This window comes from Hyperolius riggenbachi, chromosome 2, assembly GCF_040937935.1.
Source record: "Hyperolius riggenbachi isolate aHypRig1 chromosome 2, aHypRig1.pri, whole genome shotgun sequence".
Classification (NCBI taxonomy): domain Eukaryota; kingdom Metazoa; phylum Chordata; class Amphibia; order Anura; family Hyperoliidae; genus Hyperolius; species Hyperolius riggenbachi.
In genome coordinates, this window is record NC_090647.1 from 478630675 (window position 1) to 478774853 (window position 144179).

The 144179-nt window shown below is 43.1% G+C and overlaps 2 protein-coding genes and 1 long non-coding RNA gene across 5 annotated transcripts in view; 1 reads left to right on the forward strand and 2 right to left on the reverse strand.

The window, feature by feature from the left end:
• Positions 1-30507: 30507 nt before the first annotated feature.
• Positions 30508-93164, reverse strand: INPP5K (inositol polyphosphate-5-phosphatase K). Of its 3 annotated transcripts, XM_068270289.1 has the most exons (14): positions 93058-93164; positions 87236-87305; positions 71876-71983; positions 70644-70752; positions 64272-64388; positions 61967-62142; positions 59540-59651; positions 57574-57683; positions 57461-57487; positions 54035-54227; positions 53084-53221; positions 51621-51704; positions 42502-42606; positions 30508-40938 (listed from the first exon to the last, which is right to left on the reverse strand). In XM_068270289.1, exons 2-14 carry the CDS (start codon positions 87295-87297, stop codon positions 40843-40845), a joined length of 1437 nt encoding a protein of 478 aa, XP_068126390.1. In that variant the 5' UTR covers positions 87298-87305; positions 93058-93164; the 3' UTR covers positions 30508-40842. The 3 variants fall into 3 exon arrangements, with proteins under 3 accessions (XP_068126390.1, XP_068126388.1, XP_068126389.1); XM_068270287.1 differs by lacking the exons at positions 87236-87305; positions 93058-93164 and adding an exon at positions 77000-77383; XM_068270288.1 differs by lacking the exons at positions 57461-57487; positions 87236-87305; positions 93058-93164 and adding an exon at positions 77000-77383.
• Positions 93165-93255: 91 nt separating this feature from the next.
• LOC137544897 (uncharacterized) lies at positions 93256-94562 on the forward strand. Its single transcript, XR_011025935.1, has 3 exons — positions 93256-93327; positions 93726-93880; positions 94476-94562. It is a non-coding gene; the product is annotated as an uncharacterized lncRNA (long non-coding RNA).
• A 31756-nt stretch (positions 94563-126318) lies between these two features.
• Positions 126319-144179, reverse strand: part of PITPNA (phosphatidylinositol transfer protein alpha) — a 109597-nt gene continuing 91736 nt past the window's right edge. Inside the window, exons 10-12 of the mRNA XM_068270292.1 lie at positions 141091-141213; positions 139409-139475; positions 126319-132047 (exon numbers count right to left, since the gene is read on the reverse strand). Coding sequence (XP_068126393.1) covers positions 139428-139475; positions 141091-141213 — 171 coding nt within the window. The 3' untranslated portion in view covers positions 126319-132047; positions 139409-139427. The remainder of the gene's footprint in view (positions 132048-139408; positions 139476-141090; positions 141214-144179) is intronic.

Consider the following 144179-nt stretch of genomic DNA (forward strand, 5'->3'; position numbering starts at 1 on the left):
GGGAGGCCTTAAGATCCAGAGACTTCCCCCTCCCGAGGTAAGTACCTCCCAGCGGCTGTTTTGTTTTGTTTATTTAATTTTTTGTGCACGCCATTTGCCACGTCTGCCACGTGGTATCACATGTGTTTCCCTGCATAGCAACGGAATGTTTTATCAACTGTATAGCTAGCTAGTCTGTACTGCATCAGCGCAGCGATTGTCGTCCGAGGGATCATGTCACAATCCCCAATGGGTGACCTCTGTCAGCTCGTGTGTACAGGTCATAAGATTTGCACTGCTCCTATTATTATATAAAAGGGCTGCACTGGCGCAGGACTAGGAGAGATGCAGCCAAAGGGAAGCTATGCTCATCTATTCGGAAGTGAATACCCTTCATTAGTGTAACCGAATGCAACTTGCATTCAAGTTGTTTCTATCATTACTAAAGCTTGTTGTGAGTATGAATACAGAGGGTTAATGATTGTTTGTATATAAATTGACCACTCCCCCTAGCATTCCAGGGCCCTCGGAAGGATGAGCATAGCTTCCCTTAGAACAGAACGTATTTGCAATAATTCAGGTTGGAGTTAACTCCGAGATGTCTCCTAGTGCACCACTACTGAATATATGCAAATTAACCATTGTTGTCCCTGTGAGCTAGCCACACCTCCAGATCTGATCCAGATCCAAATTACAGAGCCACAATAATCCAACATGAATACAGACTGGTTGGTCTTCATCAGTGCATGACATGGATAAATGTGGCTCTATGGGGTGGGTAGGACCTGAAAAACCCAGAATTACAGAGTACCCAGCTCATGGTGAACCAGACCTCCTAGGAGTGTGTAAGGGGCTACAATTACCAAAAAGTCCTCTTACTAAAATGCTATAGAGAAAAAAATGTTACTTTCTTAAAACAGAAAGTATTTGCAATAATTCAGGTTGGAGTTAGCTCTGAGATGTCTCCCAGTGCATCACTGCTTGCTGGGTACTCTGTAACCATATCTTCCCTTCCTTGACTGCTACTATCAGCATCATCTCACACTTTTGCAGGCTGTCAAAATTAGTTTTCTCACCCAACTCCAAGAATGAGGTCTCAAGTAAGTGTAAGCACAGCAGAAGATAGAAATATGCAAGAGGCTGAGAAAGGTGAGAGCTGTGCAGCGCTCATAGAGAAATGTAATGGTCAATCAATGATCTATGAAAGTACAGTGCACAGTAATAAAACTGTATTGCATTAAGTAAAGTTTGTCTTAATTTGCTTTTAATTATTGTATTTCAAGATAAAGATTCCCAGACCATAGACTTTATTTTCTATGCAAAGTTATTCATAGAGAGGTGAGGATTTTTTTCGTGCTGATGAAATGTGCCTTCTCTTGGCAAAAAGAACATTTTCAGTATGTATTGTGATATTCAAGCAAATATATGTAGTCTTTAGCAATAGGCGACCCCTTTCTTTATTACTAATGCAGAAAGTAACGACAGTGGAACGCACGCTGTAACGCGGAAGAGGTGAGTCACCCCTGCCCGCTGCCTCTTACAAATAGCGGCGGCTGCTGCTGAACTTCAGCTAGAGGGGGAGCGCAGATGGGGGACCCAGGTGAGGGGGGGGGGTCTGACCCCCATCCCCGCCGCTGTGCCCAATACCACCTTCCTGCCCGCTACCCCCTTATGTGGCGTATGCTACGCCGCGGGGCGGCTAGTTTGTAATAATGTTCATCAATTGAAAAAGTACCAAAAAGTAAATGGAAAAGTACCATCAAAACTACTATAAATATTTTCTTGCTTGCTGGTGATTTAAAGGGCATTTTCTTGTCAAGTTTGAAAATAACACTTAGGAGAAATCTCAGGTGAAAAAGATAATTGCATATGGAACAGATTGTGGATTCTAAACATGAAACTGTGATAGTCTGATGCAATGTCATAACACTGAATAATACTATATTATAATGGTATAAATACAACTTTATAATTGAAAGTAAAGTATGAGACTCTTTACTTTGATACTAATGTTCTATTTCAAGAAACTTTATCAAGAATCATGAAACTTTATTTCGCCAAGCATGACTGAGTCGTGCCCGGAATTGTTTGGCATGTACAGGGCTAGTGTGGAACAGGACATAATATACAATAAGAGTACAAAACAGAAGTTTAATCATAAACATTAACACAGAGTGCAGTCATGTGCTACCGAATGCTACTTGTAAGGGGGCGCATGAAGAGAGTTCATAGAGTTCAAAGATTTGACAGCAGAGGGGAAAAAGCTGTTCCTGTGTCTTAAGCTGATCTTATGACCCTCTGTAGTTTGTGTCTGTCGCTGGTGTAGGAGGTCAACTATGGTGGTGTCTTCAGCAAACTTGATGACTTTGAGCTCGCCGTGGACCTGCAATTGTTGGTATATAAGGTTAATAAGAATGGCGACAGAACACAACCTTGAGGGGCCCCTGTGTTGGTAGAGTTTGGTTGCGAGATAATAGTGTCCAGCTTGACAGCCTTGGATCTGTTGCTTAGGTAGTCCGTGATCCACTGGCATAGGGTGGGGTGGACCCAGACAAGTTTCAGGCAAATGTTTATTATGTCATCAGTGGATCTGTACGCAAACTGGAAGGGGTCCAGCAGGGCCTCAGTCGAGCGTTTTAGGAGGGGCAGAACCATGCTTTCAAAGGTTTTCATGATGATAGATGTGAGAGCCACCAGCCTGAAGTTGTTGAGGTCAGAGACACCCTGTTTTTTGTGGACAGGGATGATGGTGGACCTCTTGAAGCACGCTGGAACTTTGCCTTTCTGGATGGATTTGGATGTATTTGTTGAAGATGGAAGAGAGAAAAGGAGCTAGCGGCTGTGCACAAGTTTTCAGACAAGCAGGCGACACTCTGTCCAGGCCTGAAGCTTTCGTCCTCGTTCACAGCCAGGGGAGGTAGACTTGGCTGCAGGACCTCTAAGTTAGAGAAGGGGGCAGGAGGCTCTGGGGGCCCTGCGGGTGCCGCCTGGTTCTCAAATCTGCAATAGAAGTCACTAAGGCTCTCTGCAAGCTCGATGCTGGGAGTTGCATGCTGAGAGGGGGGCTTATAGTTCGTGGCGGCCTTATGCCCCTTCCAGACGGCTTGTGAGTCCCTCAAGTAGAGGTTCTGTTCTAGTTTTGCTATTTCTTAGCTGTATTACACATATAATTCATTATCTCATAAGTTTATTTTCATTTTAAATTTGCTTTAAAAAAAGCCTTAATTTAGGTCCAACGTTCGCAAATGCATTTAATCAAACTACTTTACGATCCAAAAAAAGGTTATTCATTTTGTAGAACTTTTTGATTTTGCAGTGTGGTAAATCCTAAATTTTCAGCCTCTTTTTCCCCCTTCTTCTCAGAAAAATCTACCTCCAGTCTGCAGGTTACATAATAACCACAGCTCTTGCCAAGGGGGTGGGGCTACATGTGATCTCTGCCATAGCCATGATGCTGAGCACATGCACTCAACATCTTTGGTCGACCGTGGTGAGACCTGTTCTGTGTAGGAACCTGTCCTGTTAAACCGCTGTATGGTCTTGGCCACCATGCTGCAGCTTAGTTTCAGGGTGTTGGCAATCTTGTAAACTAGGCCATCTTTATGTAGAGCAATTTCTTTTTTTTTAGGGTCCACAGGTACCCTAGAACATCACAACTGCAATTTTTGGATTTTGTGGGGAGTAATAGATTCCGTGTATTATTTTAAGCTGTATGAGCTTGTCCTTGTATGCATTTAGGGAGCATCATTAACCTCCTTGCTGGTAATCTGCATTGTGTCTTCTTGCTCCTTTCATGTATGCAGACATATTGTTAACATTCTGTATTTACCAATTACCTCTCTGCTGTGGCAGTCAGCTGACACAGCTGAGGGATCAAATCAACTTTGTGCTTTGCTACAAATGAGTGGTATTAAACAGGATAACTCTCTAAATACATACAGGGTGCATTTCTATATGTTTTCTTTCTGTCCTGTGCAAGAGTTCAGCTCGACTTTAATGCCTTTGACTTTGGAACAGCCGAATATTTTGGACATCCAAGTTCTGCTTGGTAAATCAGAGTTTTATTTTGAGTTTAACGGTATCCAGACATTTTAAATTTGAAGTCAATGGTGCAGAATCACATGGTTAAAGAGAACCCGAGGTGGGTTCTAAGAATCCTAATTGCACACAGAGGCTGGGTCTGCATATAATGTCCAGCCTCTGTTGCTATACAGTCCCCCCCCCAGGCCCCCCCTGCGCTCTGCTTGCCCCCATAAATCAAACGCCGTGCTAGCGACATTGCTAGCCGGCTGTTTACCTCTGTACTGTCAGTCTCGCCACTCCCCCGCCTCCTCTATGTCACCGCTTCCCGCCCGCGTCCCTTTCCTCCCCGCTGATTGGAGGAGGCGGGGGAAGCGGCGAGAATGACAATACAGAGATAAACAGCCGGCTATCGACACACTGCGTGTCGCTAGCACGGCGTATGATTTATGGGGGCACTGCAGAGCGCAGGGGGGGCCTGGGGGGGGAATTGTATAGCAACAGAGGCATGACAGTATATGCAGATCCAGCCTCTGTGTGCAATTAGGATGAATCCACCTCAGGTTCTTTTTAATTGCAAAGCCCGCATGCATGCTATCATCACCAAAATTGCTAGGTATGCTAGGGCCAATACAAGGACCATGTAAAAAAAAAATTAAAGAAGATTTAAAAAATTAAAAAGAAAAATAGTAAACTCGGTAGAATGACATTCTGTGGCAGTATCTAATCTCCAAGTTATGTATACATTTGGTTTTATTATAACGGACAGTGTGAGGTCTCCCGCCCAAGCCTCTTTAACCTCTTGTGACCCTTGCAGGCTGGCATAGCCAGAATTTAAAGGCCGGACTGCGTGGGGCTCCAAATCCTGGCTATACCAGCATTGCCACATGAGATATGAGAGAGTGTGCCTATGTTTGCTTAGAATACCTTTTCTGAGCACAATCTTACTAACTTGCAGTTAAGGTGGCCTGTGGCCATACGCTACTCGACTTGGCGGGCGATCGACCATCCAAATCGATAACTATCGAATTGGATGAAAATGCCAAGTGCATGCCCGATTGACGATGCAACCAATTTCAGGAGGGGAATTGGTTGCATGTATCAATCGGACATGCTGTAAGATGTTGGTCGATCCTGTGCATGGCAGTAACGGCAAGTGATGTCGGGACGAGCGTTGAAACCCCCGGAACTGCTCCCTTTAGTGTATAAATGTGCCCCGCATGATGGTAATACGCGCCACGTGCTAAACATTGGTGGCGTGTGAGGCGCAAATGGAGGAGCAGGAAGCAAAAGACCGATGGACACCGCACGGTGGGTGGCATAGGACAGGTAATATATAAATGCACACACAGGCACATTTACACACTAGGGGGCAGTGGCGAGGTGGCGGATTCAGATGATTCCCAAGAGATTTCATGCTGAAATTGATCAGGAATCGGCCTGCGGTGCATGGACAGCCTACAGATCTCTCTCTAATTAGATTCGATCAGAGAGTGAGATCTGTCTCGAATCTAAAGGGCCCATTCACACTAGGGCGATTGACGGCCGTTTACCGCTAATCGCCAAAGCGCTAGCGCAATTATAACTATATGGCAGTGATCTCCCTGCCGCGATTGCCGACGATTTTGGACATTTCACGATTAACGGCAATCGCAAATGCGTTGCATGCAGCATTTTGCCACGATTTAAGAGCGATCGCGATTAGCATGCTATTAAAGCGCTAATCACGATCACAAAAAAAATGAAACAAAAATACAAGTGTGAATGGGCCCTTAAGGTGGGTACACGCGTCAGATAAAAGTCTTTGGAAAATGAAAGATCACAGACCAATTTTACCCCCTTTCATGTAGTATGAGAGCCATACTCTACACAGTCTATTCTATGGAGCTGAACTACCCATCAGATAGAAACCTTTGCAAGATGCTGCACACAAAGATGCTGTACACATGCAACAGATCAGTATCTGCAAAAGATCTGTTCCTGCAAAAGATCCATTCCTGCAAAACGCATTCATAGTCTATGATATCTGCAGATCTCATACACACCTTGTTTAACGGGCAATTATCTGTAGATCAGATCCACCAGGTTGGATCTTCAGATCGGCAGATAATTGTCTGATCTGCAGATGAATGTCCAGTAAACAAGGTGTGTATGGGATCTGCAGATATCATAGACTATGAATGCATTTTGCAGGAACGGATCTTTTGTGATCTTTCATTTTCCAAAGACTTTTATCTGACGTGTGTACGCACCTTTAGGCTTGGCCTGGAATCTGCAGTGTTTTGTGTCCTCTATGACTGCCAATGAGAGTGGCTGGCGGAGACGGAGTCCAGCTAACCTTTAGCCTGCTAGGACACAAAAGTGTAGTTGTACTGTTTGTAGGGGAGCTTTGCTGACATTTCTTTGTGATGTGTTGTTTCTAAGGATGAGATTGATATAAATGAGTTTCATCTCTGTGACACAATTAGGGCTGAGTAAGGAAGTAGTGGGGATGCAGACAATAGTTCTTATCTGCCAGTATTTTTAAGATTCCAGGCTATTTCCTGTTTATGCTCTGAACTCAGAAATAACTGTTTATCGCACACAGTAGGCAAGATTATAAATGGCCAAAGCTTGAGTTAAATAGGGAAAGTGGAAGCCAATGAAATGTTTTCGATAACGTGACTTCCTTTTCCAATAGAAAAATGACATAACAGTTACGTCTCTAGAGCCACCGCCATCCTTATAGGGAAGCTACACCCAGGAAGACAGGTTACATGTTGTGATCTCTAAGAGCTGTTTTTTCAGCATAAAAGGTCATTTTGTGTTTAGGGAAAATAATGTCATAAAATTATTATACTTATGCACACAAAAAATAAATTCATTAAAAACTGGAAAAATCATGACTGTATTCTGGTCCCTTTTGGTGGTCCGATATAACCGGAGTAAGGGTAGCAATCCGTTTTACAATGTGCACCGAAATTGAACACTGGTACCAAGTTATGGGCCAACCTTAAAGTGGACCCAAATTAAAAATACAAGATTTTAGAAATAAAATCTATTTTTTAACATAATAATAAATAGCAGGCTTTTTTTCTGCTGCATGATGATAAATATAAAATATTTTATATTTATTGGAGAAACCCCTCCCTTCCTTTCATATTGCCGGGACAGAATCTGGCAGACTGGTGGAGGAGATAAAAAACAAAACACAGGCTACTACTGATGATGTCACAGGGGAGGTGATCTTGTGTGAGATTTCACATTGACAACGCCCCTGTAAGGGAGGGTAGCTGATGACAAACACACCCATGATCTAAAATCTCCTACTAAACTCAGAAGTAATGGCTGCCACCTGTATAACCCTAGTTATGAAAAGAGAAGGGTGAAAAGCATGCACTGAAATGCTCATAGGCTTTAAGGAGTGTTTATTTATCTTTGTATGTGTCAGAGTGGTGCAACTAAATATTTTGAATTAAAAAAATGTTTGGTTTGGGTCCACTTTAATGCCTGGTTGCCACCTCCCTCCCTTATAAAGTTCCCTTGTGTCTAGTGCCCCTCCCCTCTACAGTTTCCTAATGTCTAGTGCCTCCCTCTCCCCTATACAGTTCCCTGGTGTCTAGTGGTCCCTCTTACACCCCTATACAGTTCCCAGGTGTCTAGTGCTTTCCACCTCCCTCCCCAATATGGCTTCACTGTTGATCTAGGGCGGGCTTCACCCCCAATATATCTTCCCTGGTGGTCTATAGCAGGGCTTTTCAACCTCTTCACTAATTGTACCACTTTTATCGCCTGAAAAATTTCAAGTACCACCAGTGAGACTGCACAGTAGTTTGGATGCGATCGGGCTTGGCTGTTTCTGCTGGAGCCTGAACGGAGAGCAGCTACTGCGCATGCGCACGCACCGACGAGGAGAACTTTGGGGCTCCCAGCGCTGGATCCCATCTACTGAGGAGGAAGGGGGAAGCCTATTTAGGATACAAAGGTCTCCCCCTCTCTGAGGTAAGTACCCCCCCGGGGGCACTTTTTTCTTACAGGTACACTACACATAAGTAGGAGGTATTGGTGGGGAAAATATTACAATTCAATTGCTAGCCTACAGATTGTCAGTATTGGCAATCTGGAGGTAGATTGCCAATATAGGTAGCCTTGCAAGTTCCTCCCTCCCCCCCCCCCACACCCCTACTTAATTATAGGCAGCCTGGCCCCACCACCAGAGAGCTGAAAGCTAGGCAGTGACGCACCACAAAGTTCGGCACCCCTTGCTCACTCCTTGCTGTGCTGCCCTGCGATATTGTTCACACCTCATCATCGGTAAGCCAGCTGCAATGAAGAGACAGCCAGGGAAACAGTGCACGGTGATGGCATGTATACTTCAAATACAGGAAGTGAGCAGTGATGTCACTTTCTGTATCTGCGCCATCACTGATTCACTGTGCACCGGTTGCCTGGCTGTCTCTTCCCCACTGATCTGAGGTCTGAAGCATGCTGCAGAGCAGCACAGCAAGAAGCTAAGGAGGGGGAGCCAAACTTTGTGGAGGCAGGACAGGACCAGGACAAGTGGCAGGTGGACTACAAAGTGGCAGCCAAACCTGGTGTGTACCACCTGGCCAACAGCAAAGTACCACCGGTGGTACGTGTACCACAGGTGCAAAGCCCTGGTCTAGAGAGATTAGCCTGCCTAATTAGGCCTTATCAGCAAGTAAACAGAAGATGACAGTTGGAAAATGGCAGTTGAAAAATGACGGTTGGAAAATGACAGTTGAAAAATGACAGTTGTAAAATGACAGTTGAAAATGGCAGGTGAAAAAATGACAGTTGGAACATGGCAGTTGAAAATGGCAGTTGAAAAATGACAGTTGGAAATTGGCAGTTGGAAAATGGCAGTTGGAATATGGCAGTTGGAATATGGCAGTTGGAAAATGACAGTTGAAAATGACAGCTGAAAAATGGCAGTTGGAAAATGGCAGTTGAAAATGGCAGTTGAAAAATGACAGTTGGAAACTGGCAATTAGAAAATGACAGTTGGAAAAGGACAGTTGGAAAATGGCAGTTGAGAAATGACAGTTGGAAAATGGCAGTTAGAAAATGACAGTTGAAAAATGGCAGTTGGAAAATGGCAGTTGAAAATGACAGTTGAAAAATGGCAGTTGGAAAATGACAGTTGGAAAATGGCAGTTGAAAAATGACAGTTGGAAAATGGCAGTTGGAAAATGGTGGTTGGAAAATGACAGTTGGAAAATGGCAGTTAGAAAATGACAGTTGGAAAATGGAAGTTGGAAAATGACAGTTGAAAATGGCAGTTGGAAAATGGCAGTTAGAAAATGACAGTTGAAAAATGGCAGTTGGAAAATGGCAGTTGAAAATGACAGTTGGAAATTGGCAGTTGGAAAATGGCAGTTGGAAAACGACAGTTGGAATATGGCAGTTGGAAAATGACAGTTGAAAAATGACAGCTGAAAAATGGCAGTTGAAAATGGCAGTTGAAAAATGACAGTTGGAAATTGGCAATTAGAAAATGACAGTTGGAAAATGGCAGTTGAAAAATGACAGTTGGAAAATGGCAGTTAGAAAATGACAGTTGAAAAATGGCAGTTGGAAAATGACAGTTGAAAAATGGCAGTTGAAAAATGACAGTTGGAAAATGGCAGTTGAAAAATGACAGTTGGAAAATGGCAGTTGGAAAATGGCGGTTGGAAAATGACAGTTGGAAAATGGCAGTTAGAAAATGACAGTTGGAAAATGGCAGTTGGAAAATGACAGTTGAAAAATGGCAGTTAGAAAATGACAGTTGAAAAATGGCAGTTGGAAAATGGCAGTTGAAAAATGACAGTTGGAAAATGGCAGTTGGAAAACAGCAGTTGGAAAACAACAGTTGGAAAATGGCAGCTGGAAAATGACAGTTGAAAAACGACAGTTCAACTGTTGTTTTTCAACTGCCAAATTTAAGCTGCTGTTTTTCAACTGTAATTTTTCAACTGCCGAATTTCAACTGTCATTTTTCAACTGCCAAATGTAAACAGTTTTTCAGTTGCCATTTTCTAACTGTCTTTTTTAAACTGTAATTGTCCAACTGTCAAATTTCAACTGTTTAAGGACCACTACAGTGAAAAAAGTGAGCAGTTAAAGGAGAATTGAAGTGAGAGTGATATTGAGGCTGCCATATTTATTTCCTTTTAAGCAATGTCAGTTACCTGGCTATTATGCTGAGCCTCTGCCTCTAAGGCCACATACACACATCAGACCATAGTCTTTTGAAAATGAAATATCACAGACCAATTTTACCCCCTTCCATGTAGTATGAGAGCCATACCTTCACAGTCTTTTCTATGGAGCTGAACTCCCCATCAGACAGAGATGCTGCACACACAGATGCTGTACAGACACAAAAGATCAGTATCTGCAAAAGATCTGTTCCTGCCAAAGGTCCGTTCCTGCAAAATGCATTCATAGTCTATGAGATCTGCAGATCATCATACACACCTTGTTTAACTGACATTCATTTGCAGATCAGACAATCATCTGCAGATCTGAAAATCCATCCTGGTGGATCTGATCTGCAGATGAATGTCTGTTAAATAAGGTGTGTATGATGGTCTGCAGATATCATAGACTATGAATGAATTTTGCAGGAACGGATCTTTTGCAGGAACAGATCTTTTGCAGATACTGATCTTTTGAATGTCTACAACATCTTTGTGTGCAGCATCTTGCAAAGATTTCTGTCTGATCTCTGATGGGGAGTTCAGCTCCATAGAATAGACTGTGAAGGTATGGCTCTCATACTACATGGAAGGGGGTAAAATTGGTCTGTGATCTTTCATTTTCCAAAGACTATGGTCTGATGTGTGTATGAGCCTTAATACTTTTAGTCATAGCTCCTGAACAAGCACATGCAGATCATGTGTTTCTGACATTATTGTCAGATCAGACAAGATTAGCTGCATGCTTATTTCTGGTGTGGTTCAGACACTTCTGCAGAGACATAGATCAGCAGGGCTGGCTCGTATAGTTTAACCCCATGAGCGTTACGCCGCTCAGGAGGGTTTGCAGCCGAGAGATCGGCGCAGCCTCCCCGGACAGCTCCGCATGACGTCATGCCCAGACCCGATTCTCCCCATAGAGAGGACCGGAGATGTACAGGGAGGCTGCGCGATCACTGGATCCAGGGGGGGGGGGTAATGTATTTAGGCGATCAGGGGATGCCGGCCACCACTGCTAGCTAGCCTAGTACTAGCTGAAGCTATTACAACTATGCGATCTCAAAAAATTATACTGTGGGACTCCTGGGGACAGCCGGCGGTATGCTCGATACAGTGTCGGGCATACCGCTAAGGAGGTTAAAAGGAAATAAATATGGCAGTCACCATATTCTTCATTTCCCCTTTAGAGAAGACCTAAACTCAAACACTGCAGTTAAAGAGACACTGAAGCGGAAAAAAAATATATGATATAATGAATTGGTTGTGTACTATGAATAATTTCTAGAAGATTAGCAGCAAAGAAAATATTCTCATACTTTTATTTTCAGGTATATAGTGTTTTTTCTAACATTGCATCATTCTATAATATGTGCAGATTACACAACACTCAGCATTCAAAATGAGTCTTTTAGAGCAGTCTGTGAAGTAATGACCTCTCCTCTAGCAGATGAAAAGTAAACAGTTCACTTACAGTTGAGATAATAAAAGTCAGATAACAGCCCTCTCCACGACTAACTTAGTCGGAGAGCTTAATGGCTTGTTTGCATAGAGATAACAACTGGAGTTTCTCAACTCTTCCTGTACTGGAAACAATTAGACTGATGTATCTGATCTTAATGTTTTATTTCTTAGCTGTGCTACACATACAAATCATAATATCATCATTTTTTTTTTTTGCTTCAGTGTCTCTTTAAGGAAAACAAATATAGTTGCTGAGAATGTGTGTGTGTGTGTGCGTGCGTGCGTGCATGTGTGTCTAGAGCAGGACTTTTCAACCTCTTCACTAATTCTACCACTTTTATCACCTAAAAAGTACCACCAGTGTGCCTGCGCAGTAGATTGGACGTGATCGGGCTTTGCTGCTTCTGCTGGAGCCTAAACGGAGAGCAGCTACTGCGCATGCGCACACACCGACAAGGAGAACTTTGGGGCTCCCAGCGCTGGATCCCATCTACTGAGGAGGAGGGGGGAAATCTGTTTAGGATACAAAGGCCTTCCCCTCGCCGAGGTAAGGTTTTTCTTACAGGTACACACACAAAAAGGCATATGGGAGGGGAAAAGTAGGAGGCATTGGTGGGGAAAAAGACTACAACTAGATTACTAGCCTACAGATTGTCAGTATTGGCAATCTGGAAGTAGATTGCCAATATAGGTAGCCTTGTTCCACTCCATCCCCCCCCCCCCCCCCAGTGGCGTAGCTAAGGAGCTGTGGGCCCCGATGCAAGTTTTACAATGGGGCCCCCCAAGCACTCTATACATAGCAATTGATACGGTGCACCAAAACCTGCCAATGGCAACTACAGAGTCAGAGGTGCAAGGAAGGGACGGGAAACAGTTTGTTAATGGATATCACTATTCAAAGTATCTATAGAAGTGATTATTATGAGCACAGGACCAATAGAGAGCTAATACTGTAGTTGAGGGAGGGCCCTTCGGGGCCCCTCTGGCCCAAGGGCCCCGATGCGGTCGCTACCGCTGCACCCCCTATTGCTATGCCCCTGCCCCCCCCCCCACTTAATTATAGGTAACCTGGCCCCACCACCAGAGAGCTGTGGCAGTGACTCACCACAACGTTCGGCTCACCCTTGCTCACTCCTTGCTGTGCTGCCCTGCGATATAGTTCACACCTCATCATCGGTAAGCCAATTGCAGTAAAGAGACAGCCAGGCAAACGGTGCACACAGGGGAGAAACTAGAAATCACCGGGCTCCCCTTCAAAAATTTGGATGGGCCCCCCGGGCCCGGTCAGGGCCATTTTGGGAAGCAGGAGGGGTCGCAGCAAGAGGAGAGAGTGTAGCCCCACATCATCAGGGAGGGGGGACAGTCCCCCCCCTCACCTTGGGCTCTCCCCTCAGCGCTCCCCTCCAGCATCAATCACTGGTAGCAGGTGGCGGGCAGGAACACATACCTCCGTGTTCCACCGTGGAGGGGTTTGATCTCTAAGTGCCTCACGCTTCATGTTTAAACAAGACACTTAGAGAGTGGAACCTCCGGCGCGTGGAACGCATGAAGGTATGTGTCACTTTCTGTATCTGCGCCATCACTGTGCTCCATTTGCCTGGCTGTCTCTTCACCACTGATCTGAGGTCTGAAGTATGTCGCAGAGCAGCACAGCAAGGAGCGAGGGAGGGGGAGCCAAACTTTGTGGAGGCAGGACAGGATCAGGACAAGAGGCATGTGGGCAATAAAGTGGCAGGCAAACCTGGTGTGTACCACCTGGCCAAAAGCAAAGTACCACTGGTGGTACGCGTACTACAGGTTGAAAAGCCTTGGTCTAGAGTGGGCCAAAGGGTAGAAGCCACTTGAGGGCCAATTATGATGGTTCTGTGGGCCAGATTTGGCAGCAGGTCAGAATTTGACATGTATGACCTAAGGACCTATTCACACAAAAAGCGGTGCAGACTGACGAACGCTGCTCTCCACCTCCCTCTGTTCACTTCTGCCCAGGCTTCTCCTTCTTGTATCACAGAGGATGGTGCAGTGCAATGATATAAAGACTCACTCACCTGGAATGGGCCTGCACCGTAACCGCTCTGTTATGGAAATGCTTTCACTGTGCGTTAAAAATGCATGCAGAAGTACATTGTGTGCTCCAACGGATGCATTACCATTACATTGTAAAGTCATCACATATAGGTGGCAACTAATAACTCAGCACATGCCCTTGGAACTCTTTTACACAGATAAAAGATTTGAATGATTGCTGCATGGATCTGTTGCTGATCTGACAGGGAATGACCGCCATTTGGTTGCTTTTGTGACTAATGTACATCCGTGCCAGTGATCGACTCAGTGTCGTTATTGAACTGTAGAAAACTGTCATCTGCCCAGTCGGATATACAGGTCAGGTGTCATACCACTGCTGTGCAAAACACTTCCAGCTGCCAGATCCAGGAGAGCAGTTACTGTAGTGATTGTGCTACTATAAACTGCCTGTAAGAAATAGCCCTTTTTGTGGTTGTAAGGCTGCAAAATGTACAGCTTTGCTGCCAGTTAGGGATGCAGTGACTCAGTTCAAGGTCATTTTAAAATCCAAATAAACTTTTAAAATATAAGGGGATTGATGCAATTACTATACTGTACATTTTACAAATAATGATTACAGAATATTGATTATAGTGCTTTTCAAGTTTAAGATTTTTTTTTTTTAACTGTAATTTTTAACCCGTATACAGACTGGTGTTTCCAGAATGGCAGAGCTGGACACTGTGGGTTCTTGACATGAGGAGTTCTCTGCAATAGTTTGCTACATACAAAAGCCCCCTGGTGCGAGCGCTGCAATAACAGCGCAGGAGATTTGGGCGCAGCCGGTGCCACCATAGATTGTAATAGGAATTACGGCTATAGCGGCGCAAAGTGAGTAACTTCGGTGGCGATGGCGCTGAAGTTACTTTTAAAACACTGTAATTCAGCCGCCAGCAATAGCTGGAAGTCAAATTACATAATTCCCCACTATCCACGTGGACCTGGAGGGGAAATAATATTTAACGCCACCGGGAACTTGTGCAGCAGCAGGATAAGCCATATACCGGCTGCATCCTGCGCCCAAGTCTCCTGGCGGCGAGATCACAGGGATGCCCCTGGTGCCCAGAAGCATGTTACAGTATTTAATGATAGTACAGAGAAGCTCCCTTTAAACCCCTGGTTAGCTGGATGTTTGTAAACTAGAAAGATTATTAAGTCCTAAACCCTCGAGAAGGGGAAACATCTTTCTGCAAAGAGGAAACGCTTCTCAGACAGAACCTCACAGAGTGGGAGAAGAATCTGGCTTATGACCGACTAGACATCAGTGACTATTACAGGAAGAGGGAGACTCTAGAGTGGCCAGAGAGGAAGTGTAGGATTTGGTCCCCTGCAGAGATTAGTGAGAAGCATTCTCCCTCATCCTCACTCTGCTTGTAAACTTTACATTACCAGATAATGTTTAAAAAAGTAAAACTGTACTGGGAAGGGGGGCATAATCAAATACTCACCGCGCCTCCTGTTCCCCACCGTTGTCCTCGTCAGTCCCGTTCTCCTGGGCGACTTGGGTGATTCCAAACCCGAATATACTGCGCCGCGCATGCGCCGTATGTCCGTTCTGCTCCCCTGTGAAGTGATGTCACAGGACAGGAATGCCCTCGCTCCCCCCACGTCTCCAGTCACCGCTCACGCTGGGACGCAGGAGCGAGTGCTTTCCTATCCTGTGACATCACTACGCAGTCACAGGGGAGCAGAACGGACATACTGTGCATGTGTGGCACAGTATGTCCAGGTTTGGAGTTGCCCAAGAGAACGGTACTAACCGGAGGAGAACGGTGGGAGACAGAAGGTAACAGGAGGCGCGGTGAGTATTTGATTATGCCCTCCCTACCCAGTACAGCTTCACTTTTTACCAGAGCCTTTCGGCTTTGGTATCCTTTAAAGAGAACCTGAGACAACAGAAGTCTCAGATTTTATACTTACCTGGGGCTTCCTCTAGAACCCTTGAGACCACTTGGTCCCTCAGCGTCTCCCGGAGCCACTTATGTCCCCCCGCTTGACAGTCCGGTAATCTTTTGCACATGCGAGACAGAGCGGCCTCAAGGGGGCTGGAGGAAGTGTAAAACATGAAACTTCTCTTGTCTCAGGTTCTCTTAAAGCATTTGAAAGTAATCCCCCTTAAATAAGGTAAATTGTTGATTCCAAAAAAAATTAAGGCAATTTGGGATGCTTCCGAATATTGTTAATAAGGATGGCTCTCCTTTGCCTGGTTTTAAAAGTGAAGGACAACAATTTGTGGGAGAATAACTGAGAGGAGGTTGGGTGCAAGGAAAGAGAGACACTGAATAAATGTAACATGTTGATTAATGCAAGTATGTACTCTAAATTTACATGTTTAATAGTGTTATTCATTGTTTTGTCTCATATAAAGTTATGTCTGACTGGGGGCTGGGACCTTAATGATCAGTGGCGTAACTATGGAACTGTGGGTACTGGTGCAAGTTTTACTTGGGGCCCCCCCAAGCACTCTATATGTAACACTTAATAAGGCGCAACAAAACCTGCCAAGGTCATCCACAGTATTAGAGGTGCGAGAAGGGAATGGGGAACAGTATGTTAATGATTACTACTATTCAAAGCATCTATAGAAGTGATTATTACCACCACGGAACCAATAAATAGTTAATACTTTGGTTGAGGAAAAGCCCCATGGAGCCCCTCTGGCCCAAGGGCCCCGATGCGGTCGCTACCTCTGCAACCCCTATTGCTACGCCACTGTTACTGATCTCCCTGAGAGGGAATGGGAAGGGTGGCATTTTTAATAATATTGAATGTTGTTCAATTGAAATTTAAACGTTTGTATTATTATTTAGCTTCATTATACCATACTATTAACACAATTGCCAATGGGTACACAAACAGCTGTACATCATCTGCCGACTGTTAAGGTTATCAAATTCATGGATGATACCACCATCTTTGGTCTCATGACGAAAAACATGCATACCACAGCGAGATCAAGCAAGTCTGCAAATGGTGCAAAGACAACAAGCTTGTCCTAAACGCCGCACAAACTGTTGAACTGACTGTCAACTTCAGAAAGCGCCCACCCACAGTCAACCTGGTCTTAGTCGAAGGCACTGAGGTTGCCATGGGATCAAGCATTCGGTTCCTGGGCACAACCATCACCAATGATTTGAGATTTTTAGAGAACACCATCAAAACCCAAAAGAAGGCTCAGCAAAGGTTGTTCTTCCTCAGACAACTGAGAAAGTTCAGTATGTCGGGGAACTGATGACCAGCTTCTACACTGCCACTATCAAATCTATCTTCTTCTGCTTCTCCATCATTGTCTGGTACACAGTCGCAACTGTACGCGACAGGTCCAAACTCCAAAGAGTAATTAATGCAACCGAAAGGATCAACAGGTCACCCATATCACCACTGGACCTCCTCCACGCATCTACACTGAGGACCAGGGCAAAAAGGATGACACACAACCCCACCCACCCTGACGGTCGTTTCTTTAACCTTCGTCCTTCAGGCTACTACTACAGAACCATTCCCACCAAAACCTCTAGGCACAGGAACACTGTTTTCCCCCAAGCAGCCCTCCTCTTCGACATCCTGGCAGTATGGACTAGCCTGAATCCAGGGAAAAATACCTTAAAAAGGTATGGATGAGTTACGCACATCCAGCAGTTCTAAGGCAGGGTTCTGTTTTTTTTCTCATGCATTTTTTGCATTGGAAATCTGTATGCAAAATGGCATGTATGCCTGTATGCAAACCTACATGTGAAAATTGGCACACAAACGTGAATTGTATCACAAACAAATTCATGCGAAAAGCCACGTTTTCTGCCAAAAATCGTTGTGCAATTAAATTTATTTCTTTACATCATTTTTTGTTTGAAACTTTTATTACACTCAAAATTTATACTAGACCCTCGCTTGACACATTTTGGTAAGTTACAGGCAAAAAATCCATGAAAATTAATTGAACCACTTTTTTTGCACAGAAATCCAGCAGAAAATGAACACCAGGGAAGATAACTCAATCCCCTTCCCCAGCAAACCTTCCAACCTCCTAATCCCGTCTCTCTGGTATCCTTGCACTACTGATATTTATGCCTTAATATCTGCATGTCTTTCTATAATGTTTGTTATTGCAACTTGCACTATGACCAATTCCGTTGTGAACCACAAACAATTCTGGGTGCGATAACTGTCATACTTTGTGAATATCGCTGATTCTGATTTAACCTGAGACCAATATTTTAGTGGTTCTCAAGGGGTGGGGGTCATAAATATAATAAATATGACCTGCACTGAATTTATGGCAAATACAGGGTCAGTGTCCAGTGACAGACATAAATAACACAGGGTTTGTGACTGTAACACTTTAGAAGAAGGAGTGTGGAGAGATTTGGGGTGTGAAATAGGCACAACATGTCTTGCAGAAATGTTAGCGTTGAAATGTCGTCTAGAATGTGTTTATATTAGCGGAAAGAAACCCCTTAAGAATTATGTGCAGGGGATTACAGGTTACTCAGAATAGCATTCCACGCATTTTAGTGGGACTACACTTATCAAAACAAATTGCTGTGTGCCATGCACTCCATCTTCCTGCAGAGCAGGCAGGACAGACTCTCAGGGCTATGATCCACTCAAGGGATTTTAGCAGTGTTTTTTGATTAACGACGATCCAAAAACACGCTAGGCTAATGCAAGTCAATGCAGGATAGCCCACAGGAGCGATTGGAATTTACTGTACAAGTGATTTTGCAACGATTTAACAAAAAATAAAATAGTTTCTAAAAGCACCGGAAATCACCATACAAAACACCATCAAGAACGCTTTGCGATTGTGAAAGCGCTTAGCGATCTGTAGTGGGCGTCTGGCATATACCCAAATTTTACTCAACAGGTTTTGAGAAATAAATCCTCTCGATGAGAGTACTTACACTCAAAGTAGATAACAGTTACATTTGTAGGGAAGAAGTCTGGAGAGAAGGAATGAGGAGTGCCCAGAGATACCAATATGAAACAACAGCAGTACTGAGGTATCAGTGGATATTATACTGGACCTAGAATGTACCAATCTTACTTACCTTGTCTTTTTTTTTTTTTATGGCTGTAAGGGCCCATTTCCACTATTGCGAATTTGCATGCAAATTCGCATAGCAATACAAGTGAATGGGACTGTTTCCACTTGTCAGGATTCCTTTGCGTTTTTCTGTGCAGAAAAAATTTGCATGGCAGAGCCATCAGAATTCGCATACCGCATACTGCTATGCGAATAGCATACAATGTATTTAATAGGAAATTCGCATGAGGCTTGGGCATGCGAATTTTATGTGAATTTTCATGCGAATTTGCATAGAAACAATGGAAAAGCACACCAGCACTGCCATGGTTAAAATCGCATACATCATCATCCATGCGAATTCGCATGAAAATTCGCCTGGATCCGCACGCGAAATTCACATCCGCATGCGAATTGTTACCGCGGCGATTCGCACCGCACAAGTGGAAATGCAGCCTAAGAGCTAATAATTATTCATAATGTAATTTTGCCTTTTTAAAACAGAAGGTATTTGGTTATAGCTTCAGCTTTAAGGCAAACCCAAGGTGGACCAAACGTCATGGGGATGGGCCCACACACCCGCCCACTTCATCAGGGGCACGTCTGATGGCGTGGCCCAAGACACGTGCCAGGCTCGGTGGGGTGTAGCACACTAGTTTGCAGATTGCAGTCTCCATCCAGGTAGTATACCTTCCCCACACCGTCTCTTTTCTTACCAATAGAATATCATTTCCTTTTCACATGCTACTTGCTTTCTTCACCTCTTTCTAGTTGTGGATGTCACTTCTCTATCTCACTCTTTCCCTCACTGGGCCAGCTTTTCTATTCACACTGTGCTCAGTGCGATACATTCCCTCCTAAAACTTTGGTGTCTCTCTCTGCACAGCAATTGCACTTTATACATGCATGTTGCAGGCACAGTTGGTTTGCACTATTGCTCTGATGCACAGAGTAATAGGTGTATCATTGCACTTTGATATTTCTATCTTCATTGAACACACATACTATTCTATGATTGTATATTCTCAAATGTTATAGATATCTGTTTGGTGTATTATGATTATTTATGAGATGTAATTCTATTGGGAGCAATTATTGTCATTATTACCCATAGATACTTGATGGTAGATACAAACACGCAATTATTGTGGCAGTATACATTTATTATTGCGGCCATACCTGCCCCCTTTACTCTGTTTTAATGTTTTTTTAATACTTTCATGTGATTAATAAAGGTAACATACTGTTAGCATATCCCGGTGCGACCTTTTGGTTTTTCTCCTTTTGTTCAACTGTCACCATTGGTTATCTGTTTACTGGCATCTATTCAGTGTTTGGCCACTGCACAATAACCAGACTCCATTCAGCAGCAGGGAAGAGCCTGTGCATAGGCTTTGCACACAGCAGTACAGTAGCAGTCACACACTGAACAGCTAAGTACAGAGCAGTTTGGGATGTGTCAGAGCTGGAATAACAGCAGATTCCTAACAGGGTGGGAACAAATTCACTTCCAGAAATAGAAGAGGAAATCACTGTGGTACATGTACTGAGGGAGGGTGTCACTGGAGCAGAACAGCAGATACATCATTTACAAAGGGAGACAAATTAAAACCTTTTCATACACAGAGATCAGTAGCCAACATCCCACCATAAAGAGAAACAGCCCACCATAAAGAGACAATTCATTTGGAGATAAACATTTGCAGTCCTGAGTTTGATGCAAGAGGTCCCCCCGGTAGCAGGGAATATAACAAATAGACTAAGATCATCATATGCTAGGAACTCATTTACTGAGTAGATGGTAATAATTTAACCACTGGAAGACTGTAGGCTTACACCCCCCCTAGTGATCAGGCTATTTTTTACAATTCAGACAACTGCAGCTTCCTCGCTGCAGGGCCATACAACTCAGCACACAAGTGATCCCCCCCCCTTTTCTGCCCACCAACAGAGCTTTCTGTTGGTGGGCTCTGATTGCTGCTGCCATGTTTACAGTATTTTTATTATTTATGAGTTGTTTTTATTTTTTTAAAATAAATTTACATATTTTTTTAATTTATATATTTTCCCACCCTCCCTCCCCCGCCGGCCAATGGCACCAATGGCAGTGATCGGCTGTCATAGGCATTAGCCTATGAGAACCGATCACTCATGTGCCTCCCCAGGGGACAGCCGAGTGACACGACTGTCCCCTGTACAGCGCAGTCTTCGATCGCAGTGCTGTACAATGTAAATAGATGGCGGTTTCACCTTCTAACAGTCTCCTAGCTGCGATCACCACTGGGAGAATGATGACTGCAGTGCTCCATCATTCAAGCGCGGTTGCACGCGTATTGGCACACGATACCCTGCAAACCATGCCCCCAGGACTTAACACCAATTGGCATAACGCAGTCCTGGGGGAGCCAATGGGCGTGACACAGTCATTAGGTAGTTAATGAAACAGTGGTAAAATTTCACCGCTACTTGCACCGTTTACGTAGTGTGTGTTGCACAATTAGCGCAGCCCATGTTACCTAGGTAACTTACGCGTTGTACATGTGCAATGCTACTTGTGTGATGCACTTTACACTAATAATGGTACCGTAACACCAGGGCCAGATTTCTGGAAAGGCCACATAGGCCTGGGCCTTGGGCAGCTGCTGCCCAATGGGGAACCTGGACATGGAAAAGAGGTAGTTATATAAGGAGAAGACTGAAAATGGAAAATGCAGGCTGCAAATGATGTACAACTCACAAGTAAGGGTGCCCATCCAAAGTTTCACAGGGGGGCCCCAGAGATTTCTAGTCACACCCCTGCTTCATAGATGGGTAAAGCACTGTTATGTGAGTTTGCTGGCCCTTTATAACATGCAAAGTAGATAAACTATACTGGAAATATTGTTTTTTTGAATTATTAAAACTCAAAAGGACTTGTGTAGTACTGAAAGGTGTGATGCAAACTAAATGGCATTGGAGTAACCCATTTTTGTGATGAATGTTAAATCTTTTTTTATCTTTTTGTGGAGTCACATTGATTTTTTTCTATATTTTCGATTCGAATGATTTTGTATTTAAAGTAGCAACGGATTCCCCAGCAGCTGTTTCGGGTTACATTCGGCTTCTGCAGTGTCCGTGACATGTCATTGTGGACAGCTGTGATTACAGTCATGAACGGGAAACTTCTATTAGTTGGGCAGTGATGGATAAACAAAAAATGACCATGTTATGAGAAGCGCCTGAAATACAGTGACATTTTCCATAGGAAAATACTGTGTCATTCCCAGTCTGTGGACACACCTAGATTCTGCTTCACAATGTAGAAGCAATGCTGACCTCTAGTGGTCAGAGCTCAGCATCAATCAGAATACACAATCACTGTATGCATCTCAATGGTTATTCTTTATTGAGGGATTCCCCCAACAGATCATCACATAGGCTTGTTGATGATACAGGATTTCAAAGATTTAGCTCACTATTGTACAATATAATTCAGATAGGAAAATTAACTCCACAAGTAACACATTCCAGATGAGAATGATAAAAAAAAAGTGTTAGAAGCAGGCAGAGATGGACTAAGATGTATTTGGGCCCCAGGAAAGGTAGTGGATTTGGGTCCCGGGCCCCACTTGTGGTCCTTATAGTAAGCTGAAATAAGGAAACGTCAAAGAAGGTGGCGGGTCGCCCCTTGACACTGACTAGGCCCAAAGCACCTGCCTATGTTGCCTGGTGGATAATCCTGCTCTGGAAGCAGGGCAAGAAAGAGGATACAGGGACTTGAATGTTATTACAATAATAAGTAGTGCTGTTTCATCCACCAAGAAGAACAAAACTGGGGATCAGAAGTATTATGGAAATTCCTTCTGGGTTTATTACAAATCTTCAGCTCTTATGCAGCAAGACTAGGAACCCATATCTGCAGAATATCAGACCATGAGGATTTCTGAAAATGTGTATGTATGCACCCAGGGCAGTTTTGCAATAATTGTGATTTCTGATGATTTTTTTGCCCAGAGATGCCTTAGAAAACCAGGGCTGCTATGTATGTAGTTGTTTACAATACACAACAACTGTAGTGAGAGGGATATGGAGGCTGCCATATGCATTTCCTTTTAACCACCCTGGCGTTCTATTAAGATCGCCAGGGTGGCTGCGGGAGGGTTTTTTTTTAAATAAAAAAAAACCTATTTCATGCAGCCAACTGAAAGTTGGCTGCATGAAAGCCCACTAGAGGGCACTCCGGAGGCGTTGTTCTGATCGCCTCCAGCGGCCAAAAGTAACACGGAAGGCCGCAATGAGCTGTTTTGCTTACTTCGTCGCCATGGCGACGAGCGGAGTGACGTCATCCGCCTCCGATCCAGCCCTTAGCGCTGGCCGGAACTATTTGTTCCGGCTGCGCAGGGCTCAGGCGGCTGGGGGGACCCTCTTTCGCCGCTGCTCGCGGCGGATCGCCGCAGAGCGGCAGCGATCAGGCAGCACACGCGGCTGGCAAAGTGCCGGCTGCGTGTGCTGCACATTATTTCACTAAAATCGGCCCAGCAGGGCCTGAGCGGCACCCTCTGGCGGTAATGGACGAGCTGAGCTCGTCCATACCGCTAAGGTGGTTAAACAATACCAGTTGCCTGGCTGTCCTGCTGATCCTCTGCCTTTAATATTCTTAGCCATAGCCCATGAACAAGCATGCAGATCAGTTGGTCTGACTGAAGTGTGACTGGTTTAGCTGCATGCTTCAGGTGTGATTTAGACACTACTGCAGCCAAATAGACCAGCAAGGCTACCAGGCAACTGGTATTGTTTAACAGGAAATACATATGGCAGCCTCCATATGCTTCTCACTTCAGTCGTCCGATATTGGAGAAATGTGAATGGGCCCATGCAAAAATATTGCAGTCTTTGACCCGTCTATTTTGAGTTTGCTGAAGGTCCTTTACAATGCAGGACAGTAGACGTGGTTGGAAGTGAACTTTAGCAGGTTAGATTGGGGTCAACACAGTAGATCACAATCTACTGTAGATTAACTTCTATTTGGAGGTGGTGGGAACGAGGGGGGGGGAGGTAGGTGTTGGTTAAAGTTTAGGGAGAAGCACACAGGAAGGTTAGGGCTAGTTTAGGGGATGCTTTAGGGCCGGGGGAGACCGCAGGTCATGTGTGGACAAAACAGAGCAGGATATTATGCTTTGTGCCAATCATCGGGATATTGTACACCTTTTTAATTCAAAGCAGGTAAATTAATGCCCACAGCCTATTTGTCGTATTGGGCATTGTGATAGACCACTATGTAGTCTCTGGGTATGGCAGTGCTGACTGAATAATCTGGGTGCTGGGGTTATGCATTACATAACAGAAATCTGGCTACCGGTGGAGACAGAAGTGGGGTCATTTAGCAAGCCAGTGGGTGGAACAGTGCTTGTAATGTTAACGTTAATGTTAGGCAAGGTGTGTGTGTGTAGCGTGTGTGTAGCGTGTGTGTAGCGTGTGTGTGTTTTAGTGTTTGGCGTAGGTGGGGGAGTTACAGTGTTAGGAGTAGGTAGAGGGGAGGTTAGTGTTGGCATACGTAGGGGGGAAGTTAGTGTTAGGCATAGGTGGAAGGGTAGTTATAGTGTTATGTATAGGTAGGGGGGTTATAATGTAACACATATGTGAGGGGATAGTGGAGCGGAATATAACCCTGCATTTCAACTTTGCTCTAAAACATTATTTACAGTATATTATATGCAACCAGCATTTTTTTTTTTACTAGACCAGCATTGGAAGGGTTACACAGAGCTTTAAAATTCCTGGAGATTTCTGCAGATGCATCGGAAGCTGACATAGATACATTTTGTTTACATAAATGTATCTAAGTGTTGAATGTGACTCACTCTCACTGAGAAGGAGCTGGAGGACAGCCAAAGAGTGTGTAACATTTCTCAATAGATACATTTGACTAAATAGAATGTAACAATCTGAACTGCTGCATATCTCTCCACGGAACTTTAAACCTCTGTGTTTAACCCTTCCAATGCTGGTCTAGTAAAAAAAAAAATGCTTTTTGCATACAATATGCTGTAAATAATGTTTTAGAGCAAAGTTGAAATGCAGGGTTATATTCCGCTTTAAAGGGAACCTTAACTGAACGGGGGGTAAAGAGTTTAACTTACCTGGGGCTATACTGCAGCAGTCCTGTGCCCTCGGCGCCGCTCTGGAATCCTCTGATCCCCCGCTGTCACTTAGTTTCGTTTTTGACGACTCACCAGTCGCCGGCCGCCATGCGTATTATTGGACGCATTCACCAATGCAATTAGCGCTATTGCGGTCCGCAACGCGTACAAAAATACGCGTTTCCACATATTTACGTGTGCGGAATGCGGCAACGCGTATTTTTGCAATAGCGCTAATTGCATTGGTGAATGCGTCCAATAATACGCATGGCGGCCGGCGACTATTGAGTCGTCAAAAACGAAACTAAGTGACAGCGGGGGACCAGAGGATTCCAGAGCGGCGCCGAGGGCACAGGACTGCTGCAGGGGGCTGGTAATAGCCCCAGGTAAGTAAAACTCTTTACCCCCCGTTCAGTTAAGGTTCCCCTTAAGCTTCTACAAGAAAACTATTTTAAAATGCTATGTTGTAATGGGGTGTATTCACAAGGTTAAGCTAAAACTACTGGTACAACCTACAGCTAGGTGGCATGTTACCATGGTACCGCATGCTAAGCAAGTAGCATAGCGCGCGGTACCCTGACAACATGCATGTTACCTAGGTAACAGGAGTCATGCTAATTGCGAGTGCGCTACCAGGCTGTCAGCAGTAGTTGTAAAATTACCATGCACTCTCTGCACATGGAAATGTTACAGCAACTTTGTAAATGCACCCCCAATGTTACTATAGATTCAGAAATTAAAAACTGGTTAATTATGAGTCAAACTGCATAAAAGGCATATTTCCAAGAAGTAAAAATAGTCTGGAGCTAAATTCACAAATGTATGACTCACAGAATGGAGCCAGTTACTGGACTGATTGGGATGAGTAAGAAGCGTAGTATGTCCCACCAGTATCCTGTGTACGTCTCAGAACAATTATAAAAAGCTACAAGCAACGCTGCATGTTCTTTATGAGATTGGCAGTTACCCACATTTGTTGATAAGCGATGCCATATGTCAGATATGAAATTCGTTCTTAAAGGGACTCTGAAGCGAAAAACTATATAATGAATTCTATGTGTAGTATAGATAATATAACATTAGTAGCAAAGAAAAGTCTCATATTTTTTTATTTTCAGTTATATAGCTAATTTGTATAACATTGCATCATTCTATCATATTTCCAACTGCAAACAACACTCTGTATTTTAAACTATGAAACACAGTAGATATAATGACCCATTGAACTCTCCTGGAGTAAAACCTTATTTAACCACTTCAGCTTGAAGTGTTGTTAACTTTATGCATCCGAGCAACTTTCACCTCCCATTCATTCGCAAATAACTTTATCACTACTTATCACACTGAAATAATCTATATCTTGTTTTTCCTGTCACTAATTAGGCTTTCTTTGGAGGGTACATTTTGCTAGAATTATTTTATTCTAAATCCATTTTAACAGGAAGATTAAGAAAGAAATGGAAAAAATTCATTATTTCTCAGTTTTTGGCCATTATAGTTTTAAATTAATACATGCTACCATAATTAAAACCCATGTATTTTATTTGCCCATTTGTCCCAGTTATTACGTTAAAATTATGTCCCTATCACAATTTATGGCGCCGATATTTTATTTGGAAATAAAGGTGCATTTTTTCAATTTGCGTCCATCACCATTTACAAGCCTATAATTAAAAAAATTATATTAACATGCTCTCTTGACATGCATATTTAAAAAGTTCAGACCATTAGGTAAATATTTATGTTTTTTTTTTTTAATTAAAAAAAGTCTTGGAATGAGGATGGGGAACTCTTTTTGTGGCAGAAAGACTGGGTCTCTGATAAAAGACCGTCGGTTTTCCTGCGGGAGACTTAGATCGATGAATAGGAATTATATTCCCATTCATTGATCGGGGGGCTAGCGCGCACGGCACACTGGCAGCAGCACAGCCTATCTGGACGAACATATTCATCCAGATAGGCTGAAGTGGTTAAAGCTGTTTTTCACTGTGTCTTTGATGTATAAGTGCTTCAGAAAATAGAACTGCTCTCTGACCCAAAATGGGTCAGAGATCTCAGAGAAGCTCTATTGCATAGATAACTTAAAGGGACTCCGAGCAGTAACTAAAATCAAAATCTGAACTTACCTGGGGCTTTCTCCAGCCCACCGTAGGTCGGGAGGTCCCTCGGCGTCCATCTGGCTCTTCTCCCAGGCATTGGTCAGAAATGGCTCCCGGCGACACTGGGCCCGAGTGTCGGGCTCCTCTTCCTGAAAGGTTACGTCAGTCGTCACCACCCCGGCCGGCGTGACAGTACTGCGGTGGGCTGGAGAAAGCCCCAAGGTAAGTTGATTTTGATTTTAGTTACCGTTCGGAGTCCCTTTAAGTTTTATTTTTTTAACTCTTCCTGTACTGTAAACAACATGAGATTCTTTCCTTTGCTACTAATGATCTATTTCTTAGCTACAATTCATTAGAAGTTTATATTCCCTTCAGATTCCTTTTAAGTTAAAAGGAAAATTCCACTTTTTGAGAGTGAAATTGAAAACATTTTTTTTCTTTTATTTCAGCTCGGTTTCTAAGGCTGCGAATGTGAGCAGTGTGTGTGTGAGCTCACTCATGCATCACATCGTTTGTATTCTTCTTGTGATTGAGAGGTCCTTTTGGTGGCGGGCAAAATGCAGTCAGTCCCAACTATGTTCCACAATAACACAATATATTAGCATATATGCGAACAAGCTTACACAACTCAATGGGCTTTTCTGCATTTCCAAGTTGCAACGTATTGTGTTATCATTACGTAACATGTAGTCTGCATGTCATGGCATCCTGTAGTAACCAGGCAGTTATTAAGCAGACATTATAGATTATTTTAGTATTTATATAGCGCCAACGTATTACGCAGAGCTGTACAGAGTATATTGTCACTAACTGTCCCTCAAAGGAGCTCACAATCTAGTCCCTACCATAGTCATATGTCTATGTATGTATCCTGTATTGCCTAGGTTCTCAACGTGTGATACGCGTACCCCAGGGGGTACTTCTGATGGTTCTAGGAGGTACTCAGGCTTGATATACTTAACCAAGAATAACAAAGTTTTAGAAAATAAATCTTATTTAAACAACACCAAAAATACTTGGCAATGTTTTAATACCAATGATCATGTACTACGAGTAAATATATGTGAAGGGGTGCTTGTGATAATGTTTACAATGCTAGGGGGTCCTTGGTGAGTACAGGGTTTTAAAAGGGTTACATAGTTATTTTGGTTGAAAAAAAGACATACGTCCATCGAGTTCAACCAGTACAAAGTACAACTCCAGCCTGCTCCCTCACATATCCCTGTTGATCCAGAGGAAGGTGAAAAAACCCTTACAAGGCATGGTCCAATTAGCCCCAAGAGGGAAAAATTCCTTCCCGACTCCAGATGGCAATCAGATAAAATCCCTGGATCAACATCATTAGGCATAACCTAGTAATTGTTGCCATGGATGTCTTTCAACGCAAGGAAAGCATCTAAGCCCCCTTTAAATGCAGGTATAGAGTTTGCCATAACGACTTCCTGTGGCAATGCATTCCACATCTTAATCACTCTTACTGTAAAGAACCCTTTCCTAAATAAATGGCTAAAACGTTTTTCCTCCATGCGCGGATCATGTCCTCTAGTCCTTTGAGAAGGCCTAGGGACAAAAAGCTCATCCGCCAAGCTATTATATTGCCCTCTGATGTATTTATACATGTTAATTAGATCTCCTCTAAGGCGTCTTTTCTCTAGACTAAATAAACCCAGTTTATCTAACCTTTCTTGGTAAGCGAGACCTTCCATCCCACGTATCAACATACAACATACCAATAAAATGTTGAGAAACACTGGTGTAGTGTATGTATCATAGTCTAGGGCCAGTTTAGGAGGAAGCCAATTAACTTATCTGTACGTTTTTGGGATGTGGGAGGAAATCGGAGTACCCAGAGGAAACCCATGCAGTCACGGGGAGAACATACAAACTCCTTGCAGATGTTGACCTGGCTGGGATTCAAATCGGGGACCCAGCGCTGCAAGGCAAGAGCGTTAACCACTATGCCACCTTTAGTTTGAAAATCAAATAAGCCATACAAGTGACAGCAGTAAAGATGGCGACTGTTGGAACTGAGTGGAACCCATGATCTCATAGGCCTTGGACCCACTACAGCCGTTTTGTGGCAGTCGCAAGGAGTCCATGATTTGCCAGATCGCAGAATTGCTGGGATTTCACAGTGATTCCTGGAGCAATTGCAATTTGGCTACTGTAGCCACTGATACAATTGCTCCGGGATCGCTCCAGAAATGCTGCAAGCATGCAAAAGTGCCGTAGTGGGTTCCAGGCTACCTGCCTCTGCCATAATCAATTGGACATTTCTTGAGGTGGGGGGTGGGGAGCCAATAAATCCGTTATAGTTCTGAAAGTAAAGATTCAATAAGTGATCACAATTTAAAGTGTACGCTGGGTTCTGTGCTTTCCATTGGTGTGGTATGTCATTTTCTCTTTCAGTTTTGATGATTATTTTCACTTACGGATGTCACATTTTACAACAATGTGTTTCGAAGCTGTGATTAGAACAAATTCAGATCTTTTTAACCTTCTGTTATTTTTTAATATTAACAAATGGTGATGTAATACTCTAATGTAGTAAATAGTACACAAGTACTGTTTTCACTCGGTTTAAAACACTGACAACATTTTCAACAAAAATGTGTTTTCCTACTTTTTATAACCCATACAATTATATTTGCTTTTGTGCACAAGTATTTTTATTCATTTAGACATTATAACTTCCCAAAGTTCAGTTAATTTATTTTTAAAGCTGCTGGTGAATTTTATTCATAACTGTTGTAATTCTGTTGTGAATGCAGCCACCAGTGATTTCTGACCTGTGTTTCACCCCAGGACTCATCAGCTGAAGTCCTGCACAGCCAGAGAATGTTTACATAAATGTATCAAGTAAAGAATGTGTACACAAGATAAGCTTAACAGCAGTTCGGATGCGGGTTCTCCCTGCGGAAGAAAGAGTCAGCCCTGTGATGTAACCCTTTGAATGCGGTTTTACTAAAAAAAACAACAACATTGTGTTAGTATTTTATATGCTGTAAATAATCTTTTAGCGCAAAGAAGAAATTCTGGGTTATATTACGCTTTAAAGTGAACCACAGATTAAGCACCCTCATGTATTTTACCATATATATCAGTGGGAACATTAGAGAAAAAACACCTACCCATCTCGGTTTCATTCTTCACTGCTCAGCCTGCTTCTTACCAGCCCTGATAAAATCCCCAACTGAGTATTCAGTCTGGCTTTGCTATAATGACTCAGCTATAATGATTCCTGAGCAGAGCCAGAAGGGGGCAGGCTTGGGCTTGAAAAGACATCAGAGAACATAGACTCAGCTATAAAGATTCCTGAGCAAAGCCAGACTGAATGCCCCTGAACAAGCATGCAGCAGATTAGGTGTTTCTGACAAGATTATCTGCATGCTTGTTTCTGGGGTGATTCAGACACTTCAGCAGCCAAATAGATCAACAGGGCTGCCAGGCAACTGGTATTCTTTAAAAGGGAATAAATATGGCAGCCTCCATATCCTTCTCACTTCAGTTGTCCTTCATCTATTTCTTGATCGGAAATAATTCACAAATAAAACACAAGCTAATGAGCAGTAACAGGAAGCATTTTATTGGTTAATATTCATTTACAAACATCACAAAGGCCGAGTGCTACAAATCTACATTCTCAATGTGTAAATATAAATGTGTACATCACAAGTAGCTGGAAATTGTGAAGAATGAAGAAATTCCAAACGATAGTATTCATAAAATACAATGGTCTGATGCACGAACCGCTGGTAAAATTTCTGTGCACAAACAGCGCATGACAATATTACTGGTACTAGTGTTAGCAGAGTACTGTGCAATTAGCACAACCTGCTGTACAAGGGTAACGCAAGCATTGCTATGGTAATGTGCATCAAACAAGTAATGTAACACTTGCATCACCCATGTACTGCGGGTCATGATAATTCTCTGCCTGTGCACAACAATTTTACTGGCAGTTCTGCATCAGGCCCAATGTCACCCAACACAGTCAGTCAACTGCTCTACAGGAATCCCGTGCCAAATGACTTCAGCGATTAGGGACTTTAAAGAAGGACAGCATGTTTAAACAGACAACAAACAGTTCTGTGGGATTATAATGTTACTAAATTACAACTAAACCACAAAACTAATAAATAACCATACAAGTCTAAGAAAATAACTCAGCATTTATCAAAACATGAAACGAAACCTGAAAATCACAGGTAGTACTCGGGAACGGTAATTAAAAGAAACTTTTTGTCCAAACCTATTTATCTCTGGGTGGAGGACGAGAAACATAGTATGTATATTCAGTGCAGAGCCTTTGCAGTCCTAAACTCCAAGAGAAGTATTTACCAAACTAGGTCTGGTCAAAACCAGGCGCTAATCATGCATGTGGTGCAGATCAAGAGCCACCTGCCTCTTGGATTTTTATCTATTCAGGTGTGGTGTATACCAACAAGAAATAAAGCAAAGCCTCGTACACATGTTCAACTAAAGTCTTTTGAAATGTCAGATAAGAGACAGATTTCGACATGGCGGATGACAACCGTGTGCAAAAATGTAGCTAATCAGCATGATAAGCAGCTGATACCGTCTGGCGGATCAACTCATGCGACTGTTGGGCAAATGTTGTACAGTTTCCCACATGAGTACAATGTCGTTTGAACGACACTGTTCTACTGAGTACGGACATGTTGTGTATACTGCTGTTTCCGCGCAGTATTTAGAGGAGTTGGTTGCTTTCAATAGTGGTGTGCGGAAAAGAGTTGTCATTTCAACAACATTGTTGGTAAAGTTGTTTCTATGGCGTTGGTCTGTGTTTCCACAACTTTTGTTTGGCGTGTGTACGGGCCTTAACTTCAGCTGGAGGTATTCTAGATCTTTCATCACTAACCAAGTAGTTTTATCAGTTCTAAAGAGAAGTGAGGATGGTAATGTGCCAATTACGCTTTCACTAAATTTAACAATTCCAATCTTAATGGAAAAATCGTACTCTTGAAAAATTGCATGACATTTTGCGTATTACCAACTATACTCGAATTATGAGTATTTTTCAGGACAATTGTTTTTTTATTTCACAAGAAAGAATGAGTAACACAAAATTACGATTAATCTGGAAATGACATGAAATTAAAAATTCTGAATTTTCTGATAAGAAATTACAATTTCATGTCGTAAGTGCAAATTTCTTGTTATTACGAAACATGAAATTTTGGCTCTCTACTACTAACAAGGTAGAAGAGAACTCCAGACACGTGCACAAATCAGCCGCAACAATAAACTACTAAATGGTCAATGAGGTGCAAATAATGCCAAGATAATTTAGTTTCATGCAAATTTACACATCTTGGAAATGGAGCAATTAAATTGAGCTCCATTTTCACGCTGCAAACGTTTGTATTAACCTCCTTAGCAGTATGCTCGACACTGTGTCAGGCATACCGCCAGCTGTCCCCAGGAGTCTCCCCATTATAATTTTAAGCGATCGGATAGTTCTAATATCTTCAGCTAGCACTAGGCTAGCTAGCAGTGGTGGTCGGCATCCTTAGAATACGTTTGATCCCCCCCCCGATCGCCGCTAAATACATTACCCTCCTGGATCCAGCGATCGCGCTGCCTCCCAGCACATCTCCAGTCCTCTCTATGGGGAGGATCGGGTCTGCGCATGACGTCATGTTCGATCTTCCCCATAAAGAAGAGCGGAGCTGTCCGGGGAGGCTGCAGCGATTGTTGGATCCAGGGGGGGTAATGTATTTAGCGGCCAGGGGAAATCAAACGTAATCTAAGGATGCCGACCACCACTGCTAGCTGAAGATATTAGAACTATCCGATCGCTTAAAATTATAGTGGGGGACTCCTGGCTGCAAACCCTCCTGCGTGCGTAACGCCCAGGAGGTTAAGTAAAGCCCAATACACACGCTCAACCTCCGTCTTTTACAGTGAGCGAAAATCAAACAATTTCAAAAAGTTGATTTCAAACAGTTGTCACGTGTAGACGTGCGGACGACTGAGCGAGAAAATAGATAAGAAAACGGCAAACGACAGATAAGAAGAGGTTGAATCATTCCATTTGTCAGATTGATTTTGGAAAAGACGGTGAGAAGACGTCTGCAAACTGTTAATGTGTACACAAATCTAGAACGTTTATGCTATTATGTACTATGGTGAAGAGACGTCGCTGTGGAGCTTTAACGATATGGTAAACGCACGTCTTTAAGGAAGTCACTCGTTTTGTCGTGCGGTGTGTATTATTGTCTTGTGCACATCAAGGCGTATCTTTTTAACCTGTGGCTTAGTGACACCTGCAACACTAAATGCAAAAGAGCCCCAGAAAAAAGTATTCTGATGGGGAATTGTATTGAAGATGTGGGGCACTAAACAGTTTTGCATCAGTTTGACAACATATTACAGTAATACAGTAATACTTCCCCTGCACGAGAGCCATGGCAGTGACTGTACGCAGGGTGCAGGATTAAACGCGTGTCTTTGGCTTGTGTAAACACCACTGATTAATGTGCATTAAAACAGGCCAGTGTCTACACATACTGCAGAAAGACAAATGCTCTTGCACAGTAGGAGATGTAAAATGGAATGATGAACAGGCTACTTTAAATTATGATATTTGAGTTGTATAACCATACATGAGCATAAGGCCATAGGCTGTCTAAGCACAGCAGGCCATTTCCAATCACTGTGGTGAAGGACATCACAAGAGCACCTTCAAACCCACACAAACCATATTACTGTTTTGCAAGGTAATGCACGTCTTTAAAGATGCACAAATGCATCATATAAGAGAAAGGTTAGGTCTAGAGATAAATTGACCAAGACACAAATCTCATCAGAGAGAGATGTGTTGGCTGCCCATACACTGCAGGCTGATCGATCTCAGCATGACATGTTTGACATCAAATATGTGGCAGTGCTTTACGTGGCAGCCACTTGGGACGTGAAGGGGGCTGGACAAGAACAGTTGGACACTCGTAATAGCTGAAACTGGTGAGATTTTAATGTAGGGGCACTGTGTTGGATGGGAGCACAGTAACATTTTGGGGGGGGGGGGGGGACAGCGGCTGGGAGTTCAGTCGCATTTGTCGCTTGTCCAGATACTGCATGGTTACCGCAGCGCACATGATCGACCACATCAGCCCTAGATTTCCAAGCATGTTCGATCGACACATTTGAATGATTTTGCTCTGAAATCTGTTGAATCCGTTGGCAGGAAGGCTGGCTTGTTGTGGAACCAAATTTCAATCAATTCGATAAAACTATCAAATCGGTTGGTCGATCGGGCCTTAAATTGCTAGATGCATAGTCACCTTATGAGTAAAAGCTACATTTTGATCAGTGTAATAGGCAATTACAAACAACAGATTGTGCTATCAAACAAAAGTAATTTTTCAGCAGTTTCAAACAATTTTTTGAAGCGGAAGCATCAAATTACAAGATTGTTAAAGTGAGCCTGAAAGGAAAATTTTCAATAAAGATTAGATATGTAGAGGGATGTTCCTTAATTAAGGGCTTCCCCCATTGTCTTTAACCCCTATGATCCAGCACTGGGATCTTGAGCTTGTTGGATTTGCGCTTACTGCCGTTCTCACCTTCATGTGGGTGTGCGCCCTCACTGTGCGAATCCTGTCTGCCTCTGTGCAGCAGCACGGAGCTGCTTGTGCATGGCTTTCTTCCTCCGTGCTACTCCGCCTGTGCAGACAGGACTCTCGGATGCACAGTGCAGCTGCCAATCAGAAGAGGGTCCCAGGACAACATGGGAAGTCTCCGGATCATCTAGAGGCTTCCCTCTACCTGGGTATTTAACTTTTTTCTTCCAGATTTACTTTAAAATGTCAATGAAGAAAACATCTGCATTAGAACTCGCTATGACTGACTCAACTGTACCTTCTAGCAGTTGGATTGGATTGTGGTTTATGGCAGCGCTAGTTAATGCCATTTTTCTCCGTATAACACAGTGAAAAGTCAGTATAATTTTTTCTGCATAGCACTAAGGCAATGAAACAGCTCCCCTTCCACTCCTTACTGAACACTTACACTCAGTTACATTCACTGCTGCTATATATACACATTACACTGGGTCAATCTTGTAAAATATTCAGAGGTAAGCTACTCTTCTCTAGTCCTCAGGAAAACAAGACAAACGCCTATATAAGTAGGAACTACAGTACAACGAACCACTTACCTACTGCAAGCATTTCATACAGAACTGTAAAAGGACTTCAGGGACTAAAAGTCCATAGTATACATGTAGCTCTCCCTAGTATACATTTACCTCCATGATCGGATTCAGTTTGTCTCATTATAGACAAATACCTACAGTTTATGTCTCCAAAGCTTCTCGGAGACATCAAGATTAAAATATTTCACCCTCCCAATCTTACCAATCGTTAAAAAGTAAGCTATGCAGAAACTGAATCTGGGATTTAATCAAGGCACTGATTATTTTGGTCCTGCTAATGGATCTGAAAAAAGTATTGTTCAAATATTAGACACTTACATGATTGTCGTGCAAATATGAAGTCTCACAGTGAAATTACATACTGTATAAATACGATATTATAATCACACACAACTATCAACACATCCAGCAATGCAGATGCAACAAGCATTATAAGCTTGGCAAGAGTAAAGCAAGTTAGATGTATGCATCAACTAATCTGTGGCCAATTATACTTTCTAGCCTATAACTAGCAGTTGTTTGGATGACTCATTTTACATCAACAACTCATACATTTACTTTTAGTCATATCTGTTTTTAAACTATTATAGTCTAGTTTCCCTGGTAACTGCATGATCATTAAAAGAAAAAAGCAGTCTGATAACCAGATAAAAGATGAATAAAGAACAAAAACAAAAAACACAAGCAACACACAAAAACAGAAACTTGCTTTCTGCTAGATGAAGTGCAAAATAAATGGAATTAAAAGGCATCAACTAAGAAAAACACTTAAAAAGGAATGAAAGCATGATATTATGGTTTGCGTGCATATAGAGACAAATCTATATTTTCTGATCAGATGCATATTCATTTCTTTTTTACTGGTATGAGCTGCGAGCAAAATATTTGTCCTGTAACTAGTAGAAGCTAATAAAGTTTTGAATTATTTCAATGGATTTTTTGTTTTCTTTCAATGGGGCAGCACAGCTGTTACTTGTCACTGCGTATTATTGTAAAGAGGCATGCAGTGCCCCGGAACTAGCACTGCTGCTGGGAGTTGGGTAGGGGCAGATCACTGTGCTGGATGCAAGTTTTGGCTGTGGTAGCAGTTCTGATAGGATCCTTTACATCTACCGGTACCTCCTTTAGCAAATCAAATAGTAGCTATGCAGAACTGATGTAATAAATCTGTCAGAGGCCCATTATGAAACAATTCTGTCTTCATAATAAAAAAAAAACATTAGAAAACAACCAGGTTTTTATCTGAGACTGGATACTTCTTTGTAATTTACAAAGGTCTGGATATGAAAAATGTATGACTAAAAATACCCAATAATCGATACTTTGTAACATATAACACTATTTGAATACATAACATTTTTAACAAGCTGTACCAGAAAGGGAGGGCGAATATACATACAATCTTTGCAGATTGCCCTTTGTGCGTTGAGCTGCACAGTTGCAGCAAGCATCTTGCAGGACAGCTCACGTTTTCAGTGCCTGCTCTTTATTTTGTGTTTACCAGTTGAATGTATTCAACACTTTCAATGTTAAATCACTAAAATATATAACAAAGGTTTTTACCCTGTAATGAACCTGTCACTTATATTAACCGCTTCATGCAAAACGGACATTTATAAACGTCCTAATTTGTGCACTATTAGTGCAAATAGGATGTTTATATCAACATCCATTCTGCCGAATGCATTTAACCCTTCAGCCTATGGCATGAGGTGGTTTAAGGACAACTGAAGTGAGATGTACCTAGATATTTATTTCCTTTCAAGCAATACCAGTTGCCTGGCAGCCCTGCTGGTCTATTTGGCTGTAGTACTGCCTGACTCACACACCTGAAACAAGTATGCAGCTAATCTTGTCAAACTTCAGTCAGAAACATCTGATATGCTGCATGCTTGTTCAGGGACTATGGCTAAAAGTATTACAGGCAGAGGATCAGCAGGACAGCTGGTATGGCTTAAAGGGAACCTTAAATGAGAGGGATATGGATGTTTCCTTTTAAACAATACCAGTTGCTTGTATATTGAATATAATTACACTGCTTCCTAATATTACACAATCAAAGACCTACTGGGTTTGCCACACCTCTAGGTAGAGTTACTCCAAGTTAAATCTTAAGTAAATTAATTGTATGGTGTATAGGCACTCCCACATAATAAAGTGATACACAAAGTTCCAATAATTTTCAAAGTCTTTCTCCTCACAGAACGACTTAGATCCAATCCACTGTTAACATGTGAAATAATCGCTCACCAGATCTCAAGGCTGACCAATGGCAGACCAGCAATCAACACTTAAACAACCACCTTGTCCTGACAAATCCTTGGAAAATCCAAACAAGAATCGCTTATGGTGTGCATTAGTGACTCCAGTTGTTCCCTCTGCTTATAACACCATGCACATACACTACTTTTCACCACTTGCGATCCCAATCACCAATATACAAATTAACTGCTCACCAGATAAACTGGCTGACCGACCACAGACCAGCAATAGAGCATTCACTGCAGATCAGATGTCTCTCCTTGGTAAAATCATATGTGCATGTAAATTCAAAATTCCCGGGTGGCTGCCAGTGTCTTGCACACTCCGTCCTAAGCTCCACCCAATACCAGTTGCTTGTCAGTCCTGCTGATCTCTTTGGCTGCAGCCAGGGCTGGATTTGTACTCTTTACTACCCAAGGCCAATGTCACCAGCCGCCCCCTCCAGTATAGTTAGCCAGATGACCCCCTCCGCTCTTTCCCTCTAGTATAGGCAGCCTGATGACCCCTTCGCCTCCCGGAAAGGTAGCCTGATGACACCCTTAAGCCCTCCCTTTCCCACTCCCCCTCTTTCAGCACAGCTCACCTCCACACCACAGCAGCCATCAGTGTCACTCACTTCTCTGCTCGTCTCCAGTGCAGAAGCTTCCACTTCCCCTCGGTCTCCAATGCTACCCAAGTCCGTAGCTGCCCGCCACAATGCCAAAGTGCACAGAGAACAAGGTGGCCCTGCACAGGTGGCTGGCAGCAGGGAGATCAGGCGCTCGCCTGATCTCCCTGCATTGCAGCATTTGCAAGCTTGCAAATGCTGCACCTGTTTAGCCTGCTGCTTTGGTACTCTTGCTCCTGTGGTTCCCTAGGCTATGGCCTAGATGGCCTTGGCCTAAATCCGGCCCTGGCTGCAGCTGTGGCTGAATCACACACCTGAAACAAGCATGCAGCTAATCCAGTCTGACTTCAGTCAGAGCACCTGATCTGCATGCTTGTTGAGGGGCTGTGGCTAAAAGTATTAGAGACACAGGATCAGCAGGAGAGTCAGGCAACTGATATTTTAAAAGGAAAAATCCATATCCTCAGTTTAAATTCCCTTTAAAAGGAAATAAATATGGCAGTCTCCATATCCTTGTCACGTCAGGGGTCCTTTAAATGGAATGTAGGATGCAAATCCTCTTAACAGTTTTGGTGTGATCCATAAGGCCCGGATCCAAGGTACTCTTTCCATATACAGTATTTATTTCTTCCACTCAGTGCTCAGCCCCACACCTGTGCCAGAACCAAGCACAGCCCCTGCCATTCAGATCATTAACAAATGAGTGTGGGGACATCAGAAGGGAAGGGCGTTTGCATGTATCCATGTAAATAGCCTTAATGGAGTACACCAAACTTATTAGGGCACATTCACACTAACAGTGTTCCAATCCGATTTTCCGATTGGTGGTTTGCCGATCGCAAAACGGGAATCGCAGGAACTTCTTCACACCAAATGCATTCCGATCTTCCCAGCATGCAGTCCAGTGGCGTAGCTAAGTTGTGGGCCCCGATGCAAGTTTTACAATGGGGCCCCCCCAAGCACTCTATATATAACAATTGATATGGCGCACCAAAACCTGCCAATGGCAACTACAGTGTCCGAGGTGCAAGAAGGGGATGGGGAACAGTTTGTTTACTATTCAAACTATCTATAAAAGTGATTATTCTGAGCACAGGACCAATAGAGAGCTAATACTGTAGTTGAGGAAGCAACTCCTATTGCTACGCCCCTGCCAGCATGCATTCCCTGACTTTGCTACATTTTTCAGCGTCGGGACTGAGGCCAATGTACAGAAAACCGCAAACCACAAAAAATTGCATGCTAAAATCGCAATGTGATTGCGTTTTGTGCTTTTGTGAATCCAGCAAGAATCTAGACATACATGTGGATGTAATGTTATAGCTTTACCACACGCCATTGCTATCCTCATTGCTCAGAAGGATTTCTCAATGGCTAAGCTACTATTGGTCTGAATCTGGAGATATGTTAAGCTCTCAGCATGACAACTGTCATTTGAAGATTACAGGACTAGATATAAGAACATATCATTATATGTAAAGGCGGATGCCTACTTTCAAGCATTGTTACGAGTTAACGATTTGATCGTACAATCCAACATTTCCATCAATAAAATTCCAGCACCTGATTGGCCACTAGAAGACTCCAAGTATTCCATAATACTTTCAGCACTGTCCCAAGAAATAAACAAGCTGTACGATTCAAAGAGATCTGAAAGCACAATTAGCATTTGGGAACATCTGGTCCCGATATTTAGCTCTATAAATAATGTTCAATAGCAGCACATGTTAAGCAATAATAAACGGAATATCAATTCTTAATACACTGCAAGCTATACCTGCTTGAAGTAACACTGGGGAGCAGAGCTTTAGTACCAATAGGCAATATTTAATGAGCAGTGCAATGAGAAACGCTCTGTAATCCATAAAAATCAGACGTTCAATACATTTTTTTAGGCCTCGTTCCCATTGCTTTCTGCTCGCTTGTCCGTCCGTGTTGGGCTTTTTTAGAGGGGTTTTTTTCCTCTCCCGGCGTGTGGGTGGGTGATGCAGTTTTGTGAAAAGCTCTTTTCTAAGCGCTTTTCCTGAGTGTTTTTTTTTATTCACTCCCTGACGCAAGTCAGGAAGTGAACTCTTTGACCTGGAAAAGAATAAATACAATTTATTTATTTTTAAAAACGCTCACGCAAACGCTACACAAAGCAATTTTGTGAGTGTTTTGCGTTTTTTCCTATACCTTCCATTGAGGTGGAATCACCTCAAAAATCGTACAGGCAGCGCTTTGCTGAGCGGATTGGAAACAGACACTCAGATGTGAACTCTCTCATAGAGAATCATTGCACAAGCGCTTTCAGGGCGATTTTGGAAATCTCCAGTGCTAAATTAAAAATAAATAAATCACAAAACACCTCCAGTGTGAACGAGCCCTCAAAGTGTAAACTTAACTTGAACAATATCTGGTAAAATCATGTTGCTGTGGGTAAAAACACAGTCTGCTCTGCTTTGACTGTCATAACAGCTCCTCTCATGATATTTGGAGGCAATGGTGATTGTTGGCTGCATGGTATAGCTTTAGCTTAAAACGTGTATAAACAATCCACTATCAAGTATTCATCTTTTAAAATAATAGTAATCGTCAAAAAAAGTCCTTTTCTTTAAAAAACAAAAACAAATTAAAACTAATTGTCTATTACAGTCCAAAAGTGCTCTACTTCCTCCTATTCCATCCAGTGTGAGAGAAATGCATTGTGGGATAATTACACCTGAGGAGATTTTCCGCCATTCTGCTGAAGGCACAGCAAGGCAAGGCGTACACTCCATTCCTTCAGTGGTGTGAAATACAAAGAGAAACTATTATTGGCAGAACCTCCGTACAGATAATTATCTAGTCTCCATGATGACAGAAGCCTTAGAACCCGGCACCCATAAACATGTCAGTCTTGGCGGGGTCATCAGTGTAATCTTGGACACCAACTTTTGCAGGTAAAGTCTTCCCAGGCTGTATCTATGTCACATATAAAAAGAGAAAACAGAAATTAGTTTGAATGGGGGTTAGTTGTGTCGATCTTCATGCGATTTCCTTCATAATTGCATGAAGACCGGCACCATCTGTATTATTTATTTATTTATTGTATTTATAAAGCGCCAACATATTACGCAGCGCTGGACAATAAATAGGGATACATACAATATTTAGGGGTGACATACAGCAAAATGACAATACCTGAATACAAGAAAGATCAGATCATGCAGCACAGTATGAGTACAAGGTAATGCTTAGTCAGTCACTGGAGGGGAGCATGGAGATTAGGCAAGTTAGGTTCACTCAGATGCATAGCATGGGTTCACAGTAATGGAGGCGCATGATCAGGTAGGACTCAAAGGAGGAGGACCCTGTCCAAAGGCTTACAATCTAGAGGGAGAGGTAGGACACGGAAGGTAGGGGACCAGAGTTCAGCTGTGGGTTTAGAGCACTTGTGAGGGGTAGTAGGCCAGAGTGAAAAGGTGAGTTTTGAGGGCCTTCTTGAAGATGTTGAAGGAGGGGGCTGCCCTAATGGGTGGAAGTAGGGAGTTCCATAGTGTTGGAGCAGCTCTTGAGAAGTCCTGGAGGCGTGCATGGGACTGGGTGATGCGGGGGGCGGTTAGGCAAAGTTCATTGGAAGAGCGGAGTGAGCAGCTAGGTGTGTACCTCTGAGCAAGATTGGAAATGTAGGATGGACAGGTTTTGTGGACAGATTTGTAGGTCAGACACAGTATCTTGAATCTGATTCTGGACTGGATAGGAAGCCAGTGGAGGGATTCAAGGAGGGGATCCGCCGTGGTGGAGCGATGGGAGCAGTGGATAATTCTGGCTGCCGCATTCATGATGGACTGCAGTGGGGCTGTTCGGGCCATAGGGAGACCAGACAGAAGGGCATTGCAGTAGTCAAGGCAGGAAATTATGAGGGAATGGATGAGGAGTTTGGTGGTGGCAGAGGTCAGAAAAGGGCGAATCTTACAGATGTTACGAAGGTGGAAGTTGCAGGACTTTGTGAGGTTTTGGATGTGGGGAGTGAAGGAGATTGCGGAGTCCAGGGTGACACCCAGACAGCGGGCTTGATAGGTAGGGCGAATGGTAGTGTGGTTAACAGTGACATGCACATCTGGGAGGTTCATGGATGGCCGGGGTGGGAAGATCATAAATTCCGTATTGTCTAGATTTAGTTTCAGGAACCTAGCGGACATCCAGGAGGAGATGGCTGATAGACAGGAGGAGACCTGGTCCATGGTAGTGGTAGATATGTCAGGGGTGTGGAGGTAGATCTGGGTGTCATCTGCATACAGATAATGGTTAAAACCCATGGAGGAGATAACCTTGCCAATGAAGGATGTGTATAGGGTAAACAGTAGGGGGCCAAGGACCGAGGGGGGACTCTCACCGAGAGGTGGTTGGGGGTGGACGAGGACTCATATGATTTACACTTTTGCTATAATACAAACGTTTATGCAACGCAATAACTTGGTGTGCCAGTCATGTTTTGTATATAGTGTTGGATATTGCCACACATGGAACAGTTAAACGGCATACCTGGAAAGGCTCGCTAATACCAGCCAAGCACTGCAGATTGTGGCAGAAGTAGCACAAGAGGAATTCACCCCCTTCAAGTGGGATCTCATCAGCACTAATGTAAACCTAGAAAATGTCAAGATGGGAATTCATAAATATTTATATGAACAAAGGAAAATAAAAATGGTGCACTAATGCAAAGCTATATGTGTTATGAAAGTAAAAACCAAAGTCATGCAGCTTCTGGTCATGTCTGATATAATACAGAGAATTAATGTGATCTTTCGTCTTCCCTCTGCACTGATCTGATAACAGGAATTCTAATAGGGATGATCACAGCTTTGATAGGTAATGTGAGGGTCACAATAGCAACCAAATCATTTATTCTACACAACCTACATACATTGTTGTGCTATTTAAAAGTTTGGCATATTTTATCATATGGATTGAGGCTTTTTCTGCCTCCTAAAATTCCAGCACCTGCTCGTAAGTAGGGATACAAGTGAGCCAGGGAAAACATAGCAGCCAGAAACAGACTTCCTGACATGCCCTCTACCCCCATTGCAACCTGGGAGTGTCTCTTCCCAGCAGCTCAAAGTGTGGAGCGGCCAATCATGAGCATGAACAGTCTACCCTGAACTTCATCCTACGTTTCTTCTGAGGTGAGGGCTGCCCAGTGTACCAAACACACCGGTGATGCACATGTGGGGAAAGATTTTCCTCCCACTTCTGGGGTTTTTGTTTTGTTTTCAAACGTTTTATTGATTTTGTTTATTTCAATAAAGGAATAACACACAAATGCCATGGACAGAAGTTATCAATCAAAAGATAACATATTAACACAGCAAGTCAAAAGATAACAGTAACAAAAGCAGGTCTAGCATTGCTATGGTAACGCTCGTCATGCTATTGGCGTAACGAGCGTTACTAGCTCCAGGATGCATGGTGGGCAAATGTTACCGGCCTTTTGTGGATCAACCCCATGAAGAGATATACATGTGTTTGCACAGTCTTTATCCTTCTTAGAAATAGGCTATTTTCCTTTCTTTCCTGACTGAAAGGGTTAAGAATCCAGGACTCTAAATGACAACTCACCAGCAGTTGGACTGTAGCACAACTCTCACTGATAAATAGTTAAGGGTTATAAAACTGTGTGCTGAGAACACCACATCTGACTATACGGAACAGGAAACAAGTTCAGTAGCTCAAGATCTGCGTCTGCGCTAAATAACTTTTACAAAATACACTCACGTACCTGAGGCAGTCAAAACCTAAAGCAGATTTTAACCTTGAAATATAAAATAAGGCCAGGGGATTTTAGGAAAGTCCTATTTGGGATTCAAGCTGTAGATAGAATTCTTTTTATGCTTTAAAGAGAACCCGAGGCGGGGTTCTAACAACGAAATCCCCATACAGAGACTGGGTCTGCCTATAGAGCCCAGCCTCTGTTGCTAGTCAGATTCCCCCTAAGCTCCCCCTGTACTCAGCGAGACCCCATTAATCACAGCCGCGCTGTGCGGGCTATGTTTACCTCTCTAATGTCAGTCTCCGCTCTCCCCCGCCTCCTGCATCGCTCCGGTCCCTGCGTGGGCGGGGACCGAAGCGATGCAGGAGGCGGGGGAGCGGCGAGACTGGCATTAGAGAGGTAAACACAGCCCGCTGTGACACGCTGCGTGTCGACAGCGCGGCTGTGATTAATGGGGTCTCGCAGAGCGCAGGGGGGGCTTAGGGGGAATCTGACTAACAACAGAGGCTGGGCTCTATAGGCAGACCCAGTCTCTGTATGTGGATTACGTTTTCAGAACCCCACCTCGGGTTCTCTTTAAACAGAATGTGCTTGTAGAAAATCATGAGATGGCCAGTTTTATACCAAGAGCTCTGTATAAGGGTAGCATTATTAGGAAATGTATGTATAAACTTTAACAAAAAGAAATAAGTTGAGGCCAATAAGAAATTATCACTCATCAACATCTTTGTCCATCAATCGTCCATTCATCCTTCTGAAGAAGGCCTTTGTACCAAAGCAATATCATGTGCACAAAAAAAAAAATAAACCATAAATTCCCCTGTCAGTGCTTAAAGCAGTCACAACATAGTTTCCTGATTTCCTGTTTATTTAGAAAATAAGGAGCAGAAGTGTGACTTTTAAGGGGACATGCTTCAATGAATACAGTTTTATAACTAAACATTTGGTACAATTAAAACAATTAATATATAACACATAAGTAAAATTAGACATAGAAGATATAAAAACATAGGTATCCTTCATAGACAAACCATTATGAAGAGTAACAGAAGTCACGTGCACCTTCCATCCATGCAAAAATGTGCGTTTTATACCTAAGGTATCCATACAAAAATGTGTTTCAAAAAATGCCAAGGATCATCAGCATACCGCCTTCGATGAAGCTAGGCTGGTCACAGTGGGAGTGGAGGTGGGTGGCGGGGACACGGAGCTGGCGACGTCTGTTTCGCATCACGAAGACGCTTGGTCACGCTGGTTTCCAAGCATCTACGTGAGGCAAAACAGACGTCGTCAGCTCCTTTTTTGTCCCCGTCGCCCACCTCCTCTCCCACTGTGACCTGCCTAGCTTCACCAAAGGCGGTATATGCTGATGGTCCTTGGCATTTGTTGAAACACGTTTTTGTATGGAGACCTTAGGTAATAAACGCACATTTTGCATGAATGGAAGGTGCACGTGACTTAACTTGCTTGATAAGCTGGTGTGAGTAGTGTGTGGGAGCCGAGCACACACGGGCACGGGCTGCAATTCGGGGAAACCAGCGGCGACACTCGTGGATGTTAAACTTTGACTGACAGTGCACATCAGTCACAGCCTAAACCGGATCACAGGTGACTGGAAGGCTCCGAGGCCGGCTGGCAGCTGCCGCTGGAGATTGATCCGCTGAGCCAGTGTGGGTACACAGAGCTGACGCTCAGTAGTTCCAGAGATCCACTCAGTGTCGTGGAAAGTTGCCAAAAGCTGGTCGAATTCGCAGGCTTACAAAGTCTTCTGCTCAGGCAAGTATGTTTTACGTTGTTATATGGCGTTATCTGTGTTAATGTGTACATTCTGTGTTAATTGCAGAGTGGAGGCTGCGGGCTTCTCATCTCTCCTGTGCGTGAAGGGAGGGGTGAGGAGAGGTGCAGCTCCGATGTAAATACAGAACGTGTTTTCAGAGTTTATGCGCTTTGATTGTTTCTTAGGATTCAATGTTCCTGTGTGGCAGATGTTTTGTTATCTCGCTCTCTGGGTTTTGTTTTGTTTTTCTCTCCCTGTCCAGAGACTGGGCAGGATGATAGATAAGGGGGGGGGGGGGGTCCCCCGCGGCAGAGGGAAACCAACAGTGTTAGTGGTGGACAGGGGGGAGAGGTAGCAGAGTAGACAGGAGAGAACAGTTGTAAAACTTAGAAGTAAGTTTTTCTCGGGGAGCTAGGTGGACAGCCCTTGTCTCTGGGTAGCTGTGGAAGTTCGCAGAGGGACAGCTGAGATAATGGGTGAGGTTTTTGTTTGTCTTTCCTCCGCGCGTTTCCAGTCAGAGTTGCTAACATGCTTGTAAATATCTGCATCTGTTATGTTGTTCAGCCAGCTCGTCTGTTGTTCGTCTCAGTAATAGCGCTGTAATAGTTCTGAGTTATGGCTGAGATAAGCTGCAGATGAGTTGTGGAGAGAGGGGATAGAGGGAGAGAGGAGGAAAGCAAGTGTCTTTCTGTTTGTGAGATGTTCTGCACGTTTCTCGCATTTCCAGTCGGTGCTGCTGCTAACATGTTTTTTCAATGTCTGTATTGTGTTGAAGTTCGAGCTGGGATGTTAACAGTTAAAACAGTTACAGTGGTTTGGAGTCGTATAGCTCGCTCGGGCGGTTCTTAGTTATGTCTGTGATAGAGTGAGAAAGATTCCTACGTCTCTGGGGATCCGTATGTCTGATTGCAGTTCGGATTACAGCTGAGACGTGAAGGAATGCTGAGGCTGATTTTTGTGCACTGTGGATAGATGCTGTGTGTAACTATGCATAAAAAAAATGTATGTTCTATTTGATTTTGTTCTTTCTCCTAAGATATAGGAAACGAGAGGCTGCTATGGGAGCAGCCGTCTTAGCTGGCAGTCCAGGACTCAAAATGGCGGCAGTGGAGAGAGCCCGCCCCCGTGAGTCATGGCCCCCACACGTCATGGCAGGGGGGAGGAGGGGCTGGGGGATCCACATCACGTCAGGCTGTGCTCGCGGCTCCGGGCAGAGCAGCTGAAAGGGAGGGGGGTAGAAATACAGAGACAGTCTACTGTGTGTCTCGGCTCTCAAAGTATTTCCCCAGAGCTTTTCCCTGGGTCCATGGAAAGGAATGCCAGAATAGGAAGTGTTTCCCAGCTGGGTGCAGGGACACACGTAGCAGTACAGATCAGAAATGGGTCTGTACTGTGTTGCTTATGGGATTATTCCTGTAAGTGGGGCACCTTAATGGGTGGTGCAGCATGAGTTCCCAATAGAAGGAAAGGGGGACAGCGCATCAAGGGGGGTGCCGGAGTTGGAAAAAAAGGGAGTTGACCAATCAGGGTTTCCGGTTTTTTTTCGTGGACAGGGCCAGAACTTGACTGAGAGGTCTATGCTGGGCTGGGGCTGTTTTTTGTGCGTTTTTTTCCGTCCACTGATTGGTCAAATATGTTTTTTCCAGCTCCTATCAATTGTAGCACAAAGAACAAGGACTGACAGCAGTTCATGGGGCAATTATGCAGATGATAGAATTGCCGTTTACAGAGTGACAGTGTATCAGTACGGTGTTTGCCATGTGACTACCTACCATGTGGGCATTCAGGGATCTGCATACAGGCATGTGACGCTGGTATGCTTAGCCCTGCACCCTGTGTAGTTTAAGTGCAAAGTGCTCCTTCCGACAGGGAGGCAGCAATTTTTTGGTAGTTTAGGTGGTGGCACGGCAAACATTGATCAGAGGGTACAACACACAGAACTTCTAGCAGAGCTGGTATCGCAATGAAGTTCTAGATAAGTAAATGCGATAATGAGTAAGAGCATTGCAGGCTCACCTGCAAAGCAGCATCAGGTGTGGCATCCGTAATCTGTGCATGCGACGGCCGCGCATGGACAGATAAGGGGGGATGTGGAGTGAGCTGCAATGAGGTGAGAGCTTCCAAAGGTGAAGCGAGCTTCCATAGGTGAAGTCCACGGGAGCATATTGTAAACAGGTAAGTACTGAGGATAGTACTGAGGTAGGGGGGGTGAAGTTTAACTCCAATCTACCAATAAGAGTAAACAGAGTTCATGAGAACCATAAAGCAACGAGATCAATTACGGTATATATTGATCAATTTAAAGTGTAAAGAGTACAAGCCGCAGGGCGAATCCCAAATCATTAATAAGAATTGATTTGTTTGTATTTCGATTTCAGGCGTTTGGCAATATGGATTTGAGACAGATGCCGTGCTGGCAGCAAAGCTGGAGATGTCAGTCGGATACGCGAAAGGTTCCAGATGCCAATCTAAGCTTGGAGACCAGCGAGATTCCTGAGATTGGAAAGAGACTAAAACACGAGATTCCTGAGATTGGAAAGAGACTAAAACACGAGATTCCTGAAATGGGAAAGAGACTAAAAACCGAGGTTCCTGAGATCGGAAAACGTCTAAAAAAACTGTCTGAGCAAAGCATAGTGCAAATTGCTAATGTTTTTCTTTCCCAAGGTGGTGCGTTTATAATGAGGAGTACCGTGCTGATGGTGATCCTAGGTTGCCATTTCGTCCTAGGAGAACGAAGAGAGGACATTCTCATGTATAATAAGGGGTTAATGAGAATGCAAGGCCCAAGCATGTTAATGTTTGGTGACAAAGGTACTAATCCTTTCACACCTCCCTCCGCTTGGCACAGACGGACCATGCAGGGACGGAGGAAAAGAGCACTTGTGCCAGGAGAAAGCAAATTTCATGGCACAAGGTGGGTGAAAGGTCTGAAGGGTCAAGTGTGCGGGCAGTGGGAATTTAATGGCAGTGTAAATCTGCTATTGAATGCCACACTCCCAGAATCGATGCACCGATCCAAAGGTTTGTTAAAAGGTACATTGCAGTACAATGGGTACATGCAAAAGGTGGAGTGTGTGATTCAGGGGTACCTTGTCTTGGTTATGCAGAGTGAGATGGGTCCAGATTGGAGAGGAACGAGCAGGAGGCGTCAATTCTCTTACCAGAGAGACGCAGGGGACCACATCACACTCTGGAGCTACCAACAGAGAGTGCCTCTGAAACAACTATACACACGTAAAGGCTGGAAAGCCAAGGGTGGGTGGTTCTCGAAACAAGAAGTAACAATCGAGATCAAGCCACATTTCCAGGTGACAAAGAGGGTGGGGAGAGCGGTCCCGGGGGAGGGAAAGCCCACACAGGGAACCCCATTCACACCACACGGGTCACAACAGGGGACGATATTACACAGTCCATATGCAGCAGCTTATCCTCATGATAGTTGGGTAAGTGATGAGGTACTCTTAATCGAAAGATTGCAGAGAGTACAGTCTTCCCGACCTCAGGTACATATTGTGCCTCAGGACATAAGGGGGGAAGAGGTCCAATCAGGACAGCTGGGGACATATTTTGTCAGCGAGAGATTGGACAAGGGGAGGTATATTAATTTTTCTGGAGAAGGATCTTTTGCATGGCAGCTTCGAGATGTTTGGGTGAACAAATGGAAACGGTGCAACATTCCTTTAGGCACCGCTACTTCCTTAGTTCCCACCTCAACCCGTGTCTTACACCAGGACCTGAGAGGTCAACCTTTTTTGGTGCTAGACGGGGAGGTGAAGCAAGTAGAGTTGTCCTCATGCGGGCAATTCTTGCAGAAGTATCTGCGTTGGCCGGGGCAAGCCAAATTTAGTGAAGAAGCCTGCAGGCTCAATAACGCAGAGTGCGAGGCTACCATTCAAAAGATCCACCCTGAAGCCCAACCGATAGTTCCGGTGGCTGAAGGAAAGGTTTGGTTTTTTAACATAAGGTCTAATGATACATTCAAGGTATATTCTCATAATTGTTCCGATAAGGGGGAGTTTCCAAGGGGAACATATTGTGTGAGTGGAGATCCCATATGGATCCTGTCATCCAGGTTTGATGACGTTGTTTCTCAAATTGTTAAGAGAACTCTAAAGGTCAAAGTTTCACGGGTAGTTCCCGTCCTGAAAGAGAACCCGACATGGGACGAAGGGGAACAGGGTTTGATCCAAGACGACCACATTTTGTTACAAAGGTTAAACAAACAGTACACTAAGTTAGAGGTAAGATTTCACCATGATACAGGTGATCTTAACGAGGTAGAACACAAAAATGAGCAGGTGAGTTCCAGTCTGCCCTGGTGGACAAAGGTTCCGGTGATGTTCCAGGGACACTCGGACGGGGCATCTGCAGTTCCAAAGTTCTTTCTACACCCACTGGTCGTCTGGATGGGGATGACAACTTTAGGCATCATTATCCAGGTGAGGTTGCAGGTTAAAATTACGTAAAATAAATTAACCGGTCCAGGGATTGGTGCCTCATAAACAATCTCCTGAACCAATAGTTTAAATTAAGGGATATACAGGGTTACGGGTATAGGTTTAGTAGTACCTATGATGGGGCTGATTGTATAAAGGCGCTCTTTTAGAAGGCACCTGGCACTGCTCCGTTTTGTAACAAACAAACGAGTTTCACTTTTCTGTGGTCATGCAAGTTTGTGAGTGATACGCAAGTGACGCAAATGCTGAGCATGTGGTATTGAGGGATTTAGAAGTAGGGCCTCCCCAGAGAGCCTGGTTACAGGAAGACCAAGAGGTCTTGCTCTCTCTCTTCCAGGGGTAACCGCCTAGAGCAGAGAAGTTGTGTGAGCACGAACATCGAAAAGTGAAACATACAAGAAAGAAACCAGGTACTGGGAGGTTCAGACGCTGAGATCTGCGGGTCAAGCCGTTTTAGGGGGGATTGTTATAATTTAAGTAGGCCTCAGTTACTTGGCCTGAGTTTTATGTAAAAGGCTTGTCCGCAGTGTATGCCTTTAAAATAGATAGAGGTTTGGTGATGCAGGCAGAGGCATCTCAGGGTCTGCGTGTAGCAGAGGATACACGCAGATACTGAGAACATGTTCCTAAGAGAAGGCCATCAGTTTACTCTGACCTCCACTTACAGGACAGGAACAGTAAACATTGGCCATATTTACTAAACATCCACATGCCTGCATCTGGGTCAAGTGCCTCATCGATTATTAATCGAGTAGGCGGGTATGATGACACCACGAGTGGGTCCACCAATAGACTGATATAGGGGGTGGCGAAGATGATGTCATATTTAACTCTTTCCTAGTCGGTATTAAATCTGGAGCGAGCGATGGGGAACTCACTTCTGCTTCTTCCTTCCGCACTAGCTCGCAATACTGACTGGAACCCAATTATTTCTTTAAGCATGTTCTTCCTTTATGTAATCTGATATAATGTCTGCTGTACATAGGTAGTTTAGTGGAACGTAGGTTAGCAAGAAGTGCCTGAGTGACTTCAGTAGGGAGTCTAATCATGAGCTTGTAACGCACCATGAAGATTGGCATGGCTAGGATATGATGAATGTATCTATCTGTATTTCTGTAGTCCTGAATAAATAACGTAAACATTTAAGAAGCCTGAGAAAGTCTATCTACTGTTTGCTGTGTGGAGAGTCAAGTGATCTCACAGTCTGTGAGACGATGGTGTCGAAGCAAGGTGATAAGAACAGTTTATAACACTCTCCATAATGGTTTGTAAGATGGATTCTTTCTTCCTGGACTAACCACGGAGCACACATCCAGAGATCTCATACTGAGGAACAGCCAAGCGTTGTGGTGAGAACGTTTTTGCCTGCGTTGACTTTTTTGCTTTACGTTATCCAAGAGGAGTGCCACCTTATCTATTTTTTTGCGAAAATACAAATATCCTTCATAGACATAGAGCATCAAGCACCATGAAGTACAGATCTTTTTTACAGAAAAGACCTGGAAATTCTCTTGAGAAAGTGTGTATGGAATTGTTACATCTTTAGTGTCTGCACTGTCAGCTTAGTTAAAATTTGCAAACACTCTTACCATCTGCTGTCTAAAGCAAATCTCTCACATAATAACTGAGGAGAAGACATCAATATTCATTAACTCACCTGGCTGCAGTCTTTACTGAATGAAATTTCATCATCTTTAACCCAGGCATAAGTGACATAATCGTTGGTATGTCTAAAGCCAACCTATAAATTTAAACAAACCGTTAAAATATATTAAAGTGGCACTCTAATCAAAGCATGGCTTTACTGTTGAACAGAGTGGCAGATTAGAGCATCTTTCAGGTTCAGACAGACATCTGTGTCCCCAATGGGCAGAGTTCTCGTTGTTTCCTGTCCTAGTAAAACTCGATACTTCCTTTTCATCCCCTCCTTGGAATCAATTCTTCCTATAGTATTTTGGAAAGTCCACTAGGGCTGTACACTGTCACCAGTTTCCCAACTAATACTCTGTGCCAAAATAGACATTGTACTACAGAGAGGGTAAACAGGCACTCCAGCCCAGAGCAGAGTCCTGGGTGTCACCAGCAGAGAGGGTAAGGGAATACACATTAATAAACCTGACAAATGTCAGATCACAAAATGTTAATCAAGGTTGCCAAACTGTTGTAAGAATATGAGGTTCCACAAATAAAACACAGGAGAAATGGGAACTCACACAACTTTTACATTCATATTACTATCTCGCGAGTTCAAACACTGGAGGCCCAATGCGGGAAGAGGACACAAGGGAGTCGCATACAGCATGTCCAGGACCGGCCCTGGATCAGGTGAGATCAGGTGAGATGCTCTTCCACTTCCTCTGCTGCATGCACTCTGCAATTAGAAGACACGTGGAGTAAAGGTGGCCACCAGACACCAGGGAGCACTCAACAGGAGAGGAAGGGAAGACCACTGGACCCCATGTATCCTATATGGGAGAGGGAGGGGGACCAATAGACACCAGGAACACTATATGATAAAAGGAAGGGGGGGGGGGGGGACGCGACCACTAGACACCAGAGATATGATGAATGGCGGTGGGGAGGACAGCCGGCAGTCTCACTATATTGGTACAGCACCACCCGGTGAACAGAGGAGAATTGCAGCGCTGGATGCAGGGGAGTTGAATAATGTACAGAGCTGCCGCAGATCTCTCTGCAGTATGAGGTTTTCCTGCTTTTAGGGTGTAAAACCGTGTGAATAAATTGCACCACTTTTAGACCTTAAAATCTAGAAATAATCGTACCACCAGGGAGGTTAAAGCAAGCTGTGCTGCTTTGTATAAACAGTTTATTGCCTAATGCAGTAAGTGAGCAGTCACTTGTGGAGATTTTCCAGAAGTAAAAAAGCATGTTAAACTACTTGAAAAAATAAATAAATCATAATTTCTTGCAGATTCCCCTAGTAGGTGTTCTGCATCCCATTTCTTTCCTGAAGGGCTGTAATTAATCTACTATACGTTTCCCAGCATGCTTTCCTTGCAATGAAGACTCAGTCCAATTGTAGCATTAGTGTTATAGAAAAATCCTCAATCCATTAAAAACGGCTTCATTCACATGTAAGGCAGTGATCGTATTACTAACCCTGTATAGACCAATCCAGTCCCAAGTGCTGCTGGGAAAATCTTTGGCGACAGAATAGCTAATGAGAGAGTCATGATCAGCATTCCACTCGCCCTCTGCCTTCAGAGTCACAGATGGTTCCAGGATAAGAGGCTTCATCTGCAAAACAGGTAACTATTTAGTGTAATATAACTGATGAAACAGACTACACCCAATCAAAAGGCACTATAACCTAATCACGTAATAATAGCTATAATCATAATTCCAAATAAAGTCAAGGGCAATTCACCTGACCACACAGTGCAAAAACCTATACAGACACACACATGGACAAAAAAGCAGTATTATGTGCAAACATCTCCCTCATATTACTCAATACACACACTACATAAAACACCCCAACACCTTGGCAGGGATCATGTACCTAACAAAGGTGGAGTGCAACACAGTGTAATGTGCAGCATATACACTGTAAGCAGTTAGCCCAGCATTGAACAAAACCTTTTTTTAGCCTATAAAACACACCAAAAAAAGACCATGGGATTCTAAGAAAGTCATATTTAGGGGTTGATCAAATCCAAGATCTCATACCTTATGCAGGAATGTTGTCAGTGCTGGACCCAGTAAGCACCCAATACATTATTCCAAAGAAGGTTCTGCCACTAGGGGTCCCCTTTGTCAAGGCACAGGACAGACTCTATACCAAGAGTAAAGTCTGTACTATGCCATGACAAATGGGACCTCTAGTGGCCCCAAAAGTATGGTGACGGCATCTTGTGTGTGTAATGGAATAAAAAATCTTCGAGTTCCTTTATTGTTAAAAATTTTTTTTAAAAACAATCTGGGAGTTCCTGCAAACTGTGTGGACCCTTCTATAGAATACTATATATAGGAGTGGAACTATAGATCCAGTTTATCTTATCCATTTAGTTTCAGCTCAGGTTTGCTTTAATACCAATTTCAAGCACTCACCTGCAGAGTGAAAGATCCCGTTACTGGCTTGTGGTCACTGATTCCGTAGCTCATGTTACTTGTATATTTATCTAAATGAACACTTAAGATATGCTCAAATGCAGAGCCAATAGATTCTTCTGGTCCATTCTCTGAAACTGCCTTTAGCCTCCACAAAATGCGATCTGTCCAGGCTGGTTTGCGCTTTTTCCCACTAGAGAATGAGACATATTTATGATACACCATGGTGTCTAGACAAATTCTGACCAAGTATGATAAGCTTCTGAAACCATAGTGTTAGTGGCAGACAATCTAGAGATGCTATATAAATACAGACAACTAAAGCAGCAACCTTTTCTTTGATAAGCCAATCACAAATTTATCCTGCAAACATAATTAAAGGATACCTTAATCCAAAGGCCGGTTTCACACTGCACAGAAATAGGCCTTCAAGAAGTACAGAGATACTATGCGGTATTCCCTGTGTGGCATCCGGCCAAACAGGAAGTGTTGCAAAAAATACGCTTCTGTGCATGTGCGACACGTAAAATCTGCGTCGGGCGTTTACACTTACAGGCGTCATCATAGACTTACATGACTTCCAGTCTGATGCAGAACGCGAGGTAACAGTTTTGGAAGAGTGTCAGACTGAGGACGCAGGTAATGTGATTTCCCCCATAGGTTAACACTGGAGTGAGGTAGAAGTGCATCAATTTGACGCACCTCACCAGTGTGAAAGGGCCCATAAGAAAATTTTAGAAAACAGGGAGCAGGCATGTGTAGTGGGCTCTCCTCATGCCCACCGTTACCCCTGTTCTACTCCTGCACCCTCCGTTACTGACTGCCGCGGCCAGGAGCTCTGCGCTTGAGCAATATGTAGTTGTGACGTAGTGCGTATGCGCAGAGCGCTCCCGGCACGCGATCAAGTCACAGCTGCTTTGCTCTGCTGACCCTCCCAACCAGGAAGTAGCTTCGTAGGGTCATCACAGAGTAATGGAGGGTGCCGGAGGAGAACGGGAGCAGCGGTGGGCATGAGAAAAGCCCCCTATAAATTACCTGCTCCCTCCATTTTTTAATTTTCTTTTGGGCTGAGATATCTTTTAGTGAAGGGTTTGGTCCTTTTCCAAGGGGTGCACAACAATCAATGTTATTGGGATGCTGGAATCACTCACATAAGAATTTGCAAAGCCTGCAAACACGCATGCATACGGTTATCCCCTGCACAGTTCATCATTGTCAATGTATCAGTCGTACGGCTTGTAGAACTGGACAGTGTGACCAGATTTAGCTGCAGATTACAACAGGGGCAGTCTTTCAGCAGACACCTAACAGCCTCTTGTGCACACTAGGCTCAATTTATTCCTGAAATAAATACTGTAGGAATGATTCACAGTGTTAGACCTATATTAATACAGTCATTAAGCTTCTGAAGTGCTAGCAACTGAAATTTATCAGCATTTTTTTGCCAGAGGCCTAGTTGCTGGCAACACATGCTGCCAGTAAGTTACAAATTACTGTGTGACAGTGATTTGCAGTAATACGCTAACATTCGTAAAGCACTTTTTTCCTGTTGACATGGGTAGCTAAAGAGCTGCAGCCACTGAGAGCATGCTGCCTAAAGTACTCTAGTAGGCATATAGAGTGTTGGGGGAGTCTTGCCCAAGGACTTCTCACTGGTTAGGTACAGCTATGGCTTGAACCCTGAGCTCTTACATCAAAGGAAGTGCCCCTAACCAGCACACTATCCAGTTACATAGAGGTTTGGTGTAATAAATGTGCCAGAAAATTTGGGCCATCGGGATATAGCCGATAGTAGAATATCAAATATTCGACTAGAGTGTTTATTTTTGCTGCCACAAATCTGGTAGTTTAAAGGAAACAGGGCCTATTGACTTTCCAGGTACTGCAAGGCCCATTTTCCACTAGGAGGGTGAAGGCAGAGAATTCCCCACCTGTCAGCTGCTCTCCTGTACTGGACAGGCATTACCCTCAGCCCCCATCCACCCATAGAGTTAGATCTGAACACGGCGGTACCTGTATCGAGACGTGACATACTGCATTTTTTTTCTATCGCCAAAATTGAAATTGCAGCAAGAAGACACTCGCAGCCGAGAGCCTGAACTTCCTGACAAGTGCACAGGTCTGGGAAAACAGCCTTAAGGTCCGTACACACGCCGGACTTTAGGCAACGACGGGTCCGTCGTTGCCTCCCGCTGGGTGGGCGTGCCAGCGACAGTCCGGTGTGTGTACGCTCTGTCGTCAGACTGATACGGCTGTTTCTGAGCGATCCGCCCGGCGGATCGCTCAGAAACAGCCGTATCAGTCTGACGACAGAGCGTACATACGCCGGACTGTCGCTGGCACGCCCACCCAGCGGGAGGCAACGACGGACCCGTCGTTGCCTAAAGTCCGGCGTGTGTACGGACCTTTAAATTTACCAAGAGATTTAAGAATTGTTTAATTATGCCTATAGGCAAAACACTTGGCTCAACTCTGATTATTTCTGCACTGTTGAAATTTATGCTGAGCAAATACCAAGACAAAAAAACCTAACTAAGAGCACCCCAGCGACACCCATCAGCATCCAAAGCAGGCCCTTGCCACAGGAAACACAGCAAAAATAAGAGTGCTTGTAAAGATAAACTAGGCAGCCAGCAATACATTGATCCCATCACTGAAAAATCCACCCGAGGTCAAAATAAACTAATAAAATAAACCATTGTAATGAACTATCCTTCTCCTAAAAATGATTTAAGATATTCCACAGTTTATATTTTAATGTACTTTTTAAATTTTTACTGCTTTATTGTTTTTGCTCAGTGACACATTAATTAAAGTATGCCAGAGCTAAATCTATTGACCCTTTTTATCTCTCTCCTGCTCTCAGAAGCCATTTTCTGCTAGGAAAGTGTTTTATAGTTGTAATTTCTTATCAGTGAGGGTCACACTGTAGTCTGACCCAGTCCTGACTCAGACAGGAACTGCCACATACCTGATGTTTAACTCTTTCAGGCAATTAAAACAACAAAAGGAACACAGCATAGTTATTTGTGTGCTTGGCACTGTACATACACATGTCTATCTCATAATGTCACGTCACCTCGGGTATCCTTTAAGTTCCAGTACTCCTTGGGACTAATCCTTACAACAAAGCCTGATTTTGGGTATCAGACTGCACCTAGCAGTTCATTTAATTGATGGATATTGGCTATCTACACATAAAATTAAAAATGAGTGCAGAGATTTGACAGACTAGTTAACTAAATGGAATTTTATCCAGGTGTCTAGAAAAATCCCAAGACTATGTAGTTACAGAGATAATGAAAATACTGAACGGTTTACATGTACATCTACATGAAATGAATGGATGCATGTTAGAATTCTACTTATTTTCGTATTAGTTTCACCTATATCTACTTATAGGGATGCAAAACATTTATCTCTTACTTAAATCCAAACAGTGACTTCTTCCATCTAGAAATGAAACATATCAATGAGTAACACACAGGTATCACAATACATATAATGTACACAGTATAGCTATAGTATCTCTGCTTTACCTTGTATCATATACATCGGAATTCAGATCAAACTTGTAAGTAGGCTTAAATTTGAGTGGGCCTTCCAAAAATCCTTGTAGAAACTGTTCCTTCTTCTTGGCGATATTTAGCTACAAAATAATAAGATGGCGGCTAGTAAAAAGCCCAAAATAGATTTTCTTGATAGTGGTACTTCACACATTAAATCCGAGTGTAACTACTGTGTATAACTACAGCGACCAAACTGCTGTAAAAGGAAACCCACCAGTTTATTCACTAGAATGAACAATTCTGCACTACACAGAACACGTTTATTACAGGCTATTCATGTGCTTCGTTTTAATCTCAGCTTCCACACAGGAATTTAAAGAGGAGCCATCTATCTACATGCCATTTCTAAAAGAGTAAACAGCCTCCGTAAAATAAACTTTTTCCTTCCCCACATTATTATCAGTGGCTGTACAGATCATAATTTGACTATCTAAAGCCTTGTACAAATGATAGAAAAATATCGTTGGAAATTAATCATTATCCAAGGGTTGACAGATAATCATTCATTAAAAAGGTTCCCAACAACAGTTAGCAGCTAGCTGGATGTCACCCGACTAGTACCCGATCCCTCGGCCTACCGATATAGCCTGAGACAGAATAGATGCGTAGTTAGCCTGCAGGCTAATGACGTCTCATGTTGTTATGTGGGGAAGAGGCGAAGGGCAGAGGTGACGTCACATGGCGGGTGGTTGACTGAGCAGAACAAAGCTATAGGCTGTCGCACAGCCAAATTGATCCACCAGGCAAATCGCTGGCTTGATGCCTGTCGGGAGCTGCTGTACACATGCTGGATTATCAGCAGAGGAGGTCATTATCGGCTGCTTCAGCAGAGTTTAATCTAGCATGTGTATGGGCCTTTAGGCAGGAATCGTGTACATTTGTTCGTCATTTCACCTTTGCATGTATATTACCTGTGTGACTAGTTCTCAAACTATCTTGTTATATTGTGAGCATGATGATTCCTCATTTGTGCACATCACTTGCTGAAGCTTTTCTTTTTGTCTGGCATATGCACAGTTCTTTAACAGCTATAGTAGTCAGCTATTTTCCTTCACAGCACTGTATGTGGTCAGGTTTGCTTTAGGCTAATTTCACACCAGGACGTTGCGTTAGAGGGGGCGTTAAGGTCGCATAACGTCCCCCTAACTCAACGCCTGGTGGTGCTGGATCTGGACGTCAGAGTGAGACGCGTTGTGCAGCTCACTCTGGCGTCAGTGATGCCGTGATGCGCACTCTTGTGCGCATGCGGCATCACGTGGTCCCGCCGGCCAATCGCCGCACAGAGCAGCTGCTCCAGGAAGTAAACACTGCATGTCATAACGTGCAGTGCATATTAATTAGCCATGTGCCTGGCTGCTCTCCGCTCCTCCCCAACATTACTGAGCATGTGCAAGCAGTCTCCAAAGTACTGCATGCAGTACGTTGCCTTGTGACGCAGCGCTACAATGTAACGCAACGTGGGCACTGTGAACAGCCCATTGATTTTTCATTACTGTGCGGTGGGCTGCGTTACAGGCTGCTCTAATGTGCGCCTGTAACGTCCCACTGTGAAACCAGCCTTAAGCTCCAAAGATGGTAATGGAACATTATAGAAAATATCATAGTAATCAAGTATATAAAAACAAGATTACGATTATGATTATTGACGACACAATGATCAGTCAGATTCACGGATGGACTTGCTGTTTTTTTTTTTTGTTTGTTTGTTTTTTTACAGATGTTACAGTAGCAGTTCAGATTACATTAGTGACCCCCAAATGTACCACAGACTATATTAGTTTTGAACAGAGTGTTTTTAACGAGAGGTAGACTGTTCTATATTAGGGAAAATATAGTAACAAGCATAAATGATTCCAGAGAAAACGATATGGGTCACCCCAAATGATGAACTAGACAATGCAATGCTGTTTGTTACCACAGTGCTAAATGAACTTACCTGATCCTTTTCCCAAAGTAAATTATATCTGTTACCGTTTACCACTTCCCTAATAAAGTGGATACCAAAGTCCGCAATTCGAAAGTTTAGATCCCCAAACCAAAACACTGCGCTGCGTGGGAGAAGAGAAAGGAAGCTTAGAACATGAAATAAATCATAATAAAATCAATTATTACAATGAAGCTGTACATTGCAGGAACAACATAAGCTCCAGGCATTTCCAAAAAGGGACGATTACTGACCAACTAACACTGGACATACATTTGGAAATGGGCCTCTATGTACAAATACATTTTGATTGCAAAAAAAATAAAATGAAGAAAAATATGTGTACAGAACAATGAGTTAAATAAATAAAAATCCTTCAAGTGATCGGTCAAAAAAAAAAAAAAAAAAAAAGAAAAAGAAAAGGGAGAAGTTAAAAACTAGAAGAGATCAAGGAATAATTGATATTCGTCATGTAATTTGTTCTTATTGTTTGACCTACAATGACCTGCACTTAATCAGCTTTCCTGCTGGCAGACAAGAAAAAAACCAGCACCAGTTGCCATTATTTATAACCACACCCACTAACATTGCGATAGGCTAAAAGGTTGTTTTTTTTTATATACATATACACTTGCACAGAGGGAGATACTGGTTGCTTGGCAGTTGGAAACAGCTGTTATTTCCCACAATGCAACAAGGCTCACAGACTGTGGGAGGGGTTTCACCACAATATCAGCCATACGGCCCCCCACCCCGATGATCTATTCGAGAAAAGGTAAAGATGGAAAAAGGGGGTATCAGCTACTGATTGGGATGAAGTTCAGTCCTTGGTTACAGATCCTTTTTAAAGTACCGTCACTGCATACTGTTACTAATGGACAACAACCTCCTAACCAATCCAATCAGATTGACTGGATCGATACAAAAATCGGATCAATTTTTATTATTCTGACCTGATTGGTTAGGAGTTTTTATTTTTCCATTAGTGGTCACAAACGATCATTTCCATTCATTCATACAAAGATTCGTTCGTAAAGTATTGTTTAGCAAATTGTATCATTAGTGGCCACCTTAAGGAAACTTTTAACCCTCTTTCCAGCCTCATATTTTCAACCCCTATTACAATATAAAAGGCTGCAGTGATTTGTGGACAGGGGTTGACTCGGTGGGAAAGACGTGCCCATTCTACTATTCACCAGCCCCTCAGCTGCCCCACTGAAATAAAAAGACTTTACTAACCTAGACTATAATGACATAAAACTTGAAACATGGCACTACTTTATAAAGTAAAATGCTGTTTCTCATTTTTAACGCAGGTTAGCAAATAGGCCTCTTATGTTTGTGGTGATAAAAGTCACACAGTCACACACCATTAACCAGTTTGGAAGTGTAGCAGCAGACTGGCTAGCTTTTTATTTATGGCTTTCTGGGGAGGTGGAGAGATGTAAACATTTGGCTACTAAAACATTTTCAATAAATAAATCCAGAAAAAAATGATGTGACAGATCAAAACTAACAGAATTATGGTGTGGTGGGATGTATGTGGAACAGTGGGATATCCTAAGCTGGATCCTTACAATAATTCAAACTCCTGGTAATGAATCAGATTTACCAGCTTCCTCCATTACTAGCTTCTTCCAGCTTCCTCCATTACTAGGAAGTAGAAAAAGCCTTCAAGTAGCATTTACTGCAATGGCAACAAAGTACCGGACTTGAAGCAAAAGGAGGACTTCCTCAAGAAGATCCCAGCACTAAGGCCGACTAACTTTGGGACATTTGTAAATACAGTATATATGACAGAGAGATAGCCGAGAAAAAAAATCCCATGCATCTTCTAAGCAATAAGACAACTATGATGCCAAACTTCTCATGCAATCCTCATACATGGATACCAGGGATACTCACAATCTAACTGTCCTGAAGTGTTGCATGACTTTTGGCTTCTCTCACAAAGAAGCTATGAAGTATGGTATAGACTCCATCCAGCTTCATTCACTGGGACAATTCATCATGTATCTAGGAAAATACCGTTTCTCAGCAGGGCTGTGGAGTCAGGACAAAAATCATCTGACTATTGAAACCACAGACCCCCCCCCCCGACTCCAGGTACCCAAAATTTCTCCGACTTCTCAGCCCTGTTTCTCAGCAGGTTACATCACACTGCTGTGAATGAACAACAATGAAATGAAAAGTAACGTCCCACTGGAAGCATTCTGGGCATGTTGTCAGGTGCATTGCACTGAATATCAGTGTCCTCAGTGTGAATGAGCTTTTTATGGCAAAGTTAATTCTGTATTCTGTTTATTTGTTGCTGAACACATTATGACGACATACATAATAGTTATAAGTAATAAAATGGTCACACAGTCACACATGACTGGAATCATGTATATTCCTGTTTATCCAATACAGCACTAACAGAGATATTTATAGACTTACTCATGGTCCAGAATACTGCCAACGCTTTCCCCATCAAACTGCTGTGCCTCCAGCATTCTCTCAAAATCATCCAGCCTTTGGTTAGTGTTCTCCATGTGTGCAGGTAAATGGCAGTTCACAAAGCACAGCATGTGTCCGTATACAGACATGCGTACTGTCACGCCTCCTTTATTACCCTATTACAGACATGCAAGGAAGTCATTACATATTATCATCACAATAATCCTGTCATATTATAGTGCCATAATAATAATTAAATAGTGCAGTTTTCTCTGCTCTGCTTGTCCAGAGGTATGAGCGTATAATAACACAGGAAAGGCTGAAAGGGTATTTGGTGGGTTGCTTGTCTCTGAACTTTGACACACACGTAATAGTGCATCCTTCCAGCATTAAAGGGGAACTGAAGTAAGAGGTATACGGAGGCTGCCATATTTATTTCCTTTTAATCAATACCAGTTGCCTGGCAGCCCTGCTGGTCTATTTCTTCAGTAATATCTGAATACCACCAGAAACTAACATGCAGCTAGTCTTGTCAGATCTGACTTTAAAGTCTGAAACACCTGACCTGCTGCATGCTTGTTCAGGGGCTATGGTTAATAGTATTAGAGGCAGATGATCAGAGGGGTTGCCAGGCAACTGGTATTGCTTAAAAGGAAATAAACATGGCAGCCTCCATATACCTCTCTCTTTTGTTCCCCTTTAACCGTTCTAAGACAAGTTCCCTTGGCGGTATATTACAGATTTGCAGTTCACCCATACAGCACTGCAACTTTCTAATTCCCCCCCCCCCCCCCCCCCTTCCCCACATTGTGCAAGTTTGAGATATACACTGTATTTACCCACAAAGACGTTCTGCGTAGTTTCTACTTTGAAAACTCTTGTGTGGGGGTCATGTGTGTTTGAGTCACCCTAATCTGCTCTTATTGCCACAATACTTCCTGTTACTGTATGTACATTAGATATATCTATGGCATGGATTTCTGTAGACATGTCCAACTGTGCCAGTGGAAGTTCAGTGGCCGGAAGAGCCACAGAGAAACTCACTCACTTCCTGTAATTAGCAATACTAAAGTATGAAACAGAGTAAAGAAAAATCTTACTGAGCAGGACCCAGTAAAAAATTTAAACTTGCTTGCTTGTTTTTAACACCTCCTCAACCTACACAGAGATACAATGAATGTTTTGGATGGAGTTCCACTTTAATATAACCAAGTTAGGTTTTCAGGATCACCCGAGGCAATGATGAAAATGAAGAGATCCTCCAGGGGCTCCTCTTTGAGACCACAGCCGCTGGGCCGGACCCTCTTAAAGTTTGTGTCTATGTTCCCCACTGTAAGGAGTAACGGAGCTCACCACCAAGTATATCTGTTATGATGCGCCTTGGCAGGTCCAGCAGCTAATGAAGGAGAGGCCGGCACCATCGACTTAGTTATACTCTTTTATTTGAAGTGCCAAATATAGTGATAAACAGCGATGTTTCGGAACGCTTAGCTCGACTGTATGCAGACTGACACTCTACAGTCACAATCACTACTTTATATTCCCAGCGCAGCTTGCAGCATCCAATCACATCCCATTGTACAAATTGCCCAATCAGTAACATCCGTGTACAAGCCAACCTGATGGGGAACATGTGCTGCCTTAAGCTGATTGGTCAGCCAAACGTCATGCTCCCCACTGTGCACAAAAGTGACCATGCTGCACCTGCGCAAGCACAGCCTCACATGCGCAGTACCATGGAGGCACTCCTGGATAAGCTGCTCTGGTTTACTGTGCAGGTTTACTCACGCAGGCGCAGTATGGCTGTGCTTGTACGTAGCGGGGAGGGCAGTCAGGATAAGGTCCGAAAAGCTGTTGATGGATATTTTCCGGGGGTCCGTGAACAGCAAAGGTGGTCTCCAGGAGGACACGGGAAGCCGCTGTAGGATTCAGAGACTTCCCGCTTCACAGGTGAGCATCTCATTTTTTTTTAATTAGCTTCATCTCAGGCACACTTTAAGTTCTCCGATAGGCTGACACTCAGGAACCACTAAGTAAAACAGGCCCACTGGCAATTACCTAGATAACTACAGAGTCATTATTTTACAATGCTTTCCAAAATATCAGTGTACAATATGGCTTCCCAGTTATTTAAACAAATACTGTACATACAAAACCAGCTGAAGCAAAATTCACTTCATTCTTTTTTTTTTATTTGGGCCGCTTCGGAATATCTTGGCACACATGTATCCACCCATCCCCGCAAAGCACAGGACTCTTATCCAAAAATGTAAGGCATGCAGAATCCTATTCACAGCTCACTTACCCAATAACCATAGAGTCCAGTGCGGATGTAACTGGTGCGAATGTCCTGTACAAAGGGAATGTGCTTGTGCTGTACAAAGGTCAGTAGCAGGAGCCCTTGCATTCTGACTGAGGAAAGCTATGCGACAAGACATCATGTCAGGGGAATGTTCAAATTCATTTTGTTCACACAAATATGCATTCTATTTAAAACCTCTGATGTGGAAATACTTTACCGATAGACATAAAACAGCAGCTCAGATGGACCAGAGTCACAGAGTAACAAACATGGATTTTCACAGAATCCATGCTAGGTCAATACATTTGTGTGTGTTAAAACCAAATGTGGACCGTTTACAGCGTTTTATGTCCAGCTCCTCCCAATCACCTGCACTAGTTCAATATTTGCAGAAATTAAGAGCCAACTACCTTTTTGGAAGCTGCACAGATAGGGACCCCTCAGAGTGCTGGGAGAAGCCTTGCTTATCTCTCCCAGCCTTGTGAGCTGCACTGGTATACCCCATCTATATTGGTATATCCATACACTGATAGATCTGCAGCAGATTAAACCATCAGATAGATTTCTGTCAGATGCCTGTCAGGTCGAATCTGACAGGAATCTATTTGATGTGTGCCACACTCTAAGAATTAAATCTATTGAAAATCTAGATTTTTCCATCCTGTCAGTTTAAAATTGGCCGCAAATCGATTGGCCAACTGATCGTGCAGCGATTTGCGCCTGATTGATCGAATCGATTGCTGAAATCGACTAGTGTATGTGCCCCTTAAAAGGTATTATGTGTGGGGGAGGAAGACCTAGTTCAGGCTCATTCATTTCATGAATAAGAATCCATTCTAGGGTAATGAACCTTGTTAGTTCTCTCTTCTTCCCAGGCAGTGTAGCACTTTGCTGTTTCCTCACTGTAAAGGACGTATCGCTGTTCACAGGCGATGACCTCTGGGGGAATCAGGAAATTTGGGCGCCTGCAGCTAATGGACTGTTTGGGTGCCACTGACGCCAAGGCAAAATATTGGCTATTGGGTGCCAAAAGCAGAAATTTTGCCGCACAATAAATAGCGGGCATCCCGTCTAACCGAAATTTTTCATTTTAAGGATTTAAGGAATAAATATTGTTTTGAAATTCATTTGGAACATTATAAATATCATGAATTATTGGTTTGAACTTTATTATATTAGAAAGGTATCACATTTTGTAGTTCAAAATTAGTGTTTCGATAAATATCATTTTGAATTTTTTTTTTAAGAATAATGTTGTAAATTATCGTTTTGAACTTTATTATATTAGAAATTGATCGTGTTTTGTATTAACCTCGAGGACTGCAGGGCTAAACCCCCTAGTGACCAGGCCATTTTTAGTGAAATTGGCCACTGCAGCTTTAAGGCCAAGCTGCAGGGCCGCACAACACAGCACACAAGTGAATCCTCCCCCCTTTTCTCCCCACCAACAGAGCTCTCTGTTGGTGGGGTCTGATGGCTCCCCCCATGTTTATTTATTTTTTTAATAAATATTATTGTTCGTTTAAAAAACAAACAAAAAAAAAACACTATTTCTTTAAATCCCTTCCCTCCCTCCCTCCCCACAGCCAGCCAATTACTGCGATCGGCTGTCATAGGCTTCTGCTTATGAGAGCTAATGGCTCTCTTGTCCCCCAGGGGGACAGCCGTGTCACACGGCTGTCCCCAGTGCAGCGCTGCACAATGTAAATAGACGGCTATCGCGGCGTCTAACAGTCTCCCGAGCGGCAATAGCCTCTCGGAGACTGAAGCGGGGTGGAGCTCCGCCCCCCAAGCAGGAGATGCGCGCGCAGCCTGCGCGCGATCTCCTGCAAAACAGAGCCCCAGGGCTTTAGGCCAATCGGCGTTAGGCGGTCCTGGGGCGGCCGCGCCCATCGCCGTGACGCGGGTGGCAACTGGTTAACATTATTTGCAGTGGAGAAAAAGCGTTTTAGGGTTAGGTGTCAGGAAGGGGGTTTTAGGGTTAGGCACCACCAGGGGAATTTAGGGCACCACCAGGGGGGTGGTTAGGGTTAGGCACCACCAGGGGGGGTTTAGGGCTAGGCACCACCAGGGGGGGTTTAGGGCTAGGCACCAACAGGGGGGGTTTAGGGCTAGGCACCACCAGGGGGGGTTTAGGGCTAGGCACCAACAGGGGGGGTTTAGGGCTAGGCACCAACAGGGGGGGGTTTAGGGCTAGGCACCAACAGGGGGGGTTTAGGGCTAGGCACCAACAGGGGGGTTTAGGGCTAGGCACCACCAGGGGGGGTTTAGGGCTAGGCACCAACAGGGGGGTTTAGGGCTAGGCACCACTAGGGGGGGTTTAGGGCTAGGCACCAACAGGGGGGTTTAGGGCTAGGCACCACCAGGGGGGGTTTAGGGCTAGGCACCAACAGGGGGGTTTAGGGCTAGGCACCACCAGTGGGGGTTTAGGGCTAGGCACCAACAGGGGGGGTTTAGGGCTAGGCACCAACAGTCTGGTTTAGGGCTAGGCACCACCAGGGGGGGTTTAGGGCTAGGCACCACCAGGGGGGGTTTAGGGCTAGGCACCAACAGGGGGGTTTAGGGCTAGGCACCACCAGGGGGGGTTTAGGGCTAGGCACCAACAGGGGGGGTTTAGGGCTAGGCACCAACAGGGGGGTTTAGGGCTAGGCACCACCAGGGGGGGTTTAGGGCTAGGCACCAACAGGGGGGTTTAGGGCTAGGCACCACCAGGGGGGGTTTAGGGCTAGGCACCAACAGGGGGGTTTAGGGCTAGGCACCACCAGGGGGGGTTTAGGGCTAGGCACCAACAGGGGGGTTTAGGGCTAGGCACCACCAGGGGGGGGTTTAGGGCTAGGCACCAACAGGGGGGTTTAGGGCTAGGCACCACCAGGGGGGGTTTAGGGCTAGGCACCAACAGGGGGGTTTAGGGCTAGACACCAACAGGAAAGCCTTAGGGTTAGGCATCGGTAAAGGGAGGGATCTGTGTGACAGTAGGGTTAGGATTAGTTGTAGTAAAGTATCTGTCATATTGTAAACATATTTTCATTTTCATAGTTAGACTATATTTTGCATTTGAATTACCGATATTTGAACATATTTATTATTCTATCTTAGATAAAGATGAAGAAACGATAAAAATATTGTTATACATAACTTAAAATTTATACACCGCACCCTTTTTTCCTGTCACCCTTATTTGATGTTTGTGCCTCTGGAGCGGTTACACTGCAGAGACTGTGTCTGCCCTATTCATGTGCTATTACTGTGAATGAAGAAATGTCTGGAAGAGGTAATTGCAGCCTGAATTTCTAGAGGAGCTCAGCAGTTGTCAGCACTGGACCTATCATCAAGGAACTTGCCAAGGATGAGAATAGGACCCTGAGGAGCATCTGCATTGGGTTCATCAGAACCCAATTTCATGCACAAAATTATGCATTACATAATAAAGCCCACATGAAAATGGTACTGCTTGTGGCTCAGTGTTCTGCTTCAAAGTCCACATATCCTAGAAATCAAAATCCAAAAGGTGGACCATTACCTAAATGGTCTACTAGGTAAACACCAAATATCTCGAAGTCTACTTCTATTAGTGGTTGAACAAAAATTTAGACATACGTATGTGCCCATGTGTAATATATAGGTAAAATATCACAGTGATAAAATGTATACTGTACCACAGTTTATAAAGTATACATTTTAATGTCCGTTTCTGTAAGAGGAGTCTGTCCTCATTAAAAAGCCAAACCTGCAAGCTATGTGCAACTTTGACCACTTCACAACTGAGGGGTTTTACCCCTTCAGAATCCGAGCAATTTTCACCTTTTAGCGCTCCTTCCATTCATTTGCCTATAACTTTATCATTACTTATCAAAATGAAATGAACTATATCTTGTTTTTTTCACCACCAATTTTTTTTTAGGTGGGACATCATGCCAAGAATGATTTTATTCTAAATGTGTTTTAATGGGAAAATAGGAAAACATTTAGGAAAAACATTTTTCAGTTTCCAGCCATTATAGTTTTTAAATAATGCATGCTACTGTAATTAAAATCCATGAAATGTATTTGCCCATTTGTCCCGATTATTACACCAATATTTTATTTGGAAATAAAGGTGCATTTTGTTCAGTTTTGCATCCATCCCTAATTACAAACCCAAAGTTTATAAAGTAACTGTGTTATACCCTCTTGACATAAATATTTAAAGAGTTCAATCCCTAAGGTAACTATTTATGTATTTTTTTTTAATTGTCATTTTGTTTTATTACAAAAAATAAATAAACTGGAGAGTGTGGGCGGTAATGAGTTAATTTATAATGTAAAACTATGTATTTATATATGAAAAATGGTTTTGGATATAGTTTTACTATTTGGCCACAAGATGGCCACAGTAATTTTTTGCGAATGCGTCCTATAAGTGTAGGAAGTACACTTACAAGAAGTGTAATGAGGCTGGGAAACTTTTTTTTCACAATGATCAAGCATGGTCAAGCCTGCATTCCAACGGGTAGTATGGCCCTGATCTCTACCTGCCATCCTCCGATCACCATATGCAATCATACAGACTGGCACTGCCCATCACAGTGAATACATACTTTACAGATTCATTGTACATTTCTGGCATAGTAAATAGCACTCTCTCCTTGCAGCACTGGGTCTCCGGTTCGAATCCCAGACAGAGCACTGTACAGAGTTTGTATGTTCTCCCTGTGTCTGTGTGGGTTTCCACCAGGGCTGTGGAGTCGGTACAAAAGTCCACCGACTCCGACTCCTCAGTTTAGGATTCCACCGACTCCGTCTCCTCGACTCCTCTAATTTGCATATTACAATCTTGTTGATTGAAATTATGTAACATGAAATTTGTCTCTTAACTGCCAACGCTTAGGAATTTTACAAGACAACTGAAGTGAGAAGGATATGGAGACTGCCATATGTATTCCCTTTAGTCATAGACTAAAACTAGTCCTTGGTAAGAGTACTTGTAAAAGGTACAGACCGGAACAAAGAACATCTATCAGGCCATAGGCAATGTAACTGTGGGTACATGTAAGAGTGATGTGCAGGTACTCTGCAGGGGAATAAGGAGATTCTTCCTCTATTACACATTCTTCATGCACAATCTGAACCAGGTTTATGGGTGATAGACAACACTTCTGTGTTCAATGTGCACAACATTCTCAGAGGATTCCCTGCAGCTCTGTGGAGAGTGCATATGTAGAGTATAGTACTACTGTGTAACAAAGTAAACCTGAGACAGATGAAATTAAAGTTTTATACATACCTGGGGTTTCCTCCAGCCCCCTTCAGGCTAATCATATTCAATCCCTCGCTGTCCTCCTCCGCCACCTGGATCTTCTGCTATGAGTCCAGGTACTTGAGCCAGTCTGGCGTAGTGCGCATGCACACACTCCACCGCCCGGGAGCGTACTACACCTGCGCAGCACGCTCCTGGCTGTTGAAGCGGCATGCGGCCGGACTGCGCTGACTGGCTGAATTACCAGGACTCATAGCAAAAGATCCAGGTGGTGGAGGTGGACAGCGTGGGACTGATTAGCCTGAAGGGGGCTGGAAGAAGCCCCAGGTATGTATAAAGCTTTTCTTTTCATCCTTCTCAGGTACCATTTAATTCGTAGTCACCAAACCAAATTTTAACATATCAAATTATTTGATTTCATCAGCAAAGGGAGTGCATACATTTGCATATATCAGCATCAGTGCAGAATTATTTCCATCTCATTGACCATCTCTATTAGTGACACGGCTACACATCAGGCTTTATACTTACAGCATAGATGTTATTTAGTATATATAAGAGATTCCTGTGTACACATCATATATACAGTCACAATCAGATGTGTATATCTGACTTTAAAAATACGGGGACTGCTTTATTGAAGCAGCACAAGTAACTTATTTTAATTGGTTTATTTCATTTTTGTGGACTAAGCACAGCTATTACTGTATGTATAAATTATTTAGGATGACTATTATCTGAGAAATAGAAAATGTTATCATATTTTCTATTTTAATTACAGTTTAAATTCATTAGGAGTCGGAGAATTTTTTTCCCGACTCCAGGCACTCAAAAAACTCCCCAGCCCTGGTTTCCACCTGGCGCTCTGGTTTCCTCCACCATCCCAAAGACATACAGATATGTTAATCGGCTTCCCTCTAACTTGGACTATGGTAGGGATTAAATTGTGAGCCCCTCTGAGGGACAGTTAGAGACAAGAATAATATATATATATATATATATATATATATATATATATATATATATATATATATATATATATATATATATATATACTCTGTAAAAGCACTGTGTAAGAGGTCAGCTATATAAATACTAAAATTAATAATTATTTCTGATATGAAAAAACAGATACTCACCTTTACATAACCTAGTGGAGCTAATATATCCATAAGAAACAGACTCCATGGGTCATCAAAAGCCAAATCTGAGAGAAAGCTTACTATCTTGGAATTCACTTCCTGAAGTCTAAACAAAAAAAAAAACAAGGATTTAAAAGGAAACCAGTTGCATTGCCAAAGTACTGTTTATTGTGCTGTGTAAAGGCTCATACACACTTCAGACCATAGTCTTTGGAAAATGAAAGATCACAGACCAATTTTACCCCCTTCCATGTAGTATGAGAGCCATACTCTACACAGTCTTTTCTATGGAGCTGAACTCCACATCATAAAAAAATCTTTGCAAGATGCTGCACACACAGATGCTGTACAGACACAAAAGATCAGTATCTGCAAAAGATCTGTTCCTGCCAAAAATCCATTCCTGCAAATTGCAATGAAAGTCTATGAGATCTGCAGATCATCATACACACATGATTTAACTGACATTCATCTGCAGATCAGATCCACCAGGATGGATTTTCAGATCTGCAGATGACTGCTTGATCTGCAGATGAATGTCAGTTAAATCATGTGTGTATAATGATCTGCAGATCTCATAGACTTTCATTGCAATTTGCAGGAATGGATTTTTGGCAGGAACAGATCTTTTGCAGATACTGATCTTTTGTGTCTGTACAGCACCTGTGTGTGCAGCATCTTGCAAAGATTTTTTTCTGATGGGGAGTTCAGCTCCATAGAAAAGACTGTGAAGGTATGGCTCTCATACTACATGAAGGATGGTAAGATTGGTCTGTGATCTTTCATTTTCCAAAGACTATAGTCTGATGTGTGTATGTGGCCTAAGTGTACCAAGCAGCGTGCCTATACTGTGCAACTTCCACTAGAGATCCTATTTCCGTTCGGAAAAACGATCACGGAAATAAATATGAATGACACACACACACACACACACACACACTTTTAAAAATAAATTTAAAAAATGTTTGTGTGTTTGCTAGCTTTCTTCTATGATGTCAAACTTGAATATCGATCTGGTCACACGCTCAATAAGGAGCAAAAATTGCATGGTGTGTACCAGACCTTACAGTATAAATCAGCTCCATAATATTATAGCGCTTACTTCTTCTTGCAAAGGAACAGCACAATCACAGTCAAACTATTTCCATCTACTGTAAGTAGGTTTTGTTTTTTTCTTTCTAACGAATGAGAAACGCACCTGTAAAAAGCAGCTGGTAATTAACACTTACCCAATGACGTACATATCAACTTTTTCAGTAGATGAATCGAGTAGCAGTAATGAGCTGACATCTCTAGGGGGCAAGGCTGTGCCCACATTCCAAGTAACAATATGCAGCCTGAAGGCAAACACAACAATGGTGGGTGAGAGATTTATCATCACTGTGAAGATAAAGAATCTGCATGCAAGTATAATAAAGACACGTGCAAAAGGAACAAATAAAAAAATAAAATAACGTGTGTGAATAGGTAAAAAGTTTTTGTGACAAGCAGAGGACACAGACATTCTGATAGTTATAAAATAAACATCGGCTAAATGAAGTAATACATAACCTAACTGGTCAAGTTTATGGTTTCATACAGATAAAACTTGATTTCTGCCATAGTTACTGCATATCACTCTTCTGTGCATTTTATATTTCTTAAATTGCATCCTGCCTCTTCTACATGCAACAGCTTCCATGGCTATGGGTTGCTGTCAGTCTCCAAAGAGGCATGAGGCAGATGGGAAGCATAGCAATTCAATAACCGTGCCAACCTGGACCTGGTTCCCTCCTCCCTTCCCCATACTGTAATCCAGGGGTCTCAAACTCAATTTACCTGGGGGCCGCAGGAGGCAAAGTCAGGATGAGGCTGGGCCGCATAAGGGATTTCACAAAAAAAGTCTTCAAATGTCATTATTAACAGTTTTAATTATTTCTTCTGAACATGAAGTGTCCTACCTTATAGTTCGCTTCAGTGCTCCCATTACAAGTAATCCGCCGTGTCCCCGCAGCAAAACAAGGCCTGCAGAGCCCCCAAATCGACCGGGGGGCAATCCGCCGGCATTTCCTGGAAGGGGCACAGCTTTCAGCTTCAGCTCTGCCCCTCCTGACGTCAATCGCGGCGGATCGCCGCCTCTGCCCGCCCTTTTCACTCTTCCTTCACAGAGAGGGGCGGGGAGAGGCGGCGATCCGTGCGGCGATTGACGTCAGGAGGGGCAGAGGTACAGCTGGAAGCTCTGCCCCTCAGCGCAGTCGTGGATGTTTGCCCGGGGGATTTGGGGGCTCTGCAGCCCTCGTTTAGCGTCGGGGATGCAGCGGATTACTTGGGAGCACTGAAGCGAACTATAAGGTAAAATAGTTCGCTTCCGTGTCTCTTTTGCTTTTGCCGGCGCGGGCCACAAAATATTGTACCGAGGGTCGCAAATGGCCCGCGAGTTTGAGACCCCTGCTGTAATCCCTGGAGTCTAGTGAGGATTCCCTCCCTTTCCCATGCAAATATTCCTGGTGCCTAGAGTGCCAACCCCCTCTCCCCCCACAGTCATCCCTGGTGTCTAGTGCTTCCTTTTAAACAATACAGTTGCCCAGCAGCCCTGCTGTTCTATTAGGCTGCAGTAGTGTCTGAATCACACCAGAAACAAACATGCAGCTAATCTGATGTAGGCTTGTTCAGGGTCTATGGCTAAAAGTATTAGAGGCAGAGGATCAGCTGGATAGGCAGGCAACTGGTATTGCTTAAAAGGAAATAAATATGGCAGCCTGCATATACCTCTCGCTTCAAGTTCCCTTTAAGGCTCCATTAACAGGAACAGCTGCATGACATTTCTGAAAGCACCTGGAAAGCGAAGTACATCAGATTGCTTACATAGTCTCAGTGGGTTGTCAGTAGTTATGTGGCAGCTAAACCGGGTATTGAGCCACTCTCTACCCACCCAAAGCAATCCCAATAGAGTATCTGAATGTGGCAAACCAATCCCTGAACTGTGGTTGATGCAAACCTGAAAGCTGCAAGTCACTGTCTACTCATCTTCTTCAACTGCACCTTCTGCTATTCATGCATATGTTGTGACGCCCTTTCAGAGAAATTCATTTTTAATGTCACAGCATATGCAGGAAGTAAAATGTCAAGGCAGAGTGTGTGAGTGAAACTTTACTGTAAGACAGAAGTAGAAGGATTAGAATACCTCACTGTATTTTCCGTGTGTACCTATCATTTCTGTGACTTTTGACATCACGGAATTTAGGGGAGAATTTTCAATCAGTAACAATACAAGCCCTTCAATACATACAATAGTAAATGTGCATTAATTAGCAATGTACAATGTTTTGAGCATTACATGCAGGGGTGTAGCAATCGTCATAGTATCTGCTATGGGGCCCTGGAGCAGAGAGGGTCCAGGTGGTACTTGATGAATTTACTATTAACTTTCTTGTGTTCCTCCACCCTCCGGCTGTGTCTCAGTGCCCATGGACTATATGCAGTGTAGACTGCATGACAATGTTAATTTCTCTATTATCTCATATCTATTGGGGGGGGGGGGGGGGGGGCAGGTGGCACTGCTCAAGAGTGTCTACTTCTGAGGGCCCCATGAAAGTTTTGCTATAGGGCCCCATAGTCTCTACCTACGCCACTGATTGCATGTCTGTATTTCTTGCAATAAGTATAGTATTTATATATCTGGCTGTGTCCTGTAGCTCCTTTTCCATGTTAATATAACTCTGATTTAATTGGACAGACCAAGCTGCTCCTTAATTTCCTACCTAGTCCTCACCCACACATGGCAGCCAGGTAAAAACTGGGAGGGGACTCCAGCCAGCCTATCATTGTGAGCACACATCACCTGACCCCACCCACCTTTGCTACTGAGAGGTTAACTCTTTGTGGCCAGAACTGGAGATTTGCTACTCAGCAGTGTCTGACCTCGACCCTGCTCTCTGTCTAACAAATCATGTAACCCTTCCTACACACACTATCCAAAGTCTTTATGTGAGGGTAAAATAAATAGTCAATGGAAATCTTACTGCAGACAGGGCAGTGTGATGAGAGGCACACATGGATTTTACACACTGGGGAGGATGTGGGAAGGGTTAAATGCTTTATAAGATTGTGTGGAGCCAAGAACAGACTACTGAGTTGCAGTGCTGGCCAAAAAGAGTTATTCTGTCCATAGCAGTGGGAGGAGGTATGTGGGGGTCAGCTGATCTGCTCTGTGCCAGTGAAAACTGTTTGTCAGCTTGGAACAGCCCCTCCCCTGGCTGTTACTAGTTTCTAACACATCCCTGGGTTATGCCACTGACTTTTCCAAAGGACACTACTCTGGAATGGATGCATCAAATATGGCCATTTATGAGCAATGGCATAGTCTCCTGTTTACCTTCACCAATAATGAAAAATCTGGACAGGTAAAATAGGTCTTAAAACAATGATAAACCTTTCCCATGCCGCATGTATGTAATTTCTGTTGTCTTTACTTCACTGAAGAGATTCTCATTTCCTGTGGCTGACAATACCACAGGAAATGAGAAAAATATCTGCAAAAAAACAACAAAACAAAACATATGAAGCATTAAAACCTAGAGAGGTGCTCTATTCCTTCTCTAGTCACCCTTCTGGCTCATTTAAAGGGATGGCCAAGCTATTTGATTGCTTAGCAGTTCTTCTGCTGATCAACTACCACCTGCCTCAGGGCACAAGCACTGAATAAGACAGTTCACTCAGGCGCTGAAGCCTGGTGACTGATCACCAAAACTACTGAAATAAACATACTACTTGGTACACATTGATTAATGCTGTATGAATGACTTGACCAATTGCTACAACCCCCCACCCCTAATACCCCACAACAAAGACAAGCAGTTATTGCCAGAGGTTAGCAAGCCCTAAAATGCACTACATTTTAGGCAGCTCCAGTAGCTACATGTCAGGTGTATGACCAGCATAGAGCATGTGGAGTTTTCCACAGACAAATAAAAAAAGTCAGCTCCTATACTCCTAAAGAAAATTCCAGAGTTCTCCCTTACTAATTTAAAGCATACATACAAAAAAATAGGACAGAAATTATATGATAACAGGTCTTCGAATCTGCACTTCATAACAAGAGGAATATTTTATGCAGGGAGGACTACGGTAACTATACCGGATGCAAAACAGTATCCAAACACAGACTTGCCATATATGTGCCACTATGTACAGGGTTAATTATGTGCTTATAGAAATATGAGAGCTGAATTGTCATAAACGAAACTCTAGGTGACTTGTGACATGATGAGATAGACGTGTATGTGCAGTGCTTTGGATGCAAATAACTAGTCTGTGATCGTTTTTCTGTCTGAAAGAGTTAATATTTAAGTATGCAAGTGACCGTTTCTCTCAAGTAAGAATTAAGTTGGACAATAGCGTAACCCTCACTGGTGAGGAATTACAACCATAAAACACTTTCCTGGCAGAAAATAGCTTCTGAGAGCAGGGAGGGGAGAAAAATAGGTCAACATTTCATATATTTTAGCTTCTGGGACACTGAAAGACTGTGTCAGCATATAAGCTTATACAATATTAAACTTTTTTTAGCGGACACGCAGAAAGTAAAACTGCAGGATGCTAAAAAAAAAGTATTTTTTAGGAGTAGGAGGATAGATACAATTGTTTATCTCGTCAGGATATCTTCAGCTCGGGTTTCCTTTCCTCTTCTCTAGCTGTTGTACACATCCAAGTATTTCAGTATTTGGTCATTCAATGACCCCAAAGAAGCCCACAACCAGTCAGGAGTCTTCACCTGCATGCTTTTCCTAAGCAAATAATCCTGGAATACTAATAATTTCACGTACATGCAAAATGTATGCAGTTTGGAACTGAGCCAGTTAATGCATTTCCTGATTATTTGGTCTGGCCCAGTTCCAAGTTACATAGAGTTTGCATTAAACCTGTATGTAAGCCAGAACGATTAGCACTGCCCATCTCTTCTAGCGATTGTCTTAGTAAGGAATGCATAGAATAAGCGCGGCAACCATAGCCCTAGTGACTAACAAAACATAAAAGAAGTGTAGAGGAATCAATAGAGAAGTACGAAAAGTCAAATATACCTCAATGCCTACACTTCCATTGCGTGAAGTATAAATAAATGAACAAACATCCAACAAACTGGGAAGTCACAGAGCACACAGATTTTTCCAGATCAACGTTGCAGCTCAAGAGAAGTCTTGAATAAGCTACGCCAATAGCCACAAGCACAGTTTATGTACAGAAATACATGGTAGTCACTACTGCATGAAAAAAATATTTAATAAGATAAACAGAATGGCAGAGACACACACACACACACACACACACTTTATACATCAACAGCACACATAAAACATGAAATGGGACCACATAACCTGAAATCCTGCATTTTTGAAGTCATCAGTTTTCCACAGATTAGAAAAGCCTGATCGATGGAGCGGGAGAGTTCTTCATGTATGTCCTCGTCAGAGCTGACATCTTCCACACAGGTCATGAGCTGGGCCACCCTCTGACGCAGCACAAACCTGCCATACGAGCCAGTGCTGCTCAGGCTGTCTGAGCGCACACGGGCCTCAGCACCAGAGAGGGGCAAGGATAAACATTCCACTTCTGAATGCTCCATACTGTGTCTTTCCATCCCGACACATCGATAACAATGGGCAAAACTAATGAGCGTGCTAATCTTACTTGCCCACAACAAGGCTCCACTATTCCAAACTTATGCAGCAACAAGAGGTTTTGCTAATCCCAATACAAATGAAACGTTTGTTTGTGATGGTGAGAAACCAAAATCCCAGGCGAAATGTTCCTTGCTCTCAGACAAACCCAATGATTAAACAAAGATATGCATGGGAAACATTATATTAAGAATTAATGCTGTTAGGCAAGTCATGCGTAGCAGCAAAATCCATAGAGGTAAAACTAAAAGGCAGCCATACATCAAGATCTAGCTAATCTGCTGGCATTTGAATCCCAAGTTTAGCCAATGACTGTACACTGAGCCCATTACCATGAACTCCAGCTACCCCCATTATCTGCATCCTTGCTGCATGACAAGGTTATGCATTTCACTGTGTGGCTTATGCATTTCCTTTACATGGTCTTGGGTTCCTCTGATAGCATGATCTTGCATATTACCACCTGCATCAACACTGCTGCCCTGTCTCCATCTTCCATTTATGAGGCCCACAATCTCAGACAGACAGAGCTGTCAGGAAGGCTCATCTCATAGCTATTATGTTTAGTGGAGGTAAAAAGTATTATCTTTAGGCTGGTTTCACAGTGGGACGTTAAAGTCCCACGTTACAGCAGCCAGTAACGCAGCCTAACTCACATCACTGTAAAATCAATGTGCTGTTCACAGTGCACACGTTGCGTTAGGGTATAACGCTGCACGTTAAATGAAAGTGCAGCATGTTGTACGTTATACCCCTATAGAGCTGCGTAAGATTGTTTGCACATGCTCAGTGACTAGCCACATGGCTAATTAATATTCACTGCACTGTGGTGACTCGTGGTGGGACTCGTAGTGTTGTCTGGATCATGAACTAATCGTTCATTTGATCCGGATCTTTTTTGTGAGTCGAATTATCCGGATCATCACAATGAAAGATTCGGTTCACAGTGGATGTCTGTCTGGAAGAAACAGGAACATACAGAATGTACAATGCAGGGAAAGTCCAGTCCTGCTAGTCATTTCACCCAGTCTGCTTCCTTAGTAAAATGATTCAAATGATTCGGTTCAAAGATCCGGATATTTTCAATGATCCGATTCAAATGATCCGAATCCTTAAAAAGATCCGGACTTACCATCACTATCCTGGAGCTGCTTCTTTGAGAGCCGCATAAAGCGGCTCAATCTGACGTCCAACTTCAACACCACCATACGTTGCGTTAGGGGCACGTTATGCGACCTTAACGTCCCCTAAAACGCAACGTCTTGGTGTGAAAGTAGCCTTAAGCTTGGTTCAGGTGGGTTTCTGCAGGAGGACGTATGTATGCGTCACCGGTGAGTTGGGTGGCGGGAGAGCCGAATGATGGCTCACTCTGCTGCTACTAAAGTCCCCGGTGGTGTTAAATACTATTTCCCCTCCGAGTTGTCGCAAGGGAAACCGCCGGAGCCCCAAATGACCCTTACGCATCACGTGCAGCATTACATTACATTGCTATTTTCGGTGCTGATCTTCATGCACCAAAACAACCTGCTTTGATCAGAAGGTGGCGCATTTCTGCAACTGAGCAAAAAAGTGATTGGCATTGATTCCGTTGTATTTGAGCCCTATATGGGGACATGGAACCACCTGCAACATGCAGCAGCCAACGAAATTGCCAGCAAATCATGGAAAACTCACCGAGATTATTATTAATTGTATTTATATAGCACCAACATATTACGCAGAACCGGACAATAATTAAGGTTACAGGCAATGATAATAGGGGTGACGAGCAACTCAATACAGGTAATAAGCAGCAAGATACACAAAGCCAAATCATACACTGCAGTAGTAGTCCCAATTCAAGTTCATGCTATTCTGTGAGCAGGATGCATGATCAAGTAGGATAAACAAAGAGGGCCCTGCCAAAGGCTTAAAATCTAATGGTAGGGGGTGATGACACAATAGGAGGGAGGCTATTTCGAAAGGATCACAGCAAAGAAAGTTGGGCATTGGCGAGGTGGAGTAGGCCTTGAAGAGGTGGGCTTTGAGGGCTTGTTTGGAGGTGCTGAAGGAGAGGGCAAGCCTGATGGGCAGTGGGAGAAAGTTCCACAGGATGGGGGCAGCTCTAGTAAATACTTCTATTCATCTCAATATGGTTGTCAGTCAATTTCAATGGTAAACAGCAGAAGTCGGTGTGAACCAGCCCTTATTATCCCCCTCCCCCCCAAATCAGCTGTAGATCTGTGCTTCCCTGTAGTGGTTTAATACTTTAGCAGCCAATTTATTTAGAGGTTTGCAAGTGCTCCAGGTCAATTTATTTTAGCACTTTCTTTTTATTTCTTATTTGTTACATTTCCTTGCTACTAATAAGTACTGCTCAAATGTGTATTTATGGCCACTGGTCACTAGGGGGCAGTGTGAGACAATACCGGAGACTTCTGCTTTCAGTTTCTATATTTTCTACTAGCAGAGACACATGAATACATTCAAAGAATTTACAGCACAACAATTTCGGCCAACTGAGGTCAAAAGCAGTGCACTTATCTAAATGAAATAATTCCTTTGAAGCTGCTAATGGGTTAACTAATCATAAAAAAACAAACAAAAAAACTCTTGCCCTATCAATTTCCTGTTTAGCAGTGTGAGGTCTTATAAACCCTCACCACCTACTTCCTGTGAACTACAAGTCCTCCTCTCACAGGGGACATATTTTTTTTTTCTTTGATGTAAATTGACATAGTACATTAAACTGGGGTAATAACTACTAATGCAACAAGATAAATCTCAAAAATATGAAAATGAAAATAATGAAGGAATATGTACACTAGAGCCCACGGCTCTGTCTGTAGTAAACAAGCTACAGCCTATGCTGGCTTTGCTTATATAATCTTTCTCCACTGTGTACATGGCTAATATAACTTCTCTACACTCATAATAAACCCTATTTTGAAGCGCTGATAACATCTGCAGCTGCAGAATCATTCCTACAAAGTCATCTGATATAGGAGATAACATGTTTGTTGAACTAAAAACAAACATCAGCAATAGGGATATTGCATTACTTATCAGAGCCTCATTTCATGTTATTTTAAGCATGCTCTGTTATAAATACACTAACACTTTAAATACTTGTATGTCGCCTTACGCTGAGCCTCATTTTTTATACAGCTTTAGTGCTTTTATAGGCAGTACTATCGCTTTTACACAACACTTTCTATGGCTGTTGCATAACAACCCACACAGCAGTTTACAGGTTTTAAAAGTCAATAAAAGAAAAGGAGTGTACAGGTTATCTCATTAATGAGATCAAAGAGAAGCGTCCTTGTCTATATAGAACTGTTTAAATGAAATTATACTTAGGTCTATAAGCGCAGTGTCTGAAGTCTCTGTTACCGACATAATCTAACATGGCATTAACCACTGCCGCAACATCTGTGTTGCTTTAATCTTTAGTTTAATAATGCAAAATGTAATGGCTTCTCGCTGCTAAGCCTTCAAGCCGAGTTCTCAAATAACGCAAGGGGAAAAGCGAGGGGGACGTCAGGCTTTTGCTTGAGAAATCAGGACTGTTGCAATTATTTCGGTATTTTTAAAGACAGATAAACACATTTGCCCTGCAGATGGTCCCCTGAATTTCACTGCCCAAAAACCAGGAGGCAGCATTAGGAGATGTCTGATGATAGACTGGATGCCTGTGAAGAATACAAAAGGCTTGATCACTGCAGCCTGAAAAGGGACATTCATTCTATTATGTAACTAGAATAGATTATGAAAAACACTATGTGTTAGGAAACATACCTGCAAAAAAATAAACAAATACATGCAAATAAACCCGGCAGCGAATCTCTCTTCAACAATAGTTTTTTGTAGGAGACAGGAATTGTGTTCCTCTTTCTTGTCTGCTCTAGCCTTCACAGCAATGTTTGGGGATTTTTTCACTTTGGTTTTATTATTTCTAAATGTTAGTTCCATTATTTTGATTTTTAAATCCAACCTTTTTACTGCATCCCTAAGAGGGGTTCTCTGGTATCTGTAAAAAAGCTAAAACTGACACTTACCTGGGGCTTCTATCAGCCCCCTGCAGCTGTAATGTCACGCGCCGTCCACCTCTGTTCCCCCTCCGCCGGTGACCTGCTAATTATTCGTCTAACTAGATGAATAGAACTGCGGCCAGGTGCATCATCGGGAGCTTACGGTGCAGGCGCAGTACAAAGTTTTCTTGTACTGGAGATTTGGGCGCAGGGTGAAGCCAAAAAAGGGCTTACAATGCTCCCGCAAAAGTCCCTGTGGCATTAATTACTATTTTCCCTCCAGGCTGACATGTAATTCGGAATTACGCTGTTTTAAAAGGCATTTGGGCTCCATCCTTTGACAGTGCCTAAATTATTGTCTAAGCGGCACTTTAGCCTTAATTCCTATTACGGCTTATGGCCACACCGGCTGTGCCGAAATCTCCAGCGCTGTTTTCCTTTGCTTTTTATTACCCCTGATCCTGCTCTTCCAACACACTCTTCCAACTCTGGGTCACATGATCCCACCATCCAATTGGATAGTCCATGTAGCTACCTTTCACCTGTTTTGGCTTCAGTCAACTCTGTCTTGACCTCTGACCCCCTCCAAAACTTTTTGTATTGCATCCCAAGATCCCACACTCATTGATCCAGCCTTCAGAGGGGCTAACAATCTGTTGTCCCTACCAGTCTAGGGCCAATTTCAGAGTGTCAAAGAAAAGCCAATCAACCCTTTAACAATACATTTTTGATGTTCAAGAGGAAACTGGAGCATGTCAGAAACGCACAAAACATGGGAAAACTGTTGGTGTTATATTGTCACAGCTGGACTATGTACTTAATGCAAGTCAAGCATACATACCACTTAAATGCAGTGCTGCCTAGTAGAGCAAAAGACTTCCTATGTACAAAACTTGCCCATCAAATCTTCAAGTGGAATATATATTATATATATATATATATATATATATATATATATATATATATATATATATATATATATATATATATATATATATATAATATATATATATATATATATATATATATAATAATATAAAATATAATATAATATAAAATATAATATAATATATACACATACACATACACACACACCTCCTCCCTTTCATTACTTAGGGGCAGAGCTTGCAATGTGCTGAGAAGGTTTCCGATAGGCAAAATAATAGGTGTTGCCAATAGACAGACAGCTTTTGGTCTCAGGCTAAGTTCACACTCACACCGGGTTCTCTACATGGACAGATAGAATAGACGTTTTGCTATCTATGTCATATCCATGCACTATCCGGAAAAATTGTACAAGACAGGACATTGCACTGTGTTAACGCAAAGTGCACAGTGGAGATGGTCAAAATGGATGTGTGAACGGATGCTGCGTAGAACATAGGATCTGTTGACATGTCAGTTTGTCTGCTATGGAATCAGGCCTAGTCTGACCATTGCCTCTAAGCAGTGCACACACGCTACATGAAACACAGCTGAGTGGGCTTATAACAACTGCCTTTGACAAGATTCCAGTGTGAGTACAGAAGACCCTGCCCAAACCCTCAGAGCCAGCAATTAGCCTGGGGAATCGCTTCAGCCAAGCGCCGGCTGAGACCATTGCTCTCCTCACTCACCTGGCTCCACCGTGACATCACATTTGTGCCGCTCCTTTTGCCCCTTCCTGTATAGCAACAGAACACGCCGCTAGCCTGCAGATTAGTGAAGCATCTGTACAGCCTCAGCCCTGGAATGTCATCCAAGAGATCGAATCTGGATCCTCCGGGGTGACATTGCCACTGAGCTCTGGTCTGCCACCTTTAAACTGAAAAATAAAATACCATCCAAGTAAGATAACTGATATCTGTATCTAGCACATAAAAAACAATTGCACAAGAGTTCCATTCCCTGTGGAAACTGAGCTAAAATAAATCAATAATTCAAAAAGAAAATAAAGGCACATGATAAGATTCATGGTATTTCAGATTATATGGGCAGATGTTACAGCAGGCCCTGGGAATTCTCGGTTTCTTCAGATGTAAGAAGAAAATGGAACATATCAGAAACGCTTCACAACAGTCAGGCAAACTGGGTACTTTTTGTGGGTAATAAAATGATAACCAAACATTATAATTGCCTGCAAAAAAAGAAGATGTGTTGTAGCTGTGTTAAAGCCATTTACCACAAGTCAAACCACACCAAGATCATATGGCATACATCTCAGTGGCATTTTGTTATCAGAATTAATTAATGTATTAAAACTAGACTGATGTCAGCTAATTAAAGGCTCCCATGTAATCAGCATAATAAAAATAAATCCATGTTATAGTGCTTAAGTGATACCCTTCCTGTATTTTTTCCATGTTAGAATACAGAACACAAGGATCTTAAAAAAGGGAGGCTTTTTAGTGGGAAAAGTTTTACCGGTGCAATTACACCCAGTTTCTGCAGTTCAATGCATTTCTACCTTCTATATGGATATATTTGGATCTATAATCTTCCCCCTCGCTTCCCATGACCAGCAACCGAGACCGGTACAAATCCCTCCACCATGAAGAGTAATGTTGCAACCACTGGAATAAAGGGCAGTCACAAAACAGAGCTGCATAATCTCGTATGACACGGTCTATGAACTGCTGACCATTATTGTACTTGTCTAATTGTTTTATTGCTTGACTTTGTTGAGCAACGGCAGAGCCTAGTGTGAACGCATTTTGCCAAAAAAAAAATAAATCTGATAACGCAGATTTCCTAGCAGGACAGTCACACCTGTCAGGAGAGACAGCTTTTCTCCATTAGTCACGTGACTTAAGAATCTGTTAACAAAATATGGAGTTGCAAGGAGAGAGGGAGTTGCTCCACCTCTATATGCCCAGCACATCCGCTCAGCAGAGGTCCACCCGGCCCAACGTGTAAAAAAAAAAAATCCTTAATCATTTCCATACCTTAGCCAATGTGTTTATGAAAGCTAAGTGTACCTTACATAACACTGACCTACCTGGATTAAGAAGCCATAGCTCGCTGCTCTTTTATAAAGATGCTGAGGAGGGTATGGGAAGTGCTATATGTGTTATTATACACTAAGCATGGAGGAAATGAATAGGAATGTCATTCTGCTGGGCTGCAGTGCTGGCCACAGAATAAAAGTGAACCTGAACTCAGAACGTCCTCTCTGCTCTAAAAGATACACAACAGCATATAACCTTTAAACAAAAAATCATTTCTTTGTTACAGCTGATACAAATCCTAAAATAAATCTGTACGGTTTCTACTTCCTGATTTATGGAAGCAGACATATTGTTAAAGAGACTCTGAAGTCTCAAAAAAAGTATTATTGTTTAACAAATATGTTTAATATCTTAGCCCTAACTAAACTGCCGCATTCCCGACGCTGTACACTATCTATATCCCCCCAAACTCCCCGGGGGACAATCCGGGCAGCGCTTCTGTGAGAGGCAGAGCTATGAGCCGCAGCTCTGCCTCTCAGCCCGGATCACCGCCTCTCCCCCACTCCTCTCAGTCTTCCTTCACAGAGAGGGGCGGGGGAGAGGCGGAGATCCGCCGCTGACAGACGCGTGTGAGGCAGGGCTGCAGCTCATAGCTCTGCCTCACACGGAATCGCTTAGGGCAGCAAAATCCACGACCAAGAAAAGTCGTGGATTTTGCAGGGGAAAGGGAGGGAGGAGTTAGGGGGAATTTAGATAGTTTACAGCGGCGGGAAAGCGGCGGCTTAGTTAGGGCTAATATGTTAAACACATTTGTTAAATAAAAAGATGGTTTTTTTTAGACTTCAGTGTCTCTTTAACAGCCTGTGCTTTCAAATTGGCTTATATGCCATCTCTGCTGTGGCAGTCATGTGACACAGGGGAGTGATCAAATTACAGCTTGAGACACAAATGAGGGGCAATTAGACAGGCTAAACTTTCTAAATACATATAGGGTGCATTTCTCTATGTTTTCCTTCTATCCTGTGCATGAGTTCAGGTCCATTTTAAACCTCAGCAGAGGGAGGATAAGATTGGGGGTCAGATGATCTGTGCTCACAAGGAAAAACTGGCTGGAGCCTCCTTCCAGCTCCTCCATGACCTTCTCCCCCGGGTGATGATGGGATACAGTGAGAAGTTTTCACTTGTATTTAACAAATAATGTCATTGGTTGTTTTTCAACATCATTTCAACAGGAAAAAGGAACTACAGAACCCAGCCAGCCATGTACTTTCAATACACTTATTTAAAAAATACTGACATACAGTGCACTTAACTGTGAGCACTGTTAATTACTGCAAATGTATTCTCATACGCATAAATAAAAGGATAACGTGTGGTTTTCATCCACAAGCTTGTTCAAATTCTTTCTACCATTTTGCTGACGATAAGTCTGTCTGTGTTTACATCTGCAACAAAAGACCCAGCAAATACTTTATGAGACAGCACTTCTGTCCTCAAGTGATGGGGACTAGTCAGTCTAAACTATGCAAGGGTGACACAGTTGGGGACAGCAGTGTGTACCGTGTAAAATCCTTTGTCCCAGATTCCATGTCAGACACTTGCACATTTAAGCCTCTCAAGTCCAGGTTTGAACGGCTTCCCACCCTTTGTAGCAAATGAGAATCCTCTAATGGGGAGCTGAATGGGAACAGTAGGAGTACTGAGACCTCAATCACACGCCTCAGTTAATACGCTTCTTGCACAATTCACCAATACATTCCAGAGCCTTGTGCAGGTCATGCCTGTGACCCAATACATCCTGTACATCTCAGCCAGCTCTCTGCAGAGCTTGTGTAACTACATGACATTGTGTATTTGTCTAATGACATAAATCATTATAGAGAATGTGTGTGTATGGATTGCCAACCCAGATATATGCCATTCTCAAGATTACAGGGCGTTTGAAAAAATAACAGAAAATTGAATGTTCATGTCAGCAAAGATGACAGAGGGTTTTTTTTTTTTTAAAAATAAATACATTACACTTGTGTATTGTTGAGATTGAGATCTAAAGTAAAGTTATGGATAAAAAGCAACTATCACAAAAAATTGTAAAATGTAGAATACAACTGTATAAAATGCACTATAAAATTACTTTTTTCCCTATGTTGCTGTCACTAACATTCATGACTACAGTAAAGATTGGACTGTGACTCCGTCTGATGGACAGCTGGCAGGGCCAGTTCTAGACTTTTTGCTTTCTGATGCAAGTCTATGAGAATATGCCCCCCCCCCCCCCCACACACACACACACGTATAGAGTAGCCAGCTATAGTTGCCCCAGTATAGGTAGGAAGCTAGTATAGTTGCCCCAGTATAGGTAGGAAGCTAGTATAGTTGCCCCCAGTATAGGTAGGAAGCTAGTATAGTTGCCCCCAGTATAGGTAGTCTAGTTGCCCCAGTATAGGCAGGTAGCTAGCACAGTTGTCCCAGTATAGGTAGTATAGTTGCCCCAGTATAGGTAACTAGTATAGTTGTCCCAGTAGAGGTAATATAGTTGCCTCAGTATAGCTAGTATAATTGCCCCAGTATAGGTAGTATAGTTGCCCCAGTATAGGTAGCTAGTATAGTTGCCCCAGTATAGGTAGTATAGTTGCCCCAGTATAGATAGCTAGTATAGTTACACCCAGGCAGGTAGACAGCCTGCATCCTCCCTCCCTCCCTCCCCGGCTGCCACTATATTGATTACGTGATCACGGGTAACGCGATCTGAGGTCTTGTAGCAGGCAGGCGAGCCGAGGGGGACCCAGCTCATTTGTAAACACAGGATGTTAACAATATGTCTGCTTCCATGAATGCAGGAAGAAGACACTCTGTAGATTTATTGCAGCATTTGTATCAGCTGTGATAAAGAAATGTTTTCTTTTAAAGATTATTATGCTGTTGCTCATCTTTTAGAGCAGAGATGAAGTTCTGAGTTCAGGTCCACTTTAAGAAAGAGTACACTTAATGCTTACCGGAGAGTCAACTTGTCAGGATCTAAGATCAAGGCATCAAGACCCAGATTGTCAGGATCCATTTCCAATCCTGAAAGAGGATAAAAATGTGCACATGAGACACCATATCTAATGAAAGATTTCTACTCAGAGATACACTAAAAGCGAAACAGAGCAGATAATCACAGAATGTGTAAAGCATCTAAGACTTCTGTATTTGGACAATAAGAATAAAATGATATTAAATTAAGGTCCTCATCAGACATGTATACTGTACATTCAGAACAGAGGTAACTCCTACAGTTATGTATTCAGTAGCGTAGTAATAGGGGGTGCAGAGGTTGCGACCGCACCGGGGCTTTTGGGCTAGAGGGCCCTCAAGAGGTCCTCCCTCAACCACAGTTTTAGCTCTGTATTGGCCCTGTGCAGGTAACAATCACTTCTATAGATGCTTTGAATAAAAGTAATCATTAATAAACTGTGCCCCATCCCCTCCTTGCAACTCTGACACTGTGGTTGTCTTGGCAGGTTTTGGTGCACCGTATCAATCGTTATGTATAAAGTGCTTGGGGGCCCCAATGTAAACATTGCATCGGGGGCCCATAGCTCCTTAGCTATGCCATTTACAGTATTTTCTTATTTTTTAGCGGATTTTAGTCAGCACATTTTCATGCACTTGAGACTGAGCATACAGACTTTTGTTTTTTTCTGAAGATTAGAAACGGTAACACCAGATTAAAATTTTACACCAAGATTTCTTTCCAGATGAACTGTTCCATTCTCCTCACTTAAACCATGTGGGATCAGGGGTAAGTGGCTTACAATTTAGCAGGCTTCAGGCAAGCTGTCGCATAGCGGAGAGCTGCTCTGTCACTATACAGTGCCCAACTATAGGCCAGGATACACTGCTGTCCAACATGCTGCCCCAGTGAGAATCCATACCATTTACCCTGCACTAGGCATCAGGTAAACAAGTGAATATTATTTATAAAAACTGAGTCAAAATAAACGTGCAAAATAAATCAAAATCTTAGTAAAGTCATGAATTAAAGCAAACCTGAACTAAAAATTAATAATTCAAAATAAACATACACATCATACTTACCTCCCATGTAGTCTACTCGATCTCTTTCTCCTCTCCTGTGTCCTGGTTGTCCACTGTGATCAATGGAATTCTCCATCTTCCATTTTAAAAATAGCCATTACCTCATAACAGTTTTTGGGTCAGCACACTGTTAAAGGGGAACTGAAGAGAGAGGTGTATAGAGGCTGTCATGTTTATTTCCTTTTAAGCAATACCAGTTGCCTTGCAGCCCTGCAGATCCTCTGCCTCTAATACTATTAGCCATAGCCCCTGAACAAGCAAACAGCAGATCAGGTGTTTCAGTGGTTCAGACTTTAAAGTCAGATCTGACAAGACTAGCTGCATGCTTGTTTCTGGTTTTATTCAGATACTACTGCAGAGAAATAGACCAGCAGGGCTGCCAGGCAACTGGTATTGATTAAAAGGAAATAAACATGACAGCCTCCATATACCTCTCTCTTCAGTTCCCCTTTAAACTGTAATATCGCCCACTTGAGCCATAGGGAAACATGGACATTACCTTGCTCATCAGTTGCCCTTTCAGCTATAACTGACAGAAAATGAAATATAACTGACAGCAACTGATATAGTTCAGTTCTGACAAAATCATGTCAGAACTGGAAGGGATCGTTGTTAGAAGAAACCAGTGAGCTTCTGAGAGGAACTGACCACGAGGTTAAGTATGTAATTTTGATTTTCAGGTACACCATGCGTTTATTTTAAATTATTTTACTCGGTTCAAGTTCACCTGGGGCTTCCTCCAGCACCCTCTGGCCTGACCACTCCCACGGCGTCTTCTTCTTACTGCCTGTTCACCCGCTGCTGGCCCTGGAAATGCATGTGCAGTCTGGCCAGGCACGCTCCCCTGTCTCACTCCCATCTCCGGTAGCATTCTGCGCCTGTGCAGTAGTAATGCGCAGGAGCAGAGCACTTCCGGCGATGTGCAGTAGTACTGCGCAGGAGCAGAGCACTTCTGGCGATGTGTAGTAGTGCTTCGCAGGAGCAGAGCACTTCCGGCGATGTGAAGTAGTACTGCGCAGGAGCAGAGCACTTCCGGCGATGTGAAGTAGTACTGTGCAGGAGCAGAGCACTTCCGGCGATGTGAAGTAGTACTGTGCAGGAGCAGAGCACTTCCGGCGATGTGCAGTAGTACTGTGCAGGAGCAGAGCACTTCCGGCGATGTGAAGTAGTGCTGCGCAGGAGCAGAGCACATCCAGCGATGTGAAGTAGTACTGAGCAGGAGCAGAGCACTTCTGGCGCTGTGCAGTAGTACTGCACAGGAGCAGAGCACTTCCGGCGATGTGAAGTAGTACTGCGCAGGAGCAGAACAATTCCGGCAATGTGAAGTAGTACTGCGCAGGAGCAGAGCACTTCCAGCGATGTGTAGTACTGCGCAGGAGCAGAGCACTTCCGGCGATGTGCAGTAATACTGAGCCGGAGCAGAGCATTTCCGGCGATGTGAAGTAGTACTACACAGGAGCAGAGCGCCATCCGGCGATGTGAAGTAATACTGCGCAGGAGCAGAGCACTTCCGGCGATGTGAAGTAGTACTGTGCAGGAGCAGAGCACTTCCGGCGATGTGAAGTAGTACTGCACAGGAGCAGAGCACTTCCGGCGATGTGCAGTAGTACTGTGCAGGAGCAGAGCACTTCCGGCGATGTGAAGTAGTGCTGCGCAGGAGCAGAGCACTTCCGGCGATGTGAAGTAGTGCTGCGCAGGAGCAGAGCACTTCCGGCGATGTGAAGTAGTGCTGCGCAGGAGCAGAGCACTTCCGGCGATGTGAAGTAGTACTGCGCAGGAGCAGAGCACTTCCGGCAATGTGAAGTAGTACTGCGCAGGAGCAGAGCACTTCCGGCGATGTGCAGTAGTACTGCGCAGGAGCAGAGCACTTCCGGCGATGTGAAGTAGTACTGCGCAGGAGCAGAGCATTTCCGGTGATGTGCAGTAGTACTGCGCAGGAGCAGAGCACTTCCCGTGATGTGAAGTAGTACTGCGCAGGAGCAGAGCACTTCCGGCAACGTGAACATTGCGGGAGCACGCGGACGGCCAGGCAGTGCATGCACAGTTGGCCTAGGACTGGAGGACTTCCTGGGGCCAATTGCAGGGGAACGGGAAGATAGAAGAGGATGTTGTGGTAGCGATCAGGCCGGAGGGGGCTGGAGGAAGCCCCAGGTATGTATATTTTATTCCTGTGGCCCCGTCAAATTGAATGGAGAATTTGATAGAATCGATGTCTGATCTATCGATTTTATAGAATATAAAATATATAGAAGTGTATAGGCCCCTTAAAGAGAATCTGTATTGTTAAAATCGCACAAAAGTAAACATACCAGTGCGTTAGGGGACATCTCCTATTACCCTCTGTCACAATTTGGCCGCTCCCCGCCGCATTAAAAGTGGTTAAAAACAGTTTTAAAAAGTTTGTTTATAAACAAACAAAATGGCCACCAAAACAGGAAGTAGGTTGATGTACAGTATGTCCACACATAGAAAATACATCCATACACAAGCAGGCTGTATACAGCCTTCCTTTTGTATCTCAAGAGATCATTGTGTGTTTCTTTCCCCCTTCTGCTCTCATGCACTGAAGTTTCAGGCTGCTCTTTTCTTCTTGCAAACAGCTTTGCCCTTGTCTGTAATCCTCAGTATGTGAAAGCCCAGCCAGCTCAGAGGACGATTTATCCAGCTTGTAAAAGATAAGAGAGAAGAGAGAATCTGCCATAATCTAAATAACACACAGGCAGTGTGCAGAGAGGGGCCTGGAGAGGGAAGATTCATCACAGAACCACAACACTGAAGAACTTGGCAGCCTTCCAGACACAGGCCGACAAGTCTGACAGTCTGACAGGGGAAAGATACATTGATTTATTACAGAGACTGTTATAGTAGAAAGTGCTGCAGTAAGCCACAACACATTAGAATAGCTTTTGGAACTTGTAGGATGATAAAAAAACTGGATGCAATTTTTGTTATGGAGTCTCTTTAAAGAGACACTGAAGCGAAAAAAAAATTATGATATAACAAATTGGGGTGTAGTACGGATAATTATTAGAACATTAGTAGCAAAAAAAAATATTCTCATTTTTATTTTCAGTTATACAGCTTTAGGAGCATCATTCTCTAATATTTGCAGTTTACACACTACTCAGCACTCTAAATGTTTTTTTTACAGAACAGGCAGTAAACTTTTGACCTGTCCTGAACTCTTCTCTGCAAAAGAAAAAACAATACAGTTAAGATACAGCCTTCAGAACACAGAGCTGTCTGCGACTTTGAAAGTCGTGGAGCTCAATGGCAATTTGCATAGATAACAACTGGAGTTTCTTAACTCTTCCTGTACTGGAAACAAATATTAGACTTATGTCTCTGCTCCTAATGCTTTATTTCTTAGCTGTACTACACATACAAATCAATAGATCATAATTTTTTTCCCGCTTCAGTCTCTCTTTAACACCTTGGGTTCCTTTTAAAGAGAACCCGAGGTGGGTTTGTGACATCAATATTAGGACACAGAGGCACATTCTGCATACAATGCCCAGCCTCTGTTTCCTTACAGTGTGCCCCCAGTCTCCCCCATGCTCCACTGTCCCCCATTATAAAAAAAAAGCAGATCCGTAATAAAGAAAACTGCCCCTGGGGGGTACTTACCTTGGGAAGCCTTGGAAGCCTCTGGATCCTAATGAGGTTTCCCTGTCCTATTCACCCTCCAGCGTTGTCAGCTGCGGAAGATCAGACATCTAAATATTTACCTTCCCTGGTCCAGCGCAGGCAAAGTAGCAGCTTTCCGATGGGCTCCTGCGGAAATAGTCAAGCCCAATCTGGTCCACTCTACTGCGTAGGTGATTCGCGGCTGGACAGTGTACGGATTAAGGGCTCTACTGCTGATGCAGGAGACCAGGGTTCGAATTTCGGCTCGTCCTGCTAAGTAAGCAAGCACCTATTCGGAAAGGCGAGCTTGGGCAAGATTTCCTAACACTGCTATTGCCTATAGAGTGCATCCTAGTGGCTGCAGCTATGGCACTTTGAATCTTTTGAAAAGAAAAGCACAATATAAATGTTCTGCGTCTGTCAGTGGCTGCCTCTCAGCCGCTTACACAGTTCCTTTGGCATTATTTGAATTAGGAACTGAAAATCTGGGATAATTTAGCTAAATCAATAATCAAGCAGTATTATTATTATTAGTAGTAGTAGTATGGGACTCCTTTATTTAAACTGAAATGGGTTATACTACATTAGTGACCTATTAAGTGTTCAAACATGCTTCCCCAACCCTCATGTACAAGATCAAAGTCCTATTCATCTGAAAAACAATGCCTTCCCTTCTGACTCATAGTTTACATTTCATTCATAAATTAGTAATGGCACAAACAATCCTAGAGGAGGCCAAACAGCTCGCTGGCAAACCAGCCCAGCTGCCATATCCCCAGCAGTGCTTTGTATACAAACATAACGTGCTGCAGTGACGTAACACCTCCCTCTCTCTCTCTCTCCAGCCAGACCAGTCACACCAGCATTGCATGGCCATGAGCAAAACTGCAACACTTCCTTCCTAGGATGGATAGATAGTTCGATCACAAGCTTCCATAGACACACATGCCCTCTTCCATCCACCTCATCCATACGCATTATACTGTCACTGGCTGCACTGCACCATGACACTGCTAACAATGGAGCAGCAGGACAATAATGGAGCTGCGCAGGCTTGCAGCATGACAATAGCACACAGCGCCTATCACTACATATTAACTATAAATATTACCAGCGTCCGCTCCGCCCCCGGCACTTCCAGCACTTCTCACTGATAACTTTCCCCAGTCACTACAGTCTGCCTCTCCTCACACTCCCTTCCGCGGGCGTGGCTACGGCTGTGGTGTTTTCGTCACGTGACTGTAGTTCAGCCTCTGGAAAAGAATCGCTGATGCCAATTGGTTGGAATTGCCTCGCTGCCCCTGGTTACGGCGTAAAAGCGTGCCTGACCGCAAGCGACTCCCCGGCCATGTTGGTGGATGGCAAGAAGGGCAACTCACATGTCTGTGAAAAATTGCTGCTGTATTTTTTTTTCCTTTCAATTTTTTTTTTTTTTTGCACAAAGACATGTGAACTCTGCTGCTCTCATCAAAATGCTGTTTCAGCAAGTCTCAAAGCAACAAAATGCTGTTTCCAGAGTCTAAGTCTATTTATTTATTTATTTGTTGTATTTATAAAGCGCCAACATATTACGCAGCGTTGGACATTAATTTAGGTTACAGACAATATTTAGAGGTGACATACAGCAATATTGGCCATTGGCCCCGAAAAATAGATTGAAACAGGATATTATCCGCCTGATCACGCCTTATAATAACAACTGGAGCGAATTGCGTAATATCATACAGAAACATTGGGAGATCATCAAGAGTGACCATGATTTATGTCCTTTTCTAACAGATCGACCCAGCATCACTGCAAAACGAGCACCTACATTGAGAACCATGTTATCTAAAAGCCACTACCAAAAGCCTGGGAGACCACTGAGTGTTAAGGGAAGTTTCCCGTGTGGCAACTGCTCAGTCTGCAGTTTTATGATTACAACAAAGGAAGTGGTAAGTTCTGCAAACAAGAAAAAATACACTATCTTTGATTTTATCAATTGCAAAACTCCATCAGTCATATATTTGTTGCAGTGTCCGTGCTCTAAGCAGTACATTGGACAAACGAAAAACCCACTCAAACTACGTCTACAAAAACATATTTCCACAATCAAACTAGCTAAAAGAGACTATGAAGATGGGAAACGGTTAACACCAGTAGCTTTACATGCCCTCCTCAGCCATAATTCTTCCCTTAAAGGTTGGAGATTTATGGGCCTCCAACAAATCAAACAAGGCATCAGGGGAGGTGACTCTGTCACCAGGTTACTCAGATGTGAATTAAGGTGGATACATGATATGGGCACCCTTAGCCCACATGGACTCAATGAGGAGTTTTCTTTTGGCTGTTTTTTACCCCAGTAGAGTTTTTCTCAAAAATCTTCTACTTATCTCGTGTCGGTCGATCTACAGATCAATCAAGCTGCCGCTGTGATTATATACTACATTTTTCTCTCCCAAGGCTCCCTTGTAGATTGTCATACAGGGCTTTATATATACATGTACTATGTGTACTATTATTCTGTACATATATATATTTTTTCTTTAGATTATTGATATTCTTCTGGACTTCATGGTTTCATCTGTACATTTTGTATACATATCTTTTTTGCTCTTTGGACGACTCCCAGCATCTGATTGGGTAAGTAGCTTTGTACACATAAGTTTATTGCACATTGCACTTTAGTGTGTGGCACACTTTTGGTCACGCTTAGTATACCAGTCCTTTCACTGTAGCACTAACCCAGGGGTGAACTGAGTGAGTACAGTTTCACCCGTGGGGTATATGTCAAGTGTTATTATCACTTTAGCACCATCCCAGGGATGAACTGAGTAGGTACAGTTTACCCGTGGGTTATATGTTATGTGTCATTATCATGGTTGATGGCAGTCACTTTTTTAGTCACTTCACGTACTTGGGTGTCACTTTGTTGTTGTCACTTCATGATATTCAACTTGACATTAACATATATAATTTTATATCTTACAGTCATATATTCACTCATGAACACTAATCGTTCACCTTGCAAGACTCCCGGAATATGGATATAACGGGATGCCCAAAGAAGATTATCTCCCAGCACTTTATTATGCATTTTTGCACTGTCATTAATTAGTTTTTCACCCATTGCACTTTACTGCATTGATGTGCAGTTCTAATCACCACATTTTTATATAAACATGTAATATGTATAAGCATAACTCATTTTTAGTCCACATTGATGTTTCTGGTATTTTATAATATGGCCACTAGATGGAGTTTTCCTCTTTATCAATTATTTATTCATACATTCATTCGTTTAATATATATTTTTTATATAGTATTTATGTACTCTCTATATAGTATCAAGTTTACTAGGCTTATTACCTTTTTACCTTTTTTCCAGTGTTGCAACATGTTTATATGTTTATTATTGTATATATGCAAACTATTGCTTCTATTATCGTAAACATCGAGTCTCCCATTGACCTCATACGCAGGCGCACTGCTCGCTCTGTGTGAGACGAGCGGTGTCACTGCGTACATGCGTGGCCACGCATGCTCTATTCGACATTGACCTTTCCCCCGGAGACTATACACAGACTATATCAATGCGCACTAGTTACGCTATTGGCACCTCTTGAGAAAGCGGCGTTGCCGCGATACGCTTGGAGGGGCGCACCCGGGGGACAACTCTGACTGATACTAGCACCAGCAGGTAATTGTTTTACATCTCTTTTACGGCACCGCAGCATCTAACAGCGTTTTTGTGGCAGTTCCACTCCAGGCTAGATTTAAGCACTGTGATTTATTTTTACAGAGGTCTGTTTGTGCCCACTAATTGGTTTGCTGTTCGATCAACTACTATCAATATTGTTCTGTTCCTGTGTGTACACATTCTTTATACACTGGAATATAGGTGTCATCCTGTTGTATTTGTTACTTCTGTCTGGTGCATTACGTATACGCTGTGCATTGTTTATGCTATCGTTGACTACGTTATTTGATTACTGTATCAGTGTCCCCCAGTGGGTGCCACCCAATTTTAATTGGTTTTATATTTTTTGTCTCAGTGTGTTTAATAAAGATTATGTTAAGCTTTATCTTTGCTTAATGGTTTTTGATTCTATGCCCACACAGATGATCTTTTCTTTTTCTTTTTCTTTTTTTGCGAAGAAATCATAGTTACATAGTTAGTTTTGTTGAAAAAAGACATTTGTCCATCAAGTCCAACCCAAAAAAAATAAAACAAAACACCATCCTGAACCTGCACATATCCCAGTTGATCCAGGGGAAGGCAAAAATAAACCTTACAAGGCCTGAGCCAATTAGCCTTAAAAGGGAAAAATTCCTTCCCGACTCCAGATGGCAGTCAGATAAATCCCTGGATCAACTCTCCCGGGAATTATCTAAAAATTATAGCAGTGAATGCCCTTTAATGCAAGGAAAGCATCCAAGCCCTCTTTAAATGCAGATATAGAATTTGCCATAACTACTTCCTATAGTAAGATAATCCAGATTTTAACCACTCTCACTGTGAATATCCCCTTTCTAAATTGATGGCAAAAACTTTTTCCTCCACACACAAATCATGTCCCATTGTACTTCGTACAACCCTAGGGACAAAAAGCTCATCTGCCAAGCTTTTGTACTGCCCTCTGATGTATTTTTACATGTTAACCTCCTTGGCGGTAATCCCGAGCTGAGCTCGGGGTATGCCGCCGGAGGTCGCCGCTCAGGCCCTGCTGGGCCGATTTCAATTTTGTAAAAAGCAGCACACGCAGCCGGCACTTTGCCAGCCGCGTGTGCTGCCCGATCGCCGCCGCTCCGCGGCGATCCGCCGCGTGCAGCGGCGAAAGAGGGTCCCCCCAGCCGCCCGAGCCCAGCGCAGCCGGAACAAACAGTTCCGGCCGGCGCTAGGGGCTGGATCGGGCGGCTCTGACGTCAGGACGTCGACTGACGTCCATGACGTCACTCCGCTCGTCGCCATGGCGACGAGGAAAGCGAAACAAGATAGGCCGCTCATTGCGGCCTATCTTGTTACTTTCGATTGCCGGAGGCGATCGAAAGTACGCTTCCGGAGCGCCCTCTAGTGGGCTTTCATGCAGCCAACTTTCAGTTGGCTGCATGAAATACTTTTTTTTTTAATTTAAAAAAAACCCTCCCGCAGCCTCCCTGGCGATTTTAATAGAACGCCAGGGAGGTTAATCAGGTCACCTCTCAGTCACTTTTTTCCAAGCTAAATAAGCCCAGTTTGTCCAACCTTTTTTTGGTAAGTGAGATCTTCCATCCCTCTGATTAATTTAGTTGCCCGTGTATGTACCTGTTCCAGGTCAATGTCCTTTCTATAGTGTGGTAAAATATGGTAAATCAGATTACCGTAATTTTCAGGAAGTAGCGTCATGTCATTACGCGTGCGACCGGCACTAGGGGAAAGGAGCGAGCGAGAGGAGAAGCAGCTGATCACTGCAGTCTCCCAGGATTAGGTAAGTGATCCCCGTTGCTGCCCCCGCTAATAACTTACACAGGGGCAGTGCAGGGGGACATGGGAAGGATACAAAGGAGGACAGGAGGTGGACACAAGAGGGACAGGAGGTGGACACCAGGAAGGACAGGAGAACACCAAGGGTGGCAGGAGTAGGACACAAAGGGGGACAGTAGGAGGACACAATAATTGGGGTAGAACATCTACAAGACACACCAGGTTTAGTATATTTTCCCCCCTGTTTTTGCCCTCTAAACCTAGGTGCGTCGTGAAGTATGAAAAATATGTTACATCTATTTTTTTTACCTTATCCCAAATAGAGAGTGTATCATTAAAGGGGCTTTAAACAAGAACTGTAACAACACATAGTAATAATGCAGTAAATTATTCAGGATATCCATTTTTATAGTAATTGTCTTGGTTTCAGCATCACTTATACCTATATATTGCTGTATATTGGTATGTAGCTTTGCCCTCCCAGACCAGTGATATTTAGCCTAGGCTGATAAGCTATGCTGGATTCTTCCTCCAGAGCATTCTGGGAGACCAGGTATATTTTGTACTGGCTTTGGGACTCTCAGTAACCAAACATTCTGCAGAAATCACCTGGCAGGACTACAGAATTATAGAATGTAAATCTGGGTAAGTAATTATTTAAAAAAGTACAATCACGGACTAAATCATTTATAAATGAATACTGTATTAAAAAAAATGTATAAAAAAAGGAATTTTATGTTCCTTTTTAATATGTTAGTTAATTGTGTAATGCTTAAAGGGATACTGTAGGAGGGTCGGGGGAAAATGAGTTGAACTTACCCGGGGCTTCTAACAGTCCCCCGCAGACATCCTGTGCCCACGCAGCCACTCACCGATGCTCCGGCCCCGCCTCTGTTTCACTTCTAGAATTGCAGACTTTAAAGTCTGAAAACCAGTGTGCCTGCATTGCTGTGTCCTTGTTCCCGCTGATGTCACCAGGAGCGTACTGCGCAGACACAGACCATACTGGGCCTGCGTAGTATGCTCCTGGTGCCTTCGGCAGGAGTGAGGACACGGCAACGCAGGCGCAGTGGTTTTCAGACTTTAAAGTCTGAAATTCCAGAAGTGAACGGGAGGCGGGGCCGGAGCATTGGGGAGTGGCTGCGCGGGCACAGGATTTCTGCGGGGGACCGTTAGAAACCTCTCAAGCCCGCTGTCTGGGTGTCACCCTAGACTCCCCAATCTCCTTCACCCCCCCACATCCAACACCTCACAAAGTCGTGCAACTTCCACCTCCGTAACATCTGCAAGATCCACCCTTTCCTGACCCTTGCCACCACCAAACTCCTCATCCATGCCCTCATAATTTCCCATCTTGACTACTGCAACGCCCTTCTGTCTGGACTCCCTATGACCCGAATTGCTCCGCTGCAGTCCGTCATAAATGCGGCAGCCAGAATTATCCACTCCTCCCATCGCTCTACAACGGTAGCTCCCCTTTGTGTATCCCTCCACTGGCTTCCTATCCAATCCAGAATTAGATTCAAGATACTGTGTCTGACCTACAAATCTGTCCACCCTACATTTCCGATCTTACTCAGAGGTACACACCTAGCCGCTCACTCCACTCCTCCTATGAACTTCGCTTGACCGCCCCCCCCCCCCCCCGCATCACCCAGTCCCATGCACGTCTCCAGTACTTCTCAAGAGCTGCTCCAATACTATGGAGCTCCCTACCTCCCCCATTACGGTTTCCCCCTCCTTCAACATCTTCAAGAAGGCCCTCAAAACTCGCCTTTTTACTCTGGCCTGCCTCTGGTCCCCTACCTTTTGTGTCTCCACCTCTCCCTCTAGATTGTAAGCCTTCGGGCAGGGTCCTCCTTCTTATGTCTCCTACCTCTTCACGCACCTCCATTACCGTACACCCATCCTATGGATCTGAGTGAACTATACTTGCTTAATCTTCAGGCTGCCATCCAGTGACTTTGAGAAGAATTTTTTTTTATTGTATTTATAAAGCACCAACATATAACAGTGCTGTATATTAGTTAGAGGAAACATCCAAGAAGAAAAAAAAAAGATCCACTTACCTGGGGCTTCCTCCAGCCCGTGGCAGCCGTCCTGTGCCCTCGCTGCAGCTCCGGAGGATCCCGGTGTTCTCCGCTGCAGAACCCGACCTCGCCAGGTCGGGTTCCGGGCTGGTGTCTTCTGCGCTCCACCGCGCGGGTCACGTGGTCTGGCCGACGTTATCAGGATGGTACTGTGCAGGCGCAGAACTACTGCCATCCTGATTATGTCAGCGAGACCACGTGACCCACGTGGTGGAGCGCAGAAGACGCCAACCCTCGCCAGGTCGGGTTATGCAGCGGAGAAGACCGGGAGCCTCCGGAGCTGCAGCAAGGGCACAGGACGTTGGCACTATAAATACAATAAATAAATAAGAACAACTTCTTAACCACTTGAGGACCTAGGGCTTTCTACCCCTTAAGGACCGGCCACTTTTTTTCCATTCAGACCACTGCAGCTTTCACGGTTTATTGCTTGCTCATACAACCTACCACCTAAATAAATTTTGGCTCCTTTTCTTGTCACTAATAAAGCTTTCTTTTGGTGCTATTTAATTGCTCCTGCGATTTTTACTTTTTATTATATTCAGTAAAAAAGACATGAATTTTGGCAAAAAAATGATTTTTTTAACTTTCTGTGCTGACAGTTTTCAAATAAAGTAAAATTTCTGTATACATGCAGCGCGAAAAATGTGGACAAACATGTTTTTGATAAAAAAAAACCCATTCAGTGTATATTTATTGGTTTGGGTAAAAGTTATAGCGTTTACAAACTATGGTGCAAAAAGTGAATTTTCCCATTTTCAAGCATCTCTGACTTTTCTGACCCTCTGTCATGTTTCATGAGGGGCTAGAATTCCAGGATAGTATAAATACCCCCCAAATGACCCCATTTTGGAAAGAAGACATCCCAAAGTATTCACTGAGAGGCATAGTGAGTTCATAGAAGATATTATTTTTTGTCACAAGTAAGCGGAAAATGACACTTTGTGAAAAAAAAAAAAAAAAAAGTTTCCATTTCTTCTAACTTGCGAAAAAAAAAAAATGAAATCTGCCACGGACTCACCATGCCCCTCTCTGAATACCTTGAAGGGTCTACTTTCCAAAATGGGGTCATTTGTGGGGTGTGTTTACTGTCCTGACATTTTGGGGGGTGCTAAATTGTAAGCACCCCTGTAAAGCCTAAAGGTGCTCATTGGACTTTGGACCCCTTAGCGCAGTTAGGCTGCAAAAAAGTGCCACACATGTGGTATTGCCGTACTCAGGAGAAGTAGTATAATGTGTTTTGGGGTGTATTTTTACACATACCCATGCTGGGTGGGAGAAATATCTCTGTAAATGACAATTTGTTAATTTTTTTTACACACAATTGTCCATTTACAGAGATCTTTCTCCCACTCAGCATGGGTATGTGTAAAAATACACCACAAAACACATTATACTACTTCTCCTGAGTACGGCGATACCACATGTGTGGCACTTTTTTGCACCCTAACTGCGCTAAAGGGCCCAAAGTCCAATGAGTACCTTTAGAATTTCACAGGTCATTTTGAGAAATTTCGTTTCAAGACTACTCCTCACGGTTTAGGGCCCCTAAAATGCCAGGGCAGTATAGGAACCCCACAAATGACCCCATTTTAGAAAGAAGACACCCCAAGGTATTCCGTTAGGAGTATGGTGAGTTCATAGAAGATTTTATTTTTTGTCAAAAGTTAGCGGAAAATGACACTTTGTGAAAAAACACAATTAAAATCAATTTCCGCTAACTTTTGACAAAATTAAGTTAATTCCGATTCCGGTAGTCAAATCGGAATTCCTATACCTCTCAAACGGAATTCCGCGGAAATTTTATAATTCCGACGGAATTTTCCGGAATAACGAATAACAAATCTCTCTCTCTCTCTCTCTCTCTCTCTCTCTCTCTCCCCCCCCCCCCCCCCCACACACACTACATGTTAAAGCTGCCGGTAGCATAAACCATACTTCCATTATGATCAATTCGATAGAAAAAGTAGCATGATTAAGGATTTGTACTTTTTGAAAAGCATGCTTATATACCATAGCTGGGATTTGAACCCAGGACCTAGTGTGTAGTAGGTATCTGTCTTACCCTCTAGACCAGGGGTCCACAAACATTTTGGGTTGAGGGCCGGGTCAACATACTTCAGACCGCTGGTGGGCCGGAGTAAACATAAAATGATGTAGAAGTCTTTGCGGACCAGACAGTGAAGCATACCCAGGTGACAATCTGCAAGCCAATTGTAGTGTGGGTCATGGTCTAGAGGGTAAGACAGATACCTACTACACACTAGGTTCTGGGTTCAAATCCCAGCTATGGTATATAAATAAGCATGCTTTTCAAAAAGTACAAATCCTTAATCATGCTACTTTTTCTATCGAATTGATCATAATGGAAGTATGGTTTATGCTACCGGCAGCTTTAGCATGTAGTGTGGGTCATGGTCTAGAGGGTAAGACAGATACCTACTACACACTAGGTTCAAATCCCAGCTATGGTATATAAGCTGTTTTGAAAATCTGCAATTCCCTACTGCATGAGATGGATGGATGGATGGATGGATGGATGAGGAGGAGGAGGAGGAGAGAGGGAGGGAGAGAGAGATTTTAAAATTTTTCAGACGGAATTCCGTGTAAATCGGAATTCCGCGGAACTGACCCGGTATACCGTCGGAATGGAACGGTAACGGAATTTCTATATGTCGGAATGCGGAATTGTGCCGGAAACGGAAATCGGCTATTCCGACCATGCCTGGTAGAGAATAGATGGAAACACTGCGCTTGGGTGGTGATCTGATGTCGGATCTGCGGGCGATCTATTGGTGTGGGTGGGTGATCAGTTTGCCCGCAAGGGGCAGGTTAGGGGCTGATTGATGGGTGGCAGTGACAGCGGGTGATTGATGGGTGGCAGTGACAGGGGGTGATTGATGGGTGGCAGTGACAGGGGGTGATTGATGGGTGATTGATAGGTGATTGACAGGTAATCAGTGGGTTATTACAGGGGAGAACAGATGTAAATATTGCACTGGCGAATTGATAAGGGGGGGTCTGAGGGCAATCTGAGCGTGTAGGCGGGCGATTGGGTGCCCGCAAGGGGCAGATTAGGGTCTGATCTGATGGGTAACAGTGACAGGTGGTGATAGGGGGTGATTGATGGGTAATTAGTGGGTGTTTAGAGGAGAGAATAGATGTAAACGCTGCGCTTGGGTGGTGATCTGATGTCGGATCTGCGGGCGATCTATTGGTGTGGGTGGGTGATCAGATTGCCCGCAAGGGGCAGGTTAGGGGCTGATTGTTGGGTGGCAGTGACAGGGGGTGATTGATGGGTGATAGGTGATTGGCAGGTGATTGACAGGTGATCAGTGGGTTATTACAGGGAAGGACAGATGTAATTAATGCACTGGCGAATTGATAAGGGGGGGGGGGGGTCTGAGGGCAATCTGAGCGTGTGGGCGGGTGATTGGGTGCCCGCAAGGGGCAGATTAGGGTCTGATCTGATAGGTAACAGTGACAGGTGGTGATAGGGGGTGATTGATGGGTGATTGATGGGTAATTAGTGGGTGTTTAGAGAAGATAACAGATGTAAACAATACATTTGGGAGGTAATCTGACGGCGGGTTTGCGGGCGATCTAATGGTGTGGGTGGGTGATCAGATTGCCCGCAAGGGGCAGGTTAGGGGCTGATTGATGGGTGGCAGTGACAGGGGGTGATTGATGGGTGATAGGTGATTGGCAGGTGATTGACAGGTGATCAGTGGGTTATTACAGGGAAGAACAGATGTAATTAATGCACTGGTGAATTGATAAGGGGGGGTCAGAGGGCAATCTGAGCGTGTGGGCGGGTGATTGGGTGCCCGCAAGGGGCAGATTAGGGTCTGATCTGATAGGTAACAGTGACAGGTGGTGATAGGGGGTGATTGATGGGTGATTGATGGGTAATTAGTGGGTGTTTAGAGGAGAGAATAGATGTAAACAATGGATTTGGGAGGTGATCTGATGTCGGATCTGCGGGCGATCTATTGGTGTGGGGGGGTGATCAGATTGCCCGCACGGGGCAGGTTAGGGGCTGGCTGATGGGTGGCAGTGACAGGGGGTGATTGACGGGTGATTGATGGGTGATTGACAGGTGATTGACAGGTGATTGACAGGTGATTGACAGGTGATCAAGGGGATAGATGCATACAGTAAACAGGGGGGGTGGTCTGGGGGGGGGGGGTCTGGGGAGAATCTGAGGGGTGGGGGGTGATCAGGAGGGGGCAGGGAGCAGGGTGGGGGATAAAAAAAAAATAGCGTTGACAGATAGTGACAGGGAGTGATTGATGGGTGATTAGGGGGGTGATTGGGTGCAAACAGGGGTCTGGGGGGTGGGCAGGGGGGGGGTCTGATGGGTGCTGTGGGCGATCTGGGGCAGGGGGGGGAGAAATCAGTGTGCTTTGGTGCAGACTAGGGTGGCTGCAGCCTGCCCTGGTGGTCCCTCGGACACTGGGACCACCAGGGCAGGAGGCAGCCTGTATAATACACTTTGTAAACATTACAAAGTGTATTATACACTTTGTATGCGGCGATCGCGGGGTTAACATCCCGCCGGCGCTTCCGTATAGCCGGCGGGATGTTGCGGCGGGTGAGCGGCGCCAGGCGGAGGCGGAGGATCGCGTCACTGATGACGCGTTCGCTCCGCCCATGCCCCTACAAGGACCGCCGCCAATTGTCAATACGGCGGTCCTTGCGGGGTGCACTTCCCGGCCGCCAATTGTCAATACGGCGGTCGGGAAGTGGTTAAAGTTTGCAGCATTGATGAAACTTGATATAATTAAACATTCACCAATGCTTTTTATTAGCGTTTGGTATATTTTATAATATAAGATACATTTCTAAGGTTGCTTTATATCAAATGTAGTAAAAATGGGGTGGTCAAAAAAATTAGCCTCATGTGAATGTTTGCTTTTAAAAACACACCTGCAGTGATTAACAAATCAACATTGAAACCCCACCTCAATTGGCCTACTATCGACACCTGCAGCCCATTGGCTTCCTAACCACATTCAATCAGCATAAAAAGATTCCAAGGAAAAGGGCACCTGAACCCATTACTGTTACAATGCCAAAGATTTAGGAAATCAGTCTAGAGCTCGGAAAGAAGATAGTAGAGGTTCAGGATAAGGGGGAAGGCTAAAGGCTACACTGCCATTTTCAAAAGAGTTTTCTCCTAGGAGATAGTTTTTCATATTCAATTTAAATCAACTTTTTAGCACATTGCAATGGAAAAAGTACTAAAAAGTAGGTGAAAAAGTACTGTCAAAATTATTTTGAGTATTGCTTTGCTTGCTGGTGGTGTAAAAGGCATTTTATTTACAAGTTGTGAAAATATCACATTAGAGAAAACTCAGGTGAAAAAGTGAATTGCATATTGCCCCCAGTGTCTAGAACTGTTGTACATTGCCAAGTACAAAGAGACAAATTCTGTAAGAATCTGGCCATGGCCATAACTGCAAGAGTTTTAGAACTTTAGAGGAAAATAAAGTGTCTTAAGTCCTATGATACCATGTCAAATGTCTTGTGAATATCCAAGAATAATAGCATCATGGTAAAAAATCCAATGCATCTCATTGGCTATCCCCAGTTCTGTTGTTTCCAAGTGTGAAAGCACGCTCTAGTCCAGGCATGGGCAAACTCGGCCCTCCAGCTGTTACAGAACTACAAGTCCCACAATGCATTTGCCTTTATGAGTCATGACTGTGGCTCTCAGACTCCTCCAATGCATTGTGGGACTTGTAGTTCCTTAACAGCTGGAGGGCCAAGTTTACCCATGCCTGCTCTAGTCACTAATAAAATGTCACATTTTTTCCCTTGCTTTAGTTTTACTTCTGTGTTCACATTCTGAATATCAGTTTGGCTTTTTCCCATTTATAACTAGGGATGGTCAGTGAGATGCCAATAATTTGGTCTTGATGCAAATTTTATGATCATTTTATTCAGCTTGGAAATGGACGCAGCTGCAGCAGCAATATATCATAACAGGCAATGCACAAAGATTTGTTCTAGAACAAATGGATCTCAATGTATTTATCTAGAAAATAGAAGGTACATTTATACGGTGATAGGTGCCATATACCAGGCAATTTAAGTATCCACAAATGTGTTTTCCAGATTCCATGGCTTATCCGTGGCCATGAACTGGCTTCTGCTATAGCACACATCATGGGGTAAGCCCACTGAACTTCGCCATGAAGATCAGTTCAAGTTTTACTGTTCCTAAACGGAATTAGTGATATTTGTTACAAATTTGGCTTTAACCCAGATCCGAAGAGCAACACTAATGCTGGGAATACACTATGAGTTTTTTTGACAGACTTACTTTCCGATCGATATTCCAATCGTTTTTCCGATTGATTTTCATTCAATTCTATGAGAAAATCGATCAGAAAAATGATCAAAATCAGATAGGACCTGTTGGAAATTATCTATAGAGCCATTACTGTATCGAAAAAACTCATGGTGTATTCCTGGCATAATAAGCAGCAGCCCCCCAACTCCCATCCAGGCTGCCACCAGAGGGTGCTGTTTCAAGTTCCTGGCTACCTCTACCCTAGACATATTCAACGAGATTGCATAAATCATTATCACTTTGTTACACCGAAAATGTCAATCAATCTTACATCCATACATCCTCTAGGGGTCATTATTTTACTAAAAACATCTCTCAAGGAACCACATTTTACAGATCATCAAGCTAAAAGTCTATCTTTTTAAGTCAATTTTGTTTAGCGGGCATTAATACTTAGCACAAGTGGACTTCCTACTATCTTATGTAAATTATAAGTTGGATCTAAATGTTAAAAATGAAATGCTCTGTCTATTTTATAATACTATAGAGTAATAATGTATGTCTAATGTTTATTAGTAGTAAAAAAAGTTTAAGTTATTTCCTCCATTTGCCTATATGCAGTCTGAAGTTAAAATGTAAGGCAAAAATGTAAGTTTCTCTGTGTAGTAGTCATCAGACAGGGATTCCTGTCCTCAGGATTGTTTCCGATGTATTTGGTTCTCCAGGCATTGGAATCTAGGCCACCAAGTACAGCAGTGACATGCAGATATCACCAGCAATAAAGCAGCTATAACAGGTGATAAGCAGATTATATAAATCAAGGGCAGGAATACGAGTGACAGGCAGGTAGTGTGTTAGGCAGTTTCTAGTAGCAGCCTGGGAGTGATAGAGTCAAATAGCAAGTATTTTGGGTAATAGCAAAACATGGAGGTGCCCTTTATATTCGCACTATTGTTGCTAAATTTGGAACAGTTTTTAATAATTTTTAAGGTAAGAATAAAACGTCTTTCCTGCAATGAAAGACTCTCAAACCGATAAATGGGTAGAAAATGTATTGTGCACTTTAGACAACGCGTTTCGCGACCAAACGTCGCTTCCTCAGGTCAAGTAATCGTGCTATGGTTATAGTCCAGAAATCCTGGGCGCCCAGGATATCTGGACTACAATCATAGCACGATTACTTGACCTGAGAAAGCGACGTTTGTGTTTTGCTATTACCCAAAGTGTTGTACCCTACCTGCTACTAGGGGAGCTGTCTCTATCTCTGTATAGGGCACTCTTTTTTCTTAAGGAGCTACGACCTGAAAGGCCGAGTGGAGACGGTACTTCTCCATATGTGTTGAAAGTGGTTGCCGTCAAAAGCAACCTACTTTTGTGAGTATAATAATCTGTATCATTTTGTCCATATATCGAGACGTTATTACACGATAGTGGTCTCCCGGTGCCCCTGTGTTTTTTGTCTTTTGTTTTATCCAGTCCGATCAAATAGCAAGTAGTTGATGATTGGAAGTGTCTAGTGGTGGGAAGGTAATGACTGGCAGATTCCAGCACCAGACTGGAAGGTATTGATAGGTTCTAGCAACAGGCAAGTAGTGACTGATAAATCCTATTAGCAGACTGGTATTAATCAGTGGATTCTAGTGTCAAGCAAGCAGTGACAGGCAGGCAGTGGGTGTCAGTAGGTAGCGAGAAGTGATAGTGGGTTGACAAAAAAGTAGGTATCAGTGGCTGCCAAGGACCAGTGTACTATGTTGCAGTCGTTGCAAAGAAGTAATCGGTGCCAAGTTGTAATGAGTAGTGGTTGCTAAATAGTATTGAATGCCAAGTTGTACTGAGTGCCAGGTTGCAGAGGGTGCTAAGTAGTACCGGGTGTTGAACAGTATTGCGAGACATGTTGCAGTAGGTGCTAAGTAATACTGAGTGTGAAGTTGCAATGGTTGCCAAGTTGCAGTAGGTGCTGAGTAGTACAGAGTACCAAGTTTCAGTGGCTGCTAAGTAATATTTGGTGAAAGTGGGTACAGGTGCTGGTAAGTTCACAGTCCCTGGTAGCAGTGGCGCATGCCAGAGAGTGAAGGAGGGCAGGATATCTTCCCTTATCCTCCCACCCACTGCTCTCCTCGCAATGATCATTTTCAAGTCTGATTTCGGATAGAGGCAGAACCTCAGCCACTGGAGCTCAACAGGCCAGATGTCTATCCCAACTCCCCACTGTCGGTCCCTCCCCCCTGCTGTGCAATTGGTCAGCAGAACGGAGGATGTGATGCAGTTGGGTAAAGAGGTTCTACCTGCACCTGCAATTGGACATGGAGTTGTATAGGAGAGCGGTGGGTTGGAGGATAACGAAGAGCAGAGAACCCATCTACCGTGACATGTCCTCTTTAAGCCACTAGAGCTCAACAGGCCGAGTGTCTCACTCAGTGACTAATGATGGGGAGAAGGGAGAGACACTCGGCCTGTTGCACTCCAGTGACTTGAAGAGGACATGCCACCATAGATGGGTTCTCCAGAGCCCATCAAAGAATGTCCTTATTCTGATGGCACTCAAGGCACAGGGATTATCCACCTTAGACTGTAAATACCGGTAGCTGTGAACAACCTTTAGAGATTGGAAGGCATCTAAGCCTCTTTTAAATGCCAGTATAGAATTTTTCTGGAACTGTTTTGCGTGATAAGATATTCCACATCTTAACCACTATTAGGTTGTGTTCCCACTTGAGCTGAGAATGGACATTCTTTGTCTGTTCTCCACTCATAGCAAAACTGACAGTGAATGAGTCCTATTTTATAAATCGGAAGCCATTCACATTTGTCACTCTCCATGGGATCCGTTGCTGTTAGCGGGATGCACTTCTGTGCAGTCCGCTATAATCCCTGGCCAGGCGGATGTGTTCCCGCATATAGCCTTTAAGGGTAACACATCTGTCCCGGACTCCAGCCAGACCACAGCGGACCATCGGAGCGAACACTACACTGCCTGCTCCCACTGGCCACGCATGATCCAACTACAAGTGGGAACACAGCCTTAGGCCTGGGATTCCCTAGTAATTGCAAATCTTTTCCAAGTGGTTTTTCAATTTTAAAGGATGTGATTTTAAAGGAATGCAGTTTTTTTTTCTTAGTGCTGGCCACACCTTTGCTATTGAATACAAATCACAAGCACCTTTGTGGTATTACCCTTATAGGGTTCCAATAGCCTAGCACTTTGGAAAGCACATGACAAGCACTGTAGGTGGGTACCGGCCCTTACTGTGAAGAATCCCTTTCTAAACAGATGACATAACCTTCTTGTCTCTATATGCAGTTCACGTCCTCTTTTTCTTTGTAGAGAACTACAAATTAAAGTGCTAATTTGCCAAGTTTTATGTTACGCTTGAATACATCGTATCTCTTTTCCAGGCAAAGTAAACCAAATTTGTCTATCTATATCATTACAGAAGATTTGGGGGCAGCAGTTGGGAACTAGAACTTTGATTACATTCCTGAATTGGAGCTCTCTTAATGCTTCTGTGGTTTTTAAAAATTGGTTTGGTTACATTTAGTCATGCATACTTTTGGTGGGAGTCAGCTGGAGTTCTCCTTCATACCCTGCTGGGGAAGATTTCCCATTACTTGCCATCTTCAGGGACTGTTACCAGGACAGGAAGAAGGGGTTCAGGGGAGAAAAAAAACCCAGACCCTTTGATACTTTAAAGTGCAGATGTCTAGTTGTTGTTTAGTGCAGACTGGTTTATATAACTGTAGATAACATCTATATAACATCACTTCCTGTAGTCAGAGAGTGTGGTACTGTCTGAAATTGAGCAAAATCTCCTCAAACAAATTTCAAGTAGCAATAATAAAAATCCAAATATTTGTTTAGCGCCTTTCACCTGTCAGACTGAAATCGCTCAAGAGCTGCAGCCACTGGGAGGCGCTCAAGAAGCCAACCTGCAGTGTTAGGAAATATTACCTAGGGACTCCTTACTGAATAGGTACTGACCCTAACCAGGATTTAAACCCTGGTCTCCAAGGCGATGCCCTTAACTAGTATCCAGCCACTATCACAATAAAACTAAAACAAAGGTTCTGACTCTTCCATAGGCTATCCACATCCACGGTAAAAAAGAAAAAAGTTTTGGTTAGCGTTCTCCCATAACCCTCTTGTTTTCAGATGTCACATTGGGCCAACAACATGCATGTTAGTTCCACTTTCAGCTGGTTACATACAGATGTCTGTTAATGCTCCTAGAGTGTATGAGGGGAAGGAACTTCTGCATAATGTACTGGCTCATCAAAGCAAGGCCAAAGTTCTGCTTCAGCTATCTCTGTTTACTCATGGGCAGACACCTGGACCACACATGGAGAGAATGACAAATATCCTATAATATTTACTACTCAATAAATATTAGTTGTTTGCAAGTGTCTGTTTCCTGTGAAGTTCTTTTACTGTTAACATCCTTGTTTCAAGGAAAGAATCAGTGTCTACGTGGCTATTTCATACCAGACATCTTTCCTCTCATATTGGAGGTATAACTATCCATTGTTAAAGTGTACCTGAAGGGAAAAAAGTGCCCCAAATGAGTACTTACCTAGGCAGTGGGAAGCCTTTATATATCCTTTAAATACAGGAGTTCGGCTGTAAACTTCTGAGCGTCTGGCAATTGGCCGGTAGAAGGACGTGGGAAGACTCTCTGGAGCAGGGGTAGGGAACCTATGGTTTAGGAGCCATATGTGGCTCTTCTGATGGCTACATCTGGCTCACAGTTAGGGGTTGATTCACTAAGCTACACTGCTCAAGTAGCACAGCTTAGTGTGACAGCGCAAGTACATTTTCAAAGTAGACAAGCTACTGCTGTAGCATGCACTACTAACTTACTCTCGCTACCCCAAAACTAACTGTCTGTCTAATTGTCCCACCCTGGACCCTGTCAGGTCCAGTGACTTTGTAGGATGAGATCCCAGCACCTTGATTGGTGCAATAGGCTGTCTGTCACTTGAAAAACAGCCTTCTGGTCAAAATGCGGGGATCTCGTCCTACAAAGTAATTCACCCCCCAAGTCAGCTAGCTAATAGTACAAGCTGTTAGTCGATATTTCTCCTAGCTGGCTCTCAGAGAAATTGCTGATGTTGCTGAAACCCAAGAGAAGCTGAAGATGTGTCTGACACTTCCGCTGCCCAGAGGATCAACTGTATACACATCTCCATGGCAACAAGGACGTGAGCCCTCGGCTGCGCATGCGCACTGTCCCAGTTTGAAACCTATTGCATGGCTCTCATGGAATTACATTTTAAAATATATGGCGTTTATGTCTCTCTCAGCCAAAAAGGTTCCTGACCCCTGGAGGATCCAAAGGCTTCCCTTCACCTAGTAACAAAATGCATGTTACCGTAGCAACACTTGCATTACTAATGCATGACAGGAAGCACTAACTTCAAACGCACAATACTCTGTTGGTGTTAGTACCGGTAATATTGCCGTGTTCTGGCTGTGCACATCAGTTTTACCAATGCAACGGTAAGCAGGCTGAATGACCTAAAGAAAATTGAAGTTGGAGTGATTCAGGTAAGGGATAGGAAACCTCCAAGTTTATTCCTTGCACATTGTGCAATTAGCTTGAGTGGGACTTGATTGGGCCATTTTGAAGCTGCATAAATATGTATACAAATTTACATAATCCTGCATGTTATTAGGATTTGCATCTCATTAATCATCCCTAATCATCAGATTTGTGATTCCATGTTTGAAAAATTCTTTATTCAGTTCACCATTTTTCTTTATTTTCTCCTAGGTGATATTTTTTACACCTTATCGTTTTAAGCTACCCACCAGCAAGCAAGAAAATGAAAGATCAATTTAAAAATGTTGACATTACTTTTTGGTACTTTTTCAATTGCAGAGTGCTGAAAAGCCGTCTTAAACAGAATTTGAAAAATGATCTCCTAGGAGCAGAAGTGATTTGAATAAGGGCCCAAGTATGAAAGAGCCATAGACTTGAAAGTGCCAATATTATTCTTAGTGAAAATGTAGGCCAGTTTTAATTCTTTGATTTGAGTTTCAAATTTATAGCCTAAAAATACCAGTTATTAAGCTAGAAAATCTTGGTGCCCAAAGATGAAACTTTATTACCAGACATCTGCTCTTTCTGTCTGAATTCTTGTTATGAACACTCAGCAATGCAGCTCACTTTATGTTGGCTGGGGAAGGATACAGTCCACCCAAGCAGAGATGGGCTTATAGGTAGACAGATTATGTAATCAGGTGGGTGGAATTTGTGACTCTCACTCTGCAATAGGGATGATCACATATATGCACATTTTTCTGAGTTGATGCAAATTTATGTAATTTTGTATGCAAATATATGCAGCTTGAAATGGATCAATCAATTTACACCTGGGTTTAAACTGATTGGTCCGGTTTCAAACTGCATACATTTGCATAAAAATGTGCATAATTTTGGAAAAATTTGCATCTTATTGATCAGCCCTACTCTGCAATCCTTGCCCCATCCCACCCCTCTCTGATTCAATTTAGATGTTTCTGGCAAAGCCCAACACTAGTACTGTGACCCTTAAGTGGAACTTGAAGTGAGATCAATAAAGAGATTGCCATCTTTCCTTTATAAGCAATGCCAGTTGCTGTCTTGCTGAGCTTTTTGCTTAAAGGGAACCTTAACTGAGAGTGATATGGATATTTCCTGTTAAACAATACCAGTTGCCTGGCAGTCCAGCTGATCTCTGTGGCTGCAATAGTGGCTGAATCACACCCTGAAACAAGCATGCAGCTAATCCAGTCTGACTTCAGTCAGCGCACCTGATCTGCATGCTTGTTCAGGGGCTGTGGCTAAAAGTATTAGAGACACAGGATCAGCAGGCGATTCAGGCAACTAGTATTATTTTAAAAGGAAAAATCCATATCCTTCTCCGTTTAGGTTCCCTTTAAGGCTGGTGTTACAGTGGAAACTGATATGTTTTAACAGAGTTACTCATCAGTTTCTGTGCGGTTTAATCTGCTTTTCCATGTATTGGGTCCACGACAGACACCAAAATGCTGCAGGCAGTGTGTTGTGAAAAAGCTTTCAGTTACAATGCATAGATGTAAACTGAACCATAGGAATACATGGAAAATTCCTTCACCTGTGCGTTGTGTTATAGCCGACAGCAACGGACTCCCAGTAACCCAGCCTTTAGTTGTTTCTAAGATACACACCTGCAGGCGCTGCAACAAGCATGCAGCTCGTAGATTCAGACCAGAGTCAAAGAATCTACATGTTCATTATGGGCCAGTGACTTCAGGTATTCGGTACAGCATCCGTACACAAGTTTGGCAACTGGCAATGTTTATTAGAGGATGAAGATTGCAGCCTCTGTATTCCTGGCATATAATTTTCCCTTTAGGCCTCATTCACACTTATGTGAATTTGTGTGCGGAATTGCGTTTGCATTTCATCTGCCTTTTTCATGGGTGTGCACTGCAGTGTTGGTTTTTTTCCATGTGCACGTTCACAATCTGAAAAATTTCATCAAAAACACACACAAAAACACAGAATCACAGAGGGAAAAAATAAAAATCAAGGGGCAAAACCTGATACAGAATTAACATGAATCAGTGCCAAGGCAAAATATGCGGTGGCGTGAATGGTCAGTGCAGGAAAAGAAAAGAAAACCGGCTTTTAATTTGAAGGAATTTTGACAGCAATAAAAAATAGACACCTGAGAGATTCCCTGAGTAACAGGACAGGCAGTTTCTTCCAGGTGGATGTTTAGACTGGGGAATCTTCATCCTGTGGTTTAAACAATGACCTAAATTTGGTATGTTTTCTTGATGAATGAGGTACTTTACTCCCATCATTTTGAGTGAAGAGGGGGTGTTTTTATAGGAATGGTTTCTATGTAAAGGAGAATGTTTTCTGATGCAGCCCTACTGAGAAATGTAATACCATTTACCAGTATGCTATGAGGAGCATCCTTGTCTTTGGCAGCATTTTGCAGATGTTATAGGACTTCTCTCTCTTGGACTTTTTGGTCTATACAGTGTGGCCCTGAGGATTCAGCTGGCTCTAGTATACAGCAAGTATTCACTGTATATGCAGGAGATTGCTTCTTTGCAGCCAGTAGTCTTGATCTGTAACGTTTCAGCTAATAAACAGTTAAAACGGCATGGATAAAAGTCAGTGTGGAGAAACGCCCTGTAAATACACAAGCATTGTGATGAAGCTTGTGAGAGATGGGAGCTTTGCGTGAATGGGCATGGCCTAACACCAATAGGAGACGGTGCTCCTCCATGTGTGCTTGTTGCCTTATGTGAAAGCCAGTGTTCACCTAGCTCGTGTTTAACAAGTGACGGAGCAGACTGTGCTCGTATCACTGGTACTGGAGCCTAGCAATGACTTCTTTATACAGAGAAGACCTCCATGTCTCATGTCAGTAGCTTTTAGACTCCAGTGCAGTGGTGAGTGATACGGCTTTTGCCACACTGAGAACATTGTATTTAGGATGCAAATCAGAGGCGCCAAAAAGAGTAAAATAATTATAGGTTAAAATACACTTGGGGGGAGCTATACTCACCACCCGTTTCACAGACCAAGAACCAATGAAGACCACAATATTTGGTCAAAATATTCACAGTTTATTAGTACTCCCAGGTGCTACGCGTTTCACGGGACTAACCCGCTTCCTCAGGCAAAACAGGAGTACAAGCTAAAAAGATACAAAACAATAATATACATAAAAATAGACCCCAAATGCTTGTAAACAATAAAACACAGAAAACGGTATACCACAGAATAAGGTGCAAATATCCATGCGGGTATATAGTTTGGATCTATGATCATTGGGATTCATTAGGATATCAATAAATACATACAAGTGCTGTAACATTATACCTACACCTCAAATGTATCTACTATATGTCCCATAGACCACCAATCGATGGTTCTATTATCTACCAGCTAGTAGTGTGTAATAGCCCAGGAAGATGGTAATGGTCTATTACCGATTATAGGTAACCATACTGGACAAGCTTGGCATAGAGGGGATGCTCCCCAAGTATACCCTGTACTGTAGTGCTATGTATATATATATATATATCGTAAAGTCCTGTTTAGCGTGAGCAGACAAGACCTACTTACCAGTTGGGGGTCTGGAGCCAGTATGAGCGCCTCAGTGGGGGAGCGGGGTGTGTTATGTCCTATAAGTAGTATCTAAGTACGGAGAACGCCGTCTCCGTACTGTTCTATTCAACTTCCGCTGCGCTAGGCGGAAGTGACGTCTATCGCGCATGCGCTGGAGCATATCGGCGCCATTTTGGGAGTGGGCGCTATGGGCAACAAGTACGCCGCTCGTAAGCGGCTATTTAATGTTAATAAAGCGTCCAATGCGGCGCGTATATGCACTATTTAATGGTACCACTTGCGCCTAACTGCCAGTGAACCAGTCACAACGTTTTTTCGTATAAATTCAACGGATGGGCCAGGTGGTAGAGGCTCTGATAGGGGAGTATGGATAAATATCTAGATACTATTAGAATATGATAGGGGGGATTCAGATGGTCTTATTTTGGCATATCAATCTCCTATTGTCATATTTGTAAACATAATTGCCAAAACATGTAATTGCAAGTAAACAAACAGTAATCTCATAATCTAAAAATTGTAAAGGCATGGAGAGATGTATAGACCAGCATACATATGGATATAAGTCACATAAACAAAAATCTCATGATCCATAAATGCAAAAAAGCATAAGGAAATGTGCAGATTAGTATATATATACAAATATAAAACACATAAAACCGTAAACTGGAATACCCATGTAAATATAAATGACATAGATTGAAACAGAACTTCAATAAGAAAAATTGGCGGTGATGATAGAATAAATAAAATAAAATAAAATAAATTAAAATAAACATAGACAACCAGGGCCATTATTACGGCAGCATATAAAAGACGATAAAAGAGAGCACACGTATAATAAAACTTTATCAATCGTGGTGCAAATAAGGCACGCATAGATTCAAATGTTGGGTATAGATGCTCACTCTATTTTTTAGTCTAAAATGCTTTTTCCAAAACCTCGTTAAGACCGTTAGGAACCAGACTTTTTAGGATATTGATCCAATAAATCTCCTTCTGGCGCAAAGCTTCAAACGTGTTAGGAATGTGTGGGGAAATCGCCTCTATAAACGTGATACGGAATAACAACGGATTGTGATCATGGTGAGTACCAAAGTGCCTAGAGACACTATGAAGTGCTAGATTATTGATAATGTTTCTCTTGTGTTGGCCAACCCTACTGCGGGCCTCCTGGGTGGTGCGGCCCACATATTGGAGGCCGCACGGGCAGGAGATAAGATAGACAATGAACCGGGAGTCACAATTAATGTGTTGTTTGATGGGGTAAAGACTGGAAGTGACCACCGAACGGAAGGTACTGGTCACATTGACAAACTGGCAAGCTGTGCATCGGGGCTTATTGCATGGATAGGATCCGGGTGTGATATTACCTTTGGGTTGTGCGTTCCTAAGCCTGCTAGGTGCAAGTAGATTACGTAGATTAGGGGCCCTCCTGTACGTGACTGGTGGTCTATCTGGGATTGCCTGCCTCAGATAGGGGTCCTGAAGCAGGAGATCCCACCTATTTTGCAGTACCGATCTAATAGTATTGTGTTGTGCACTAAATCTAGTGATGAAACGTGGAAATGGCGGTTCTGGGGTAGTGGTTGATGTCGGTTTGGTGAAGGCCTTTTGGGTGGCTTTAAACCTGGCATCTTTTAGTAGCTTATTTGGATATTTACGTTCCTTGAACTTGTTCGTCAGAATTTTTGACTGTGAGTGGAAGTCCTCCTGATTCGTACAGTTGCGGAATATCCGTTTGTACTGGCAATAGGGGGTATTTATAGTCCAAGGTTTGTGATGATGACTATTGAAATGAATGTAGTTGTTCGCGTCCACCTTTTTAAAAAAGGTTTTGGTTTTTATTTTCCCTCCGTCTGCATGTAAGGATAAGTCAAGAAATTCTATACTGGTGCAATGATGTTGGGCAGTAAATTGTAGACCCGCTGTATTATTGTTGAGATATTGAACAAACTGTGTGATGCTATTAGGGTCACCTTGCCATATAAAAATTAAATCATCAATGTATCTTTTATAGAAAATAACATTATTGTGAAAGGGGTGTTGAGGATAAAGTTTTAATTGTTCTAAGAGGCCCATGGACAAATTAGCGAATGAGGGCGCGAACGAACTGCCCATGGCTGTTCCCGTCAGCTGATGGTAGTACTTGTTCTGGAAGCTGAAGGTGTTATGTGTCAGGATGAACTCAGCACATTGCGTGATAAAACTTCTCTGGGCCTCCGGCATAAGTAGATTGGTACTTAAAAAATGGTCTATGGCCGTCAGTCCAAAATCATGGGGAATATTGGTATATAATGATGTTACATCGCAGGTGAGCCAGTGATAGTTATCTTGCCAAACTATATCCTTTATCAACTGTATGAGATGTTGTGAATCCTTAAGGTAAGATGGGAGTGACTGCACATGAGGTTGGAGGTGATGATCAACAAAAACTGACAGATTACTTGTGGTAGAATCGATACCCGAAATAATAGGTCGACCTGGTGGTTTGCTGAGTGTTTTGTGAATTTTGGGCAGATAATAAAATAACGGAGTTCTGGGGTGTTGGTTAATGAGGAAAGTTCTCTCACTTTTCGTGAGAATGCCCTTAAAAAAGTGTTCGTTTATGAAGGCTTTTAATATAATGTTGTACTCCTCTGTTGGGTCGTGGTCAAGGACGGCATAATGCTGGGGGTTGTCCAACAGACGGGAAGCCTCCTCCAAGTAATCTGTTCGGTTAAGTAGGACAACTCCCCCACCTTTGTCCGCAGGTTTGATTACAATGTCATGCATTGATTTAAGTCTGTGGAGAGCAGATTGTTCTGCGTGTGTGAGGTTGGAGGAGGGACAGTCGTGTAGGTTGATTTTGAGGAGGTCTTCTAGGACTAGGTCGTGGAAAGATTGTAATAGATGGCCCTTGGATGCTGTGGGGTAGAACCTAGAGCGACCCTTGAGTTGAGTGGTAATATACCTCTCAGTGGAGGCTTCCCCTGGGTTTATAATGATAGGTGGTATAGACAGATCGGCCGTAATGATCAAGTCATTGTCAGGGTTAACAGATATGTCCTTGTGTTTTTTTATGGCGAAATGTCGTCTTAGTGTCAGCTTTCGTATGTACGCGTTGAGGTCAGTATATAATTCGTTTAGGTTGGATGTATTAGTAGGGCAAAATGATAAACCTTTCTCTAATAATTGTGTTTCATGGACAGATAGTAAATGGTCAGATAGGTTGAAGATGCTCCTTAACTGTGTGTTGGAATTGGGCGAAGCTGTCATGTGTCTTTTCTTATTTGTTTTACCTTTGCCCCGACTACCTCTTTTCCGGGGTCTGGGTGTGATCGCTTCATGTGATGTCTGGGATTCAGAATTACCCGATTGTTGGTAGGACTCGGTAGGGGGAGAACCAGAGTGTTCTGGGTTAAAGAGGCTGGTAGGTCTAAAAAACACGCCGTAGTTAAAGTACTGTCCAAATTCTCAGTGATGTCTGGTGTTTCATTTGAAGCTAGTTGATCCCTAGAGTGATCCGAAATCTGTGTGGATGTCTCATACACACTAAATTGAGAGGCCTTGATGGTGTCTGTAATGGTACTATTGCAAGCCTGACTGGCTTGTGTTGTTATCTTTGGATCGGATAAGGGTAGAGTGCACAGTGTGGCGGGTGGCGGCCCTTTCAGGAACTTGTAAAGTGGTTTCAAGTTGCTAGATTTGGGAATATTTTTATCGTGTTTAATTTTAATGTTGGGTAGTTTACCTTGCTGATAACCTTGCTGATATCGCCATGCAACAAACTTACATAACCGAAAAAATCTCGCCGGACGGTATACGCATTAAAACATTGTCATCTTTTCCTAAGGACCTTCCTTTCACGGAGGACTGGTATATTTATCTTGAAGTCTGCACTAGCGGAATGATGGAACGAATCATAAGAAAAAGAACCTCTATAGTTAGTGACCTCCAACCCGTTATCTTAGAACTTAGACAAACCCTGGCCCAACACTCCAAAAATAAAACCTACCAATTTCTTATGTCTAACCTTATCTCACGGGTGAAGAAATTTGAGGTCGACACCATTGACACTAAATTAAGGAAATTAAATAGAGATCGGCTAGCATATGCCGAACATAGGGAACGCGAGCGCAAAACTCGGTTCCCTATAATTAATCCCATACCCACACGTCCCCCACTATTGCCACTTATGAATATTGTTGTTCCCCCACCAACACCTCGCATTTTTCCGTCCTATCCACCTCCTTGTCCCCTACCGCCACCCACATTTCCACCACCAAACACAGCACCTGCCACACCCCTACCACCTCCCCCAGCATACGTTCCACCAAAGTTCAGCTTTGCCCACACCACCACTTTGGAAAAAACACTGTTTGACAAGTCTACTGTTAACTCTCTTCCCTTGAAGGAGATGAGGTTGGCCGACCCTCCTGCGGTCCCTACAAAAACACCAGTGGGCAAAAGTACCCCTGTGAGTAAAACCAAGAAGGATCCTATTTTCAAAATCAAATCCAAGAAGGGTAAACTACCCAACATTAAAATTAAACACGATAAAAATATTCCCAAATCTAGCAACTTGAAACCACTTTACAAGTTCCTGAAAGGGCCGCCACCCGCCACACTGTGCACTCTACCCTTATCCGATCCAAAGATAACAACACAAGCCAGTCAGGCTTGCAATAGTACCATTACAGACACCATCAAGGCCTCTCAATTTAGTGTGTATGAGACATCCACACAGATTTCGGATCACTCTAGGGATCAACTAGCTTCAAATGAAACACCAGACATCACTGAGAATTTGGACAGTACTTTAACTACGGCGTGTTTTTTAGACCTACCAGCCTCTTTAACCCAGAACACTCTGGTTCTCCCCCTACCGAGTCCTACCAACAATCGGGTAATTCTGAATCCCAGACATCACATGAAGCGATCACACCCAGACCCCGGAAAAGAGGTAGTCGGGGCAAAGGTAAAACAAATAAGAAAAGACACATGACAGCTTCGCCCAATTCCAACACACAGTTAAGGAGCATCTTCAACCTATCTGACCATTTACTATCTGTCCATGAAACACAATTATTAGAGAAAGGTTTATCATTTTGCCCTACTAATACATCCAACCTAAACGAATTATATACTGACCTCAACGCGTACATACGAAAGCTGACACTAAGACGACATTTCGCCATAAAAAAACACAAGGACATATCTGTTAACCCTGACAATGACTTGATCATTACGGCCGATCTGTCTATACCACCTATCATTATAAACCCAGGGGAAGCCTCCACTGAGAGGTATATTACCACTCAACTCAAGGGTCGCTCTAGGTTCTACCCCACAGCATCCAAGGGCCATCTATTACAATCTTTCCACGACCTAGTCCTAGAAGACCTCCTCAAAATCAACCTACACGACTGTCCCTCCTCCAACCTCACACACGCAGAACAATCTGCTCTCCACAGACTTAAATCAATGCATGACATTGTAATCAAACCTGCGGACAAAGGTGGGGGAGTTGTCCTACTTAACCGAACAGATTACTTGGAGGAGGCTTCCCGTCTGTTGGACAACCCCCAGCATTATGCCGTCCTTGACCACGACCCAACAGAGGAGTACAACATTATATTAAAAGCCTTCATAAACGAACACTTTTTTAAGGGCATTCTCACGAAAAGTGAGAGAACTTTCCTCATTAACCAACACCCCAGAACTCCGTTATTTTATTATCTGCCCAAAATTCACAAAACACTCAGCAAACCACCAGGTCGACCTATTATTTCGGGTATCGATTCTACCACAAGTAATCTGTCAGTTTTTGTTGATCATCACCTCCAACCTCATGTGCAGTCACTCCCATCTTACCTTAAGGATTCACAACATCTCATACAGTTGATAAAGGATATAGTTTGGCAAGATAACTATCACTGGCTCACCTGCGATGTAACATCATTATATACCAATATTCCCCATGATTTTGGACTGACGGCCATAGACCATTTTTTAAGTACCAATCTACTTATGCCGGAGGCCCAGAGAAGTTTTATCACGCAATGTGCTGAGTTCATCCTGACACATAACACCTTCAGCTTCCAGAACAAGTACTACCATCAGCTGACGGGAACAGCCATGGGCAGTTCGTTCGCGCCCTCATTCGCTAATTTGTCCATGGGCCTCTTAGAACAATTAAAACTTTATCCTCAACACCCCTTTCACAATAATGTTATTTTCTATAAAAGATACATTGATGATTTAATTTTTATATGGCAAGGTGACCCTAATAGCATCACACAGTTTGTTCAATATCTCAACAATAATACAGCGGGTCTACAATTTACTGCCCAACATCATTGCACCAGTATAGAATTTCTTGACTTATCCTTACATGCAGACGGAGGGAAAATAAAAACCAAAACCTTTTTTAAAAAGGTGGACGCGAACAACTACATTCATTTCAATAGTCATCATCACAAACCTTGGACTATAAATACCCCCTATTGCCAGTACAAACGGATATTCCGCAACTGTACGAATCAGGAGGACTTCCACTCACAGTCAAAAATTCTGACGAACAAGTTCAAGGAACGTAAATATCCAAATAAGCTACTAAAAGATGCCAGGTTTAAAGCCACCCAAAAGGCCTTCACCAAACCGACATCAACCACTACCCCAGAACCGCCATTTCCACGTTTCATCACTAGATTTAGTGCACAACACAATACTATTAGATCGGTACTGCAAAATAGGTGGGATCTCCTGCTTCAGGACCCCTATCTGAGGCAGGCAATCCCAGATAGACCACCAGTCACGTACAGGAGGGCCCCTAATCTACGTAATCTACTTGCACCTAGCAGGCTTAGGAACGCACAACCCAAAGGTAATATCACACCCGGATCCTATCCATGCAATAAGCCCCGATGCACAGCTTGCCAGTTTGTCAATGTGACCAGTACCTTCCGTTCGGTGGTCACTTCCAGTCTTTACCCCATCAAACAACACATTAATTGTGACTCCCGGTTCATTGTCTATCTTATCTCCTGCCCGTGCGGCCTCCAATATGTGGGCCGCACCACCCAGGAGGCCCGCAGTAGGGTTGGCCAACACAAGAGAAACATTATCAATAATCTAGCACTTCATAGTGTCTCTAGGCACTTTGGTACTCACCATGATCACAATCCGTTGTTATTCCGTATCACGTTTATAGAGGCGATTTCCCCACACATTCCTAACACGTTTGAAGCTTTGCGCCAGAAGGAGATTTATTGGATCAATATCCTAAAAAGTCTGGTTCCTAACGGTCTTAACGAGGTTTTGGAAAAAGCATTTTAGACTAAAAAATAGAGTGAGCATCTATACCCAACATTTGAATCTATGCGTGCCTTATTTGCACCACGATTGATAAAGTTTTATTATACGTGTGCTCTCTTTTATCGTCTTTTATATGCTGCCGTAATAATGGCCCTGGTTGTCTATGTTTATTTTAATTTATTTTATTTTATTTTATTTATTCTATCATCACCGCCAATTTTTCTTATTGAAGTTCTGTTTCAATCTATGTCATTTATATTTACATGGGTATTCCAGTTTACGGTTTTATGTGTTTTATATTTGTATATATATACTAATCTGCACATTTCCTTATGCTTTTTTGCATTTATGGATCATGAGATTTTTGTTTATGTGACTTATATCCATATGTATGCTGGTCTATACATCTCTCCATGCCTTTACAATTTTTAGATTATGAGATTACTGTTTGTTTACTTGCAATTACATGTTTTGGCAATTATGTTTACAAATATGACAATAGGAGATTGATATGCCAAAATAAGACCATCTGAATCCCCCCTATCATATTCTAATAGTATCTAGATATTTATCCATACTCCCCTATCAGAGCCTCTACCACCTGGCCCATCCGTTGAATTTATACGAAAAAACGTTGTGACTGGTTCACTGGCAGTTAGGCGCAAGTGGTACCATTAAATAGTGCATATACGCGCCGCATTGGACGCTTTATTAACATTAAATAGCCGCTTACGAGCGGCGTACTTGTTGCCCATAGCGCCCACTCCCAAAATGGCGCCGATATGCTCCAGCGCATGCGCGATAGACGTCACTTCCGCCTAGCGCAGCGGAAGTTGAATAGAACAGTACGGAGACGGCGTTCTCCGTACTTAGATACTACTTATAGGACATAACACACCCCGCTCCCCCACTGAGGCGCTCATACTGGCTCCAGACCCCCAACTGGTAAGTAGGTCTTGTCTGCTCACGCTAAACAGGACTTTACGATATATATATATATATACATAGCACTACAGTACAGGGTATACTTGGGGAGCATCCCCTCTATGCCAAGCTTGTCCAGTATGGTTACCTATAATCGGTAATAGACCATTACCATCTTCCTGGGCTATTACACACTACTAGCTGGTAGATAATAGAACCATCGATTGGTGGTCTATGGGACATATAGTAGATACATTTGAGGTGTAGGTATAATGTTACAGCACTTGTATGTATTTATTGATATCCTAATGAATCCCAATGATCATAGATCCAAACTATATACCCGCATGGATATTTGCACCTTATTCTGTGGTATACCGTTTTCTGTGTTTTATTGTTTACAAGCATTTGGGGTCTATTTTTATGTATATTATTGTTTTGTATCTTTTTAGCTTGTACTCCTGTTTTGCCTGAGGAAGCGGGTTAGTCCCGTGAAACGCGTAGCACCTGGGAGTACTAATAAACTGTGAATATTTTGACCAAATATTGTGGTCTTCATTGGTTCTTGGTCTGTGAAACGGGTGGTGAGTATAGCTCCCCCCAAGTGTATTTTAACCTATAATTATTTTACTCTTTTTGGCGCCTCTGATTTGCATCCTAAATACAATACGGTCCACCTGGGGTGGCAAGGATTTTTCCTTACTTCTTCTACAGAGAGCGACATCTTATACCTGAGTGGGGTCAGGTTCGAATTCTCCCCACCTGCATATGGAGTGGTTGCCTAGGGGCAACCCATGTTTGTGAGTATAAATCCACCTTGATTTATTTTGCTTTTGTTCCTCCTTGACATACTACACCATTTGGGCTCTCGGTCTTTTGTTTTTGTCTCTAAAGTGAGAACATTGTATGTACTACTCAAAAGCTGATACTCTGGGGTATCTCTACATACACCACAAGAATGTTATTGAACCATTTTGTGTCTTGGAAACCTATTGAGCTTTGATTATAGAACACTGCTTTGATCATGAACAGCAAGAATTTTTCAGCATTGCATTTTCCATTGTTATTCTCAGTACCCTGCCTTAGGCAATATTATGGTAGGGTTTGGGGCCACAGGGTCAGGCTACATGTGGCATATTTGATCTAGGGCTGAGGAGTGCCCATTTATTTATTTTATGGGTTGAGGAATTGTGCTATTGTAGGTATACTGGGGGACATTTATCAAGAGTGTCTGAGACAAAATATTGGTAGGTTTTTAGAAATCCATGCAGAACTGTCTCAGACATCTTATATCCTTCTTAAACTTCTAAAATAGGAAGAGTTAGGAAGGTTTATCAGACATTGCAATGTAAGAGGAACATTTATTTTGCTGAGGTAACCAATACATCTGCTGTATTGCATCAATGCCAAGCACTGGAAGGGTTAAGCACAGAACAGCTTCACAGGATTCAGCAGGGGAGGAGCACTTAACAAATCATGTCTAGCTTGCACTGCTGCACAATCTGTAAAAGTGCTATTAAGAACTTCTTAACCCTCCTGGCGGTTTGCTAAAAAATCGCCAGGGGGCAGCAAATCATTTTTTTTAAATTTTTTTCTCATGTAGCGAGACAAAGTCTCGCTACATGATAGCCGCTGCTCAGCGGCATCCCCCCAGCCCCTCCGATCGCCACCGGCGATCGGAGATCCCGTTCGAAGAATGGGATCTCCCGGAGGGAGGGCGGGATGACGTCACCGACGTCGTTACGTCAAAGGGGATTCCGATCCACCCCATAGAGCTGCCTGGCACTGATTGGCCAGGCAGCGCACGGGGTCTGGGGGGGGGGCGGCTGCGGCGCGACGGATAGCGGCAGATCGGCGGGTAGCGGCGGCGATCGGGCACTGCACGCAGCTAGCAAAGTGCTAGCTGCGTGCAGCAAAAAAAAAAAATTATGCAAATCGGCCCAGCGGGGCCTGAGCGGTGCCTTCCGGCGGCTTACCCCGAGCTCAGCTCGGGCTTACCGCCAGGAGGGTTAATCTGCAGCAGTTTAGGGATGGATTTGCACTTTTCATAACTGTAGTGCAGTTCTAGAAATTCATGCCAAACTGCTGCTATTAAGTAGGATTTAAGAAGGTTCTTATTATGCAGAACAATTCCCTCTGCTGGTTAGAACGGTTTAAGAAGAAAAAAAACTGCCAGTAAGGCTTTGATAAATCTGGCCCAATGTGTGTTCCATAAAGTTTGTTTTTAATGTACTTTATTAGCAACCCTGTTTGATTAATTAGATGCATCACATGATCATTGGTAACACTCCCACAATGAGCAGTTTGTGATTAATTTTTGACTCTAGTGTTGCTTATTTTTAAAATGTCTTGTTTCCCCTCTGTTTATCAGACTCTATGGTAGCTGTTAAAAGGCAGTCTGAAGCCTGGTTCACACACCTAATTTTTATCACCACCTCCATATACAATGAGGGCTAACAGATTTTGAATACTATGAGCTGTTTGCATAGGTAAGCTCTCATACTAAGTACATGGAACTGGTAAGTTTGGCCAATCATTGGCAAATCAAAATTGCATGTGTGTACCAGCCTTAGCAGGTCTTCTGTGCCTACAGGTCCTTGAAATGTAAATCTAGCCTCTGCTTCAGTAAATATCCACAAAATCACCTTCCTGGAGGTTTCTCCTGCATTAATCTTTAGGAAAGCTGTGCAGAAAAAGCAACCATCTAGTGTAGACTGTAGGGAGGGATTAGGAAATGATTTCTAAATAGTAAATTCCCATATCCACTAAACGATTTTTCAGACAACCGGCAATTTTTTGAACGACAATCTATCATTTCTGTGATCTCACGCCGTGGGTAAAGTCACGCGATTACACAGACGCTGAGTGACAAGTGGCGATAACGGCCATCTCGGCAGATTGGATTTTTAAGATCCCCGAAGACTCCAGCTCAAAGTACCGCGATCGCTCGAACTCTCATTCACGCACGCCCTGTGCCGTCATGAATATCTGCCGCCAGGAAGATGGTTTTGGGAGCGCTCATCGTGGTGGGACGTCGTTGGGGTCCATCTTCCTGGGTCGCTATTTGAATATTCAGCTTAGGAAACTTGAGCAACACTATACTAGAGTGACTGCAAATCTTAATATCGACACACACAGCCTGACCGATAACCACACACTGATACCAAGTAATGTGAACCATCAATGAAACAGAGACGTCACAAATCAAAAGTGTTCTAGAATATTTATTTCCAATATACCTGCATTGGAATATTAGACAAAAAAGGCACAAACTCACATAAAAGAAACAACAATAATAATAATCGAGGCCGATCTACAAATAGTACTTATTTCAAAAGGAAAAATGTTATCAAACAATCATCGGTCTGAATTCAGCTGAGGTTTGACTCAGACTTTATCCTGACAAGAAAGCAGCAGTTAGGACTGAGGACATTATGGGTGATGAGTTTGGTCTGTATTCATTTATTTACTTCTATTACTAAAAATGAAAACCAAATAGAGAACCGTAACATTGATGAATGTGAGCAGCAGCGTCTAACAGATACTAGGATTAAACTGAGACACAAACTACATAACATCACATTGTGGGAAAAGTACACCCAAAACTCAAATGGATTAGTACTGGAAAAATAGAGGACTGAATCACTGCCAGATTCCATCTCACCCCAAGCCCACTAAGAAGTTTAGCCTTAAAGAGACTCCGTAACAAAAATTGCATCCTGTTTTTTATCATCCTACAAGTTCCAAAAGCTATTCTAATGTGTTCTGGCTAACTGCAGCACTTTATACTATCACTGTCTCTGTAATAAATCATTGTATCTTTCCCCTGTCAGACTTGTCGGCCTGTGTCTGGAAGGCTGCCAAGTTCTTCAGTGTTGTGGTTCTGCTATGAACTCACCCTTCCAGGTCCCTCTCTGCACACTGCCTGTGTGTTATTTAGGATTAGAGCAGCTTCTCTCTTCTCTTTTACAAGCTGGATAAATCGTCCTCTGAGCTGGCTGGGCTTTCACATACTGAGGAATTACAAACAAGGGCAAAGCTGTTTGCAGGAAGAAAAGAGCAGCCTGAAACTTCAGTGCATGGGGGAAAGAAATACACAAATGATCTCTTGAGATTCAAAAGGAATGCTGTATACAGCCTGCTTGTGTATGGATGTATTTTCTATGTGTGGACATACTGTACATCAACCTACTTCCTGTTTTGGTGGCCATTTTGTTTGTTTACAAACAAGCTTTTAAAAACTGTTTTTAACCACTTTTAATGCAGCGAGGAGCGGCGAAATTGTGACAGAGGGTAATAGGAGATGTCCCCTAACGCACTGGTATGTTTACTTTTGAGCGATTTTAACAATACAGATTCTCTTTAAGAGAATCTATACTCTAAAATTCTTACAATAAAAAGCATACCATTCTATTCATTATGTTCTCCTGGGCCCCTCTGTGCTGTTTCTGCCACTCCCTGCTGCAATCCTGGCTTGTAATTGCCAGTTTTAGGCAGTGTTTACAAACAAAAAACATGGCTGCTAACCAGCATGTGATAGGCTAAGAGAAGCTCAGTCTGTGACTCATACAGAGCCTGGAGGGGGCGTGGAGAGGGTGTGTATAGCTTCCCCTTATCACAGTAGAGCAGCACATTCCTGCCTGAGCCGACAAAGGAAAGAAGATTAGATTATATAACATAGATAATACAGCCACTGTGCAACTAGGAAAGGCTGCAGTACGACAGACCACATTAGAACAGGTATAGGAACTTATAGGATAGAAGAAATAAGGCTGAAAATTTTGTTACAGAGTCTCTTTAAAAACTCCCAGTTTTGCCATCATCAGAGTTGAGTGTGTTACACTCCCCCTAGTGGATGGAGGGAAAGTTTCATGCACATTAATGGTCAGAAAAACTATAACCGCTACGAAGGAGGGTTTATATTCCCAGAAAATAAAAATATGGCAGAAAATTCAGGCCTATGGCATCCATTCAAAATTCATTTTGGGTGGACTTACTTTTGCACCAGAATTCTACATAACGTAGAGACAGCCATTTTCAGCTACATCAATAATTCTAAGTACCGAATCAGGTCATCATGATCTACAGACAGTAATAGTAACTCAATCATTCATAGTGCATTTCTAGGCTGTAGTCTAAAATCGTAATGTAAAACAATGGCTTCTTCACGTGTGCATGTGGGGTCCCCGGCAATCATTTGCTCTTCATTTTTTATATTTCTTTTGATTAGGCCTCATTTTTACCAAGATAGCATGGACAAACATAGAACAATGCATGCGTGTTGTCAGTGAAATTCTGTGCATTACCTGTGTATTAATAGTTCAACACAAGTGACTGCACCAGTTAACTGCATTGAACCGCATGCCTCGTTTCCCAAAAATGAGTGCAGCAGTGCGTTTGCATTTGATAGCATATGCATTGCTGTGAATGGGTCCTGAAGAAAATCGTAAAAAAAATAGGTACAAGTGAGGCAGAGGCTTATCCTTTACTGCATCGGGCAAAACAGACGATAAAAGGATGAATATTAGCCGACTGCATCTTTCTCTTTAAACTGTATTGTTAAGAATAAAAAGTACTGAAAAAGCAAACCTATGGAATGTCTTTCAAATGTAATGATTTTTTCATACTTTTTTTTTTCTTCAGTAAAGAACATAATTCAAGACATAATTCAAATCAAATTTAGTTTTACGCAGAGAGAAATAATAGGGAAACTTGTAGGATCTTTCATAGCAAGAAATTTCGAATCTGGATGATACTATTTATTGGCTAACGTAGAAGACAAGGAGTAAGCTTTTAGCTATGAAGCCTTCATCAGACTGATTCCTGTATCAGCTGTGTGTTCTTGATGTCAGTATACAGGAATTAGTCTGATGAAGGCTTCATAGCCGAGTGCTTACTCCTTTTTTTTCTAAGTTAGCCAATAAATGTCATCATCCTCATTCCAAACTTCTTGCTTTTACTGATGGCTAACACCTTACAACACTCCACTGCTTCTACTATGTAGATTTTTCATACAAACATTACTCTTACAATAACCGTTGCTGCCCACACTTCAGAAAACATCTGACTAAAGTCTGTTTACACTGTCATTTTAACATCTAGTGGTCCTGCCTGCTGCAAGCCTACTACTGTGCTGATCCCATTATTACAGTACAGTAAATCATTGGACAGGAACCAACAGAGAACACTACTATAAGCTATGTGCCAACATTGGGGCAGGAATGAACGCCAAAGGGGACAAGATCTCTGTACATACTGGTCACAGGAATGATTTAAAGTATTCTCATTTAGCAGCTTTAAGAGGGTGAGATATTTTATTAACTTTATAATAAACACTGGGGGAAAAGACACGCTTTTATCTTTGTGTAATCCGCTATATCTAAGATGTTATATTTGCAGCACATGAACAATCAATGAGCACTTGTGTGTTTGCAAAAGAAGCATAAAATCCAATTCAGTAGGTTTGGTTTTTTGCTTCAATGCGCTGTAGTCTTGAAAAGACTGCTGGCAGATGGAATATGTCAACTTGTATTTAATTTCTAACAGCCAACAGATTGTCATCTACTTATCTGCTGCACAAAATGGCTGCTCCAGGATATCAAACTGCAAGAGTCAGGTTTTAATGTAAGCATGTGCCCAGCTGTTTTGGAGTAAAATATAGGCCTGAGTCATAAATTCTGCCTTTTTTCTCACTGAATAAGCTGCTCCCATTGGCCACCCGCCACATGATCATTAGTCACATGATACTGGAGACAGTTGGCCAATGAAAGCAACTTGAGATGGGAAGGAGTGGGGAAATACTGATTTAGGCCTGAGCTAGAGCAGCTGGACACAAGTTTACTTTAAGCAAGCCAACTACTGCTCTGTCAAACAATCACAACTTTATTTATGGTCGACACATTTTCACAATTGTAAAAAAATGGACAAAAATACACTAGAACAGGAAGTGGTTATCTTAACTATTTTTTTTTTAATCCTTTACAAATAACTTTATAGATCTATTAAAATAGGCTTTTTTTCATCTTTTCTTTCATACAGTTCCTATATTTAAACATTTCTAACTGCAGTTTACAGTTAACATCTAACCTAAATGTTCAGGGGATGAGCAGCACCTAGTATTCCAATGTTTGCTATTGTGAAAATGGTGGTAGATATAATAAATAGGAAATGTAGGTCAACGTATAACAGATGTGTAAATAAGGATTTAGAGGATGTGTATTATTGCACAATTGCTGGTTGATGGAGTATACTCCTGTGACTGTTATTAATACTATAAATTAAACAGAAGAAGAACAACTTGTAACTCTCCCATGCTCCTCAGCATGCTCCAAAAGATTTTTGGTAGTTCATTTGTACTGATTTACTGCTGTGTTCTATTTTTTGCATCGTACCCAGCTAAAAGCCTGACAACCAAAGTCTCTACTAAGATGTGAGCTACATGATAGGTGGTGTGGTAGAATGAACCACAACAACCAGTGCGTTAGCTTTCATCTAGAAACCTGCCATAAAAAGCAGCAGATGGCTGGTTCCTGTGGATGACATGATTTCCTTTAATGCATTTTTACCTTATCAATTATGCCTTTTTTAGTGACTTTACCAGCAGCCCAGCAACAAATGGAGCCTCTATTGAACAACAAGAACAGAAAGCAGTGCCTGTAGGCACACAGAATAGGCAATAACCTTTTAGCAACCATACTTCACCTTCCGATCTACTAGTACAGTGAAAACTGATAGATAACTGGTAGTTACAGGATTTTGTGCTCTGCAAGTTCTTCTTTACCACAGCTGGGCAAATCCCAGGAGGAAGAAAGCCAATGTACGGTAAAGAGTACCGGTGGCATCTCAGTTTTAATCGAAGGTCAACCAAATAATATTTCCTGGCTCTTTAAAGGGAGCCTGAAGTAAGAGTGATATGGAGGCAGCCATTTTTATTTCCTTTTAAACAATACCGGTTGCCTGGCAGTCCTGCTGATCCTCTGCCTCTAATACTTTTAGGTGTAGACCTGGAACAAGCATGTATATCAAATGTTTCACAAAAATGTCAAGCTCTTCAGCATGCTTGATTCAGGTGGGTGATTCAGACACTACTGAAGCCAAAGATCAGCAGGATTGTCAGGCAACAGGTATAGTCTAACAGGAAATAAATATGGCAGCCTCTATATAGCTCTTTCTTCTGGTTCACTTTAAATTTGACTGCAGTCTCTTATATTAGTTAGGCTGCTTCCCAATCTGTGTATTTATTCATCTATTTTGTTTAGTTCAATCAGCCAGGTGAGCAGACATAGGACACGATGGAGTCGTTTAGACAAACAGCTAGAGGAGCCTTGGATTGTCAGTTACAACATAAACATATTGGGAATAATCTTGACAGCTGAAAGCGGAGACGTTACATTTCCAAAACACAAAAAGCGCAATTGTGCTAAGGAGCCCTTTAGACTTCCTGCAGAACTAGCCTGCTTCAATAAGACTGATCTAGTACAGTGGGAGTGTTGTGACTTAAGCATTTATACCCCTTTGCATCAACAAAAATAAGACCATTGAAAGCAATTCATATGTCTCAAGAAAAGTAAAACAGAATGTATGCATTTCACAATTACCACAAGACAAGTTTTTTTCTCTTTCCTAAATGTGACACTTAAATTAATCAGGAGCTCAATGGAAAACTCTGGAAGGATGAAAATAGTAGAGCAGAGGGCTTTGTTAATACACTATATACACAATGCACCTGAGGAGTGAGCTCCTTCATCACACAGGTGTGAGAATCTTAGCGATTGCTTGTTATAGGACTACTAGCTCACAATATTGAAGGGTGCCTAGAGTAAGCTACAAGGGGGTTAAAATTGTCTGCAAAAAACAGGTAGTGGAACTTGATCCAGAAGTGAGCTATCCATCAGGACCGAAGCACTGAGGCCTCCTGTTCATCCATTAAGTTCAAAACTGAAAGACAAAAACACAAGGATTAAATGACCCTACACAAAGATGACATTTTTCTTGCAATGTAATACATTTAAAGTATACCTAAACTGAAAAAACAAAAAACAAACACATGCATACTTACCTCAGTAGAAGCCTCTGGTGCATACTTACCTCAGTAGAAGCCTCTGGATGGCTTTACAGATCCCCCTGCAACCCATCAATCAAGCGATGGGACCCTCTTTACCTGTCTGAGTCAGTGCGATTTGAATAGGTTCTTCCATCCATGGGTGAACTCTTTAACACTGGGTACTGAGTATGCCTAGTAGAACAAAGCCACTTGTGCACAGTTCGTATACGCTCCACAGCTGGGAGAGAGCCAAAGCGGTGGAGTCGGTACCAAAATCACCAGACTCCAACTCCTCAGTTTATGAAACTTCATCTCCAACTCCAGGTACCCAAAATTGCTCTGACTCAGACACCTCGATCCCGACTCCACAGTCCTTGCAGGGCTATGGAGTGGGTACAAAAATCATCCGACTCCAACTCCTCAGTTTAAAGAACCTCAACCTCCTACGCCAGGTAAAAAACTCCTCGTCCTCCGACTCCACAGCTCTGGAGAAGGGCCAGAAGAAACCTATTCGATTTGTGGTCAATCAGATAGGTGAAGGAGATCCTTTTTTGGGCTGCAAGAGGATCTGGGAGGCCTCTGGATCATCCATCTGCCTTTGCCTAATGTGTGAAGGGCAGAGCATGTCCACACGGCAGCTGAGAGGAGGCACACATACTGTCTGTCAGCTATCTGTGAGACAGAGGCCTTAATGATGACATGAACAGATGAACATTTCACTTTTTGACATTTTGCTTTTTTTTTTTTTTTTTTTTTTTATTGGAATCCACCTTGCAGGTCAAACTTATGGTACCCATACACGGTACAATAAAAACATTCACTTTTCCAGTTTATTCGACCAAAACGATCGAATAAAAAAATCTTTTTTTTTTCCGACCAAGAAAAACGAATGATTATCCCGTTTCACTTCAATAAAAGGGCTCAATAAACTAAATATTTTTAAGAGATATTTCTTCTGAAATCTAGTTTAATCTCTAAAGATCCAAAGTGGTGCAATGTGGTACATCACAAACAATGATTATATGAGATGCCACAAATAGTCTAGCTTACTGCCGAGCTATTTCTCTGGTTTTTGGACTGGAATTAGCCCTGATCCCGTTTATCTGCCACTAGTATTGCCGACAAACATTGGTTCCCCTCATTTTAATTTACACACTCCATGGCACTTTTTCAATTCACTTTTGTCCTAACTTCCTATATATAAAAGAATGAACTGTCAAAATTATTATGAACATTTTCTTGCTTGCTGGTAAATAAAATACAATGTTAAATAGAGTCTGAAGCCTTAAAAAAAAAAAAAAAAAAAAAAAAAAAAAAAAAAACACCTCTCTTTTTACTTACAATTCCTCTACAGCATTATGCCAATAGCTGAAACGCTGAATTCCCGGGGCAGAATGATGCCTCTATACCCCCCAAATCCCCGGGGGTAAAAAATCCGGGGATCACTAGGGGCAGAGCTTTGTACTGTAGCTCTGTCTCTGTTCGCATCAATCTGTTCTGCTCCGATCGCCGCCTCTCCCCATCCCTTTCAGTCTTCTTTCACAGAGAGGGGCGGGGAGAGGCGGATATTCGCATGCAGATTGACGCGAGCAGAGGCAGAGCTACAGCGGAAAGCTCTGCCTCCTCAGGCAGCAAAATCCACCACTTGGAAAGTCCTGGAATTTAGCCGAGGATTAGGGGGGTATAGAGGCCTCGTTCTGCCACGGGAATGCAGCATTTCAGCTATTGGCATAATGCTGAAGAGGAATTGTAAGTAAAAACAGATTTTTTTTTAAGGCTTCAGATTTTCTTTAAGTGAAACACATTTTGGCAGTTAACTTACCTGGGGCTGCTTCCAGCCCCCTGAGGCCCTCCTGATCCCTCGCAGTCATTCTGCGCTGCTCTATTCCCCTGGTGTCCCCTTCCGAGCGCTGGCCAACTCAGCGAATCGCCAGACACATGACTCATCAATTAAGCTCCCGCCACTGGGAACGTTCTGCATTTGCGGAGTACCAATTTTTACTTACTGCGCAAGCACAGAACGCTTCAAGCAATGGGAGAAATATTGAGGAGCGTGTAACGGAGCCAAGCATGCAGCGTTTGGAGGGGGACAGCAGGGGAACGAAGCAGCGCGGAATAACAGTGAGGGACCAGGAGGACTTCAGGTGGCTGGAAGACCCCCAGAAAAGTAACTGGCATTTTATTAATGGGGTGTGAAATATCACCTAAGAAAAAACTTAGAAGAAAAACGAAATTCAAATAGGAGCCCAAATACAGTATCCAATCAATGAGGAACAATTTTCACATATGGCTTATGTTATTCATATAAATGGTGCTTAATTCTGGTATGCTGGCCATCTCCCAAGTGGGCCTCACCACTACTGTTCTGGGTATGCTGGGCGCTCCTCCAGGTGGGTCTGATTACTATTACACTGCTGACATTTAGCTGTACTGGCAAATTTTCACCTTTATAGCTGGCCTTTATTAGCACACTTCCTTTGGCAATACCACATGCATTAAGTGTAAACTGTTACTTGCTTGACACATATTTGTATCTAATCCTCTGCTAATAATTTGGATATATGCTATATATCCTGAGTCCTAGCTGGGACTTATTTATAAAGTGCAAGCATATTACGCAGCACTATACAATAGACAGGGGGGACATTACACGATGTCAATGTAGGGATAAGTATAGCAGACTAGTCACTGAGTCCTCATGGTGGTGGAGAAGAGCACACTGGGAGAATGGCCCTGCCAAACAGGCTTACACTCAAAGGGGTGGGGGAGGAGACACATAAAGGGAGGAGGTGTGTATGTCCAAGGGAGGGAGCTGGTGCTATGAAGATGGCAGGTAAGCAATGAACAGTCTTCTCTCAAGTATGCCAACTAGTGGAACTCTGACTTTGTATTATTCTGGCTTCCTTTTGGTATCTTTTAGTGCAGTATACTCTTACTCTAAATTCTGGTTAATATTGATTGCATTTACCATCAATTTTTTGGGGAAAACATTTAATATAAATTTATATTTTTAACGCTGAAATTATGCGGCCTGTTATTTTCAGCAGTATTGTCCATTTCTATGGCTTGCAGAGGAGCTTGTTCTTTATACCCTTTGCAACCCCAGTCAATCTTCAGCCTCCAACTACAACACTTTCTACAATGAGATTGGCCAATGAGCATCACTTGATGTTTGCAATCATCAGGTGGTGTGGACTGGCTAATAACAGAGTACAGAATGTTCTATTAATAACCACACAGCAGCTGCACAGAACACATTTTTTTTCAAGTGAACACTAAGGCAGGGAACACACTTGACAGTTTTCGTGCGCGTTTTCTGCACAGAAAAACTGAGAACTCATGTTAATCAATGGGCTAGTACACACTTACTGTGTTGTCCGCGCGCAGAAAAAAAACTGACATTCACATCCTGATTCTGCACATTTTGGCAGTTTTCTGTATTAATTACATCAGCTGCTGTAAAAAAACGTGCGCGTTTTCCTGCATGGAAACACACTTAGTGTGCAGAAAAAGTATGCAGAAAAACGCGCGCGGAAAACTGAAAGTCAAGTGTGTTCCCTGCCTGAAGTTTCCTTTTGTGAAGAGCGGTGATGCAGTGAGTAGAGAGCTGATAAATCAGAGTTTTATTGTTGCTTTATTAGTCAGCACTCAAGTTTGCTTTAAGATACCTGAGGTGACATGTGATAGGCACAAATAACTACGCTGTGTTCCTTTTTTTCTTTCTCTGCCTGAAAGAGTTAAATATTAGGTATGTAAGTGGCTGACTCAGTCCTAACTGACAGGAAGTGACTACAGTGTGACCCTCACTGATAAGACATTCCAAGTATAACACACTTTCCGAGCAGAAAATGGCTTCTGAGAGCAGGAAAGAGATACAAATGGTCAATACTTCATAGATTTTAGCTCTGGCATACTTCAATAAATACTTAAAAAGTAGATTTAAACATAAAATAAAACTGGAATATCTTAAAAAGTAATTTTTAAGAGAAGGAACATAGATACAATTGTTTATTTCATTCGTTTATTTTCGCCTCGGGTGTCCTTTAATTGGTAGCTGAGTGACAGCAGCTTGGTAAGGAGATAAAATAGAAATTAAAATGTAAAGACATAACAAAAAAACAAAAAACAAAACCCTGACTAGGTCTTGGTTCACACTTCTGGCCGTGCGATCGGAACGCAATGTCTGCAATTGCATGCTATCTGCATTGCTGATCCCATTCACTACCATGAATGGGTCAGTGCTGCGCTTTGCCCCCAAAAATGCATGCAGCAGTGCAACAACGCATAGTACTGCTGCACAGCGCATGCAGTCTGAACATCAGACCGTGCACTTCAGTCTTTGCACTTCTGGTGACCCTGCATGTCGCACACCATACGCGTTGCTGAAATGCGTACTGCAATGTGTATAGTGTGAACGAGGGCTGAAGCCATGATTACTGCAAACTACCAGTATCCATGTCTGTGGTAAAGCCCAGTATTGTTCAGTTGATAGGCATTCCACAGCCATGGCTACAGGGAGACGGGGTAATCACAACATTAGGTATGTTTCCACAGCCTAATTGACCACCAGCCGTTTCTATTTCTCAATATCATGTAATATAATTAAAATGTTGGATTTTGCAATGAAAATATTGAATATTGATCAGACATGGCTGCTGTTTTTATCTCTACGGGAGCAATTTTTGAGTTACCAGGTCAATATTTGGAAGATACTGATCATCACTTACTGCCATCAGTTGCATAGTGTATGCCAATAATTAGGCAGGCTGAAATGTTGCAACCATTATAACTGAGGTATGACCACAGACACAGCAGAGGGAGGAGGTGGGGGATAGGAGTAGGTGGTGCTTTATGTGTTCACTACTCTTTAGTCATCCTCCACCCGAAGCTATACCTGTGTCCATGTTCAGAAAGTGCTGTACCTTACATGTGAGTGTACGTTGTCAGGTACTCTTATATCCATGGGATAGGGGAATTTGTTTAGGCTCACGTTTAGGTCTGGGTACTCTATTACAATTTTGCTATGGGGACTCCTTCCTTCTAGGTACTCCGCTGTCTGTTCTGTGTAAGTTGCAATTTTCTTTAACACATATATTTTCCAAAGTAGCCGACAGTCTTGTTAACAGAAATGTTCCAGTGGGTGCCTTTAATGTGTAATATGTTCTTTAGTATGCGATTATGCCGCTGCTATATCCACGCTACAGTATTTCACAGCTGCTCTACGATGTCACGGAAGACCTGATTTTAGGAGCTCCTGCAGACACTTGGAGAAAATACTGTTTTAGCTGCTCTGCTGTGAAACAGCCCTCTGTGAAGGTGAGCGGAACTGCAGCCCTGAGATGGGCAGAGTGTTGATCGCTTCACCCACGTTCTTTGGAATTGGCGATGGATTGTTGTGTAGTGGCACTAGTGAGGTGCAGGCTGTTGGGTGCACTGACTGGCATGACTCACTAGAGCAAGGGTGCTAAACTCAAATACTAAGTGGGCCGTAATTGTACCCTGGGATCTAGTCGCAGGTCCACCTCAATGTCTACTGGCCACCTTCCTCTCTTACAAATTTCCCAGGTGTCTAATGGCCCCCCTCCAACCCCATACAGTTACTCAGTGTCTAGTGGTACTGCTCCCTCCCCTATACAGTTCCCTGGTGTCTAGTGGCCCCCATTCTCCCCATACAGTTCCCTAATGTTTAGTGCTTCCACCTACCTCCTCCATATGGCTTCCCTGCCGTTCTAGGGCTACACCTTCAATATAGCGTCCCTGGTGGTCTAGAGTAGGCCAAACATAATGCAAAGTGGTGAAACCACTTGAGGGCCAGATTTAGCCTGCGGGCCGGAGTTGCCATGTATGCACTAGAGGGTCCCTGGCATGGTATGCTTTGAGTATATGGTCTGTATTAATTCTATAGCATCACAATATATGGCCTGTCATTTTCTCTGAGGATACATTTATACCTCTCATGTTGTGAAAGGTGGATACGTATAGAAGATATAACTCAAAGAAGAAGAAGACCATTATCAGAATGGTGTGAATTACCTCAACAGCAGTGAACATTCTATTTATGGAAAATGCTGTTTACTTTTTTGATAGTAACTGTATGCAGAACGAAATACAGTATCAGCATATAATTGCTATCCTGCCTGTCATCTGTATTATATGCATGTCATTGGTATCTGCCTGTCATACAATGGTCAGCGTCATCAATAAAACTATTGACAGGTGAAATAAACATGTATTATCCCATTACAATGCTTTCATCAAGCGGAGGAATATGTAACACAATAAGAACATTCAGCTCTGTTTTGGAAGTGGGAAAAAAGGCAAGTGTAATGCCTGGTACACACTTTCAAGTATGATTGGCCAATCACTGACCCCTATTCAATATCTGTTGACCCTCATACTACTCGGTTGGTGATTGGCCAATCATAATTGAAAGTGTGTACCAGACATGAAGCCATCAATATTCAATATCTATTGACCCCCATACTACACGGAGGTGGTACAATTGGTCCGTAATTAGCCAATTCCTAATTGAAAGGGTGTTCCAGGCTTAACACCACAGATGGTTTAGGATATAATGGTATGCTAGGCAAGGTAGTAGATCTGGAGCCCCCTTGTGGTCTTTTATGGTAAACTGAAGTGGAGAGTGGAGAGAGAATTTGGCAGGTGGGACCCTTGACACCCCACTAGGCCCCCTGCTAAGGTTGCCTGGTGGATGATCCTGCTCTGCCTAACACCTTGACATGATGAGGTTGATAAATTTATAGCAAATCACTGCAGTGTTTTGTGATGTGAACTTTCTTATTTTAAACAAGATTAGCAGTTTTATTATTGCGGTTTGTGGTTAACCTCTCCCCCCCCCAAAAAAAACAACAAAAAACCTTGTGTATAAAAGTTTATATGAATATGTACAGGTAAGACAATTATTTAGCTCCTCCCTCAGTCCAACCTATTAGGTGATGAGAGCAGATCTGTTTGCTGCATCTCCTGGACAATTACATTCCATAACAAGTCTTCAGGTGGTTAGAGAATATCAAATGTAAAATCCGTCCACAGATGTGTGGCTCTCAAGAAAAGGGATGCCCTGCAACTAATAGGAATGCCATCTGAAATGTTCCCAACCTCCTGAAAAGCTCTGAAGCAGCCAGGCGTGAAATATACACAGTGCTGTATGAAATGCTTTCTTCCCGTAGAGGTTTGTAAACAAAGCACTATGTGCAAGCAATGCCAACCATTGACTGTATATAATTATACTTACGGAACTCAGTATATTAGTGCTAATCATCCGCTGCCACCATTCCTTTCACTGGGTCCCTCTCTCTCATCTGTAAGCAAAAAGAGGAATAAGCTGCTGTTTAGTCAGCCCACATACTTGGTCATACTTTTTGCACATCTATATGTAGTTTCAATTGTACAGGTCTCAACATCATTATAACCTTAAAGATAAAACAGAGTTCTTCCGATTTCAGTAAGCCAGCACCTACTCAGTAAGGAGTCCTTGGGCAAGATTCCTTTACACTGCTACTGCCTACTGAGTGCGCTCTAGTGGCTGCCTTGCAATCTGAGTCTGAAGGGAGAAAAGCGCTATACAAATACTGGAATATGATTGAACTCCATGATATTTTCAGGACTATATTTACCCATTTGACTAGAAAGACCTAAAGGAAAAAAAAGGGGGGGGGGGGGGGGAGAAACTAGTAACTTGGACTGTACCATGCAAAAGCTGGCTCTTCTTCACTTTGGAAACCTGTGAACCACCTTATAAGTTAGTAGCAAAGGTTAAAGTATAACTGTGTGGCTGTCGCTGGACGTGTGCTCCGCAGAATATTAGAAGGAAAAGTTCAACAGGCACAAACAACAAAATCTTCAGAGCGTGCACCTGACCTTCCGTCCATTGATTTATTCTCACAGGCGATGCCGACCTGGCGAGGTCGGCATCTGAAACTGAGGTTATCCCGGACACCAGAGCTGCGGTGAGGGACATATCAGCTGCCAGGGGCTGGAGAAAGACCCGGGTAAGCAGGGCTGTGGAGTCGGTACAAAAATCATCTGACTCTAACTCCTCAGTTTATGAAACTACCGACTCCAACTCCGACTCCGGGTACTCAAAATGGCTCTGACTCCTCAATTTATGAAACCACTGACTCAGACTTCAACTCTGACTCCGGTTACCCAAAATTGCTCCGCCTCCACAGCTCTGCAGGTAAGTAGATATTTCATGAACTAGAGAGCAGAGAGGCGGAGGCTAGCATTGCTGAATCAACAATTTACACTGACGACAGGTCAGTGGGCGCAGGAACAGGAGACTCTGGAGGATGACTGTTTTGCGCTGCTGACACTTGTTCACCATGGGATCTAGACACCTTCCGGAGTCTTCAGTTCCCGTGCCCACATAGCCAAAGTAGCAACTCCAACTGACCTGTCCAAAATGCACCTCTTTCTTGATCTCAATAAATTGTTGATTCAGCCCACGCCTCTCTGACAAGACACAGAACATTTATATTTTTTCTCTGAGCGGACTCAAAGTGCAGAGCTGCAGCCACTAGGGCATGCTCAGTAGTGTTAGAATCTTGCACAAGGTCTCCTTACTGAATACGTGCTGGCTAAATGAACATGAAGAGCCGAGATTTGAACCCTGGTCCCCTGTGTCAGAGACAGAGTCCTTAACCAGTACACTATCCAGCCTCTCTGCTCTCCAATACATTAGAATACACTTTCAGACTTGAGCACGCTCCAGACAACACCTGGGATTGAGGGAAGCGCTGGGGGCAAGAAACTGCATAGGAGCTTACAGTCCAGCCTTCTGCAGGCACAACCTAGGAGTGCAGGTTTTTGCTCCACTTTCTGCACACCATTACTGAGTGTATCCTGGTACTTTTGACCCTATAGTGAATAACAGAGAAAGAGGTAATTGTAATCAATTGAACAACTGTAACAAACCTCATCAAGCTCCTTCTTTGTTTGGTCCTCCATCCTGCGAATGTCGTCCATATTTAGCTCCACCCACCTGTCCAGCCAGCAGAAAAGCTGTCGATGGAAATTTGTAAACAGCCGCCTCTCTTGCTGTAACAATAATGAATATTTCAAAACATCAGCATAAACAGAACAGGAAATGGTGAAAAATAAGCCTACACTGAACAAAAAGAGAGTAAACAGACAGCATCAATTCACAGGTGGCTAAAAGCCAAACAGTAATCTTTTTTTCTTAGCGACTGCTGCTTTGCTTAATGCTGGCAGCTAACAAAAGACTCCGATAACAGTAATCTTTCTTTCATAGTGGCTGGTACTCTGCCTGTCAGTTCTGGGAGCAAACAAAAGATAAAAACAATAACAAGAGAAGACATATAAAAAGAGACACGAGAGCAACTATAAATAAGTATGAAAATGTGTTTTCCTCAATATGGCGATATTCTCTCAGCATTGAAACTCAATTTTCTTGCCGAAAGGAAAAAAAACAAACTTTAATTTTGCTCAGTACTAACTGAAAACTTGAGTACTAGATCATTTTGTAAAGCAGTAACACAGAGGCGCCAAGTAGCGTAAAATCGATTAAAAACTGTTTAAAAGGGGGAAGTTGGTGGACTCACCTACCTCGTAGAAAGAAAGACTGGACAATGGTATGTTACTCACAGCATAAAGTAACTTTTTATTAAAAGCTCCAAAGTTGCAACGCGTTTCACGGGTCACAATCCCGCTTCATCAGGCAAAAAATTTTGGAGGGTACAAAATCAGGTCATTGGCCTGGCGGAGCGCCTCTAACCGAGGCGCCCAGCACTCAGCCAGGTCATTGACCCGATTTTGTACCCTCCAAAATAATAAAAAAGTCACTTTATACTTTATACTGTGAGTAACGGCCCATTGTCCAGTCTTTCTTTCTACGAGGGAGGAAAGTCCACCAACTTCCCCCTTTTAAACAGTTTTTAATCGATTTTACTCTACTTGGCGCCTCTGTGTTACTGCTTTACAAATTGTCTAGTCCACCCTTGGTGGAGGGGTGTATCCCCATTCCTTCCTGTCTGCAGAGAGCGACTTCTTAAACCTGAGCGGGGTCAGGTTATAAATTCTCCCCGTCCGCTTATCCAGTGGTTGCCTTTGTGGCGACCCACATTTGTGAGTATAACCATTACTTTGTTGTATACCTGACTAATTGTCACTGAGATACTACACTATATTGGGCTCTCGGTTTCCTTTTGTCTCCTTCAAGAGTACTAGATCATGTTCTTTCCTGAAAAGATGCACACTGAACACTGAAAATATTAACTGCCAACATTCAGCTGTTAAAGAGGAACTGTAAGCAATATAAAACAATGAAGTGAACTGCTTGCCGTATTTCTTTTACAATGCAGTATTCATTTATAAATGAATTAGTTGGCGTTGTAAAATCTTTCCTCTCCCCTATTTACATTCTGACATTTATCACAGGTGGCGACATCTTTAGTACTGGCAAGTGATCTATGCGGAATGTTTGTTTACTAAGAGTTCTAATGCCAGTACAAAAACATAGCTGGTCTCCCAGAATGCTCTAAAGGGCGAGAATTCCATAATAAAAAGCCTAGAATAAGCCACAGTGGGAGGGCGGGGCTACATACCAATATACATCATATTGCTGAAGACAGTGTTTCTGATGCCGAAAAAAATATATATTTTACGTAAAAGTGGGTATCCTGAATCAATTACTGCATTCTGCTATATGTCACTACAGTGCCTCTTTAAAGAGAGACTCTGAAGTCTCTTTTTTCCCGTTTTTCTCATATAATCCTGTTCAGCATGAATGCCCCGGTGAAATCGCCGCATCCCCGCAGCAGATGGGAGATTTATTGCTGTGTTTTAGACCAGCAAAGTTCAACGACTTTGCTGGTCGCAGATTGTGCTGCCCTGGCTCGCGGGGCTTCTCTTCCTGGAGAGGCTGAGCTCTGAGCTGCAGCTCGGCCTCTCCGCAATCAATCTCTCCGGGGAGAGGCGGCGATCCGTGGGGATGCCGCAGGGAAGCAGCGATTTCACTGGGGCATTCATGCTGAACAGGATTATATGACAAAAGCAAGGGAAAAAAGAAAGAGACTTCAGAGTCAGGAGAAGCAAGATGACGGAGATACAGCAAATATAAAAGTCAGTCTGTTCTATCCACTGCGATGTGCTAGATGTAAACTTTATGTGTTTACCTAACTGTGCACAGTGCATAGACTACAAATATGTATTGCTATTCAAACTTTTTTTGGCAATAGGTTCTCTAAGTACTGCTCATGTTGAAATTTGCTGCCCCACTGAGCGTTGCTGTCTCATAGCAGGGCCAGCAAATGTAGGGGCCTATTTATAAAGAAGTGGCATTCAGATAACAAATCTCTTTTCTTTCCACCGCTTTTCAAAATGTGATCGCTACTTTCATAATACGACATTTATAAAAGGGGCCAATGCTGAAATCCCTTACTTCAGTGGATATAAAAAACAAAACAAAAAGCAATGTGTAGTCCTTTGACCTCCGTTGCCCTCACGTACCGTGACACTCTGCAGCAAAACTGAACAGGATTGTACCAAAACATGTTCTACTGTTCCTTATGGCATTTGCCACAATGATCGAGGCAAACAAAATGGCTGATATGGCAGATCATGTTAAATTTGTGTAAATGAAAGACCTATAATAACTGCATGTCCATACCCATGGAGGGGGGGGGGGGGGGGGGTTGGGAGTATGAGCAGAAAAGGCCATCTCTGCTATGGCTGGAGAATACAACAGCATTGATTTGTTGGGAACATTCACCCAGGCCGATTGGTGCATCTCTTAGGCAAGGCCAGGACTGGCGCTTGCAAAGATCTCAATTCACAAATCTGAGTGAGGTTTATCATGTGTGAAGACATCATAGAGATGGAATTAGATCTTATGGGGCCCTAGGCAAGGAAGCAGATTTAGGCCCCCCTTGTGGTCTATTTGGTAAGCTGAAGTGGAGAGAGGACAGAGAAAGTGGCTGGTGGGCCCCTTGATACCCACTAGGCCCCAGGCACCTGCTATATTGCCTGGTGGCTGATCCTGTTCT

Coding starts and splice junctions, on each gene's coding strand:
- INPP5K (XM_068270287.1), bottom strand. CDS start 77,262: ATGGAAAGACACAGTATGGAGCATTCAGAAGTGGAATGTTTATCCTTG. Junction 54,228..57,460: donor AAGTCACTGTTTGGATTTAA/GTAAGAGATAAA, acceptor CTCATTCTCTAG/TGGGAAAAAGCGCAAACCAG. Junction 42,607..51,620: donor TCAGTAAAGACTGCAGCCAG/GTGAGTTAATGA, acceptor GACATTTTCTAG/GTTTACATTAGTGCTGATGA.